Genomic DNA, 144,179 nt, shown 5'->3' on the forward strand with positions numbered 1-144,179 from the left:
TTGTCATTTTGCATCCATTTACCATATATGACAGAAACAGTTTCTATGTAAAGAAAACTTAAGAAACGTGGTTATTTTTCTTCAGTAGGCCCAAGTAATTTCAAAGAAAACTGAAAAATTAAGGAAGAAAAATGAAGATTGAATAGTTTGTGGGTAGAGAGCGAGTTTTAGCGATAGGCTACTTTGCAGTAATTATTGATGATTCTTTTTCGTATGTGTTTTCCTTTAGAGGAAAGCGGGGGAGAATAGATCCCCGGGCCCATTTTGCCCCGCTTGTGGTCTGTTTTGCCCCGTGCAAACATCGGTAAAAATTACAATTTTTTAGGAAAAGGTGCTGCTTTCAGCTGTACTTTTTAGCACAAGCAGGCCTATTAATTGCCAACTAGCCCATGAAAATATGTTTTGCAACAGTCAAGAAACACCATCTTTGAGGGTCCGTTTTGCCCCGCCTTCCCCTAGGCCTAAAGCCTACCACTACATCAGACCACTTTTCATTTGCAAGAGTAAAATTTCCGAAGTTGTTTTTCAGGAGTTGGAACATTTTGCTGAAAATGATGGAATAAAACTCAGTGGCAATGATACGACTTACCCAGAAGTTTGGACTTTAAATAACGGATTCATACTTGCATTTACCATTGCAAGCACAATAGGTAAGAAATGTTATCCTACTTTGTCAAATTTCAACAGTGATAACAAGACACAGAAAGAAAAACGAAAAACGTAAATCGTTATGCGGTTCTTTGAATGACAGCCTTTGATCGTGAGATTAAGCGTTTGATATGGTAAACAAGCAAATTTACAACGGCCAATTTAAAGCTTAACCTTGCGTCATCAGATTTTTTAAAGCTTCGGCGTCAAAGATTTTTCGCTTCTGGGAAGACGAAAAAATAACCTTAGCTTATCAACTAACAACAGTGTCAGACTAAAAGACATAACCAAACAAGGGGTCACTGGTCTTCTTTTGATGCAAAATGCTGCATTTTCGATTTCGATTTTCAACATAGCGAAAGGTAGCCAGCGCTCTAAGCTTGCCATGGTGGAGTCCTAATTTGTCATTTGGCTTACTCTTACTCTTTCCAATGATGTAGTGAATCTGTTTTCAACTGCAGTGATTTAAAAGTTGTTTTGATTCTCAAAACATCTTAAGCTGATTAGTTGTTGAAGTTAATCGCGAGATTGATTTTGATTACGAATTACACACAATACGACACTACCTTGAATTCAACGCTTGATTTCGCGTGCGATGCTACAGTATGATCAGACTAATTTCCAAAGCACATTCATCACCTTGTCAGTTTGTACTAGTGATAAATAGATAAATTTTGATTACCGAAACGCTGTAGCCTGTAAACTATAATATTAGGCTCAGCGTAATTTTTCTCCACGATTGTTCGGTATTGGGAGTATGTTTAATGCAGGAGTTCATCGTATTCATTCTTTTGACTGAAGTTCCGAAGCTATACGTTTGAAGAAAATATACTGAAAATATACATTAATTTGGGATTTGCGTGATCTGTTTCCCTTCTGCTACTAAAAAAAAATTACAACAATATTAAAATGCGAAACAAATTATTGGTTTTATTTTTTGGTGTTGAGGCTTCGGCTGAGGGATGTTGCACCACACGAGTATAAAACTGAGCAATGCCACACAGATCAGCGCTATTGTAGTTTTGTTTATGATCTTAAAGATGCCGGTGATGTGTGTAGGTGCCATCTTGATCTACTCAGTCTTGCAGAAACTCTTCTAAAAAATTGAAAGAATTTTAATTCGATGAGAAGCTATTGCTCAAAAGAATGTTTTTATTGTGTTAGACTCAACAGCCTGTAATGTTAATTTCTTGCTTACTTTTTATTTTTGTAATTAGGATACGGACTGGTGACCCCGACAACTACTGCCGGCCAGTTGTTCTCAATTCTCTTTGCTTTCTTATCCATTCCGTTTACTGGTATACTTGCCGCCAAGATTGGTTGGGTGATGGCTTATTACATTAAAAAGGTAAAGGCTCCAATGGAAATCTGATTCAATTATAATGATAATGCAAGATGAAAATCAATATTGTTTTAAGACTGAAACTTAGAAATAATGATTGAAAAGCGATTATTTAAGTGCCACTTCAAAAGGACAGCGACCTTAAGAACGACATACCTCTTGAATTATTATATTAAAGACTTTCACTTGCTAAAGATATCATTAATAAAACGGACTTTTTAAACTTCTTTCTGGTGATCCCTTTAAAAACTTTTCTAGGCCAAACATGTTAGCGTACTTCTGAAATTTCAAACTTCAACGATATTTTTCGGTGAAGACACATCTCTTTATCTTGCAGTTGTAAAAGGAGTGCGTATTCTATATGTAAAACAAACTCGTTTTAATGGTTTAACGTTAGCCGATATGTTGTTGTTTTTTTCAAAAACAAGTAGATACCGTACTTGCATATCTCTAAATAAGAAAAATTTAGATATTGCATCCGACATTACATTTAATGTGTTAAATGTAGGTGTTGCGATTATTCGGACACTCTTACCCATCGTGGTGATTTAATACATTTAAATTCAAACCGTTTTTGGATAGACATTAATTATTAATCATCTGGAAAATGGAACTTTGCTCATTTTTTTTGATTTGAGACTGCAAGAGTTGGCATTGCACCATTGTAGCAGGTACCAGGTATGCGTTTTCCCGCCAGCAAAATTCATCCATTTTGCATTGATTCAGTGAATGTCGATGTCAAATATGATTTTTTTCCCCCAGTTTCTGTAACGACGGTGTTGACGCTCCTCGAAAGTTTTATATGACATTTAAACCACCCCTTGTTGTCTCTATGTTTGTTAAAATTTTGTAGTAATTTGATCAAAGCTACGTCTTTCACTAGAACACAGTCAGGTTGTTCCAAACTGGCAAGTGACCGACTTTTGCGCGAGAAACGTGGAAAGAAATTTTCTTTAAAATTCCTAAAACTTTCGCGATACACGCAAGGCAATAGCATGCAAACATTGCTTCCCCAGACAAAAAAATGTGTCATTTTTACATTGATTGAACGCCTGCAGACGTTGCAAACGTTAAATCAACGTAAAAATACACATTTTGGTTTTTGGGTTTGCCTTCCAAAGTTTACATGTGAAAGTAAATTTTTCTTGTAAACATACAAACGTATAACTATCAGGCAATAAACTATAAAAAAGAACACGGCAAAGTAGTCAACAAAGCAAACATTTTTGCTTGTGCGCCGCCTACCAAACACGAGACCTAAGCCACTTAACTGAGTGAGAGGATAATAGTGATTCTTTGCTTAGAGCTGAAAATGTTTAAGCTCGTACTGTGTGCTTTACACACTTGTAACCTACAATCACTATAGTACTGTATACTCGAAGTCGGTCACCGAGATTGACAATGTAATATTTCCGTTTGTTGCTGAAATGTTGTTGCTTATGAACCGCCGCCATTGAACATAGAGCTTTTCAAACCAGTTCCACTTGTACATGCCAGTACATACCATGCCCAGAGTTGAACCACTGTCACATGGTCTTACCATTGTTGTTTTTGCAAACCCGATTGTTTATTCATTACATGGAGGTAACAGGAGAATACTGATCTATGGTAAGTACAAACCGGTCTTTCACACAAAGGTGAAAATGTGAAAAGCACACTTAAACTTGAATGTAGCTAACTGCTAACCTGACATTTAACGAATAACGAAAACCTTTTATAAACGTTTGTGACAAAGAAATATACTTCAAAGAGGTTTATACTTTGTTTACTATGTTCTTGGAAAGAAGTCTTTTGTATGAAATGGCACCCGCGCTTTAAAATATTAGCCTTCATGTTGCAATTGCCAACCAATAATACGATTCGACGAAACCATTGTGTAGTGACACTAAAAATAAACTTTCTAAGTTTAACTTAGCTAATGAGTCTAGTAAGCAAACCATGTCTGTATTGTGGTTGCGATTACCTCCTTAAATATTAACCTTTGTTTCAAAGAGCAAAAACTGTAGTAGCTTGTAATCTACATGTATTTTTGTTTAAGCCCTATAACTAACGGATAAAAGATGTATTTTCACGAACAATGTGTTTCAGGTGATAGGCTACTGCAGCTAACGTTGAGCATGACAAATATTGTTTTGAACTAGTCTTGATTCATTCTGGATGAGTAGACTTTGTCTTGGTGCCTTGACTTCTGCTTTGTAGTCTACAAAGAAATTGCCTACACATTTTGTGATTCGCTTTGTTCAAAGTTTAATTTTTAATAAAAAATAAATAAAAATACAGAAGTCGCGCCTTAAGTTACAAATAGATTTTGACAAAACGTTTAGTGTTGTGGAACGAAGTTATCGTCAATGCAGACTCGTTTTTATAAAACTTGACACTTAATAGGCTACTGTAGTAAGTTCTCCATACTTAAGTCATCATCAAAGAGCAGGTAGAATTAATTATTACTCTTGACCATACTGCATCGATTACTGTAAAATATACATTACACCAGGGCTACTCAACTAATGTTAGCAAAGGTACATTTTGACAAGTTGAATATTTCTGCGGTCCGGTGAATATTTCACATGCAACCACGAAAATTAAACAACTAGTACGAGCACCGAAACACTTTTCAGGTAGTCTAGTATGTAACATGACTTGGATTTTTGTCTGACACAAACAAAGAAATAAAAAAGGAAAAAATGTATTGTGTTTCTTTGTACTGTAGCTGTGTGAATCGCACATCAGAGAAGACGGCAAAGCGCTGAGGGGTCTGGGGGCGAAGCCCCCAGCTCCTTGGATATTCACAAAAAATTGCTTTTTCCTAATGGAAATCTGTTTAAAGAGGCCCTAAAATGTTGCAATGAAGTTATTCTTCCAGAAGCTCTAGGTCCACCTTCAACACCCAGAAGGTCCGGATTCGGACCGCGGTCCTCCAGTTGAGTAGCCCTGCATTACACAATACTCTTTTTGTTCATGAAAATGTCAGAATTCTCAAGAGGCATTTTGTAAGTCAAGAGGAAGATTTGAATCTAATGCGGTTAATTAAACTTGTAATTTAAATTACTTCCTTTTGACTTCGCAATATGGTCAACATCATTATGTGCTGAAGTTGAGATAGTCTTCAAATGAATTAACTTTTTTTCAAGACATAGCACAAAGGCCAAGGACGGGCCGTGAAAGGTTTGCCAGGTGTTTTATTTATAATCTAAAGTCTAAACTGTCTATGGTTTCTATTTTGCGTTGAGCTCATTTCTTGACTTTAAGGTCCTTTTGTCTCTACCTTTGTTGAGTTAATATACACAAACGGCGTTTGTTCCTTGACGTATTTTAACATATTTTCACCTGATATCCAACGTGATACTGAGAGTCTGAGACCATACGCTTCTGCAGTCCAACAGTTTCAAACTTGCATCATTAAAAAATTTAAATTATTTATGTTTGACGGTTTTAAAGAGATTGTCAAAAAAGCAATTGCTATTATCAGAATTTCTGTTGTTTATTTTGGAGTTTTATTTGAGAAAATCTTCGAAATTTACTCGTCACCTTTAAAATAAAATGTAACTTATTTTTGATTAAAATATATTTAGCTTTATAAAAAATATAGGCTGCTGTGTAAGATGGCACATTTGACACCATGTTTAGAAATTTTTTTTTTTCGGCAAAATAATTGTTTTTTTGCTACATAGCTTCCTTTCATGTTAGATCAAATTTTTCCTCTAAAGCTATAGGCTTAGACCAGGGGTCACCAAACTTTTTTCTCTGAGGGCCGGATTGCTGCGAGATCAACAGCTGCGGGCCGGATCCAAATTGCGAAAAGATATACAACTATTTAGAACCTCCATTGACTTGAATTGAGCACAATAAATAACAAAATCGGCGGTGGAATAGCAAAGTTGTGATGAAAATCGAAAGGTTACTGGAAAAGTTATTCCCTACTGTGATACACTACAGGGCATCGTGCTCTTGAAAAAACATTACACTGATGAAACATTGGTGTTTTTAACAAAAAAGTTTGTAAAGTGATAAGAAGAAACAATATGGAAAATCATTAGCAGGTTGCGTGTAGCTCAACAGCAACGAGAGTCCTTTACAAAAAGTTTGGTAACTTTTTGCCTTAACAGTTGTAGTGCAGCTGTTATTTCCGCAGCACGTGGCGGGCCAGATGAAATCAGTTCGCGGGCCGGCCCGCTGGCCGTAGTTTGGTGACCCCTGGCTTAGACCAACGGTAGGAAAATTGCGGCTCGCGAGCCGCATGCGGCTCGACAACATAAATTTTTGGCTCTTGCTGTATTGAATCGTAATATTACAAAAAAAATTAAGATTATACTTTATAAATGTTATTTGGCGCTGTCAACCAAGCAGTGGCGTACCTAGGGTATGGCAGGCATGGCTGGAGCCATGGGCGCCACATTGATAGGGGCGCAAAAATCGGTTGGTAAAAATTAAAATTTGTGACACTTTATTCAAAATCTAATTTGTGCCCAACAATACAAAGATCAAGAAGGAGTCTCTCTATTACTGTAACCAGATTGTTAAATACTAGAATTATGACGTTGCGAATTTACAGGAGCTAAAGCCATGCATTGCATTCCTTGTAAATCCATTCATCATCATCATCATTTTACTTTTCGTCATTAACGCGTCCGGGACGAAAACGATAGGCCTACTAACTACAAAAATCGATATAGAATAGACTAACCAGCACGCTAATGAATGGGAAAAGGTGGCAAAACCTTGAAAGGTTTAAAACGTTCTGAATGGAAAATCATGTAATAGGTTATATGTCAGTAGTTAGCATTAGCACGGCCACAAAACCCAAAAAACAAATAGGAAAAAAATTCAACACTTTTCCTAAAAACATGTGTTTCTCGGCAGTCGAGTGTAGCAAGAACTCAGCGATAGACACGTGTTTCGGCCATGAGGCTAGGCTCATCTACATGTTTTTAGGAAAAGTCTTGATGGCTATAGTGTGGAGGCTACACCGGTATGGTTAGCGAAACACAATGCTCGCTGTTCTATAGTGAGTATAGTCAGGTAGTGCTGACGCCAGAAAGATCGCTCCTTCTCAACAATCCATTCAACGTTAATGTAGTCAGGGATGGCTGTCCAATTCGTCAACCTTTCGCCATTAACATGTCCGCTGTAGAAATGGAACTGACTGACATGCAAGAAGATGTGGTTCTAAAAAATTTCAGTCAGTGCCACTCTACCATTGAGTTTTACCACAGGTTCCAGAGAATAAATACCCAGAACTCAAAAAGACCAGTGTACCACTCATTTCTGTTTTATCTGCGACTTATTGTCGTGAATCTTTATTCTCTGTAATGAACTTTGTAAAATCAAAACATCGCGCAACCTTGACAAATAAACACTTGGAAGAATTAATTCGCACAGCATTAACAACTTATCGTCTGAATTTTCAGAGATTAACTAGCAAGTACAAAATTGATATGGATAAGCAATCATTGTGTTTTTATTGCTGATATGTCATTCTTGTGTCGATTTTGCGGCTCGCTGGTGTTTATGGTTTATCCGCAAGCGGCTCTTTTTTTGTACAACTATGCCCACCCCTGGCTTAGACCAAGGGTCTCAAACTGCTCTGAGGGCTAAATGAACATTTGTAAATTAACCCAGGGGCCACAATACTCAATAAAAAATCAATAAACAAAATAACACAGTTAAAACGCAATTAAAAAGGTAGTAAGAACACACCAAGAACGTTAGATCGCAATAAAAATTACCTAAAGCAAAGAGATGGAAAACACTGCACGAACACTAAAAATGCAAACGAAACACAGGAACTGGAGTGTAATAATCTTGCGATCAATTTTCAAAGCGCGGAAAAACTCTAGAAGAATTGACTTCACCAAATGCCAAGGTAACTCTTGCGACAACGACACCATCAGTGAATAGGTTATGTGATTGTGATGTAACAATACAAGCTTCTCGCAAGGAAAAAAGCGCGATAGTAGTGCTAAAAAGTCGTGTGAAGTTTGATGGGTATTTTATCTTTTTAAATCTACAGAAAAAATATGTACTGTTATCGTTAATTACTTCAAAGTTTAAAAATGCATCGCGGGCGCACCAAAAGTCCTCGCGGGGCGTGTGTTTGGGACCCTTGCTTTAGAGTTCTAGATTTTTTTTAACTTTTGACTTGCTTTAGACTTTCATGATTTTCAAGTCAAAAATAGCAGCATAGAGTCGCCAGTGATGGGTATTGTTTAACACTGCAGGGCTTTGGAGCAGGCATAAATGTTAAGTTTCTCCAGCTCCGGCTCCAGAGCTCTTTTTTATCATAAATTAGCTACAGCTCCGGAGCTTACTGATACCACTGCTCCGGCTCCAGCTCCAGGCTCCGAAAAGTGCTTTCATTGAAATAATGACGACATATCAATTTAATTTCTAAGCTTAAAATTGCCTGCTGTCAACTGTTGCTAAAAAATGGCACAACTTTATGAAATTTAAGGCAATTCCATCAAAATGTCATGCGGAACCGCGTTTCAAAACATATTCGTTAATTCGACGTCTGATTACGCAAATAATTTCTTAATTTTGTAAATGGTTGCTGTTAAATTATCTGAATTCAGCCAATAGTAGTAGCATCTTATGAAATACATCGGAGCCGGAGCTATTTTACAAACAACTGGCTCCAGCTCCACTTGAATTTCACGAAGAGCTCCAGCTCCGTTGAAAATGCACGGCTCCGGGGCTCTGGCTCCTTGCTCCGGCTCCAAAGCCCTGTAACACAGAGTAGAGGTCGTAGCCTATTGAAGAGAAACATGAGATGGCTGAACGAAAAGTTAATGGTAATGATGATATTTTTTTCAGGCAAGCACTCAAATAATGGGCTTGGTTCCGAAGGCAAAAGTGGCTAGCTTGTTTTTCACCTTGCTTTTCGGTCTACTGGTGTATATGATTTTGCCAAGTATTCTTCTGACATTTGTGAGCAACGAGGAAGGATGGTCGTTTGTTAATTCTTTTTACTGCGTCATCATTACATTAACAACTATTGGATTTGGAGATTATGTACCAGGTAAAAAATATATATAGTTTTTTAAATTTTGTTTTCAGAAATATTAGAGCTCTGTTGGTGATCTTTCACGGATCGCCCCAACAATGCGCCCACCTAGGCATCACGACCTCTTCAACTCGATCCTAAATAGTCAGGGATGTAAATAGTTTTGCTCAAAATTACCCAGACAGCAAAATCCGTCATTTTTACATTTTTACTGCAGACGTTGATTCAATGTAAAAATGACGGATTTTGCGGTGTGGGTATGGTAACACAACAAATATCCGCTGTTGTAGCTATCCCTCTTACGTGACCGCTTGATTGCGGTTCTTCTAAAAAGCTTCATGTTGACATGCTTATCTTAGTTCACCTCGTGCTGAAGAACGATTTATTGAAACTTGCACTGTAGTTTTACTTTTGTAGTTTGCATTTGTCGTTCTTTGAACCATGAATTCAAAAACCGGTTGCTCTTAAAATGCCGTCGACCAAGTTTAATCGGTTCACGTTGACTGAAGTGCAGATAATTGTTTTACAAATAAAAGCAGATCACGTTTGACGAAACAAAAATCTACTGTATTTATAAGTGAAAAAACAGAAGAAACTATTAAAAGAATACGTTTGTTGCATTTAGATCCTAGCACACAAGGAGGTATCATGGTCTCCATACTTGTCTTAATCTGGGTGATAGCCGGTCTTGCTTGGTTCGCAACAATAGTCCAACTAATCGCCACGCACATGAGCAGACAAGCGAAGACGTTACGACGAAAAGTAACAAGTCCACCGTTAATAAGACGTAAGAAAACTTTACAACGATTTTATTTTGAGGATAATCATGTAATAGCTTTTCGACCTTTTTGTCATTCCACAAATAACTGTAAAAAAGATATTTCGTCTGTTGCACTTTTTGATAATGTTCGACCTCTGATTATAATTAATGTTACAACCTGCAGTGGTAACGTTTCTTTTGTTTTAGAAATTAATGTTAGTAAATTGTGTAACGATAGACGAACCATGAGAGTGGTGCCAGTAAATCTTAAATAGGAGTTGTATCCTTCAAAAAAACTGCTATTGATCTGTTCCAGTTTTAAACACTGAGTTAAGAAATACGAAGTTTTTCAAACCTTTGCTAACCGTCTTTTCCGTAGTTAAATGAAGTTAATTTTTATGTTGCTGTCAGAGTAGTAGCCACGGGGAGTCTTAGAGGACAATCGCCTTCCAAATTTTATCTTGCCTCCCCCCCCCCAAAAAAAAAATGTTTTGATACTATTATAATGTTTTAATGCATGTTGTAATTCATGTTGAAAGACGTTTGCTCACCAAACAGTTTCTTTTTCCCCACAACAATTGCTTTTGTCCCCTTAAAATTTATTTTCTACCTACGTCACTGTTTGCCATGCTATGCTTAGAAAACAACTTGACTTACTGTGAGTTTAAAGTTTAAAGCATGAAAGTGGTGGATGTATTACGTTCGTCTATTCTGTTATTCTCAAAATCATTTTCAGAATTCAATTACAGCAACAAAACGAAACGCAAAAGTGAAATTTGTGAAACTATGTCCGGTCAAGACAATGGCGCAATAATCGTTAATAAGGTACGTAATTGGTTTGAGCTAAGAAAGAAGTGTTTCATGCTGATTAATTCTTACAAAACTTTTGTTGTTTAATTCTTCTCTGCAACAACTAAACTTTTTAGCCGCAGCAGGGTACAAAGTTATGTTTTGTAGGACATCACCATGCTAGGACCGAGCTATTCTCACACTCAGCCAAAAATTATATTGTTTCACTTTGATTTAACATTTGAAAACATTAAACCAATCCAAAAAGGACTGATCTACTGGCTGAGCGCTACTTTAACTAAAAAAAATGGAATCGAGAAACCAAGCATTTCTGAATAATCTCGTATGAACTGACCAGGATTCGCAACCAGGCTTATCGGATGCAGTGGAGGAGACTCTAACCAGCAGTTAGCAATTCAGCTGATAGGCCTACAAGGTGACTACAATTAGTAATATAACTTTATTATTTCATTGTCGTTTAGGAACTGCTGAAGTTTTTGCCCCTGTTGCCGATACATTTCAGTTTTTTGTCGTATTTACTTGTGTGGGCCCAATATTTATCACTTGGACTTATTCCGACTCATTTAGGCACCACATGAATAAAAATGCATCGTTTTACGTTCATTCAACGTCTGAAAGGGTCGAATCAATGTAAAACGATGCATTTTTGCGACAGATTTTAATTGCTAGAGAAGCTCACGTCTTGGGTATTGCCTGATTGGGAACTAAATTCAAGCCTACTATATAAATAGTGGAACAAAAACTAACCAGACACGCCACTGAGGAGTAACCACAGTAAAGTCCACAATAGATGGTGACATTAATTAGGAGATTCTTACATTCCTTCTAGTTCTTACACGTAAAAAACATTGAAATAATTGATGACGTAGTTTATAGAGATATTTGTTTGTTTGTTTGTTTATCTTTATCCTGCATTGCGGGAAAGCGGACTTGAGCGCTATGCATCGGTGTACGCCTTCCGACGTACACCTGACCCACGCTGCAGCCGACGGCAATGTCTGTTTCCGGTTGTCTACTCTACTTATGACTTAAATTTGGTACTACCCATTACTCGAAATCGATCACTGGGATTATCGTAACTGGGATTATCTGGGATTATCGTAGGCAATTATCGTAAAGTTTCTTGCCCAGAGAAACAACAGCAAGTGCGGGTGGCTGGAGTCGAACACGCAGGCTCTCGACTGCGAGCCCAACACGCTAACCACTCGGCCACTGCTGCCATGCCATACGGCCACATATCAAACATCAAACAGTCAGATAAATGGTCGAATAGTTCCATTTGTGAGATGGTAGATGAAATGTTTGAACGGACAAATGGTTTACCACTTTCAACACATAAAGAAATCATATTCTGAACAGCAAACGTCTTCGTCGATTTCAAAATAAGTATATATACCGTACTTCTACTTGCAACAGCTATACTTTGCAATTGGCAATAACTTCCAGTTTTCAGTGTTGGGCGCGATAACTCATTTTTCAGTTAAGCAATAACGATAATCGATAAACGAAAAATGCCTAAAGCGATAACGATAAACGATAAATAAAAAATAAGTTAAGCGATAACGATAAACGATAAAATTATCGCCGATAATGTCCGATAACGATTTTTTTTTTCTTGATTAGCACTGCCCCATCCCATGCAGCACGAACTATTTTCATCAACATGACGAAAAATCGAACATAATATACTGTAAAGGGACAACACTTTTTGTAAGTTATGCATGAATAGAATCGCAACAGCGGCAGTGGGTATTGAACCTTCGACCTCTTGATCCAGAATCAAACCACTGAGGTAACCGTCGTGCTTATAACTATACCTTCAGATACCAGCTGGATGCTTTTATCAATTGAGTTACACTGCCGCTTACGTGCAGTAGGCAAAATAAATAAATCAAATGAAAATACCACAAAAATTCCAAATTTTGCTTTTTGCTTAAAGGGCTGTTTACAGCAAAGTTGCCTGTGCGCTTACATTTTAATATTATTGTAAAATTCACTCGCGATTGCCGATTGCAGCAAAACAACAAGAGAATTGTTGCATGCATTTCATTGCATTGCAATTTGCAACTTTAAAAATTATTGTGTTGTCAGAGCTGTCGCTGCAGGGGGGCCTGCCCCCTCCCCTGACAACGACCTGTGCACACACACTTCAGGCACTGTAGAGAAACTGGTTTCAATTTTAGTTTCATTAACTAGGTGGCTAGTAAAAATATTACTTTTCATGTTCTTTCCACTTGTGTGTTGATCCGAAATAAAATTTATCGGCAATTATCGGCGATAATCAAATATCGCCTTTGGCGATAACGATAAACGATAACTGAAAAAATAATTGAGCGATAACGATAAGCGATAAAAATTTATCGCCGATAATTATCGCCGATAAAATGCCCATCACTGCCAGTTTTACAATCTATTCCATATCGGCTGGAACTTTACAATCGTCTTCAATATACTTTTCGTTACAATTTCTAATCTCCATAAGACACAATTCTTAACACAACACTAACAACAATGAATACCAAATCACACGGCTATTTATGACTGGTGTGCTTGAACTAGAAGCTTTCAAAGACTATTGGGTAATATTACATCACAAGAATTCATTCTTTTGGCCAACAAGTTAAGAAGTTTCTAAAATGTCGCGTACACAGGAACTTTCTAGAAGCAGATTTCACAATAACTGATTGAGTAACTAAAGGTTACTATCGGTCAGTGTGAACCCTGGAAGTGTTGGTGATGCCTCAACCATTTAAGAACTGGAATTGGAAGATGAGGACGTTGATACGACACTGGGGATATTCTATGGGAAGCACAAGTTGTAAATGTGGACAGGAGCAAACGATGCAACATCTCCTCGAATGGACTATGCCATAACAGCAAGATGCTCTGTATGGGGTTTAGCCGAGTTCAACGGTAGAGCAAGAGCTTGCGTGATGGCTACGGGCTACGGCCGTGTGACACACGATGAAGAAGAAGATCGGCCAGTAATCGTTGAAACACCATAACAGAATTACGCAATAAAATAATTCACTCATCCTACAGTAGAACAAAAATGTAGCCTACCGCGGGATTACGCATATTGATTGTGGCCCCGGCAATTACAGATTAGAACACTCGCTGATAATTTGTTCTATTTGCTGAAAGTGTAAGTTTAAGTCACCATAGCTTAATTTGATCACCTCATTTTTGTAAAGTCGATACTCTGTCTAAGCTTGTAGTAATGAGAAAGATAGAATTTTTTATTTTTTTCACGTGACTTTGCAGATATGGAAAGGAAAGTAATATTTCCTATAGGTTATCATAGTCTAACCTTAGTAGGCTACGCTGCGTTGTTTACCGCTGTATTTAATCGTGGGATTATTCAAAGGTATCAGATACAACTGAGTGCATGTCCAATGAAAATGGCGGCGTCAGAGAAGATGAACTGACAGAAAATGAGTGTTTCACTAACCAGCTCCAGGAAGGCGAAAATATAATGGGCCCTGGGAGCTTTCATGCAGTTGTCATGGTCAATATGCCCAAAGAAGAAGATAGGACGCTTTGAATTGAATTTTCACTTGAATAAAATATTCGTTCTTTTGCTGGTACTACCGACGTTGTCAATCAAAAACGCTTTAATTCAACCCTGTCAAACAAAACCATAGCTGATGTTAACAGTAAATTGCACTTTTTCTGAAAATGTGAGGATGTGAAATTCAATTGTAGGCTAGTCCAGCAGAGAGGATACATAGGCTATTAGAAATAATGTAGAGAAAAGAAATTTGCAAAGCTGAAATACCATGAGAGCCTCTACAGTCTACAGGTATCCGAAACCACCAGGAATAACCTATCAAGGCTTTGTCAGTCCGAGGATAAAGATTCAAAAACCATAACCAGAAATAACTTATCACATAAATTGCGGACGCTTTCAAGCTTATTCAAATAGGCTACGGCTAAACTAGCCTATGCTCCTTAAATAAAAATTCTAAAAAAAATGGTGTAAGGTGCCTGCAAACATCTGTGTGGATGGGCTCATGATACAAGAGAAGAATTCACAAAGGAACAAACATATCTATTAGTCAAAAATGAAAATAAAAAATATCAACAACCTCTCAAAAGCACGTAGCATAAGTTAGTTCCACACAAAGTTAAATTAGGATACTGTTTTACATAGAGTTTTAATGCGGCCAATTTTCACTTTGTGTGGAGCTAAGTTAGCCTACTGTAGCTACCTGCCTACATGTTTTTAGGGTTGTTATTATTTTTCATTTTCCTTATTTCAATGTTGAAACTCTTTATTGAAAATAATTTTTTGAACTTTGATATGTCGGAATTTAAGAGTAGTCGGAATTTAAGTAGCATGATGATGATGTTTCAGAATAGAGTAGCCTATGGGACGGAAACTTTTAAGTTGTAGTCTAGGACTTGATGTGGATTTAGAGTTACTTTCCATGTTGTCTCCCATTTAGGCTAAGGTTTTCTACCTTACCTGTTCTGTGTTCATTGAGGCGCTAATATCTGGCTTATAATTGTAGCTAGTAGGCTGCTATCTTTTTCGTTGCACGCACGGGAATGACGAAAAATAAAATAATGTCGCATTGTTCCTTTAAAATAGCTTGCTCATCATCACAACGAAGTTGGGAAAAATACCGGTTCCAAAAATGTCCTCATCGATGGACGTTTTTGCGACAGATTGAGGGAGCATGTTGTGTTTTTCGGGCTGAAGTTGTATACGGTACGGTACTTTGCTTGTGTTGGTTTTGATAACCCTGCTTGTTTTACACCATCGACAACCGCATCGTGAGCATCATACGATTCTACAAAACTTTAAAAAACAAATCAGAACTAAAGTGAAGTGCAGTGGTAAACTTTCAGATTTTGTATAGAGTAGGCTAACTTTGATGTATCGGTAGGCTACTTAACCTACTTACAGGTAGTCGGACCACTCGGCTTGCGACAACTCAGAAAGTAGGCTACATTTCAGCTACTGCCCAAGTCAGCAAATGAAAATTTCATCTAGCATTGGACTTGCTTGGTTATCGCTTGCTAAACTAAATTTACTGACAATTGTTACATGCCAAGACAGTATCGGCTTGGTCAGTTTTTACTTGCTTTATAGCAGTGGTTCCAAACCGGGGTGCCGCGGCACCCTGGGGTGCCAATTGCAATGCTCAAGGGTGCCGCGAGATATTACAATACTGCGGCCCATTCTTTCTTTTAACTTTAACCCGTTAAGTGCGGAATTTATTTATTTCTAACTGAGTTTCAGTGCGTATTAAGTGGCGCGTCTCGCAGTTATTCCCAGCTCCTTTCTGAAGGGTCGCTTAGTGGGGGAAGTCGCTGACGGTAAGTAGATAATCCGCGGTAAGCCTTTGTTTTCTCGCCCAGGAAAAACAGCGTGAAAGAGATTTTGACTCGTTGCTGTTCTTTCCATAAAAAAGTTTGAAACGCATCATTATTGCCAGGTTTCATGATTTTATTTTGCGAAGAATTTAAGAAATCCAGTTTTACTGGACTCTCATATTGTTTTAAATCTTAAAGAAGAATTAATTGACATTCGTAACGATGGAAATTTTAAGCTTATGCACAAGCAGATGCCTCTCCACGACTTCTGGATAAAAATTCAAAATGAATATCCTTGCGTTGGAAAGAAAGCTACTGTGGTTTTGCTGCAGTTTTCCACGTCATAGCCTACCTATGTGAGAGTGGATTTTCCGTAACCAACTAAAAAACGAGAACGACTGCTTATAGTCGAGGAAGAAATGCGAGTGGCTTTATCGAATGTGCCCCCACATATTAAGGAACTTTGTGCAAAAAGTCAAGCCCAAATTTCACACTGACTTTTGAATAACAATATTTATTTACGCGCGCTATAGGCCTACTATACAACTCATTCTGTGTTACTTCATACAGTTATTTGAAATACAAAAACCTCATAGAATTGATCCTGTTTTGCCAGGGTGCCGCAAGCTATTTATCTCTTTGATAGGGTGCCGCAAGGTCTAAAAGGTTGGGAATCACTGCTTTATAGGTTCATCACTTACCAATTTCAACCACTTGCAGAAATACTGCACCGCAGCTCACACTAGCGAGCCGCTTCTGGCAGCAACTAATCTCAAAATACAAATAATAATTAGTTTGTTATGTAGCAGTGTAAGTGTAAGTAAGAATCTCCTACATTGTAGCCTAGGACCTACAACTTAGCAGTTGTGAACTCAGCACATTGCAGTTGAGCGAGTGACAATAACTGCTAGTAATTTCACAAAAAGTTTCTCAATTATCTTAGCGTTTCTTCTGCCCAAAATGTATTCTATGTTCTCTGTTCACAGAATTGCCGACTTATATAAGTGTAAATTATATTTGGAAACTCTGCGTGCAGTGAAATATTTTGCGCAATGTTGCAACTAAAGAGACACTCGATTGTGACGTCGTAGAGCCGCGAGTTTTCTTGATTTGCCAATACAAATGAATAGCAAAACGATGCGCTGTTTTAAAACAGCACACAAGCAGAAAGACGAGCGTTGAGGAAACAAGGCAGTGTGAAAACTGGATGAGTGTCTGGCGTCGTGGTAATGCCAAAGACCGCTTACGGCGCAATAGCGAGCCAGTGTGAATCCGCCTTTACGTTGTGAAATTACGCATTGTTAAGTGTTACGCAATAAACCGATTAGTAGTTTACATTTTCGCTGATTAGTATTAGGTTAGTCATAGTTACAGAAGAACGCAAATAGGGTCTAGGGAGGCACCAGAAAACTCATACTTTTTAGTATAGGTCTACTTCCCATTCTTGGAAAAAACTGCTTGAATTTAATATGTCATGCAATAATCAACGTATCTACATCCATAATGTAAAGTGACATAGGCCACGGGAGAATTTTTTGTGGAGTAGGTAATGAAAAAAAAACAAGCGTTTTCTCTTTTATCATTTAGAACGTGTTGTTCGCAGATGTTTGTTGATCGTCCTCTTCAAAATATTACACATTTACAAAACTCTTAAATAAGCAAAGTTTTACTTCAACTTTTATCACAATTTAGAGCTAAAATATGCTCAGAATGCACCAAACCAAGGGGGAGACCCCCCCACTATTGCATTCGTCTTCGGCGGACACACTTTTTTCTTCCCCCCCCCGAAATTTTGTGAGAAATTGTTGAATGGTTTGATATGCTTCTAAACAGCTGATATTAGTCCAACAGCGGACTTAACTTATCCCGGGGGGAGGAAAATTATTTTTTGTTATTATTAAAGTTGAAATTATCCATCGATTATACATTTTAATTTTTAATAGCAACATTTGTTGGAGCTGGCTCAGCTGAAACCAACGCTGAGCCAAATGACGTCAGTTGAAACAATCTGAAACCTGAATTGTTTTATATTTTTAGTCTTCATCATATTTTCAATCAATTACCGTAGGCTATATGTCTGCAAAGTGCAAACATACAAATATTCAATTGGTCATGGACAGTTAGACACTGCATACAGGGTTTTAAACCAGATTTCAAGTTTACTTTGCATGCTTAGCAATTTTTATTCCAGCAAAATTTATTGATGATATTGTTTTAATGTCTATTTTGTAACATATCGTATATGTGTTTCTCGGCAGCCGATTTGTAGCAAGAATTGACAGCGACAGACACGTGTTTAGCGAATCGCAACTGCTCGCTGTACTAGTGAGTGCTCAGCCTTGTGCTGATAGCCGGGAAGAACGCCCCTTTCTTCACAATATCGTATATGTCGTAGTATCATTGTTTACAGTGGTGTAGCCATGGGGGGGGGGGTTACAACCAGTGGCGTAACTACCCATTGGATCTTGTGGATAAATCCAGGGCGGCACGTTGCTGGAGGGCGGCAAAATGTGGTAACGTTTTAAACGAACAAATCATTAGTTTATTCTCAAAGGGACTCAAACTTAAACGACCTAAGTTAACAGTGATCAAAGTGAAGCCAAAAGATTACACAAGTTATGTCTCTACAGTAAACTAATTTGCAACTTTTTTGGATTGTGACTAACTATGTGGTAGCCTATTTGTGACGATATAATGATACTCATGCTGTTGAAGTCATAATACAATGTCGGTTGTAACTTGTAAAAGTTTCAGGTTTGAAATAGATCACTTAGCTTAACTCAGCAAGTACCGGTATTGTTTTTTTAACTATTGTGCTGCGGATTCAAGAACAAGATTTAATTACGGTAGCAATTTTTTTTAAAGTAATTTTTGCATACGAAAAAAGTAAAAGAAAGTGGAGCTTTTCTAGAAAGAAAAAGAAAGCTAGAGAAGAGGAACTAAAAAAGAATGAAGGAGTCATTTTGAAGTTTGTAAAAATTTCCTCTGCTAAAGAAACAGAAGAGGTTAGCAGCCTTAGTAAATCGCTACCTCAAGTTGAGACGGAAGAAGAAGTAGGCCTATACTATACCTGAAGCAAAACAATCACGAAGTGATCATTGAAAGAAGTCAACGTATGAATGAAACATTTTCAGATAAAAATAAAACAGTTGATATCTATTCTTCTCATAACGATGTCGTTACTTGGCCAGAAATATTAACTGATAACATGAGAGTTGAGATGATCAAACTAGGGCCCGAAAGCGCCCGTTTCAGAATAAAGAAGGGCCATTCAAGCCGGCGATTAGAGTGGTTAAAGAAGGAGACAAAGAGAAGGAATCCTGTAAGGTTTCAGAGCAAAAAGTGGTTTTATAAGACGCTAAAGAATGGTAATGAAGTTCTCAGATTAAGGTTGTTATGTTCGGATAGCCACTCCGGATTATATTGTTTTTGTTGCAGATTATTTCAATCGAGAGGTGAAAATTCTCCATTTGTTTTCAAACCTTTTGTAAATTTTTGGCGGCTTAACCCATGCATTTCTAGTCATGAAAATTCAAAACTTCATAAGCAGTGCATTGATAAATGGAATGAGCTCGCAGTGAGGCTTCAGGTTCATCAAACAACTGACAAAGAAATCCAAATTCTATAAATAAGAAAAAAAAAATAGATGGAGAGAAATCCTGCAGAGCGGAATCGCAGTCATAAAGCTTCTCAGTAAACAAAATCTTCATTTTTGTGGTCATTGGGAAGATTCTAATTCAAGGAACCAGGAAATTTTAAAACTCCTTGCAAACTTCAGTAGGCCTACAGCCGGCTAGAGTCTAGCCTACAGTCATTTACGAACACATTTGTAGCCTAGTACCAAACTTTCCAAAAAAAGCATGACATAACGTACCTTTCACCAGCTATCCAAAATGAATTAATTGAGCTTTTTGGAAAAAGGTAAAAGATCTGATGCTAGAGGGGATAGACAGCAAAGTATTTTTCAATTTTACTTGACAGTAGCCTACTCGTGACGACTCTCATATCCATGAAAAGGCTACTATTGTTAGATACCTCAAAATCGACAGCAATAACGAGGTACATATAAAGGAATCCTTTCTGAATATTTTTCCACTGCACGGAAAAAATGCAGACGAAATTACTAAGTCTATTCTTAATGAGCTTCAGTAAAATGGCTTAGACATAATGATGTGTAGAGGCCAAGCATACGACAATGCTTCCACCATGGCAGGAGTCCGCACTGAAGTAAAATGCAGAATAAAAAATATTAGTCCTGACTCCTGAGGCCTTGTTTATCCTATGTGGAAACCACTCACTTAACCTTGCAGGAGTTCACGTAGTGGGATCATCGGAAGCAAACATCGTTTATGTGAATCAACACCTTATTTATTTATGAGTCTTATGCTTTACCTCACTGTTGTCGTTTTTATCACAAGCTGTGAAAGAAGTTTTTCAAAACTTAAGTTGATAAAATCTTACTTGAGATCGACTATGGGAGAAAGCAGGTTGTCTGCTCTAGCAATAGCCTACTGTCCATTGAAAGCGCTTTAGTCGAAACATTATCTTTTGACGATTTAATTTCTGAATTTGCTTCAACGAAAGCTGGACGTAGGCTATTCAATTTTGAACTTTCAATAAAACCAAACAAACACTGCTTTAATTCTTCTGTTGTGTGGAATTTTAATCAGTTTTTACGACGGTGTTAAGGGGGGGCGGCATTTCGTGCAAAAATCCAAGGGCGGCATATTGCGTTGCTACGCCACTGGTTACAACCCCCCTTTGGCACGCGTATGACGTCACGATATTGAGAATGATGCCTTTAGTCTCTATGTCTCTAAAACAAAGTTTGCCTAATTTTAAACGAAACTGCATTAAAAGAGCGAGTTTTGCCAATACCAAACATTCAAACATCTCAGCCAGGAATTAGCAACAAGAAAACATAGAGACTTAGCTTTATTACCAAAAAAATGCCCAAGAAAACATGATCTTATCCTTTTGCTATGCCACCGGACAGCACCATTTTACAGGAATATTTATACCCATATTTTTGTTGAAAATGCTCTCAGAATGCACCAAATTCAAAGTAATTTTTCAAAATTTTCTGGGGGAGGCCCCCCCAGACCCCCGCCGCTGGGTGTCGCCTTTGGCGAACACGCCATCGGGCTTCGCCCGCCGGCCGTAAAAACCCCCCAAATTCCTGGCTACGCCACTGATTGTTCATATCTGTTTTTTTTCTTTTTCTTACTTTTTAATTCATTTTCAAATTTTCTGGCCCCCCCCAAAAAAAATCTTCTAGATCCGCGCCTGACTCCACTCCATGCTCAACTCTACAACCAATAAAACAGCCAAATCGAACACATAGGCTACAATGAAAGTTTTCTTTTAACTAGAAATGGAAACGCGCAAACCAAAGTTGCCAGATGAGAAGTTTTGTTCAAATTCTGGAAAATTTCCAAGTTCTGGAGGCGAAGCATTTCCCGAGAAACTTCTTCTTTACGTTCTTATTTTAGTACCGTACCCAAACTGAATCAGTTGTAGTTTCAGCTTCTCTTGGGAAGGGCCAGTATGAGATGCTATCTGGTTCGACTTTCTGAGTGTGCGCTTGGGCAACGTCTTTGATGAATTCTAACTGGTTTTACAGATCAGACTTCAAACATTATCAGCAGGCTCTTTGTGTTTTGATCATACTGTCTGGTTTGCTTGTTTTGTCGTTTTTGTGTGGTAATTATGGACAAAGTTTTGTCTGCAAGAAAAAAATTGTATTTTCAGAACTGCTTTCTAGTGTTGGCAACCGCGCAGCGTACGCGGTGACGTCGCCGCGCCGCGTAGAAATGTTGACTGTGCCAACCGCGCCGCGCGGGCACCGCGCGGACAAATAATAAAGAAAAAAAAAATTCGGTAGCATAGTTAAACAAACTTTTCGAGCTTGAACTCACTGTATCGTTGAACATTGCAGTGGGATAACTGTTCTAGCGAGATTATAACAGGTTGTTGAAATTTGGTAAATCCAAAGAAAAGCATCATGAAAAATGTGTTGCCAATTTTTTTAAACTTTTAAACATTTTTTCAGAAATAAAATCGCAATTACATAAATTTGGCATATTTAAGTCCTTTTAGTAAAAAGCAGAAAAATAGTAAAACTTTTTGAAAATTACAGGGAAACTCATGTATGGGAATCTGGTTGCTGGCAACACTGTTCAATGCAATGTTGAGTGAGTCCTTGTCAAACCAGTCAGTAAAACGGCTGTGTCAGTATTTAGTTCAGAATATTTTTGACCATCACAATGAAAACAATACATATTTAAAGTAATGTAAAGTATTTCTGTTATGGTGTAAAGTGTTGTGAGGCTGAGGTGTTTAATTACTATTCAACATTATTTCATTCGAAGATTTCGTTATTTTATGTACAGGCAATACCGGTAGGCATTCAAGTTAACTAAATTTTTTAGGTATGACAAATTAGGGGCAAGGATAAACAGGTCATCTATGACAAGAGTGATTTTTGTGCAGTGATGTTTTAGATTCAAGCAATTTCTGTATGAAATGGGATATAAGGCGTTCAAAGATGGGAAGAATGTTATGTGCATATACACAGAAAAAGGGACATTCAGAAAAACATTTCAGCAAGTTCACCTAGATTAGGACCCAACATTCAAGAATAGGCAACTCAGGCGATTAGCTATCAAGGATGATGACTGTGGTAAGTTCCTGATAACTGTCCAATTATCCAAAATTTGATATTATAAACTAGACTCACTCGTATTTTCCATACACTTATGCAAGTATGCTGTGATGCTTTCAGATTTTTACGGTGCAGGCGCAGTGTGACATTTTCAGAATTTTTGCGGTGCAGTGTGCCGGCAGACATTTGCAGTGCAGTGCGGGTAGCGGGCAGATTTTTCCTGCCCGTGCCATCACTACTGCTTTCCATTAATCAGCACCTAGTGGTGGAAGAATTCACAGACAAAAACACTTTAACCACTATCAGAAACTTTACTTTGCCAATCTCTGTAACTGGCCCTCAGTGGTTCTATCCTCTATAAGTATGCAAAACTGCCAGCAATAGCCTTCAAAGGCTTTGTCAGTCTGAAGGTAAAGATTTAAAACAAAACCAGTTGAGTTAAATTTTGTTGAAGAAGTTAGTAGCCTACCGTAAGTCAGTTAAGATATGAAACTACTTTGGATTTTAACATACCAGTGGCAAATATTTGCAAACATGTGGTTTATCTACTTTAAAATATGCAAAATCACACAACTTAAACTATGATCTTGATGTGCTCTAAAGTTCTATAACATCTGGCAATATTTTTCACTCAAAATTCAACCTTCTCACTTCCCAGCCGGTTAGCCTGTATATTATATCAGATATGTACCGTATGCTATCAGTGCTTGTTTTGTTTATGGTCATTCGTCCTTTGCAAGACTAGTTTGGTGGCTGTGTTCATTTTTAATTGAAAATTTTTCTGGCCAAATTGCTTTTTAGCCAAAAACTACAGCAGCATTTGTGAAAAATCAGTTTTTGCTGAATGAAGACACGGTTGTTAAAAAATAAAGATGATAGTATGGCATAGAACAGCTAAATCTGTTTTTGGGATTTTGCTTTACCTCGGTACCACAAACCTAGGGTCTGCTACTATTCGGTGAGTTCCTAACCTCTAACCCCAAACCCTAAAACGGCAATGATAATTAGGCTACGGTACCCGATAATTTAAAAAAAAAATTAAAAAAATCCCCCTTTAAGGGATCAGACTCACCGAAACGGGCCATTCCGACAAACCTAAGTTGTCTGATAAAACACATGGGTCGACCTGCCTTTGCTGAGCAATCCAACATCGGGAGCTCTCACCTGAAGGCAACGTCGACCAACAGGTGTGAGGACTAGTCATTTTTCCCTGGTATAGGCAGCTGAAAGTTATTGGGAAAAGACTCACGAAATAGCTTGCTGTGGTATATCCATTAACCAGTTCGAAATTTTGAAGGGAGCCAGGTTTGCCATTTGCACTGTGTAATATTCAAAACTTAGGCAGCAAAAGTAGCATTATGTTGCTGCCAAAAACTTATGTCTGATACATAAAAATGTAATACATCGACAGGAAGTGGTTTTATCAGGGTCTATGTGTTGTGGCTGTCATCGCATTTTTTACATATCATTTTATTAGGAGGATTGTGCCAAATTATTCTGCCAGAATAATAGTGGTGTTTGTTAGCAAAACAGCAATTACAAAATGTGCTAGATTGTAATTTTAATACACACAACATTACCACCAAGTTATTACACGAATAAGAGTATGAAAATATCTTATAAAAAAAAAAACAACTGTTCAAGTTAACAAATATGATTTTCAGAAGTTTGTGAAAAAAGTGGTAACAAATTGGTACATGGAGTATACTTATGATGCAAACAAAAATATACTTATGATGCAAACAAAAATATAATTATGATGCAAACAAATACATCTTACACATTTTTAATTAGATCTGCTTCACTTTTTAAAACTTCAACTAAACATTTTCCTATGAAAGTAGTAAAAATGCTCAATATCACCACTTGTTCAAAAAGTTGACACACTTAAATTTTATATTTTGAGTGTTTAGTTTTAAGTTATGTTTTGGAGGCATGTTTGTTTAGCAAATACAATAACTTTGAAATTGCTCAAAATAATTTTTCAACTCACAATCAAATTCTGTTAAATAGACACACTAGAAAGACAATCTTATTATGTCTACCTCTATAAAATTCTGATAACTGTAAGGTTTTTTTCAGTGTCTTAAAGCTAGCATTGCATCTTAAATTGACCATAGACATCAACTCGTTTGTTACAAATTTTGTTGTTGCAATTGCTGTTTTTGAAACTCTTACGGTACCGTACCTTACTAGAGGTTCAGTTTTCTGTCAACTGAATTATGCTTCCATCAATTTTTTTTCCTTTTGCAGATTTGGTACAGTACTGCATCATAAGACGTTTAGTTCAAAGAGTTTTTTTAATACTATCAGTTTTTGTCTTATATATGCAATTTGTGCATACTTTATGAATGAAATTACTTCAATGTTAAGATTGTAAAGGCAAAAGTTGTGTGTGGATCTGGATAATGGCAGCAATTACCATTTTATTGAAAAGAATTGCAACAAATCAACACAGAACATTCAGAAGTGTTTTACAGTATTGCAGTAACCACACTTCTGCTGATGAAGGCTTTGGCTCTGTGAAACCACCGATATCATGGCTGGTTTGGCCAAAACCATATCTTCAGACATCCATTGAAGAAAGTAAAACATCCAGATATAAGTTGCAAAAACAACAATATGACTATTCAAGCCCAACGATTGATTACAATGTAGACATTTTAAAGGATTATGCTAAAATCATCACACCTGCTTATCAATATCAACAAGACTATGAGAAATCGATTGGAAATGATATACATGAAATAGTAGATGTAATTGAAAAAATACCAATTCAAGAACCTAAAATAGAACAACTTCCTTTAGAGGCTGCAAAAAGCGACATTAAGTGGCGACGACGAAGAATGAGGCGTCACAGGTAAGCTATATGATATATTATATACAATTTACTTTGTTGAAGCAGCTTGGGGTATGTCATGACTAGCCTCTGATTTAATTACTAACTGTTTCGCATACTTACATGTAAGTTTCAATTGCCAGAATAAGGCATTTCATTAGATTTACATTCTAAAGATTTTGGTGTAACATGTAAAGCCGTTTTTTGCTATATCACTTAAAACCTCAGTAACTTGTATTGGCTCTTTGTTATGATCTAGGTTTGCATGAACACATAAATTTCCCACTCTGACAAAGCATAATGCATCCAATGCAAATTAATTCCAAAGATACTTTTAAACAATTGGCCATAGAAGACCGGTGCATGAGGAATCGAGGATGGTGCAGTCCGAATAACACAATCCTTACGCCGCAAGACCCGAATGACGCGAGTCTGGTTATTTCTTACTGAAACTACCGTAATTGTTTTTTTTTATTAGTTCAATCTGTGATGACTGCTTTAATATGACTATAGACTATCAATACAAGCCGAGTGGACTAAGTGCACAGCTTGGCCTTGGTTTTATGCAAGAAGTAAATATCAGCAAAGTAGAAGATCTACACTATGCGATCCATTTAATGCTCAAAATAAACGGATACCATCGTGAACTTTCAATACTGTCTGTTTCCGTACAGACAGTTGTATTATAAAACGCTGTTTGACAAGATGTTGCGACCGTGCCATATTTTAAACTGATTGTCCTGCTTTGGTATCATACACGTTATAACGTGTACGTTTCTACCTTTTTCCAGACCTCTTCTATGTTTGGCATATATTGCTTTTCATTGTGTTGGTCGTCTTCAAAAACAAGAGTGTAACTAGGGATGTACAATACAGAATATCGAATCTTAGAGATTCGAATCTCAATGTATTCGAATCGCATTTGCAGTTTCTTTTCGGATATCAGGATTCGCAAATAAATCTGTTAAATGAACAGTGTGCGACGTTAAACAAATGTAAAGTTGATATTTTCCGTCTTGCGCGCCGACTTTTTTCATGGACTGTTTGTTCCAAGCGCCTTTTTTCTTCCTTCATATGGTTCACACAGTTATCAGAACTGCAGACACGCAGTGCGTTCCCGTACGAGTGAATAATTCAGGCCTCAAAATTCACGGCATACATGTCCGCCGTCACAGCATGTGATGTCGGCGGGAAGTACCATTTAGATTCTAGATCGGTCATATTTGTCCGCCGAGAAATAACACAGGAACTAGCGATACAAATCGTCACTGCATGGCACGGACAATTGTTGCGAGAATATAATTTTTTGCGCATTCTAGCGCGCATCTAGAAAATTTGAATCATACTGTATCCCTTAACTTCTATTGAAAACTTTCGATTTTTACGTTGATTCAACGATTGATGACATTGAATCAGCGTAACAAAAAGCATTGTGACACAAGAAGCCACACGACCTCGTTCGGTGTAAGTTAACCAGGTGTGCGGCGTATTTAGCAGCTACACGGCGCTTTGGCTCTTCAGTCTTCAAGCGCATGTCGTTGGTCTGATGAAAGCCTTTCAGAGTGACTTCGCTGAAATTTTAAAACGCCTTCTAAACCGTAGCTATAGTTCTTAAATGGCAAAGAATTATCAAGATGAAGTAATTAAGCATGACGATTGACGCTAAAACAGTTGTGTCCGCCGTGAGACTTAATTTGTCCGCCGATATAGCTGCTCAGACCGGACACGTTTGTCCGCCGTCAACAAAAACGAATTTCGAGGCCTGATAATTTGTGTGTGCGGCCACGAATGATTCATTACATGTGCTGTACAGTACTGCGCATTGATTTACACCACGCGCTTGAGATTCGTGAACTGGTGAGCAGTAGACTGTAGAGGATTAAAGGGATACTAAAGGAAAAACCTGACTTGGCGATTGTACACGTTCTTTGTGTTTAAAATACTAACCATAAAACGATTTCCAATAAAATTTTGCCACATTGCGGTCTGATCAGCATTCCGCGCCTGCTTTTGTCAGAGCTTTCAAAACGGGAATGGGCGTGAGCAGCGAAGCGTGCGACTGTACAGTCTACGTCACTATAGACTAGCAATCAGCTGATCGAGCAATAGTTGTTGCTGCGGGCGATTTAACTGTAGGCAATTATGTATGTACATCAAAACATCAGATTTCAACATCAAAACATCAGATGTGGTAACGTGGCTTTTGTTATTGCTGTCGATAGTGATGTATTTTCGAGCAGTGTTTCCACTTTTTGGTCATTTAAAAAAAATTAAAAATAAACGAAACATTGGACTTTGGGCCTTGCCAGTGCCATTGAAAACAAATTTTTTTCGGTAATTTTTTTTTTGAAATGTATTCTTGAATGTTCAGTTTACGCATTTTAATGCTTGATTCCCGTTTGAAATTTTTTGAAAAGTTTAATAAAAATCATAGATTCACAGCATAGTAACACAGGCATCAATTATTGCTTCGATATTATTTGGAAAAAATTGCCGCGTGATTTCAGAATAGATTCGAAATTAAGTATTCTAGAATAGCCAGGTATTCTGTATTGTGCATCCCTAAGTGTAACTGACCTCCTGTGTTGTTCCTGAAGCAGCGAGGAACGAGATTGACTGCAGGAAGTCAGACTTACCCTTTGATTTTTCCAGACGTTTTTGATTAGTAAGATTTCTCTGCAGTCGTGTGCATTAAGATTAAAAAGCATCTATATAAAAAAACAATTAATTTTAGTAAGCAATAGCCAAGTCGCGTCATTCATGTCTTGCGGCCTAGGGATCGCGTCATTCGAACTGAGGCATAAAGTCGTGTATTCATAAAAGACCGTATCAATAAGAAACGTAAAGCAAAACGTTACTTTCTGAGACGTTTTCTTTTTCAGAAAAACATATTTTACTTATCTTGGATGACAAAGCAAGGACTCAAAACGAAGTCGGTTATTTATGTCCAAAATTATTATATATACTTGATTGTACTAATTGTAACGCAACTGTATCCACTGATATCCAATTAAATGCAAGAATGTCGGATAAACGGTTCAGTTGTTTATATTGAACTGGCATTTTATTGTTGAATATTTTTAGACTTTTAAGATGGAGGAAAAAGTATCGGCATCTAGTCGTCCTAAGAGAGAAGCAAAAACTGGCCAAAAGAAAACAATTACTTGAGGCCGATTTAACCAAGTAAGCTTTTAGCCTATGCTACATCCTAGTATAAATATCATAAAGTGTGGCAGCAGATATCTTTTACCGGAAAAGTCGAAGATTAATCAAAATAAAAGCTTTCTTAACTGCTCTTTCGCTACATATAATTTCTTACTAGTACACTGAACATGCCAAAAGAAGATGAGCTTTTAATGCACGGTTCACTTTGCAACAGTCGTCGCTTTTGTGGGGGAGCTTGCTATATCATTGTTGTTGGTTGGTTTGTTGGGGACTTGTGTGTTTCCAAGCACTGAATTTTTGCAACGTTGATTTTACTAAGTCATAGGCAACTACAGCTTCTCCTATATAGCGACCAGTGCCAGGATTACATTGCAACAGCAAATTTTGAAACTCGTAGGCCTATTAAGTCAACATCATCTTCAGTTTTGCATTAACACACTGACTTTTCTAAAGCGATTGCTGCGAAGATTATTTCCCCAATAACCAAGTTGAGAAACCATTCTTAAACATTATTTTCATTCGTTATTGAAATACCGGTAGGCTAACTTTGTTAAAAATGTCTTCTCCGCAAAGTGTTATTTCTTGCTCCTTTTAGGGATTCGTTGCTAGAAGCCAGGAATACCGCGTTGCTTTAATTTATGTTGAATGCAGACGCACACGCGCGAAACTGCCAAGATTAAGCTTTCCTGGTCCGAGGGTAAAGATTTCCACAATGAATCACGTTTTTCTGTACACTTCAATTTGTTTATGGCCTTTTCCATTAACTATCATAAACTAACAGAGTATCTCCAATGTTGTGTGGCACGAAACACAACCGCTTTCGGGATGTGGCTCTATTTCGGTACCACAAACTTAAGTTGTTTCTGACAACAAAAGGGTCGAATTGCCTTCGCTGAGCAATCTAACATCGGGAGCTCCCACTCTCGCTTGAAGGCAACGTCGACCAACGGACCAGAGGACTAGTCACCCTCCCCCACATTTGTGGAGACATCATAAAATTCTTTTTTTACGTTGTATGTCGTAATTCCTAATCTTGCATCACAAAAGTCCATTAAGATGAATTGAACGCCTCAATGCAACATTTGTAGCTTAGGTAGGCTATATCTTCGTTAATAATGTGTTTTAAAAACTGAGTGCCGTACGGTACCGTAGAGTCGTAGACAACCATCATTTTTGCGACATGTGTGGTGAAGAAAAGCAGGAAACTGGCGTTATATTATATTTGATTTGTGCAATGCCAGCCTGTCCTTTAGTTTATTTCACCATGAGTACCGGTAATTGAGATCTTTGTTACTGATTGTTTTTTATGGTAGCCACTTTAACAAGTCGAAATTCTGCCACTGCGATTGACTACAATGCAACCGTCAACCAATCAAAACATGTTATAAGAGGCTACCGTCCAATTGTGATCCTTCTAGCACTCATCCAGAGAGTTAATGCTTGTTTTGAACTTTATTTGGTAATTACAGAAGAAAAAGAGCAATAGCAGTCGTGGGAATCGAACCCGCGTTAATGAAATAACTACTTTCTAGCCCTAACCCTAACCCCTAAGCCAACCAGCTGACAAAAAATCCATCACTTAATTTGCTTTCTGTCATCTTCTTTTCGCCATTTTTTATGTCACTTAAACCGTAGCTTATGATTGGTTGGCGGTTTCATTCTAGTCAATTTCAGTGGCAGAATTTCGACTTGTTAAAGTGGCTACCGTTTTTTATAGGCTAGGCCGACTGCCTTGAATAACTACGTCATCACAGTGTCATAAAAAAGATTTATGTTTTGATTCCCGTTATCTGTGCTGTTCAGGTCGTGGGAAATGTTTGGATTAAAAGAAGAACCTCCAGTGTTGACGGAAGAAGAAATACAAAAATACGAAAAGGAATGGCGAGAAGAAGGCATTTGGAATGATGCTTTGACGGTTGAAGAATATGAAAATTTCGCCAAGATATCATCCATTATAAAGGCGACCGATAGCGACAAAAAGTAAACACTTCTTAAAATCTCGCAGTTGTCAAGGTTTGAGCGTTCCTGTTAAAAATAAACCAAACATCAAGAACCATACTGTGATGTAAACGCAGCGCAGTCAAAAAAAGTCGGCGATAATCTACAATGTGAGAGATAAAATCATAAGAAACTTTCCAAGTAATGCAATGAAGATTTCACATCTTTGGTCCACATTTGTGGCATTTACAGAGCGTCGAGCTAGGGAAAATGGGAAACAAGAAAATAAACCTCCAGGATAATAAAAGGTATATCGCATAGATTAGAAGCGGCGTCAGTACTTGAAAAACGATAAAATAAAAACCACAGAAACGGAAAACTCATGCTGCCCTCACTATTTCAGTACAAGTAAGGTACTCGTCAGTAGCCTACTCAGTGACTTGGCATTTTTGGGTGGCAACTGTCCTTTTCTGCGAGTAATCAAATGGGCAATATGGAAGCCAAACTTCGTGTCCATTTTCCAGCGTATCATCAAGTGTCTTGTCAAAAGACAAAGGCGTGTGCTTTTCAAACGTGTCGAATCGATGTCTGTTCGAGCGTCATGTTGTTTTCACCAAAAGATGAAGAGTAAGGATAAAACCGAAGTGGCAGCTTTTTGGTGGCTTCTCGGTGTAATACAGGTTCATTCACGCCTTTTACCTTACCAGAGCAAAGGCACCGAAATCTCGCCTCGAAAATACAGCCAATAAAGCTCGTACGAAAAAGTACATTGCCAAACGTAATTATTACGATAGAACAAAATCAACTTGAAATCACGATACAATTTTTTGCATATCAAATAAATTTTCACAACATATCCATTAGACAAATCAATAAACTTTACAAAATTAAGCGACAATAGAATATTATGTGTTCCTTCAATAAATAAATACAGTCAACGAACGGTTTCATGCTTTGATAAAGATGGAAAAAATTAAGTAACTGGCAAAATAAAGTTCGTACATTATTTAATTCTTTTCTATACCGTGCTAATTAAGAACTAACCCTTGCCGGACAATACAGTAATCATAACATCGAGCATAATCACTTGGTTACTATAATAGGCACACACATACCGTACCCAATGAAGAAAATTTAGTGCAATAACATTTGCTTTCAAAGTGTTGCAAATAGTCATCATTGAGAATATCTTGTTTGGAAGACCGTTTGATCTTGAGGAGTACGTGACTGACATTGAAGCAGAAGGTTACTTCAAGCTATTGCAGATTTGAGCTACATAGGAAGAAGGTGTTCGTCGTCATTTTCTTCGTCCAGTTGGTCATCTGCGATTCCTTGGTATGGCCTGCTACTGTTATAGCCAGAACCACTACACCGACACAGAAAATTGCACCCATCCTAAACAAGGAAAAAACTCTCATACCTTTTTCGAATATTTATCTGATCAATATGAATGAATTAGTTATGAAGTGTATGCCCAGAACACAAGCGCAGTTTTATTTGCAAGGCAAATATGTTCTCCCTGGCACCGGAAAAGTCAACATTGATCATGTATAGTATTGCGGTTTAATGTGTTGTTGAAGCGTTCAGATATAGCCTAGTTTCATTGATGCATCTTGCAAACACTAGTGAATCAAACCTTCCGATTTTATTTACTGAAATTTGACTCGAGATGACGCACGGTTGTATAAATGACCAGATCCAATATTTATTAGAAATATGTGATGCGGAGCAACGATTTAAATGGACAGGCCTGAACTCAGACTGACATCAGCCAATGCATTGCTCGCTTCCGATGAGCTACATTGGCAAAGCTTATGACCGTACAATAAAAATATTTTTCGCAATAAATACACCACCTCCACCAATGTGCGTTTCCTTAAGGGCTCACACACGGTGACGTAGGCCTACGCAAGATTTTCTTCATCTGAGCATTCTTATTTTTTGTCTTAAAAAAATGTGCAATTGCTGATATTGTTTATAAGCAACATAGAATTATCAAATCCTCATTTGTGCGTAGCCGTAGCGGAGTTGGACAAATTATCTCGGGGAAAAAAGTACCTCCTTGAATCCCCCTATGAACGATACTACGCCTGTCGTCGATCGGCAAAGCGGAAGCATGCACTGTACCACTAGACCAGCACCATATTTTATATGGCCAACCGTTGGCAAATTGCTTAACATCATAGCAAATCTGGCAACCCTGGCCTTTATCAATATACTTCCGCAAGCTTCACATGACTGAGTTTAAGGCATCAGGCGTGATTTTAGCTTTTAATATCTTTTTGGTGAGATTTTGAAGTCTCCAACTGGTACTATCCAAAACCAACCACACCTGTCGTTTAATTTGACGTCTACATTATAGAGTCGAATGAAAAGGATGATCTCCCTGAGTGCGTACGTCACTGTTCAGCTGTTTACACATAACTTTTGCAAAAACCATAAGGATTTACGCAAACTTACGCTTTGTAAATTTCCAAAACTTTTCCAAAATCCGCTATTTGGGATTTGATCCCATCCCTTAGAACCATACACGCATCGCATGTATATTGATCCAATGATTAAATATGTCAAGGTCAAAGTAAAAAATCTGAAAATGTACAGAAGTGACTTGATAGCAATATTAGAAGGAATAACAAAACATGACGATTAAATGCAACTATTTGTAATTTATAAGTGATGGCTATGCCTCGTCTGCAAGGACGATAGTCTTCGCATAAACGCTAACGATGAGTTCTTGAATGATTAATAAGTCCAATTCTAGCTTTGAAAGTTACATTTGAAACATTTTAAGATCCCTGGCTGTGGGTGTAGTTGACGTTTTTTTCTTCAACTTTAGTAATTTAGGAGTAGAGAGATGGATGCACAAATAAGAATGAAACTCAAGCTGAAAATTTAACAAATAGTTTGAATTCTTACATGATTAAGAATATGGAACCACTGCTTAAGCCCATCTGCGAACTGCACGCAACACTGCTGGGTAACTCCATCAAGTAAAAACAGTCTGATTCTTCATCTGCTTTGTTGTGTTCATACAACACTTTAAACTTTCCCTAAACAGAAAATGATTAAATATAGCAGATCAGTGGTCTAACATTTTTTCCTATCGGGGTCACTTAAAAATCACCCAAGGTGTCAGTTTAAAATCGTCAACGCTCACACCAGAGTTGGATTAATCACACTTTTAACTGAAAGAAAATGGTTACACAGCTTCAAGCAATTGAAAATATAATTGTAAATGAAACTTTTTGTTGTTGTCTAATTGCATTTGGAATTTTTAGTACAGTTATATTGGGGAAACAATGTATATATTGTTTGTTTGTATGTGCGCGTGGTTAGCATTCATCTCAAGGTGAACTTCTACATACGGGACACCAACCAACTGAGTGGTGACTGGTGAGCAGAGGTGGACAGTAGCGCGCTACTTTTGTAGCGGCGCTACTTTTTAGCTGGAGTAGCGGCTGCAGTAGCGGCGCTATTTTTTTCCAAAGTAGCGGTAGCGGGAGAGGCGCTACTTTTTTTCAGTCGCACTCCCGCTACCCGCTACTTTTTAATTTAAATTGAAAAAAATTCTTGTTTTTTTTGCAATACTGGCGTGGTCAAACAGCTATATAATCGGCTTGGTTGCAAAGTTTCGGTCTTTTCTAGCTGACGTCAACTTCTTCGGCGAATATCTCCGTGTGATGAAGCCTATCTGCCAGGCTTTAGACAATAGACATTCTTCAGGGCAAGTCCAAGGCATATTACGGAGTCTTGCTTCCAACCATCACAATTTGCGAGAAGAAGTTGACCGAGATCAGCTGATCTTGTGACCTGTGAGGAGTTGAAAGTGAAAGTCCTTGAAGGCGCGAAGAAACGATTCAACAAATGCTTCAACAACATGAAATGCGTTATGGCATCATGTCTTCATCCCTCCTTCAAGACGTCGTGGCTACAATTTCTGCACTACGTTTCCACGGATGATGCTGACGCACTGCGAGAAAAAGTCAAGACAGATGTAATTCGACTGTTGCGGGAGACATCAAGCCAGGTTGATACCGAGAAGAGTGACACCAACACCAGTCATGACCCCGAGGATGTATTTTTTGGAGTGTTTGCGCCATCCCGTGAAACGTCGGTGCACAAGGAAGCAGCAATTGTGGACGCCTTTTTTTCGGACAAGAGCAAGTCCTTGAGCTTTTCGAATACCGAGTTAAAATATATCTGTTCAATACAACACCCCCATTTCTTCCAGTGCTGCGGTGGAGAGACTTTTCTCTGTTGGAAAAGATGTGCTTAAGCGAAAGCGGGCAGGTCTTAGTGACTCTCATTTTGAAATGCTTGTGTTTTTGAAAGATGCGTAACAATAAATTTCCCTTAGAATGTGTTTTCTATAGCGACGTTAAAATGACAGCGTAAACGAATGATAACATTCGTTTTCAAGGTCATTTTTGCGTCACTAGGGACTTGAGTGTTTCCTAGTGTCATTTTAGACAAAAGTAGCGGAAGAAGTAGCGGTAGCGCGCGCTGCTTTGGCCCGAGTAGCGGTAGCGGGTAGCGCGCTACTTTTGTAAATTGGTAGCGGGTAGCGGTAGCGCACGCTACTTTGGCCCAAGTAGCGGTAGCGCGCTACTTTAAAAGTAGCGGGTGGCCACCTCTGCTGGTGAGCAGACTTGTGGGATGCACTGAACACAGACATTTTTCGCACCTTGATGTTTATGAAATGCAATTCAACAATCGTTGATAAAATCAAAATATAAACAACCACCAATTAGCTGATAAGTAGGAAACCTGTTACAACTATATCTACAGCTTCCAAAGTAACCAAGACCTTTACAGCAAGGTATTTTGAGCAATTTAAAAGAAATTTATAATGTTACTGTCAAATGCAATAAAAGAAAATGGTTTGTTTTGATTTTTACAGCTATTTTACAAGTTGGTAAAATTTTCTTATTAGCCTCGTCGTATCGCACGAAATAGTGATTTGAAAATGATTATAAACATATCCCGTTCAAACATAATTCCAGGGCTGGGGGATATGATGTCTTCGTGGATAAAATCCAGTTAGAAATGTCTAACAACCCTAAATTATGAAAAAAATTTTGACAACAAGTTTTAATTACCACCAGTTGATATGGATCACACACAATCATGACATGAGCTTGTCTTCTTCCTTTTTTGCAATGGGACCCATAAGCATCGCCATGACGATAAGTTAGCATGATCCAGTCTGTTCCGGCTTTGACAATTGTGCTGTTTATTGACCCTATTGTCTTCGGTGTGTGGTTTTCTTGTTCGTTAAGTTTTCTTTGAATCACTCCAGCTATGGGAGATTTGAAATCATCCGTGGAAACACCTTCACAAATTCTGAGAGTGTATTCATATTCAGCCGACACCGTCTCGTCTTTCACCTTGTCTGAAAATCTAATAAGTAGAAAATAATCATCTTCTGCACAATCGAAATCATTTCAATACAATATGGTGATAAAGCATTGAGCCTGACATGAACAAGTAATAGTTTTTACGAGTAAAACTTATTATTAAGTCTAATATAGTAATGCAACTAGTGTCACTGTGGGAGTAAAGCATTTCCCACAATATTTTAATGCAAATTAACTTACAGCATCACATAGAAAACACATTCTAAGTGAAATTTTGTTTTTATACACTAGTGTTTCAAACAAAAATCTCTAAAAACGATTCGTTTATTTTCTGCTTTAAATTGGAAAGTAGAGGAAGTACGATTGAAGCAAAAGTAGTGCTTATCTGCTACATTGGGGAAAAATAGCGTTCCTACCATGGCCGCTACTCAACAAAAATGTAGCACTGGCCACATGTCCATACAACCACGCTTTGCTCTTTGAAAAATTAATGCTTTAATTACAGCATAAGAAACTACAGAAATTATGCTAAAAAAGGAAAACAAACTGAGCATGGTGAAAAGCACATTCTGATCTTGTTACAAAACAATATTCAATAGTCTAAATTAATTATTTTCAAACTAGTCGCGTACCAGTGGTCAAGTGCTTGCATACTGATATGCATAGTCGCATAGCATACCACAGTTTGAGTAGCATTGAACGACTACTCACTGTGTTTGTGTTAACAACTTAAGCGTTTATAAAAGCTATTTCATTAGGCATGTGCTAATTACTGCTGAGGCTTAGCCTTCTGCTTGCAATCAAGTTATCCCAGAGAAAAACAATGCAAAATTGCAAAACACAATATTAGTACTAACACTTCGATTGAAAAACAAGGGATACAAAAGTCAATAAAGATATATATACATAGTGTTGTTAAGAGCTTGGTATATTCTCTGTTTAAACTATATCAGTCCTCGAATTTAGCGGCGGCACACGGCAATTGCCGTGGTAAATGCCGCCGCAAACGTCATAATGGCCATTCTGCTACGGCAATAAAAATGCCGTCGCAAAATGAGAATATAATTCGGACAAAAAGTGTTCAAAATTTCTTCCTGTTTGATTTACTCGCAGCGGGAGTTTAATCAGCAGAAACATCGCACCAAGACCTCACTCACGCAGTCTTCGAAATTAGCATATTTTTACTTCGCAAAAACGTTGACGAGGCCAAAAGGCAAAAGTTGAAATTGCCTCGGCAATTGCTGTGAACGTTTGTTACGAAACAATTGTACCAAAACATGTAAAACGAGAGGGGAAAAAAATAATCGAATAGTCTATCACGACCGCACGGTTTGATTTGTTGTGATGTAATAATACCAAAAGTAGTGATAAAGCGATCAGCGCGATACGCACGCTGTTACAGTGATTCACGTTATAACTCATTGGGGGGGAAAGTAAGTTAATTTTGGGTTGATTCAACGTTCGAGTCAGCACAAATCGATTTAATTTTCCCGGCGAGTAGAGTTATATCGCGTAACAACAATGCCCAATAAGAAATTTATGTTTGTTTTACATTAATTGGACATCTAGCGACGTCAAATTATCATGAAATAACGTTAATTGCTCAATCAGGTACCGATAACAAATCAATAGCTCCCTGCGAGAAGATTGCCTCGATTTACGTATACAGTAGGCTACACTAACATAATTTCGGCACAAATAGGATACTGCGAGCAACACAAAGTCTGTTGGATAAAGAACTAGTCTCGTCCTGTTGCTCAACACAACAAACAGTGTACCAGCCTCATTTTTGTAATCAAATATCGATTTCACTTTTAAAGCATCTTCAGTTTGATATTGTCAAGAGCAAAATAATAATAAAAAATTCTTCAAAGGTTAGAAGTTTAGATACTTTTATTTATTATTATTTTGAATTTTTTATTATTATTTTGCTCTTGACAATATTAAACTGAAGATGTTTTAAAAGCGAAATCGATATTTGATTACAAAAATGAGGCTGGTACACTGTTTGTTGTGTTGAGCAACAGGACGAGACTACTGATAAGAGACAGTCAACCGCTTCAAGTGGACAGTTTGCTGGGTGGTTCACTAAAAACAGAAAAGTTTTATTAGTCAATTGGATAAAGAACTAGTCAGAATCGGAATCATCGGAAGATGAGGTTGTCGCGTCGTCACTGGAATACTTGAAGACGCAAAACTGCCCGTTCATGAACGCGCGATGCCATATGATCGGAAGCATTACTTTCCTTTACTGCCGAAGAACCATTTATCCAATTTTGTACCACTTTTTATATTCGCAACGACACCGGTCAAAAATAAGCATTCGATGAAAGAATAACTTTTGCGTAACAATTAAGCCAGTATTTATAAGGTTGCAAACTTTTTACAGTTCACAAGAGCATTGTCAGCGCATAAAATAGCGTGCGTGATGCTCTGGGCTATCGCCGTGTGACACACGATGAAGAAGAAGCGCATAAAATTGGTTTGATTAAAGCATACGGCAATTGCCGCCGCAATCCAAGGTTTGTTGATTTGGCGACGGCAATGTTTTTGCCGTCGTAGATGGAAGCTAATTTCGAGGGCTGACTATATTATACCGTGATTGAAATTAAATCAAATATATAATAGCTATTTTTGTGCAAGACAAAGATTGGCATTTGGACTGGTTTTCCAAAGAGTGTTTGAATGAGGTACAAAACCTGAAAATGGTTGAAAAAGGTATTAACTATGCTTTGCATGTCAATAACTATAACCATAAACTGCAATCAATGAAAATACTTACGTTTTCCCTTTAAGAGGTTCAAGTTGTTTTATCCAATTAGCTGAAACTGTATCCTTGGGATTCATTGGAAAACATTCAGATTTTATATGAGTACAAAGTTGCAATATTGCAAATAATAGTTGAAACACAAACAATAACTGCTTCATATTTACAGCAACAAATCAGGATTGGATAATTTTACGGCAAACAACCTGAAATAGGCTATTCTCTATAACTGAAATACCGATTAAATAAAAAATAAGAAATTTAAACCGATCAGATATATCAAAAAAGAATCTATTTTTAGTGAAGTAGCTCTATCTCTGACACCATATATATCGCTCTTTCAAGCAAAATTTTTTTTGTTTTTACATTGCTCTTGCATTTGAACAAAGTCATGTGCACAATAGTAATCTGGAATGACAACTTGACAAAGTTTTACTTTCAAGTCTAGATCAGAAAAAAATAGGCCTTGTACATGTTTGCGAGTTTTAGCAAAGTAGAAAACAATCATTACCGGTAGAGTTGTTCGAAACAAAGTTGTTTTGGGCAAGGTAATAGAAAACTAATTATCATAATTTAGTACTTATAGTGATTAACGTGTAAATCTAAGATAAAAAAAGGTGTGGCTGTTTTATATACATTAGGCAAAGGTAATAGTTGCAGTATATGGTAGCTATAGTTTCTGGTGGTATCTTTCCATGTCACTCCAGCATGATGTAATGCCCTAAAACATATAGCCTATTTTGTGAAAATCCTTAGAAGATAGTACACACACCATAAGCACACAAACTTGATACCAATAAAATGAAAAAAACGTATCACATTCGATCAGTCATCCTTCCACACTAGAATGGTAAATAATTGCACTATAAAACAAAATTTAACTGAGTAGATAATTAGCGGAATGGCCCGTTTCGGTGAGTCCGATCCCTTAACGGGGGATTTTTTCAATTTTTTTTTTAAATTATTGGGTACCGTAGCCTAATTATCATTGCCGTTTTAGGGTTAGGAACTCACCGAATCCCACTCACCGAATAGTAGCAGACCCCTAAATTAGAGCAAACAATTTTGCAGTAAAGGTTAAAGCTTGTTATTTTGGCCATGGCAAACAGGGCCATGGCCTTTATTGGCAAACAAAACCTTCATCTGGAAAATTTTGAATTCCAACAAAGTGGAAAAATTTGAACAACTAAACTTTATTTCTCTCAATTTAAAAAGCATTGAAAACAATCTTAATTTAAAAACATAGAATAAAATAATAATAAATTTACTTGATGCTCAATGTGAGAGCAGGCACATCGTAAGTGCAATTAAAAATGCAGTGCAAAAGACAGCTAGAAGGACATACTGGTAATCATCAAATGAGCGACTTCAATTTCATATTACGTTGATTAAAAAAGCATGTCTGAATGATGTTGAATCAAGGTTCCATGGAACCTGACACATTGACGCTACAACATTGCATGTGCAATGTAAGCTAATACAAAAAGTGGCACACTACGAGAATTTTTAACCCAGGTTTTTTGATTGTTGAAGACATGATGAAAAAAAAGTTTTTTGTTCAAGTGACTAGGAAATTATAGACCCAGCTACAATCAAAAAGCATAAAAAAAGCAAACAACTGTAACCCTACTAGCTATAATAAATGGAGCTGGTGTACAAGTCTCTGCCCTCGTCATAAATGCTATCCCTTAAATAATAGTCAAAGATTGGAATCGACCAAGAAATATAAGTTGAAGTGTGTAAACAGTAAAGCAAATGTTAAGTAGCCTATGATACTTTTAGCTTATACGTTTGGTTGATTTCTGTAAATGACATCATGAATTTTTTTACCAGGGTGGAGACTTACATTCTTTTCATGTTAGTGTTTTTTATGACAAATAAACTGATGACATAATATGAGATGTTCTACTGGTGCAAATTAAGCTAAACTATCACAAGATACATATATACAGTGACAATCTGCTTTTATTCCGACGTTTTGTCAATCAGACACGACTGACTTCTTCAGGGGGCTAGACCAGGTAGTGACTACCTGTCTAGCATAGCAAAACACAGGACCATGTTGCTGAAATAAACTAAACATCCTTGAACATTATTTACGTAGCTAAAACAGTGACAAAAAATAAAACAAAGAAAAGCAAACATACTGTATTAAACAACAGCTATATAGTGGATAGTGATATAATGCATACAAAAAAATATTGACGTCGTCAGCGAAAACGCAAACGTTCAAAAAATCTTACGCCGTATGCGTCAACGTAACTTGTAAAAAAAGTTGGCGATGTCAGCGCATACACTAGCATAAACTCATTTTTTTTGCTAGATGCCAAACATTCACACGGTATAAACCACTCGAAACAAACAAGTTTTATTTTTAATTTCCACGAAGAAACTCAAGCATCTAAAAGTGTTCATCTGACATTTTGCTGTGTTTTGGTTTCAATATGACTTTGCCAATTGAAAACATTCTTTCAACTGCAAAACTAAAGTGCAAACAACAGCTAAGACATTAAAAAGTATACGTTGACGCCAGGGGCGGATCCAGGTATTAACGTTAGGGGGGCGATGTCATTGACATTCAGACAAGTGATCAGCCAGACATAAACAACGACGGGTGTCTCCCCAAGAAAATTTAGATCAAATTTGGTGCGTTCTGAGAGCATTTCGAACACTAATTGTGAGAAATTCTATAACTTAAAAAATCTTCAACAATGCTGTTGTTTAACAAAGGGAGGGATGAAGAGCTGATGTGCCCTTGCCATATAGAGACTGAAGGTTTCACAGCAATTTAAAAAGTGACCACAGAAAGATAATAACAGGTAATTCTGTCTTCCAAATGTCGCAGCATAATATTGATACAGACACTGAGGTTGTTATATATAGACTTATATACTGTATAACTTCGAGGTTTTATTCCTCTGACAAGTTTTGAATTGTTTTGAACAAAAGTGGGGCCAGGTCAGAACACTGGGTCATGCTCCACCCCCCGTAGAATCGCTACTATAGACTAGCTTTCGATTGTAAATTTTTGTTTTGGACCAGCGAAACACTACAATTTGTACAAATAGAATGACAGTTAAACATAGTTAAATGACGACCAAAGGATATAGTCCTCCTTAAAACGTGTCATGCACGATCGTTGCACCAGACAAAGAAAGAAACTAACAATAACAGAAACAACTATTTCTGTGGACTTCACAAATAAAACAAAAATAAAAAAGCTACTTTGCCGGTACGGGGGAATACTAACAGGTGTCGTACCTTTGACTACAACACAAAGTCAAGTTTGCAGTTTCTACTGTTAGCAAATCAATTTATCACGGAGTCTGTGTCAATTAAAATGTCCCGATGCTGGTATAGTAGGGTCAATCCATTTAGTCTTTCCTCGCCGATGTTGTTCGGAACTTCCTCAGCCAGGTTTTCAACGACCGAAGAGATGAAAAGCTTCTTTCGGCTGATGCTACGCTGACTGGCAAGGTTAATAGTATTTTTAGAAGAGAGTGTACGATTGTGTACACATCTTCATCACACTGTTGTAAAGCTTCTTCCGCAATCATCGATAAGACTGCAGCAGTCGCTGAAACAGTTATATTTGCCCACTTCTCCTTCTATTGTTGGATCTCTGAACATAGAGCTGATTCCACACACTATATAATATATATATGGCGTAACAAGCCGTTGTAGACATTGCAAATGACTTTTGTCAATGCTATCGGGTCACATTTGAGCAATTTCGTGGTAGCAATGATGTTAGGTGACAAGATGCTAAAGTCTCATTGAAAAAAATTGAACTTCGCTGTTTTTAAATGCAATTTCAAAGATAAAATTTGGATGGTTTTAGTTCAATGCCTGACCGCCAAAGTTGCCAATAACCTGCTCTGTCAACCAACTTATCTAGGCTAAGGGATTTATCGCTATGCTTTGCAGTGCCGGCAAAAGTTTAGAAACTTTTTCAATTTTAGTAATTTTGTTCTGTAATTACACGCTGTGATGAAATAATAACCTTATACTATAGGCTAGCCTATTATTATAGCCTACCCCAGCCTAACCCAATCTTTGAACATGGCGAAAGACTAACTCAGCATTGCTTTCAATAAGTTGTTTTCCAAATCGTAATAAATGAAGAATAAAGCTACTTTCCTAGGTTTTAGGGGGGGCGATCGCCCCCCTCTGGATCCGCCCCTGGTTGACGCTATGCGCTAAAAAAACGCGAAAACTTTACGGCGTAGCCTTAAGCTACAACTATCCAAAAAAATGTGGCCGTAAGCGTAAACAAAAAGTCTATGGCGTAGAATTTGCAGCGTATACGTACATCTCTGATAATAATAATAATAATGTTATGGTTTTATTTATTGTCGCTCTACAACAGCTAAGGTCTTTTAGCGACAGGGCTCATTTTTAATTTGTATCAGTTTTACGATGTTATCACATTATTACCCGACTCATTCTCACTGCGCTATGCAGGATAGAACACAATTGGTACCGTTTTTAAAGTCTTCGGTTTGACCCGACCTGGAATCGATCTCAGATCTACCAGCACCAGAGCCGAAGGCGAAACCACTCGGCCACTGAGCTGGTTACATCTCTGATAGTGGACAACTGCTTCAGCAGGCTATATTTAACAGCAACAGTTTTTCTGCAAGCCTCCAGCTTAGTTCAATAATAAAAGTCATGTGCAGTGCTTCCACTTTTACAAAGCTAAATTACCACTTGTATTACCACATTTGTCCTCAGATTACCACATTTATTACTGTGATTTTCTACGCGATTTTAACCGTATTTCGACTTACTTTTACATTAACAAAGTGGCTATTTTTACCCACTTGTTGCCATAGTTACAATCAGGTATTGCCAGAGTTAGGATTAAAGTTAGTAAGGGTTAGACTTAGTCATAAAGTTAGGGTTTTGATCTTGACCCAGAACTAAAAACAAATTCCAAAATGCAAGTTTTTGTTTTCAACAGCTTTATACTTTTCTCAGATTAGGACAGAATTCCTTATCTGGCAACGCTATTATTTGGCTATATTTACGTTATATAGTGTAAAATAAAGTCTAAAACAACTACGGTACTCAGTTTATTAACAGTTATTAAAACGTCCGAAATAAGAAAGCAAAGTACTGTACTTGACACCGCAGCTAGAATCTGAAAGACATCTTGACTATGAATATGATCACATGGTCACCCTACGGCCTACGTTCAAAGCCAAAAGTCAGGACGCATTCCAAAATCAAATTGAAAACAGCGGAACATGCTAGTCGCATGCTGTTATAAGTAGTTTTTTGCATTATCTATTCGATTTCGGAAGACAACAGTTTAAATGCTGTTATTTATTGATAGTATTTTATGTCAAATTTTCAAAATTTATAATTTCCACATTTTGGCAACATTTCCACACAAAATTTCCATATTACCACATTTTTACCACAAAGTTTTCATTACCACATTTTTACCACAAGCGCGATGAAAATTCCACAATTGTGGTAATTACCACCAAAGTGGAAGCGCTGGTCATGTGATCAGAGTTTCAGACCAAATATTTTGTTGAGTTGCCTTTACTTTCTTGCAAATTATCGAGTTTGCTGAACGTTGCCATTACATTTTCTATTGAATTCTATTTCGTATAATATTTTGTTTGAAAACAAGTGCAGTTTAATTTATTTTAGGCTATGCATAGACATGGAAAAAACTTTTGAGATGCTAATTTGGTTGGATGGTTTTGGAATTTTTATCCTCGGACTGACAAAGCCTTGATAGGTTATTCTGTTATAGGTTATTCTATTATAGGTTATTCTGTTATAGGTTATTCTATTCCCCGATAGCTCAGTGGTTACGCGCCGGGCTCAAGATCACACGGCGCTGGTTCGACTCTCGGGGTGTGCGTTTGAGCAATGCATTTCAGGACTGCTCTCCATTCAGCGGCACCTAGTGAATGGAATAATTTCTCGGCAACAAGACTTCAACAATCGGAAAACTTCACTCTGCCAATCTCGGTAACCGGCCCTGCGTCAAGTGCCTCTACAAGTATGCGAACAAGTACCAGGAATAACCTATCAAGGCTTTGTCAGTCCGAGGATAAAGATTCAAAACCAAACCAAACCAGTTTCGCATACTTGTAGAGGCTTTTGACGCAGGGCCGGTTACCGAGATTGACAGAGTAAAGTTTCCGATTGTTGAAGTGTTGTTGCCGGAATTATTTCATTCACTAGGTGCTGCTGAATGGAGAGCACTCCTTATCCTTAGAATGCGTTGCTCAAGCGCACACTTCGAGAGTCGAACCAGCGCCGCTAGATCTTGAAGCTTCTTCGTTCACAAAGTCACGCGCTAACCAACTGAGCTATCGGGACGGATCAGGGAGCTATTTGGGCCCGTACCAACGGCATTTCCTGCGTCCAAAATAATTCACACCAACAAAAACAAGACACCTTTTCAGAAGTATCTGAAATAGAGATAGGCCTATAGACTACCGTACTAAGTTAGTAGCTACAATTATTATTCTACCATATTTTTCTACCTTAAACCAGTTTCTCCCAAATGCAAGGTTGTTTCAGCTTGGAAAGATTTCATGTGGCGGAAATCACTCCGGACCTGGGTCCAAAAGCAGTCGACTTCGTCAACGCTACTAATAACTTAAGGGAGAAAATGATTGCAGATTTAGTCCGCTCCGTTAGCTAAAGTTCAGCGCTATGATCAAACGGTGCTGGTTCCGCTCTCGGGATGTGCGCTTGAGCAACGCATTTTGAGACTGCTGTTTATCCCCCGGCACCTAGTGGATGGAATAACTCCGTGGCAACAATATTTCAATTACTGATTTCAACAATCGGTACCGTAACTTCACTCTGAAAACTTTTTTCTGGACTATTTTCTAACCAGAAAATAATCCTCACATGATTCGTTAAAAACTTTTTCAGGTTTTTCTTATTGGTAATGTCAACCTTATAGCCTACATCGTTGTGAGTATTAAAAAAGTTCTCTTTAAACATGACCAATAAAATCTGGATTGTAATTATGAGCATAATGCTTCAACTACCGGTATTCCTAATGCAAAATTAAATCAATCTTTCTCAAAAAATATGCGCTATGATATTTTCATGTTGCAGTATGGTAAACAACGCACGGTATTAAAGAATATGAATAGCCTATACATTGCTCAAGGTCAACTAAAGCTTTGCGAGGAAGGTTGGCTAGTCCATATGACAGAAAACAGCTAAATCTGTTTTCGGAATAGTGCTCTATGTGATTACCGTGCCACAGCTTCGACGTAGGCTAATTTTTGAACTTTTATGCTCAATTCTATTTCAAAAAATTAGGCTACCGTAGACCTACTATTTTTTCAGGACCTAAAGCAGTAGCCAGAGGTAAAACTACTGAGATACGGTATTTCAGGCTTATATTTTTCACATGTGAAAATAAATTTAATGATCCTAAAAAACGCTGTAGCTAACTGCTCTGGGCTGCTGCTGAGTCGGAGTCTGGCTCGCTTTCTGACCTGGTCTTTTTCTGAAACGATCCCTGGTCCATATCTAGAAAACTGAATTGCTAAAAGGCAATTTAACAGAAAAACATCTGTTAAACATCTACTGACAACTGATCCCTGTTGCCTTAGCAATTGAGGTTTTAGCTTTCTAAAAAACGCTGTACTGTATTTGATTTATGCCTATGCACTAACTAGGCTATCATCACGATCAAAAAAAAATCACTGATCTGTGATGTTTCCCCCTGTAAGGGAACGTTCAAATATTACGTAACGCTTTTTTTCCGAATTTTTGACCCCCCCCTCCCCCATGTAACGCCAACGTAACGCTTTTTTCAATCCCCCCCTCCCTCATGTAACGCTTTTTCACTACGAATTCAGCACAAAAAACTACCATTCCGTACTCGAAAGCGTTACGTAACGTTTTGCCTGAACCCCCTCCCCCCCTATGTGACGCTAACGTAACGCTTTGCATAAACCCCCCCTCCCCCCCGAAGGCGTTACGCTTTATTTGGACGTTCCCTAAATTGATCGTCATATGACAAACAGACTGCTTGAGCCTTTTCATAAGGGAACGTTCAAATATTACGTAACGCTTTTTTCCGAATTTTTGACCCCCCCCTCCCCCATGTAACGCCAACGTAACGCTTTTTTCAATCCCCCCCCTCCCCCATGTAACGCTTTTTCACTACGAATTCAGCACAAAAAACTACCATTCCGTACTCGAAAGCGTTACGTAACGTTTTGCTTGAACCCCCTCCCCCCCGATGTGACGCTAACGTAACGCTTTGCATAAACCCCCCCTCCTCCCCCTCGAAGGCGTTACGTAATATTTGAACGTTTCCAAACAGTTTACGAATAGTTTCTATGAGAAACTAACTAACTGGATAGAAACGGAACAGGATAAAAAAAAAAAGTTACTACATATTTTGTAATAGACTACTGCATCATGTCAACAGAACGGATTTGACCAGATTGGTAGTTCTTGCAATAGCAACTTATGTTTAAGCATTTTAGCAACTATGGAAAAACATTTCCTGTAAACTCAAAAAGAATGTTACCTTGGCGATGTGGCTTAAATACAAACACGGTCACCTCCTTATCAATATCTTACTGATTAGTTTCAGCCATTTCTGCATCTCAGTTTAGAAAAATTTGCCTACCAATTAGGCTAGTTTTATTTAATTATGACGACTCTTGAGTAGGCAACCCAGACAGAAAAATTCGTCAGTTTTACATCGATTCAACGTATGGATGAATGGTCATTTTATTTTTGTTTGGATGCGAAACGTACATAAAAAACAGACGCACAGTGTGCATCCAACGAGAGAGTGCGAAAGACCGTAGCCCTGAAGGCGTAGGAGGTCGTCGAGTCTGCACTCTGCCATGCAGACGTTAAATCCACCAATGTAAAAATGACGGACTTTGCTTTCTGGGCAATTCTGCCAAAATACTATTTTGATAAATTAATGGACGACCTGTCAATGGTAGATTCAAAGAAATAATCGATTATACCTTTTAATAGAATATTATTTTCAGGTTAGCAAGTACAAACAAGGCTTTAGTAATCGTGATAGAAAATTAAAAGCAGAAATTCGTTTGAAAACTACAGTTTATTCAAAAGTTGACAACCAATAGCCAAGACCAAGCCATCGAGACGTTTTTTTGCAGTTGCAAATTTGAACGGGATTTACACGCTTGAGACCCATTTTTACAACAATGCAGCGACTGAGAAAAGGATGGACAATGGGGGCAAAACGCACTTGAAATATACAATTCACCAAGTAAGTAGTCATTATACTGCTGCCACACAGACACAAAACGCAGCGCGAGACAGAACACACTTGCTATTCACAATCGTTTTTCGGACACCAACAAATATAATAATAATAACAAAGAGATGGAAGTATTACAAAAAAAGTCTAAAGCACAATTTTACCGAACAACTGAAAACGCTCTATTGATTCAATGGATCAAAAAGCGAAGTAGCGCTCATGGGCAAAAGGTTGTTCTTATTATAAAATAAGCAAACGTCTCCCACAGTGCATCAAACATAGAAGCAGCAGTAGCAACGTTACATCAACAGCGTCATCGCAATTAAAACCTAGACAACAAAACCGTCATGTTTACATTGATTCAACGTCTGCAGACGAATTAATGTAAAAATGACGGATTTTGCTGCCTGGGGAGCTATGCAAGGCTACAACCTACTCCACTGGCTAGCTTGGAAATTAAGCGTAGAGGCAAACTTAAGAGAAAAATGCCAATTACAAACCGTTTCAACGTCTGCAGACAATGTACAAACGAAAACTCTACCTACTAAGAAACGTTCTAGGGTATACAATAATGCGAGTTCAGGGAATGAAAACGATACAGTTGATTCTGATATATAGAAACATGTGCTGATTAGCTCGCTTAGCAAAATCAGTCGAAAGTGCTTGACACACAACAGAAATTGCGGTATTAAGATGACATCTTGCAACGCCATCATTGTAAGGAAAGATGACAGGTTTTTGTCTTTTTTATAGCGATTGTTAATAAAGAACTAACAAAGAGAAAGCGACTATGTTGCAAGCATCGCTACATAATGTTAAACATGATTAACTTCAATGAAAGAAACATAAAAATATTTCTAGAAGCAAAATTCTACATAGAAATATTTTCTACAAATATATGTTTTAAATTTTTACTAGCAGACAATTCATGATAGACCAGGTAGACTGATTAACAAAAGCGTATGAGATGCATGAGACGACTGCACTAAGACTTGCAAGTGTAGCATACAGCTCACACGACAATACATCTTTTTCCTTTCTTTTGTTCAGGAGGCTCTAATGCAGCCAAGATAGCTTCATCAAAAACATTCTTGAGTCCTTTCTATCAACAAAATATATGATCACGTAGTTACAAGTTTCATGTCATTTCAGACTTTAGCATCATGCATCAAGCCCAACCAACTGCTGCACCAGGTTCATGTTTTTACATGGTAGTCAACTAAACTAAGGTAGAAGCCTTTTAATCTCTTAATGATTTGTACTTTTGTTTTTTAGCCATAAATATTCAATAAGTATTTTGTCCATATTGTCTGTAGTTAGTTTTTTTGTCCATAAATATTCAATAAGTGAAGTAGCTTTAGGCGCTGGAGAGAAGGCATGGTCGATCGTGGCAGGTTGCTTTGATATTTAAACGGTAGCTTTGGTTTTATAGCATACGATAATGTGATGAAATCACATTTTTGTTGACATTTGCGCTGCAAGTGGTAAAATAATTACAACCTTTTCAACTGGTTATGAATCAGAGAAATAACACACATAAACGGGGCACACCCTATGCAAGATACTGGAGAGTTGACTAACAGCTCGTTTCTCCCACACAGCAATGTCCGCCATTTTTACATAGATTTAACGCCTGCATATGTTGAATCCATATAAAAATGACGGAGTTTTTTGTCTGGGGCATGACTTCCACAATATCACATGTTACCAGTAACGTGCGGTGAGACTCGTGGTTGAAGATTGGAGAAGCATACCAATGTGGTAACTCAACTTTAAGATGCCCTTGAACAGGCTTCTCTATTGCTGATTGAAGTGTTTTCACTCTGTACCTAGCAACTGGGTATTTTTGCAATTTTTACACCTCAGACAATGGTACCAAAAAGATGCATGCTACGAATGGAAAATGTTTTCGTGTGTTTTTGAACATACGGTCTAATACACGTAAACCAGCTGATTAAGAACACTCATGCCTGTTTTGACAAGCTTTAAGTTCAGTGAATGACTTGAATACAATAGTGAGAGATTCAATTGTTTGCTCTATCAATCGTTGGGAACCACTAAAACTGAAACCATAGCTATTGATCTTAACCAAGCAGAAGACGTAAACATTCTTTAGCTGACAGTTGAATGTTTTGATAGTCACACTATGAGTAGGCTAGTAAATAATACGATAAGAGACTTATAAATGACTATTGATCAAAATTCTATATTAGGATTTGGATTGAATGATTCTCATGCAAATTTCTATATAAAATCAAAACGTAACTGTCAGTGAAAAAGACTATCTTCAAAAAACAAGCATCTGTATGTATTTTGTAAATAATCACATGATGAAACATTAAACTGGTTTTGTGTTAGGACAAGTGCAAAAGTTTCAGCATGATTTTGAATGTCTTTGTGTGGTTCAAAATGACATTTGAAACGTTTTGATGTTTTTTTTGTAAAAATAATTCGTTCAAAAATAGACTAACCAATTGGTCGTGCAAATAACCAAAGTTACAAAAAAAAAAAAACTTAAAGTTAATGAAGGTTTTGTTATGAAGCAAACAAAAAGACCATAAAATAAAAAAAAAAATAAACTAAAATCAACGAACATACTGTAAAGAAAAAAACATGAACGTCGTCAAATTTGAACACAAGTGTTGGTGCTGAATGTACAAAAATGCGCTGAATTTGAAAATCTTTATTAGAATCAGCATGGCTGAGACAGGTGACATAGACATACACCTTCATTGCAATGACAAAAATAATGATGTCATTCTCTTTCAAGCTGTTTTACCCTTGTTAAAATATGTGTTGAGAGAACAATACGTTTCTACTAGATAAGGTCGCATTTAGCCTTCGGTTTCTCCGATGGGGGCTCCAAAGCCGCAAGAATGGCTTCATCAAACACATTTTTTAAACCTCGCTGCATTTTGAAAATAAGAAAAGTTAAATTTGTTTGGAAGCTACATTCAGTTACGTTGCATCACTTATTACATGTGAGTGCACATTACATTTTGTCGCACATATGTTGCAATGCCAGTAGCAGCACAATTGTTGACTCATATTACACCATCACACCCAACTAAGAATAAAATCACGCGAATGCATTGCACTTGTGGAATATCATACAACACCAAACCATGCAAGAAATGTCAGTACAGCAAGTCACACAATTCTGAAAGCAATGCATTTGTAGTATTGTCACAGTAAGTCTGGCATATGGCCAGGGCATTTTACTTTTGTATTCTTTAAACACTACTTGTGAATAAAAACATATTCTTACCTGTGTTAAAGCGGAACATTCGACATATTTTACAGCCTTTAATTCTCTTGCCAACTTATCCCCCATGTCTTGTGTTATGGCTTTTTGTTTGTTTTTTGATAGTTTTTCTATTGTGCCAGCATCATCACGAAGATCAACTTGTGTTCCAACAAGTAGAAATGGTGTTTTTGGACAATGATGTGTAATTTCAGGTACCCACTGCAAAAACACGAATTACTTAAAGAAAAAATGTCATCATTGGGTTGTTGCCTAGTATAACGCATTAACGCTGTAATATTACAATACATAAATTGCTAGTTTGCTAAGTTACAGTAATTTGTGCACATCTGGCCAGTCCAGTCCTACAACTACATCATTTGAGAAAAAAGTTTAGTGTCCAATTTGTTGCTAATTTGGTACGGTACAACAATAAATCAAACACTTCTTTAAAGCTTGGGTGAAACTTCAGAAAGCGTTTAACATCTCTAAGATTGTGCCAAGACAATAGAAACAAAAGTGAACAACTGTTTCCATACTTGTGGAAACAATGCTAATTGCATCACGGATCACAACAATTAACTGCCACGTGTCCAACTGTCCAGTCCATGCATGGAAATTAAAGCAATGAACACTGAACAGCCAAGATAAAGACTACATGGTAGGGAGGAGTCCTAAATGAATGTTAGTATGAGGTTGAGCACGCGGCAGTGGGGCAAGAATATTTTCCTAACAATATTCTGCAGTATCAACACTAGTCATGAGACATTCAAGGACACAAAACTCAAGAATGCACAAACCTTTTCTTTAATATTTTCATAAGAAGATGGTGAAACGACAGAGAAACAAACCAGAAAGACGTCAGTTTGAGGATAACTTAGTGGTCTTAAGCGATCATAATCCTCCTGTCCTAAAGAGAAAATTTAAACAATTATAATATATACTTTAAATTGCACACTGTTTTGGTTAAATGGAAACAATCTGTATGTTTCCATGTGTATTTCGCACTGTGCAGTACTCTAGTTTGAATACCGGTACCATACATAGCCAAGCTAAGCAAACATGAATAAAAAGCTTACTAGCCTAACCTAAGATTTCTACAAGCTATCATAGCCAATAGCATAGGGTGTAAAATATATACTTGTTGAGAGAACGGTACCACATAATACACGTGTTATTAGATTTCTGTCAGCACAAAGGTTGTTTCTAACAACAAAGTGAAAGGTCCATACTCAGTTACAGATGAGATAATAAGACTGAGACTCTCGATATACTAAGCTTTCAGCATAAATAAGAGTAGGGCGACTAGTGCCTTTGTCCTGACCACCTATTTATCGGTAATTCCGCCCACCCACGTAATTGATTATATCTTGGAACCAGGTTTGCAATACTTGACAGCTAGTACCTTATCTGCGGGCTGTGTTATACCACTGCTCGTTTCCAAGCAGTGCAGCATGAAGATTGAAGAAGTGCTTTTTTATTAAGACCAAAATTTGCAAATTCTTGTATTGCATTTCATGAATGGTTACTGTTTTGAAAACTGTCTGTACCCAACTACCCATAGTTCTCTTAGCTGGTATTGGTAAACTCAAGTTTTAAATCTTTCACAAGCGGTAAACAACAGTAAAATGAGCTAAACACCCAATTTTCAAAACTACTTGCCAACATCAATACGAATTGAAGGCAGGTATATTATTTCTGGGTAAATTAGACATGTATGCTTTCTCCCAATTGTAGGATTTTCCCTTGGTGATCAAACTTTACAACATTGTATGAAATACGTCTTCGTATGAAAATCAATAAGAACTCATTATTTCTAGGTGGAGGGAGCTCAGTTGCTATCTGAGAATCATGGTAGAGGATGACGAGTTAAAAGGCATCTGAAAAACCTTCACGTACCACTAGTGGTACGCATACCACAGTTTGTAAATCACTGATTTAGAGAATCTAATTCAGAGAAATCCTGATTTGGAAACAGCCTCTTTTGAAGATTTCTAAAATCTAACAGCTACATCTGTTTATTCAAAGGAATTATCTTACAATGTAAAGGAAAAGGTGGCAAAACCGTAATAGCTTAAGACGTGCATGCACAAATCTGATTCTAAATCACCCATCCAAAATTGTTACGCTTGAATCATTACCACAGTCAACACATCAGTGGTAAATCTGACAATCGCTTCCTTAAAACGTAATACATTTACCTTACTAACCTGTAGGTTAGTAAAGTTTTTTTAAGTAAACAAACTAGTAAACGACTACTTTTCTTTGTCAAATGTATAAAATCGGATCCCCCCAATATTACTAGCATGATCCATCAGTGGCAGTAACTCTTGCCAGCTATGCTCAAAACAAGAACACAGAAAGTTACCTTGTGCAAATTAAGCTTTCAAAATTAATACTAACTTTGACCAAGCACAGCACTAGCTACGTATAACTACAGCATAAGCAATTTTAAGCATGGCCACAACCTCAAAAACAATGACATAATGATATCACAAAATCAAAACACCTAACGCATGATCACGAATAATTATTTCTTGTATATACATCATAATGCTAAAATAATTGTTAGTCATAAATACAAAGTTGGAGACAATGAACTCCATAAAATATTTTTCTATTTGCAGAAAAAAAAGTGGATTATTATGAAATCCTGCTGTGATAGCCAAATTCGGATTTTAGATTCGAGCTCAGCGCACAAAATTTACTTGCATTCGTACTAAATTTACTTGTTAGTTTATCTTGTAAAAATTTCTTGTAGACCAGTGTTGCTATAGGCTATCTTATCAGACATAGCTCAACATAACTACCGTTATCAGCAACTTCAGAAATTCACAATGATGAACAAATTTACACAGGTGACATCTAACCCATTACATTCCTACTCAAAATAGGTAATTTTAGCACATCACATCAATAATTAAGCAATGATAAATTAGTTGGCAGATCCACAAAATGCTATTGTCTGCAATGAAAACACATATATTATATCACAACAGTAACCACGTAGTTTAAAAAGCCTTCTAAACCATAGCTATAGTTTTCAAGAATTATCAAGATAAAGTGATTAATAAGCATGACGATTGACGCTAAAACTGGTGTGTCCGCCGTGAGACTTAATTTGTCCGCCGAGATAGCTGCTCAGACCGGACACGTTTGTCCGCCGTCAAAACGAATTTCGAGGCCTGTTATATAATATATATAGTTGATAAGTGAACATGTTAAAATATCCTTGGTTTGAAAAACCATATATAAATCGAAATTCTGACAATCCCGAACAATATTATGGTACATTGGTACCGGTAAGTGTTCTTACATGAAAGTAATTTCAACACAATATCAAAACTATCTAAATAAAAATGAAATAAAATTCATTAAGTCATAAAAACTACCACCACCATACCTGCAGTATCAAATAATCCTAAAGTGTACGGTTCCCCACCAATCATCACAGTTACAGCGTAGTTATCGAAGACCTTCAAAGTAAAAAAAATGTAATATGTATATTATATCATACATGTTAAGTTATTGATCAGAACCCACATAAAAACTTATATAGCCTACCACTGGCGCCGACTTCCGGGGTTACGGGGTGGCCACGCCACCCCGTAACCGCTGTAGCGGGGTGGCAGCCACCCCGTTTAGGTTACATTACTTACTGCATTTAAATTATGTAATTTGAACGGACGTTTAAATCTTTTTTGATCATTGGTTTTCGCTTCAAGTCAACGTAAAGCAAGAGGTGAACCAATACAGTATTGCAAAGAAAATGATTGTTTTTGTCACAAGCATGATACTCGCCTAACATCAAGCAAGCTACGTGAAGATTACGCAACACGTGGCTACGAGTTTTTTCCTTGTTGTTGCGATCGTTTTATTTGTTACTTGTCATAAGTCATTGTTACATTTGTTAGGTTTACAATGGGATTTATTAATCAATAAAATACGATCTTTCCATTGCCTCCCTCAAAAATATTTTTTGAAAAATTTTAAACTGCTCATAATATCGCTATAAATTATGCCAGAAATAAAATTATCTCGATGATTGATAGCTCCACCCCCTAAATGAATATCTATTTTCAAATTTCATTAAAAAAATGCAATTTTCGAAACTTTTTGAGTTATATTTAAAAAGTGCACTTAGTAAAGTAGCAGTTTTAACGTTTTGCAAATTTACACGTTTATATGATTCTATTTGAGGAAAGCTACACCCCCTGCCAATTCCTAATAATAAAAGCAACCTTTTTCAATTGCTCAAGATTTTGCATTTTGATTTTTTTTCCGATTTCAATTGGAGTGTACTGTCAGATCTACTTCATGCTTTAATTTTTATCGATGCCTTCCACCACCTGCAAGGCGGAGCGATTGTTTAGTGCACTCAGGCGCATAAAAACCTACTTGCGATCTACCATTAGGGGGGTATGTTAAAAGACGAATTTTGAGTACAAACTCTGAGTACCCCCCAAAATTATGCCACTGGGAGTAAAAAAACATATTATGAAAAAAAAATTGGATTGCCCCTCCGGGAACTCCCCGCTACCGGGGGGTTTTATGAGCGATTGTCAAAATACGTGTGAGTTGATACCTAAAATTTGAACCGGTTGTCATAGAAGGCTGGGACCAGTCTCAAAAGTTTCATTTTGAAAAGTTAAGATAGGAATGTAACTGTTTCAGAAGTGTCAGGTGTGTGGACGGGCTCATTTTGGCCCAAAACGGCCTATTTGGCCTATCGCAATTGTATAAAATTCAAAATTTTACCTCAATAAGTTTGAAACCGGGGTAATTTTTTGTTTAAAACGTTATGATTCGAATTAGTACTTTCAAATGAATCATATGCAATTATGCATGTCTAGCTGTAGAAAATTGATTGATTTTATGACGTCAATACGTTTAAAATCAGAGACATTTTGGGTCATGTCGTAAAGATTGTAATGTAGGCATACAGCCAGTCATTAGTAAGCATTTTCAATTTTCTTGCCCATGTTTGTTCTTTTGGAATATAATATGTACGTGTCAGTTACCAATGCGACATATATATTCAGTATTATATACTGTAGTCACTGTAGTGTATATAATACTGATAAAATAATAAGAATAGGATGCTATGTAATATTTAATGATAGTTTGTTTGTTTGTGCATTTGCAGTTTGTGTATTATTTAGTTGTTTTGTTTTGGATATGGACAGCTTTGTCTGACGCAAATAAGTATATAATAATAATAGTTATGTTTCAAAGGTCCAATGTTATGGAAGTACTGTGTAGTTCCAGATATCAAATTAGTGTTTTTTTATCTTTTCATTAAGAGCTTCATTCAATAGTTGAACTGTTTCATTTGAAACACAGCATTTGATTCAGGCAGATCTGACATATGACACAAGAAGTTCAGAATTTTCAGGAAAATCCATATTTCTCCATCTCTACTGTTGCCAACCTTCTTGAAGTAGTAAGGCATCATCATTCACAACTTCAACAATGTTAGCAAAGTGCCAGTGATATTAGCTTCCTTCAATCCAGATGGCAGCTATGAACTCACCAACTTGATAGGCTGGTGCTGCAAAATCAGATTCCTGGTCATTTGATGTGAAGCTTGAATTTGCCTCTGTAAGCAAATGCATAGCAGAAAGCACACTTTGGAGGTCTGACATTGTTATAGTTGCACATGAACGTGAATTATCTAACTAGCTGATAAGGTTGTTGGCATAGTCTTCAAATCTGGAATTTTTATAGTCTCGTTTCAATCGGAATATTGAAGCACTTGATTTTCGGGAGAGGCATGTCTTCTTTGCATAGCGAACTTCAGTGCAAAGTCTTTTGTTCGTTATGTGATCTGTTACAGCATCACTTTGAAGGTAAGCACTCACTTCCTCAGAAGTGGTAAAAGGCCCTGGTGGATTTTGCGCTTTCAGGAAATCTAAATCAGCAAGTTTACTGCTCTGCTCTGATATTGAGAGCTTCTTTTTTAGAGTAACCTTTTTCTTCATAAGCTTTCATCTTTTCATTGCATTGCAGTCTAACTTCTTTGCTGTCTTATTTCTGTACTGGTTTTTCCCATTTCTTCTTGTCAATCTTCTGAATATTTTCAAGTAAATCCGTGCTTTTATTGAGAACTACGCTTCTGGAGACTGTATCAAGATTTCTTTCACCATAAATATTTATCTTGTAGTTCGCTAATCCGACACTACGTTCTTCAATTTTCACCCAGGTTGTGGACTGGCAGATTATCCAGTTTCTGTAGGACATCATCACTTGCCGATCCAATTTTCAACAGCGATCCTGTGTCCTTATTTGCAGCAGGACCAAAACCAAACAGAGACCCTTTTTGGGTTGCCAAGCCTTTTGCAAAAGATTGAAGGAATAGAGCAAGCAAGCTCTTAACTTCGTTACAGTGTTCTTGCAAGCAAACATCGATCGAGCTGAGAATTGTTGGTTTAGGCAATGTCGATTTGAACATATCAATTGACGAAAAAGAAGTAACACACTCTGATGTTTGCAGGAAATGATGTGCCTGAAGCATAGTCAAGTTGGGCATATATGACTCATGAAAAAATATTACAACTCTATCATAGCTTATTAATCAAAAATTTTAGGCCCATTGCTAACTCATTAAGGCCAATTATTGCCAAATTTTCGATTTTGTACCATCGCGGTAGGCTAAATGGGCCATTTTGGGCCAAACTTGGTTTGTACGGACCAAACTATACACCTGACAGTTCTGAAACTGTTACATTCCTATCTTAACTTTTCAAGACGAAACTTTTAAGACTAGTCCGAGCTTTCTATGACTACCGGTTCAAAAGTTAGGTGTCAAATCCCATGCATTTTGGAAATCGCTTGTTAGACCCCCCGGTAGCGGGGAGTTCCCGGAGGGGCAACCCAAAAATTTTTTCATAATATATTATTTTACACCCAGTGGCACAATTTTGGGGGGTACTGAGATTTTTTTAATTTTAACATACCCCCCTACTACCATGATAACTTGACCAGTTTATTAACAGTTGGATTGACAGAGCTGCTGTTCGCAAAAATACTTTTGCCAAATAGTAAGTGTCAGAGCAGCAATGTAACAATAAAATTCACGACATACCTCCTGTGCTTTGTTTTAAAATTGCTTTGTAAATTATCGAGCTACAAATCAGGTGTAAAAAGACAATTGCATCTACGAAACACGCTTAGTAAAAATCAAACAAAAACATGTAGTTTGAAAGTTTTTAGGTTGCCATATTGTGCTATCCGCCACTCCGTGCAAAAATAAAAGTCGGCGCCTATGTAGCCTACATTCTATACATCGACTTACATAACAACTGTCTTGATCTTTAATCCAAGGCTAGTTTATAGACATAATTATAAATATAATTAGAGATGTACCGATACCAATATTTTGGCCGATACCGATCCCGATATCACTTTTTTAGGCCGATACCGATACTGATACCGATATTTTGGCCGATACTTTGGTGTTACAAAAAGAAGCAATTTTGGTATTTGCAAGGAATTATATCAAATGCTAAGTTTTACCTTACTTGCATAAAACTATTAAAAAAAGCTTTCAATTGGCATAATTCATTAAAGATTTAAGAATCCAATCTCAACCGCATTGTTGTGTCATAATAGTAGGTTTTAGTAATGAAAGGCCACCATAATTGAGGATTGGGGTATAAGGGAAGAAACATTACATCATAATTGGGGTTTCTGAAAAAAAAGTGTTTGCACAAACTCTCCAAATAGGCTAATCATAATTGATAATAAGATGTAAAATGTAAACCAAGTGATTTGTGTAGTCGTACAAAAACTATTCGACAAGTAATGTGCAACTTAAGGGCTCTTGTCGTTTGGTTGAAAAACTTTTGCCAGGCCAAGACTACCCAGGTAGCAAAAACACACAATTCTGCATCGCTCTCACCCCGCCAAACACTCAAAAAACCCGTGCAACTCGGCTGCCCCTAGCAAGCCGGCTCCACCAGTCGGCGATTCAACTTCCACCCTTAGCCGCAACAAACTCACCAAGCCCAAACAATGTCGTGGCAGAATAAGTAGGCCCAAAAAGAAAACAATGGGACCACAAATCTTTTAGGCGGAGCAAGTCTTTTAGGCGCAGACAGTTAGGCACACTGTGGCATCTAGATATTTAGGTGCGGAGCACTGTGGCGCCCGTTCATTTAGGTGCTATTCCTAGTAAAGTCTGCAGATTGTATCAGCTTGGCAGGTAAGGCAATGCTTTTCACACAAAATGTTACCACAGAGTGCGCGCCTATCTGCCCGGCGCCTAACTGTCTGCACCTAAAAGACGTGGACCCAAGATAACAACCTCATTGCGAAGAAAGGAGCGTCCCCCCGGCCACCAGCACAAGGCTGAGCAGTGAGCACTCACCAGCACAGCGAGCTGCCGCGACCCGCCAACCACAACGGTGCAGCTTCCACACTAGCCATTTCAATTCTTGTCGATGTCAATTATTGCTACAAAACGGCTGCCGAGAAACATATAGTTGATTGGATGGTCTAAATGGCTAGCATGGAAGCTACACCGTTATGGCCAGCGAATCGCAACAGCCCGTCGCACCAGTGAGCGCCCAGCCCTGTGCCGACAGCGGGGAAGGACACTCCCCCCCACAATGAGGCCGCCATCCCAGGCGCAACAAGACCACTTATTGATTAGATCAGTGAAGATTCGCAGTCCCACCGACCCCACCCACTCCGCCACGACATTGTTCAAGCCTGGTGAGTCCACCACAACGAAAGGCGGAAACCAAACCATAAACTGACAGAACCAGCCCACCAAAACAACCAAGCCACACTGGTCCATCAAACGTCCAGCAACGCAAAAACGATGCAAAACTACACATCCCGCCACCTGGGTAGTCTTGGCCTGGTTTTATCCTCTGCTGAAAGTAAAAAAGAAACACAAATGATAAATATTGGAGAAATCGAGTCTCCTTCACAACTTAAGAATCAAACAACGCAAAACTGCTGAAGCAAAACGTTTTGTTTGAATGAAAGAATCACTGTAAGCAAACAATGCTTGAAGTCATGGGAGTGTGAGGTATCAAAAATTTGAACAGGTTGTTATTTTTCTACTTCAATGTGACGTTAGTTACTACTTTAAAAAATCTATTATATATCTTTGCTTCTGCAGAAAATCCGCAGCAAACGCCTTTTTTTTACATGTTTAGTATCGGCCACAGTATCGGCCAAATTTTGCCGATACCGATGCCGATACCGATACTCAAAAAATGGCCGATATCACCGATACCGATGCCGATACCGATATATCGGTACATCTCTAAATATAATTAACCTTTTACAAGGCAAAATACACCATTATTAGATATTTTACAATTGTCAGACACAATATATATAAATTATGTATTGCTACATACGCTAGTTATGCTACTGCATATTACATATTTGAGTATAAGTCCACATTTTTGGAAGTGATTTTCATCTCAAAAAGAAGGGTTAGCTTATACAGTATATGGGACAGAATTTGAACATTTTGACTTTGGCATCCCTTTCAACGTTGATAAGAGCTTTTTCTATGTTTTGATTTTTTCAGATGTGTCAAACTAACAGGCATAGGCAAAATCGGTTAGATTTTTGGCAAATTTAACAATCGTGTTTAAACTTCACTGTGCATATATTGTGCTAAGCATACTGGCCATTTTGTGTACAGTACACTACACAAACGACCTCACAACAACAACTCGTTTTGACTTTGTTAAGCAAAAAATTAATTTAACACAATAAATTTTCTTCGATTTCATTTAGCACGCAGCCGGAATTTGCAGCTAGGCCATTTCATGCATTAATGAGCAGAATTATGGTACCGTACTTCGATTCCAATGTATCTAATAACAAAACAATCTGTTCTGTTGAATCATATTGATATCACACAGGAAGAGTTCATTTGTGAATATAGTGTCTTATTCTGTCGTCGCCATGAAGAGTGGTTCACAACTATTTCAGTTCACAGTGACCGATAACCGACTGTGATGTTCTTGTTTTGTGCTTGTTGTTTCATCAGTTGCTAAGTCAAAAAAGAGCAAGTAATGAAGTAATTTTTGATAACTCAACGTTGCTCAGGGCAGCTTAAGTTTCTGAGCTGTATGCTCTACTTGGAAATTTCCTTACCGTATGTCAAATGCCAATACTTAGGTGAACCACAAAATGATAGAGCCCAGAATAAGCTAGTCCACTTACCAATGAGACAATATAACTGACACAAAATTTTAAGGAAAAAGTAAGGGTCAACTAATAATCGAGTATAGTTTATGTGCGATTTAAAAACTATTTTTTTCCAAGGACCCTTGAAATCGTATATACTTGTTAACTTAAACAGTTATATATAATTTTTTTATTAGAAAGATATTTTAGTAGGCCGCTCTTAAAGCATGCAATTATTTGGTGGCATTGTTGTGTGTATCAAAATTACAATAGCATATTTTGTGATGGGTGCAACCTAGTTCGTACCCTGAAAAGATCGAGAGAAAAAAATAAAAAAAGCCAAAGTTGCTGATCGTAGTTTCCGCAAACATTTTAAAATTTTTCCCCTGAAAAGATCGAGAGAAAAAATAGCACAAAGCCGAAGTCGTTGATCGCAGTTTCCGCAAACAAATAAACCGAAAAGATCAAGAGAAAAAATAGAACAAAGCCGAAGTCGCTGATCGGAGTTTCCGTTTTTCCGCAAACATTTTAAAATTTCCAGTTATGATCCTAAGAGTTTGCCGAAGTCGCTGATCGCAGTTGCAGCAAACATTTTAAAGGCATATTCAATGAAATTTTCAAACTGGAATTAAGCATTAAAATGCGTAAACTAAACACTCAAGAATACATTTTTAAAAAAATTACCGAAAAAAAATGGTTTTCAATGGCGCTGGCAAGGCCCAAAGTCCAATGTTTCATTTATTTTTTATTTTTTTCAAAATGACCAAAAAGTGGAAACACTGCTAGAGTATACGTCATAAATGCCAAAGCTCCAGCAATACCAAAAGTCTTTTCGCGCGCTGGGTTGCAAAGTTCGGACGTGTTGCGTTCAAAGGAGTTTAGCAGGATAGTTTTACACGTCTTTTAAGTTTCTAGGATATTTCTTTGAGTAATTGTAGCAATGTTACTAGAAAGGTGAGGTACGGTAGTGTATAAATCTAGTAGCATTGCTAAAAATTAAATGTCCATAAAATCAATATTGCATCATACCGTAGTTTGACTATTGTAGAAACAATATTGCATCATAGCAAATACTACGCCTGACTTTTGTGTTGTGCTTGGCTGTGACACGACAGCATTGCATAAAGTTAGTATGTTTGGGTTTCCCAAAGACAGTACACAAAAAAAGGAAATGGAATAAATTTGTCAACACCACAACTTGTCATTGGAGTGGACCAAAACCACACCACAGAATTTGTAGTCTGCATTTTCAAGAAGCAGACTTCAAAAATTTTCTTCAATTCCAAATGGGATATGCCAAAAGACTTGACTTTAAACCCGGTGCATGTCCATCTTAAATCTTTCCTTCTCCACCAGAAACTAGTGCAACAGTTGAAAGATCACATTTGACTTCTTCCTGGCGACCAGCTTATAGAAGACGCCAAGTTAATGAAGTAATGTTGATTTTATGGTTTATTGTATTTATTTAGAATTACAGAATTAGGTTTTGATAACCTGTACGGTACCCCAGGGCCTAATTTACAACAAGGCCATTAACCTAGTGCAGCTGTTCCCAACATGTCGGTCGCGACCCCAACTGGGGTCACCTGACAATTTGCCTGGGGTCACCTGAGGCCTTCTGAAAAGTTTAGAATTTCATTAGTTTAGAAACTTTGCCACAAGAATTTCAAGATACAATGAAAAGCGTTGTAAGTGTCGTGAATTTTGTAAAAGCTAGTGTTTTAAACAGCCGCCTATTTTCAAAAGTTTGCAGTGAATTGGATACATCCAGTAATGTTTTGTTATTTCACACTAGTGTGAGATGGTTATCCAGAGGCAAAGTTTGGAAACGTGTTTTTGATCTTCGTGATGAATTAGAAACATTTTTAATCAAAAATCTAAACCACAGTTTGAAGCACTTTTCGGCGACAAAAACCAACTTCACAAAATTGCTTGGTGTCAAATTCGTATGTTTACTTGTCATTCTGTACATGTTTGCGCCAGCAGCAAAAAATAAAACTGAATGAATTCAATTCACTTTAGGCCTATAACATCATTAAAAACAGAGTGAAACGATTCACCAGGCATTTGATAATTTAAGTAACTTGCGTTCTTCTGGTGACTATAGGCTACTAGGTTACCAGAAGACCGCAACCTAGTATGGTAGCCTATAGTCACCAGAAGAACGCAAGTTACTTTAATTATAACATCATTATTGTATGCGTGGTTTATACAGTTGTCAATTTTTAGGTGCTTTAGGTTACTATAAATTTTTTGTGTCATACGTATTGGAGAATTTTTGAATCTTGGTTTCCAATACGAAGAGGAAGATAGTACGGTGGTTGAAGAAGTAAGTGATGATGAAGAAGAAAGTACGCTAGAACCTAAACCCTATCGTTTTGAGCCTGAGTACACAGCGGCAGAGATCAATCAGCTTTACCTTGCTGATGTGACTGACGTTTCTCAGCAGGAGGATCGAGTGGGAAACACTGATTGGTAAGCAAATTTAGATATTTGACATCATATACTGCATTCGTTTAGCTTTACTTAACATAAAATAATTAAATCACCGACCGTACCAGGATAAGTGCTCAGCTTTGCATTGCATTTTCCTATGGGTTTGTAAGGCCTTGAACCTACAACACGTTGAAAACAACTTTACAAATGCAACTGAAATTATAAGAAAATGAAATCTTAACGCTCTTAAGTTTACCTTGCCTAATACTAATTATATTGCAAAGTTGAATTTTCCCGTCCCGGTAGCCTATGCAATGAATTATTATATACTAGGGCAATTATTCTTTGGCTTAAAAATTGAAACTTTTGACATTAAAATTTGTTTTGACAAATTTTGAAGTATGAAGACCTCAAGTAGTTAAATTACGCATCATTGTACAAAATGCTGTACAACACAGCTGCCGCAAAACGACCTATCAAAAATTTATTCACCTAATGGCTTATGATTCACAATAAGTAGACAATGGGCCATTTACACCAGTATAAAGTAAGCTAAAAAGGCAAATGTGATCCCATACTTGATTCAAGTGTTGGGTATGAGAAGATAGGTACTCATTGTACTAAGCCTTTGGCACTAAGGAAAGTAAGGTGGCCAGTTCCTTTCTCTCGGCCGCCTTTCCTGCAGCAATTATGCCTACCCAATTTATTACACCCTAGCTAGATGTGAGCGATGCTTTCAACAACCAGCTTAAGCCGGGAGTCGAACCAGGTTTGGTTGGTTTTTGATGAATTTTTTTGACAAGTGAAAAAGTAATCACCCTAATTATTACCAATTTTATATCAACAGGTGTTCATGTTGTCACTGTGTGGCAATGGATGAGCAACATCAAGCTTTGTGCTACTGTGAGATAGATACAGCACAGATGAAAGACATGCTAGATGGACAATTGGACATGCATGATTACATTTACTCTGCTTGTTAGTTAATATATGGCGCTGTTGAAACAAAATAAATTGACTTGACTTGCTAATTGCTGTCGCCTTATTTGTTTCCAAGTTATCAATTCCGTTCAGTAAAAATAAAGTAAAAAAGATTTTTTTTAGGTTAAATTAAAATGGCCTTAGTAATATGTAAGTCTGCACCTAGTGAAAAATGCACTAAACTATGAAAAGCAATTCACTGTCCTGTTAAATCTACATAAAATCGCTCATTTTGTTGGTCCAAGAAATGTAGCCTATGTGATCAGACGAGCGTGAATTTACACAGCAGCCTATATAGATTTGGTAGGTTGTGTAAAATCATGTGTATGCCATTTCTTTGAATGCAATATTTGAACTACACAAAACATTATTTCATTCTCCAAGTATAAAAACCACCGCTTGTAATCATAGAACCTCAGGTTAATGAGAGAATACCATACCGGTACAGTTAAATCGCCCGCAGTAAGAAATATTGCTCGATCAGCTTTTATGACGTAGGCTGTACAGTCGCACGCTTCGCTGCTCACGCAAATTCCCGTTTTGACAGCTCGGACAAAACCAAGCGCGCAATGGTGGTCAGACCGCAATGGGGCAAAATTTTATTGAAAATCGTTTTATGGTAGCCTATTAAACACAAAGAACATGGAAAGTCGCCAAGTCAGGTTTTTCCTTTAATACCCCTTTAAAAGGGTTAGGGTTTAGGGTTAGGAAAAGATCGAAAAGAAAATAATTAAAAATAGCCGAAGTCGCTGATTATCGGAGTTTCCGCAAACAAACAAACTGAAAAGATCGAGAGAAAAAATATAACAAAGCTGAAGTCGCTGATCGCAGTTCCCGTTTTTCCGCAAACATTTTAAAAGGGGTTAGGGTTAGGAAACGATGGAGAGAAAAAAATTAAAAAAGCCGAAGTCGCTGATCGGAGTTTCCGCAAACATTTTGGAAGGGTTAGGGTTTATCGAAGTTTCCGCAAATATTTTAAAATTTCCGGTAATGATTCTAAGAGTTTTTGTTTGTTTGCGGAAACTGCGATCAGCAACTTCGGCTTTTTTTATTTTTTTTCTCGATTTTTTTAGGGTACGAACTGAGGGTACGAACTGTTCAGGGTACGAACTAGGTTGCATCCTTTTGTGATTGCTGTTCCTAATAATGCTTCCAAATACCATTGTCATTCAGGCATAACCTTTCTGCCTGATTCGAGACATTTTATCGTGCGATAAAAAAAATGTAAAAAATGTGCGGTGCAATGTAAAAAATGCAACAAAAGCAACAACAACATATTATAAAGGCAGTGGCTATTTGACCGGCTCCGGTCTTTGAATCTGAAACACTATTTGACCGGTCATGACGTCACTGCATAAGCGCTTTTTTCTTTTTCTCTTTCTAAGCAACAGACGAGAAGCGCCGATATAAGTTCTAACTTCAACACGTATTCTTCAACTCAGTCCGTGGCGCGTGCGATACGTCTCCGGCTGCCAATCTAGAGGGGATGAGTTCGATACCATCCGGAAGCATTCTTTTCTTCATTTTTTTTTTATCTAAATTTTGACCCGAAGCGCATTTATGTGGTAAATTTTTAATTTGAGTAGCCTACAGTCCAAGTTAGTTAATAGTTCTCAAGTTAGTTATATACAATACTTCTTTTAAAAGAAATGATAATGGTAAAACCATTTTTTAAAGAAGTATTGTATATAACTAACTTGAGAGAAAAATGTAGGGTTGTTCGGCAACACATGTTCACTTATGACGATCGGAAAATTACCAAGAGAAATTCTCAAATTCCAGCAAATTAAAAAAACTCTAACAGTATTACTCACATTTGAAAAGACATAAAAAATGGGCTGTAGGCTACTCAAATTAAAAATTGACCACAAAAATGCGCTTCGGGTCAAAATTTAGATAAAAAAAAAAGAAAAAAAAAGAATGCTTCCGGATGGTATCGAACTCATCCCCTCTAAATTGGCAGCCAGAGACGTATCGCACGCGCCACGGACTGAGTTGGAAAATACGTGTTGAAGTTAGAACTTATATCGGCGCTTCTCGTCTGTTGCTTTAAAAGAGAAAAAGAAAAAAGCGCTTATATAGTGACGTCATGACCGGTCAAATAGTGTTTCAGATTCAAAGACCGGAGCCGGTCAAATAGCCATTGCCTATTATAAAAGACAGACTTTTTTATAAACGTAAATTCAAAACAAAGTCACATGGTTGGCGAAAAAATAAGTTGTGATAACAATATTGATAAAAACTGTTAAATTTTTTCTGTAAAATTATTTTTAATTGTAAAATATTTGCAATTTTGTAAAGTAGATGCAACTACGTCAATGGTACGGTACCAAATTAGCACATGGGCCCTATATACAATCATACAAAATAACCAACGTTCTGTCACGACATTTCTCATGTTAACTAATAAAATAGGTCAGATGATATTGTTAGTTTTGTTACTACATGGTAACTATAATATACCCATTAAGGCCTAAACAAGTTTGAGAGCAGGTATACAGGTCTCTGTCATAGTCAAAAATGCTATGATGTCATATATTGGAGTCTACCTAAACTGTAAAGGTGAAGTATCGTACCGTAGCTGTTTTGGGTCTTGACCACTTTAGCTTTGCTTTACAATTTTTCAACCCCAACCAAAACTTTTATCTAACCCTGAAAGTTAGGGTTAGAAAATAGTAAAGTAAAAGGAAAGTAGTAGAGTTATTAACAGCTTTTGCTTGGTTAAATGCTGCTTACACACTTCACCCTATAGCCTATGTCTTAAGTATATACCGGTAGTCAATTTCAATCTTTGACATATATTCACATCATAGCATTTATGGTTAAGGCGGAGACTTTACACCAGCTCCAAGTTTGAATGGCACACTAATGTTGTTTTTGCATGTACCCTACTCAATTATCACTGCATTTGTACAAATTAAGCTTACTTACACACATACATATATCTTACCGTTGGCACATACTCTTGGGGAAATTTATTAGTAGTGTAAGAAATCAATAAGCATGTTTTACCAACAGCACCATCTCCAACAACAACACACTTTATAGTCTGCATGATGGCACAATACCTAACAAAATAAATCTGGTTTGTGTCAACGTATACCTGAAAGGTTAAACGTATTGGTATAGAGATAGTTTTTTTACATAATCAAATTTATTTCTTTTTTCAGTTAGCTTTATAGCATAACTCGTTAAGCTGATGCCTGCCTCTGCCTGTGTATACAAAAAGGTAAAATGGGCTAGTGATGATTCAATACGAATCTCAACTATCTGTAGAAATAGCCTATAATCTGTAACTTCAGGAAACTGGTTGCACCAAGGCAATATTCATCAGTAATATAAAAAATCTGAATTCTCAAAGGAGCAAGCAATATATATATGACTAAAAGACTTTACACAGGCTGCATGTAATTATCACGACCAATTGACAGATCACTTCAAGTCCAAGCATAAACAAGGCTACCTTAGTTAATCGACATCCTATAGGCCCATACCGTACTTCAGCACTGGATGAAGATACTGACCCGGAAATCCGTCTCAGTTCAGTCTGATACGAAAAAAGACCTATTTACATGCGTCATTGCCATGAGCAACCCATACATTCACACTACACTTTGAAGTGTGCCAAGAAACATCAAAGGTGAAGAAAAGAATCCAGCTAATGAATCTTGTAAAAAAACTTGAGCTTCCTGAATATTATGTACTGGATTGTGCATGTCCAGAGCGGAACACTGTGCAAGTGTGCAGTGTGCACGATCTCCCAGGGGCCAGGGCGTTATAAATTATTCTACTAATAAAATCATCATTATTTCTTCCTTTAACAGTTGACACCGCGTCAAGAGCAACAAGGAAAATGGGAAATGGTTACGTCACATTGTGGCGCACGCAACAACGCAAGCGTGAGATTTTCTTTGTACGTGAGTTTTGAAAGCGCGCATGAGCACAACCGAGTTTAAAAATACAAACTTGAATTTTTTTTAAAAGTTAACAATAACCATATTTTTTTAATTTGTAGAACTTATCAAAAAGGCTCAGTCAGTAATCGTTGAAAAATGAACATTTTAAAAAGCTTTTGTGCCTTTTTTAATTTTTACTGAGATAATGAAAATCAAATACTTTTAGAAAATAGCCAGCCAAATAGATAAAATGATTTAATCATAACATCAATTAAACCGCAAGCAATTTTCATCTCAATAGACAATAGTCATGATAAAACAACAATAAAAGGAAAGTTTTATATCGTGCGGTGCAATAAAAAAGAAAAAGACTATTGTACAAAACATAATTTTATAGTTACGGAAAACTCTAAATTGTAATTAGTAATTTAAAGTTCAGACATTCAAAACTTCCTGAAACTTTAAAACTAAATAATTTCAATTAATCAATTCACTTGTGAGAAAAGTTGAATAAAAACAGAGAAACTTCGGCAACTTGGCAACACTGCATTTTGTCTTGTTTGCTTTTCTCGTAATTTTTCTTGGGCGAGGCGAGTCGGGAACCATCATGGCTTCGTGCAGGGGCGCTTTTTGCACATTGTGCGATTGCAAAAGACTTGCATCGCATAAACTTCTCCAAACAATCAGAGCTGCCAGATTAGCCATTTCTTGATGAAGCGATTATAAAAGTTAGATTTTTCTTCATTTCGACTACTGTTTTCACACTGTGGAAGACTACCCGAGAGCAGCCAGTCTTAGGTCCGTTAGGTGGGCTAAAGATGACGCAATCGTTAAGAGTGCAGTTTACAGTCTGTTTGTTTGTTTTGTTGTTCTTATCTTTATACTGCATTGCGGGAAAGCGGACTTGTGCGCTATGCATCGGTGTACGCCTTCTGACGTACACCTGACCCACGCTGCAGCGACGGCAATGTCTGTTTTCGGTTGTCTACTCTACTTATGACTTAAATTTGGTACTACCCATTACTCGAAATCGATCACTGGGTAGAGGCAATTATCGTAAAGTTTCTTGCCCAGAGAAACAACAGCAAGTTTCTCAGCATCAACACTACTTCCATAACAAGAGGAAGATGTCATTCAAAGTTTTGTTTATTTGTATTTGCATCAGGCCTAGACTGAAAATGGTGCATATTTACGATGAGTCATAAGGAATTGATGCATGGTTGAGTGGACAAGCCAGATGTCCCCAGGGCCGTTGAGAGGATAATTTGGCCTTGGTAGACTATGAATGAAATCCGCGGGCCCCAAATCAAGCCATCTCTGTCCAGCCAATTAGATCATAGTTTACGCGTCCAACTCAACATCACGCGATGCTGGTTCGGCTCTTGGAGTGCAATTCAGAATCAGGACCGCTGAATTTAGGATCATTACCGGAAATTTTAAAATGTTTGCGGAAACTCCGATAAACCCTAACCCTTTCAAAATGTTTGCGGAAACTGCGATCAGCGACTTCGGCAAACTCTTAGGATCATTACTGGAAATTTTAAAATGTTTACGGAAACTGCGGAAAAACGGTTCTATTTTTTTCTCTCGATCTTTTCAGTTTGTTTGCGGAAACTACGATCAGCGACTTCGGCTTTTTTTATTTTTTTCTCTCCATCGTTTCCTAACCCTAACTACTAAAGCTTAGACTGGAGTGCAATTCAGGACTGCTTTCCATTCAGCGGCACTTAGTAGGCCTAGATAGAATAATTCCCCAGCAATGACTTTTTAACAATCGGAAACTTTATTCTGCTAATCTCGGTAGCCTAACTGGTCCTGCGTCAAAAGCCTCCACAAATATGTAAAACTACCAAGAATAACCTATCAAGACGTTGTCAGTCCGAGGATAAGAATTCAAAACTAATCAAAAATACACTAGGCTACATCCAAAGAATACGCAATACTTTCTTCGACCTTTTGGAAAGGTTACAGGGCCCTAAAATCATGCCGGGTCCACGGGTCCAAAAGTATCTTCTAGCAGGCTCGTAGCCAGACATTTTCAAGGGGGGTTCCCAAATCCAAAAATATGGACCTTTTGATAACACTTTCTACTTTGCGTGTCTTCAAGCAAGCAATCAAAACATATGAAGTGGCAGTAGTCTACATAGGCCTAATATATAGATCAACAAACAAAACAAACTTCAAATTGTCAACATTACGGTAGCCTACAAAAACGAAATAAATAATTAGGCTGCAAAAATATTCACATTAACAATAACACATCTATTGGGGCGCCGGAAGCGGGGGGCAGAGGGGGCAGATGCCCTTTTAAGGTCATGTAAGCTACTGCACATTTTGCAATATAACAATTTCTGCTATTCGCTTTTAGCCTAAATTGTCTACGATATGCGAGGTTCTAAACCAGGGGTCCGCAACTAGTGGGTTGCGACCCAAATTTAGATCGCAAGACCATCCACAGTGGGTCGCAAAAGGGTTTAAACTTACTATAAATATAACTTGTAGCCTATTTCAAAAATAAATACAATCAGTCAATCATATAGCCTACTCTTTGACGTACTGACTTCGTCTTTCCACCTAAAACATCGGGAAGCTGATCTTGAGCTACATGTTCAGAACAATGGAAAACCTCTGTCCTTCTGCCCCGAACCAAAATATCTTAGGGTGACACTAGGCAGATCGCTCACATACCACCACCATTTGGTGTCACTGCGCAAGAAACTGACATCCCGCGCTGGGCTACTCAAGCACCTGGCAGGCTCCAGCTGGGGGGCGAGAGCTGACATTTTCGTATAGCAGCCTTAGCCCTTGTCTACTCTTTATCAGAGTTCTGTGCACCTGTTTTGGTGCTGCAGTGCTCACTGCCACCATATCGACACTGCCATCAACAACGCTGATGAACAAAACATGTCTGCCGCTACTTGGGCAGAGCATCTATTGAATTCTGAACGGAAGTCAAGTAGCCTATTACCAGACTCCATTCGTCCATTTCCTACGCGACACATGGTCCACAGGCCTGATACTACAAAGACAGGCATGGGTGCGCCTCAACAGTCTTCGTACGGGTGTCGGGCTTTTCCGCTCAACCATGCACCAATGGTGAATGGCCTCTTCCTCCTCATGTGAATGTGGTGCCGAGAAACAGGCAGACCACATCATCAATGACTGTAGAACGGAGTGGAAGGTCTGCGCGTCTTGGATGATGAAACCAAAGACTAGCTGCTCTCTAGTAGCCTTCCAGTGTCCTGGAACATCGTGAATCTGGGATGGTAAAAGGGTAGATCCTCGGCCTCAGAGGCTTACACGACGACAACCACAGTTAGTAGGTCCACTCGCTTATTAAGCCCAAGTCGGTCCATTCCTGAATTACTGAAAGTAGAAAGGAGTGGTAGAAAATTCCCCCCGCCCCGATAGCTCAATTGGTTAGCGCGTCACTTCTGGAACGAAGAAACTTCAAGATCAAGCGGCACTGGTTCGATTCGGGGTGTGCGCTTGAGCAACGCACTTGGTCGGTTCTCCTGTTCTCTGTTCGCTAAGGACTGTTCTGTTCTCCATTTCAGAACTCCATTCCATTCCTCCAACTCCATTCCAGAACTCCACTCCATTCCAAGGTCTGTTCTGTTCTCCAGTTCTGTTCTCCATTCCATTCCTAAAAGCTAAGGACTGTTCTCCATTCAGCGGCATGTAATGGATGGAATAGTTACCCGGCAACAAGACTTCAACAATCGGAAACTTCACTCTGTCAATCTCGGTGACCGGGCCTGCGTCAGTGATTCAAAGCCTCTACAAGTATGCGAAACTGCCAGGATTAAGCTCTGCAAGAAGCTTTCCCAGTCCGAGGATAAAGATTCAATCAATCAATCAATTGTCCGGTGCCAATGTGGGATTAATAAGCGGGAACGACCGTATAGAAATTGATATTAAATTGCAAAAGATTTTGTGCAAAATTATATGCTTCTGAAACGTTTGGGCCGCGACGATTTCGAACGATTGTCTTTTGGGTCGCGCCAACAAGTATTTCCGGACCCCTGTTCTAAACAAGCAACAATATATTAACATGTTTATTCAGAACTATCTCGAAGGTTTCAGCTGATCATAGGTAGCTGATCTTGTGATCGTTTGTAGGCTACACTACACCTTCTCCAAAATGTGGACCTTTTCGGCTCAGGGGGGGGGGGGGGGGGTTCCCGGGAACCCCGAGAATCCTCCTGGCTACGGGCCTGAAGAGTAGACTAGACCCCCCTATCAATGCTATTGGATGTTCCAACCCTAACCCTGGATTTCTAAGTCTTTGATCCCAGCCCTCTGCCCACTGATAATCGCAAACAAGGATGAATGAAACTGGACTAGCCTATGGCGATCGAGTTCAATTTTCGTTCAATCGTGACTTCAATGTTATCTTCTTGATTGTCTGTTTCACGCTCAGGTGTTTGTAGATAAGTTCTTTCCATTTATCCCGGGATTTGACCGTATTAAAATTTGTTGAGGTTGAGACGGTAAGATGATCCTTGAAATTATTAAGGAGAGTGAGACGCTATTATTTTCCACACACCTACAATGTGTCAAATATATTCATAGCCTACATAGGCTAATGATAAAAGTAGTTTATCATTAAGGAACCAAACAATCAGAAATCGGTTCTCCTGTGTAATAAAACAGCGAGGTCGACTAGCATTGAGAGGGGGAAAACGTAGCCTAGGCCTATAGGCTACGTAGGCTATTTCGTCTGTTGCGAGAATAGTAGGCTAGCTATACGGTGCAATTACTAAACTTTACCTACTCTAGGCTGCACATCATTCATTCATTTTATTTTTCGTCATTAGCACGTCCGGGACGAAAAAGATACTAGGCTACTATAACTACAATAGTTGATATAGGCCTACCAGGTAGGCTACCACTCCAGCACGTTAATGAACGGGAAAAGGTGGCAAAACCTTGAGAGGTTTAAAAGGTGCCTGAATAGTAACGTGTCCACGTAACCTACAACATTATGCCGAGTTCCTAGGCATAACGGCCATATAATTTATCTCGATATTTTAGGCTATGGGTCGATAAAGTAAACTTTGTTTACGAACAAATTAGGCCAGCTATGAAATAATTTCCCACGTTCGACTATTTACCGTACTCTCGTGGTCAAATGTCTGGTGAGTGGTGGACATACCGATTTTCGTCCAGTTTGTCAATGCCGAATCACACGGACAGGTAAAACTCTATGCGACATTTGAGCAGAGAGACGAAGGCGTCTGGGACTTCAGTTGAAAATACGAACTAATTTTAAATGTTTTGTAAATGGAAAACGTCTGGACGTTTTTTTGTTTTTAATACAAAATCTATTTAATTGAGTAAACTAGTTGCTGCAAACTTCGACCTAGAAAACTCGGCAAACCCAACTACCAGGAATAATATATGAAGGCTTTGTCAGTTCAAAGATAAAGGTTCAAAAACCAACCACTTCATGCATTTTAAAGTTAGAATTTTAAAAAGTACAGTACAAGAAACTTTTAAAACTAAATGACGAAATAATGAAGATATTTTCTGACAATTGTTTTATGAAATAGGCAGGGTTAATATCGGACACGTTTATGACAAAAATAAAATGATATTAGTTGAATGAAATTAAAAGTGTATATGATTGAAAAAAGCATGGAGAAGTTTAAAAATAAAAGTGCTGATGATATTAACGAAGATTTCTATGGTAACGTAGCAACTATTCGATGGTGCATGACAAAAAGGAGCAGTTGTAAATAAAAAAGTGCTCAGGCAAGTGTAAAAGAGTCTCCTACAAGCTACAACTCGTAGTTGTGAAAATCAGCACATTGCAGTTGAGCAAGTGACAACTGAGCTAGCAACATTTTAGCAAGTGGCTGAAATTGGTGAATGATGAACCTAAGCAAGTAAAAACTGACCAAATCGATACTTGACGTGTATCCAGCAAATTCAGTTTAGCAAGCAATGACCAAGCAAGTTCCATGCTAGATGAAAATTTCATTTGCTGATTGGGGCAGTAGCTGAAATGTACTTGCTGAGTTGTCGCATGCTGAGTAGTCCCACTACCAGTGTAAATGTGGTTCATCAATCTTCAAGTTTGTTGTTCATAGTATGATATTGACAGAGATGTACGTATACGCCGCAAATTCTACGCCGCATACTTGCGGCGTACCGTAGACTTTTTGTTTGCGCTAGTGCTTGCGGCCACATTTTTTTGGATAGTTTGCGCTTGAGGCTACGCTGTAAAGTTTTTGTGGTTTTTTAGCGCATAGCGTCAACGGTACTTTTTAATGTACTTTTTAATGCGTCAACGGTACTTTTTAAAGTGAAAAACAGCCCACGTTGCTCTTGCATTCAAAAACAGCAGCTGATCGCATGGCTTTCTCATAGTCTCTTACGGCATGGAAATTTCAAAGTAGATGGTAGAGTAACTTACGCTGCTGGAATAGTCACGTAACTATTCACTGCAATATTAAGTAAACCTGCTAAATTAGACGCGCTATTTTCAACGAGGTTTTCCCGCTGTGAGATCAATTATGATTCAACAGAACGTATTTTTTAGTTTGCAATGTGTGAGAATTAAATTGAAAACCAATAAAAGAAAAGGTGTTGAATGGTCTTGGTCGCAGATATTGCCTGCATTAACGACTTCTCTTACCACTATTGTCACCTAGCTAACCTGACATCATTGTTTTATGCGGCCGCTTAGGTTTGACACCGACTTCAACGATCATCGCATGTTACGTAATAAGAACGATTATGTCCTACACGCAAAAATAAAAGATCGATTTCTTAAAACAGCTTTTTCCACTGTTTTGTCTGGTGAGCTTAGCATATTGCTCAACAAGTGCATAAAGTTTAGAATTGACAAGAAATCATTAAATTTGAAAATTAAGTTCGAATCACTGCTAATAAACGTATTCAAAAGTTTTACTTAGGACGACGCCATTTCAAACTCCTTAATCTACGTCGGCAATGATTTTGCGGCAGTAAAAATGCGTTTATTTTGAAAACTGTTGAGCTGGAGACAATAGCTTGTCCCGTGTATAAGTTGAACTTGTGTTTTTGAGGTGACAATCGCTTGCGAACATCTCGACCTATACTCGAGTATATAAAAGACTGTAAAGACTTTCGATAAAAAAACAGAAAAGAAAACACTTCGCCGTTGTTAGCGCTTTGAAGGTAAGTAATTAGCAAAACGAGCGAAACGAGGTTAATAAAACTTATAGTGGGTTTCCACTCTGCTTGAGATCATGATTTTTTGGGTTTTATTTCGATAACTTCGCTGTCTTGGTCGTTGTTATTTACTTGCACAAAAAGGAAATGAATCGGCTTGTTTTTCAACTGTTCCAATTATGAGCTAACAATATCAAAATTTTTACGACAAGGCGTACTACATGCGTAAAACTAATCGTTTCAAGCAGCGGTTCTAATAAATTCGGTTGGCGACCTAGGTGTCAATAAACAAAACCAGTGTTTTTTTAAGGTGTTTTGGGGGACCGAAACGGTCCCCCAAATTTCTCCAGCGGTTTCCCAAAATTTGGACTTGCAACTACAGTAGAAAAGTAATGGTTGTTTCTCACTATGTCTTAAGCAAATATGGCTATTTTTTGGTATTTAAATGAAACACTTGCGGTTTCTTAAAACTACTTAGCGGTCACCCAAACCAAACCTTAAAAAAAACCTGAACAAGACAGTAAGCTCAATCAAAGACTATTTTAATTGAGTAAAATAGCGGTATGTTTATGATGTCATCACCTTTCTCGCCCCCCAAGGTTTTTTGAAAAGTCGGTGCCTATGAGTTACTATATGAACAAAGTTACCTTTTAAACACCGCCAGCGGGAAGACTTTATTCACATATGAAAACCAAATCTCTGATCAAGTTTGCATGCAAATGAGGTGACTTTGTTTATGCTTTAAATTTTTTTTAAAATCTGCAGTGGACAAACTAAGGTTTGAAATATTTGTGAAAATCTTTGTTTTTGGTCTAAGAAAGTCTCATCTGACCTTCCAGATGCACGAGCTTGAAAAAGCTCTGTGGGTATGAGGAAAACACAGTCCTGAAATTGAAAGGTGTCAAAGGGAACCTAGGATATTTATCCTTATTTCAACAACTCAAACTCAGTCTTGAACTTGATGAAATAAAAAATAAGCATGGTGCTTGTGCAGGGTGGGCTCATATTTTTGTTGTGTTTCGTGTTTAACCTGAAATGATTCATGTACTGTGATGAAAAAAACAGAAGTCACTTTGAATACTTTTTGTTGTCGCACACAATTGAACAATCATGCCTATTCTCTTCCAATGGTGTAGGCTATGGTGTTTATAGCACACCCAATTATTAACATTTCCAAACATGTTTGCTGATAATGTTGAGGAAAGGTAGATATATGCCAGTAACCTTTGTGAGTTTGTCTGTTGTGAGAATAGTATAGTACAAGTATAAACAATACAAAAAACTAGCATCATAAAAAACTAAATTTCACAACAAACAGGAAACAGCAAAATGCTGCATCAGTGATCGAGTCAGCTGCTTCTTAAATCTTACATCTAATTAAAATAGTTTTCAAAAAGAAAAATTTAGACTGTTGTTTGTGTTTATTGCATTGCGCTTTTTGTTTAACATCATTTCAAAATAATCATATTTGTTTAAATAAAATTGTGATATTAGTCAAAACAACAACAATCTGACTACAACACCAGTCGTCATTTGCACATCATTAAGTAACTGTGTTGCGAAAGCTTATGAAAAACCTGCAGCATTAGGCTAAAAAGGACGTTTAATGTCCCGTACTACACTTGTGAAATAATTATGCAGTAGGCTACTGCTCAAAGCAAAACTCACTGTATTGCAAAACTCACTTGAAATCAGTTGACATTTATTGTTAACAACTTTGTGACAGTGTCAAAATCATTTTCTGCCAATCATACAAATTTAGTGCCCCACAATTTTAAAACAAGTTTTGAAAGCATATCTTTCAACTTTGTTTTGTCTTTAATTAAAAACTGAACGCCTGACCCATTTCAAGGAAGTGTTTGAATAAGCTATATGTTATGTGAAGTCAATTTTTCATTTTAATGCATTTCAGAGAGACAGTTTTATAAAATAGCAACTGTTGTTTGATGACGTTTGTATAAAAATTTCTGACTGAAAACTGCATATCTTGTAATTATAAAGTTAACTAAATAATGGTAAGTTCTTAAAAGGTAAAATAGTGTAATGTAGCAATGGTTCACCAATACAAAATAATTGACTACCTGCTTAGCTAATGGGTTGCGGCTAAACGATTTTAAATTGCTTTAGTTAGGCCTACTGTTTTGTTTTATCAATTATATATTTCTGCTTAAATCTGAAGGAACTAACTCAATCCTTGAAATAATTGTAACATGATGAGCACAGTGAAAGAGCTTCCGAGAATAACTGAAGTTTGTTATCGAATGCTATAACTTTTCGAATCTAAACTGTTTAAAGAAATGCAAATGCCAGGTCTGCAAACCAGTCACAGAATGACATTAGTTTCATTGCAAAGTGTATTTTCACTCATCAACACTTTGTTTTCCACAAGTATGCTCACAAACAGCATTGTTGTTGCATTTGAACATTTTTCATTTCCGACATATTAACATAAATGTAGATTCAATATGTTAAGCAGTTATTGATTTTTTATACGATTGCTCCCACAAACGGAGTACAATTTGTTTCATAACTGGTTGTTATTGATAACTTGTCTCTATATTACTCACCATTCATAGTTTTGTGTTAAAATGTAGAATCCAATAGTTTAGTTTTTTCAATTTTGTGTTACTAAAAGACTTGTAGCCTACGTTGTGCACTAGGGTATATTTTTTCTGAGCTGGTATACAAGTCCCCCCCCCCCCCCCTTGGTAACTCATGACAAAGAGGAATTGACCAAAACATGTGGATTGAAGTGTGTGAACAGTAAAGCAAAAGTAAAGTAGTTTCACCCTCTATGTTTGGTCGAGTCCTGTCTTTGTCATCAGTTACCATGGGGGGGGGGGGGGGGGCTTGTATACCGGCTCCCTTTTTTCTAGTCTCTAATTGCACTTCTTTACTTTGTGTTGATAAGATGTAAGTTAACTTTAAAGAAAACTGTTATATTTTCATGCTAACATTGTTTTTCTATTACAGTTTCCCGGATACGTTGACTCCTATATTGAGCCCTCGGTACGTTGTGTTGATACTTGTGTAGAAATATGTATAATTACTTCACAATATAGATACAAATGACCTGGTTTAGCCTAATGCTGCAAGTTCACTGTGGTAGTAGCGGTATGCACTTGCTTTTGAAACACAGTTTCCTGATCATGTGCTATGACAATTGTATCTACATTTGTGAAGTAAGCAATGATCATGTTGCTAAAAGTGAAACTCAAGCTATTACATATGTATCATTAATTCATAAAACGTTTTTCTATTCAATAATATTTTAATTGATCTTACAACTATTATTGTTCAAATTGTTTAACACATATAGTATAATTTTGCACTTGAAGCAGAATCATGTCATTGAAATGCAATTCTTGTGTCTACAAAAAACTGGTTGGCACTATTGAACTGTGTGTGAATGAAGGATAATTACTTTTAGTTCTATGACTTAAAAGAAAAATTTTCAACACGTTTATATATAGCAAGCAAATACGTAATATCAACTTGTTTTAAATTTGCTTAGCGTTTGGTCATTAGACTCATTACAAATAAAATATAAATTAAACCGACTACCACATTTTAGGTGAAACGCAATAATTGACACCAGCTACTGCATTCAACCACTGTAACTTTAATAGTGTTATATGTATTATCTCTCTACAGCTGCTCAGGACTATTAGTGAAAAAATCTCATTTTCAAATTTTGCATCATAATGTATGATGTCACAATTAGAGATGTGAGTTGTTTTTTTGCGCTCATTTAAAAAAACACACTTTTTTTGAAAAAAAAAACAATTGTGTTTTTTGCGCAGAGTTTGTCTGAAATTTAAATGTTGGAACAGAATTTTTACTTTTTTTTAAAATATTTGTTCTGAAATGATCAAGACATCGATAAGTTACCAAAATAAAACTTTGCCACTAACTTTTCATTAAAATCTTCTTTTGACTTCACCAATGATCAAAAAGGATGTAGTACTATTCCTAAAGTTGGGTGGTTTATTGGAACCACTTGCTGAGCATGCATCTACACTTCTGACTTACTGAACTTAGTCATAACTGCAGTAAACTGATTTGTAATAAGTTACTTAGCAGCTATAATTTTACAGTTTCTTTTGCAGTTCTTTGAACATGATGAATGAAAACAGTTATTACTTCAAAAATGTATGAAATAATTAGACACAGTATAAAAAATGAAAAAACATTAAAAAAACGACGACTAAAAAAATGTTTTTAACCATCCCTAGTCACAATATTATTACCCACTTATCCTTACTTTGTTACGCGTTATGCAAGAAAGAACACAATCTATTATGTTTTAAAGTTTTTGGTATGACCTGACCCGGAATCGAACCCAGACCTACCAGCACTAGAGCTGAAGGCAATAACCACTCATCCACTGAGCTAAATCTTTTAAATATAAATATTTTTAATCGACATGCTTTTGCAGACTTCTCAAGATGAACGATATTCTTTCACAGCGGAATGGTATGATCCGCCAGCTGCTTTAATCCGCCGCTATCAATTTTTGTTCTACCCAAAAGACAACAGTATAGAAATGGTAAAAACATAACTCTAGACAAGTGACACTAAGTCTATGCCAAAGGTTTGAAAGAAAGTTTGCTTCACATAACATCTGTTGAAATATCTTTTGCTTACATTTGCTCTAACAGAAATTCAACTTAAGATAACTATTTAATGAATATTATATTTTGGGAATATTTATAAAGCGCTGAGAGCAACGAATATCTGTTGATTAATACAGAGCTACAAAACATACATCAGTATTATTTTCCTGTATTAATATTGGATGTCAATATAAGTGAAGCGTTTTTGTATATCTGTCAACGTTTATTGTTCGCAGTACGATATAAAGAATCGTCGAAAATTTTTGAGCCGGACAAAATTTCCAACAGTCAAACTTGCAGACCTGTACATTGGCAGTCAAGTGAGCATTTATTCCAGACAGTTAACGTTTGTGGATTATGGAGATCCGTTTACGAAAAGTAAACTCGGAAATAAAAGTGAAAAGTAGGTGGAATGGCTGATTTACTGTTTTTTTGAATGAATATTACTACGAATAGTCTTCCTGAAGATGAAAACAGTCTGATTTCTCAAAGGTGTGCTGAACACCAGTTTAGTATTTACATTTTGAGCTATTTTTGATTAGATTGATCAGGCGTTCCAACGATTTTGCTCTTAAGGGTTTTTTACCGGTACTTACATATGTGAAAGAGGTTACTTCAAACTGCAACAATTGTATTGTTGAAGAATACGTTCTTCAACTGACGTTCTTTTATATCTTTAGTATTTATTTATCCTATGCTGACGTAGCGTCGGTCTACTTAATGATATGGTGGTAGGCCGATATAATAATCATTCGCTATCTCCGCTTGCAGCAGATTGCGCATCAACATGGGTTACTTGACAGGGTTCCATGTGATTTTATAAGCCGTAGGCCTACTGCTTCCATGCTGGCTCAAGGCAGATTGGAAGAGGGTGGGTGTATGTCACCAGATTATTACCCGATTTATCCTCACCGCGTTATGCAAGAAAGAACACGATCGGTACCCTTTTTAAAGTCTTTGGTATGACCCGACCTGGAATCGAACCCAGGGCTACCATAGGCCGATATAGTTTTGTGTAATACATTGAGTTTTGCTTTCAGAAGCATGATCGTTGCTTACTTCACAATGTAGATATTAACGACCTGTTTCACTTTAGCTTGATGCTGCGAGTTCGCTTTGGTAATAACGAATTGCACTAGCTTTCGGAACGCAGTTCCCCAGTCGTGTGCTATGACTGTGCTGTGATTCGTCATAGCACATGACAAGGAACGACTCACTGACTTCAACACCATGTCACCATCAACAGTTCAACACTCATGACTAGGGAACTGTGTTCCGAAAGCTAGTGCAATTCGCTATTACCACAGCGAACTCGCAACATCAGGCTAAAACAGGTCGTTAATATCTACATTGTGAAATAGTTTTATATGACTGACTTAAGGTTTAAAAAAGTCATTTTGTTTGTGTGGTCGCAGCAATTTGTAAAGTTGTTCTCTGATGCAGGACTTTAGCAATTATCAAGCCTGATGCTGTCTCTAAGCTGGGAGTTATCATCAATGGTCTTCGAGCAAACCACATTCAAGTATGCAAGGCAAAAATGGTCTATCTGGGTAAAAAAGACGCCGCAAAGCTTTATGAAGAACACCAGTCTAAACCATTCTACAAGTAAGTGTCCTTAAATGCAGACTTTGGAACACCTTATTTTTTCTTCGTGTGTCACGCAAGCTCTTGGCTTCTTGCGCTGAGCTTTTTGCTATCAGACCAGGGTATTCGAGCAGATGTTGCTTCGTTTGCTCCTGTCCGCATTTGCAACTTGTACTTCCTAAGGAATATCCCCAGTGATTCGTCAACGTTTTACATCTGCCAATGATGTTTACCGGGAGGGAAATTTGTTGCAGGAAAAAGCACTAGGTTGGTTGATAAGGGTTTGGCTGCCAGCTTTTCCTGCCCCTGTTGGATTTCCACTTTATGCTGTGATCCGCCAGTATAATGCTGCCCACGTGGTGTTTTGCTCTTATTACTGGTGTGGCCATGGCTTCCAGCGCTGGGGAAAGGGAAAGACACTTTTTGAACTCTCCTGTTGGCATGTGTGAGCCATAAAGCATGATAACTTATCAGAAACTTTGAAATTCAAGAACAACTGATTTGACCCCACCCTCTATGTTTGGTCGGGGAGAGATGCCCCCTTGACGTAACAATTCCAAGTGAAACCAATTTGTCTTAACGCGTTACAACATTCCACACAGTGATCTTCGGGATTACATTACAAGTGGGCCAATTGTTGCCATGGAATTGATGGGGACCAATGTGGTTTCTTCATGGAGGAAGCTTCTGGGCCCGACAGATTCAGCAGAAGCCAAAGAAAAAGAGCCGAACAGTTTGAGAGCGATGTTTGGAACGGACAGCACCAAAAATGCAGCCCACGGGTCGGATAGCGTTGAATCTGCAGCTCGGGTAAGTCACCTGACTCATGACGTATTGATAGACCTGAGATCGTAAATGACTAACAAGTCAAATCTTAGCTTTAAAAGTTCTATTGCATTTGAAACATTTCAGATCTCTTGGAAGAGCAAGTTGTAAGTGTAGGTGGCGCTTTGCTCGGTATTCACTGGCATAAAAAATTTTTTGTTTTTTTTAGGAAATTGAGATCTTCTTTCCATCAAAAGGACCATGTGGTCTTGTGAACACCGCTACGTACCAGTACAGCACTTGCTGCGTTATCAAACCCCATGCTGTCAAAGCAGGGTTGGTGGGCGACATTCTGACAGTGATACAAGACGCTGGATTCGTTGTGAGCGACTTAAGCATGGTGAGTTGCGCCGTAATTAAGTTTTTAAAACAAACGTAAGTTTCAATTTTTTTTTCTATCAATTTTTATTTCAGTGTCGTTATAAGTCTTCTTCAATATATTAACCATGTTTGATCACCCATGACCTCTCATATAAACACCCTCTATATTTTTTTAACAGAATTAAATTTAATCAGTTTGTCTGATTCAATACACCGCTCTATTTCTTCCTCAGCAAAGTCTAGAAAAAGCGAATGCTGAAGAATTCTACGAAATCTACAAGGGAGTGGTTGCGGAATACCAAAGCATGGCGGATGAATTGTGCAACGGACCGCTGGTCGCTCTTGAAATAACCGGCAAGGGCGAAGACACTCCTGTGAAGTTTAGAGAGCTTTGCGGCCCAGCAGATCCGGTAGGTTCAGTATACGTAGTTTTATGCGAGAACAGCCTACTGCAACCGATTAGGGTTAGGTTTATACCTAGGCTAATTACTTAGTGTTTTAACCAGCTGCTGCTCTACATTCTTCTTCAAAAAAGCCTGGTCTTTATCCTGAAAAGTCGACTATTTGTACGCAGTGACTCCATTTCTATCGTTGGTATCTTCAATTTTCTTGCTAACGAGCTACGGTACATACTACTTTTGTGATGAAACGCTTCTTTCAGGAAATTTTACCGACTCTTTCACACCCCGTTTGTTAATTCTTGCTACAAAGTCGGCAACATACATACTGTAGCTTGTATTAAACTACTCCCATTCGCCATTCCCGGGTTGTTAAAACATCTATATTGATGACGAGAAGTTATAAACTACTAGCCTACGTAGATATAGTGAGTCTGGGTGCTAAATAAAGTTGCCATGTCACTTTGAGCAAAGACCAATTACGCGGTTCTTCTTTGAATTCATAACTTTGTTCGCAGGAGATCGCTCGTCATCTAAGGCCCAAGACCCTCCGGGCAATGTTTGGAAAAGACAAAATTGAGAATGCTGTCCACTGCACGGATCTACCCGAAGACGGGATTCTCGAAGTGGAATACTTCTTCAGAATCCTTCCACATTAATTTGTTTAACACGTTTTATTGTAACTGATTTTTCAATACAAAGTATGCGAAAAGTAGAATTATTGTACTGTTTCATTTGTACACTTTTAATAAACTTTTGGTTGCACCTTTTATTCTCGTGGTCTAGTTGTTCAGTCCCATTGCGCTTTTGTTTATTAATGTTTTTTTTTTTATACGAGTTTCAGCTCAGCTTCAGCTTGGACTTTACGGCCTATAAAAGCTAATCTCCTTGCAAGGGTATTTTCAAGAAACTTGCTGCATTTTTGCTGGAAAAAAAAGAAAATTTAAACTGCAAGAAATTAAATTTCACTTGAAGGCCCTAAAGCCAACTAGCAGAGTACGATTTATTCTCATAAACAAATGCATGTAATAGGTCGTAAACAACAAAGGAATAAAATATATAACGTTGGAGTTATTGCTGATCCGGCAAAGGGTGATTTAAAAACGTAATTGCTTGTTATTTGAGGTCACTGTAAGCTCGTCTTCGTCTCCACAAAATAAAAAAAAATCTCTTACAGCTGCCTCATTGCACGTGATCAAGACGTGACGAGTGTAATGACACTGAAAGAACACTTCGATTTTCTTATGGCAAGAAATAAAAAAATCGTTAAAAGAAAGCTTGAAGTTTGAAAGAACAGTGACATGTCAGTTTTTAAGCAAATCTGCATAGGTCATTCTTGCATCTTGCCAGGGGATTCAAAATCTTTCATGATTTCCAACAGTCTGTCGTGAATTATTCCAGGAATTGGACGCTCAGACGGCTCAGAAACCCAGCACTGCTGCATCAGCGCCCAGCAATCGTCTCTGAACTCCGGGCGACACTCCGGTCTCACACCTGTAAAGTGTTGATTATTGAGATAAGCTTTCAATTATTTGACAAGCGGACAACACAATTTTAAGCTGTGCGTACAATCTGCAGGATATGTAAGTGACAGAACTAAAGTTCAAACAGACTACGTACCTTGTTTCACTGCGTTCCATAAATGGTCTTTCGATGACCACTGCGTGTATCGTTTAGGTAAGGACGTAGTTCCTGCGCAAAGATGCCAGAACAGAATTCCGAAAGCATACACGTCCACACTACTATCGTATTGGCCTGTGTGATAAATTAGGTCGAAATGAAGGTCAGAGTTCAGAATACTGATATTTTTGTTGATACTTTACACTAATGTCTTTTTCTATTGATTGATTATGAGAACATTTAGCCTCGGATTGAGAAAGCTTCTTTAAGAGCTTAATCCTGGCACTATTGTAGAAGCTTTGCACCGCTGACGCAGGTCTGGTCATCGAGTTTGACAGGGTGAAGTCCCGATTGATGAAGACAGTGTTGTTTGTGAATTATTCCATCCACTGGTAGCCGCTGAATGAAGAGCAGTCCTTGAAATGCGTTGCTCAAGCGAACACTCCGAAAATCGAACCAGCGTCGCTTGATCTTGCAGTTTCTTTGTTCGTGAAGTCCAGCGGTTAACCAACTGAGCTATTGCCGCGAACCAATGAATACAAGATTGCAAGTTAAATGGCTGACAGAAAACTAGGCCATGTGATGCTGACGATCGATCGTGCTAATGAAATGCGAGTCTTGTGTCAAACCTGAAAACAGCTCCGGTGGCATATGGACAGGAGTGCCCACGATGGAACCACTTATCATCGCTGAAGGTTTGCAGAAACCAAGGTCCGTTATTTTTGCTCTGTGCTTCGAGTCCAGCTGAAAATGGAAGTCAAAATCAAACCGGCGACTTCAAATCACAGTCGCATTTGCGCCATACACAACGCAATAGCATCTTAGTGAAGTTGACGGTTGAGGCCTTACCAAGATATTCTTTAATTTAATATCCCTATGAACCAAGCCTTGGCCGTGCAGGTAACGAATTCCTTCAATGACGTCAAGGGAAACCCCCATACGATCACGTTCTGATATTCCGTTCTGCAAACAGAAGGAAGAATATTATTTAATGTTGTTCAGAGTTGTGTTACATAAAAATTAGTCATAGCAATATAATGATGCAAATACTTCACACTTAGTATCCTATAATGGAATGGGGGTAGAAAAGCAAGAAAATGGCCTCGTATGATATTTAAACAGTCTCAAGGGCAGCGGTTCCAAACCTGGGGCTCACGAACCCGTCGGGGTCCGTAGGAAAGTTTCAAGGAGCCGTAGGCTAATGGTATTGGAAATGGGATAGAACTAAATTACTCTTTAAAGATGTTGTATTTATTTAAACGGAGTCTTGAAAAGTTAAGAATCCGAAACCTTGATATTTTTTTTAAGAGTCCGTCACCAAATAAAAGTTGAGAATCACTGCACCAGTGCACCATAGTCAAAGGCACAAAAAATTATGCTACAATTTCGTTAATAAGTGGTTTCAGTTTTCTAAAAAAATTTAAGACATAAAAGAAAATTGTTGAATTTTATATGACATGTAATTTCAAATTAAAATAAACACTTTCCTTATTTTGGCCAATACTTGTCAACATTTTAGTTTTCACACAAATACGTTCGTGAGACACGAGATGTTTCCATCTTGTTGCTGTAGAAGCGATTTCGAATGTATTTACTCGCTTCAGACCACAATGGAACCGTCTATCAACAAGATACTCCGGGACACATGCTTCAAACTAAACCTTGGTAATGGAAACAACGATGCAGAGTATCTCTTGTACGGCCTACAAGTTTGATTGCACAAACGTGATAAAACCGCACCTGAAGAGCGCGATGCAGGTCCCACAGCATTCGCTCCATGATCATGAGAACGGCTGGAGACCCAAACCCTTCGCCGTACGAGTAATCAACAACAGACCCAAACAACTGCACGATACGTGGATGTGGCGGTAGCCTACATAAACAATGGCTGGCTTACACACTGTTGAAAATTAAGTTTTGCTCTACAAGTAGTTGTAGTAATTTTTTTTCATATCCAATGTATCTAGGCTTATGTCCGGTAGGTAAAGGTTACTGTAAGTGGACGGGAAACTCAGGATGTCAATCTTCACATCTGCGACAATCAAATTAGTGTGAAAAAACACAACAAAGTATTTTAAACTATACCAGGTATACTTCACATCTGAAGAAGCAAATGACCTGTTTTAGCCTGATTCTGCGGATTCACTGTGAATTTCGCTATGATGAATTCGTTAATTGCACATGACTAGGGAACTGTGTTCCGAAAGCTAGTGCAAACCGCTACTACCACAGCGAACCCGCAGCATCAGTCTAAAACAGGTCGTTTGTATCCACATTTGTGAAGTAAACAACGATCATGGCGCTAAAAGCGAAATTCAATCTATTGTAATCTAGTTGCTCCAAAGTAAACTTCAAGAAGGGACACTTCTTTATAAACTGCAAAGAAATAATTATTATTCGCATTTCAAAGGCAATCGTTACTTGACACTGTAGTAGAACTCCAAGGCTAGATCGTTGAGGTGCTTTTGGTCAGGGGGAACCACCGATTTGACAGCGCATTGCTTGCCCTTGGCGACAGGTGCTGGCCATGACGAGCAAGCGAACACTACGCCGTAGCTTCCTCTACCAATCTCTCTGGCCGTGGAAGGAGCACCTGCATCGAGTGAAATTTATAACAGACACAAGTCAGCAATGGCCAATCCGTAGCCTCATGTGACTCGAAGTGGTTTCTTAATTTTCAAAACGTTGCTGCCATATTATTTCTTAGTTTTTGACGACATTGTGAGCTGGTGATTTTGGCTTCATTTCTTACTTTTGAAGGCTAATCTAATGATATCGGAATAAGAAATAGAGCCCTTCTCAAAAGACATTAGACCTGATGTAAAGAGCAGAATAGGATTTTAATAAACACTTAAACAAATTGATTTTCAAAATTTCTGGGCTTGTTCTGAAACAATTTTCCACAACATCATAAATTGATGACGCCCCTCCCCCCCTCCAAAAAAAAACTGTAAAATCACATGTGGCACTCAAGCACGATCCTGTACAGTGTACACTGTACAATCATGAACAGCGCGCATCTAACCCAGCTTGCACCATTGCTCTTCTTACAACGTTTCAAAGATCGGGCATATTATATGTCCGATCTGGATGGAGATACTCACCATACAATATTTCATCCAGTGCCGAACGGCTTCGGAGAGCAAGTTGTGCCACTTTCGGGGCTATCACCTTGGAAGCATTGTGAATCTCCTGCTGCTCTCGCCTGATGCGACCCTTCTGTCGTTCCTCGATGTTGTTCATCGCAGTCCGAAATGCTTCGTGGGACTTTTGCAACTGTAGCCTAATGATAACGGTCAAAGCTATTAAAAGTTATTAGTCAAATTAATTATTCCATAAACATTTTATCACATTTTCATAAGCAATCGTAAAAACAAAAACATCAAACAATATTCCATCATTTATATTTATACTCTAAAGAAATCGCAGTGGCAACAACGGTTCTGAAACTATTTGTCCCTATTCACTACAGCTCAGAGTAAGTGTTTTACAGCTTCATTTGCATGCAATCTGACAGTCAATTGGGTGGTGGTGAGCTACAGCAGTTTAGTTTAGGTCCCCATAAAATATTTTTCATGATTCTCTACCATTCAATATTGTAGCCTACATTTTACCGGAGCCAGGTTTATTTTACAGAGCGATGCATGGCCAATTTTTTCAACCTCTCCTTTTTGAATGTGTGACATTGCTTTTAATATAATTACTATTTCCAGTTTGATACTTTTGTTCATAGGCGCCTAAGCCGTGGGGGCCAGGCCCCCACGCATATTTCCGCGTGGGAGCAACTTTTTATGCTGCATTGATACATAAAACAATAGATGAACTAGCGATCGGCAGCAGGAAAACATTTTTAAATGCAAACCGCAACAGCTTCGCGATAAATAATCACTAGAACGAGTAGCGATGCTACAATCCCACCCCAGACAAAAAAATCTGTCATTTTTACATTGATTTAACGTCTGCAGACGTTGAATCAATGTAAAAATGACTGATTTTGCTGCCTGTGACATAGCAAAAATCTACCATTTTGCGTCGATTCAATGTCATCAGATGTTGAATGCACCCAAAAACAACATAATTTGCTACGTTGACGCAGCGTGCGTTTAGCTTAATGCGCTTGCAAACAGACTCGCTGTCGCTTTCGAAAGTCGAAACCTCTGCAGAGAATTGTCGCGGCAGTGAATCGCTTGCTGTGAAAATGAACTTGAAGTCTCGGCCCGAGGTAACCACTAGTCCACAGGGTTGTCAGACAGTTTTTGAGAAAAATAGCCAAACAATGTCGAAAAAAGGGCCAAACTGGGTAAAAAAGAACCACATTGTTCAATAATGTTAATAACGTTGTTAATAAAACATAATAACGTTAACAACGTCAATAACGTTACAACATTACAACAACACAGTCTACATTCTACAAGAACAATTCCAAATCTTCATCTTCTACAGTGTTTCCACTCGAATCTTTGGCATTGGCATAAACATTGTCAGCTAAACACTGTCTAAAAAATCATAATAACACTTTTTAGTCTCAATTTTCGAAAGACATTTATTTAAATAGCTAGTTTGATAGTATGTGCCAACTGCTTCCAAAAAGAGCCAAATATTGAAAACAAAGGGCCAAGGGGCCAAACAATTTTTTTGGGGGCCAACTATCTCTAAAAAGGGCCGAATTTCACAAATTTGGCCACAAAAGGGCCAATCTGGCAAGCCTGCTAGTTAGGGTGTTGCAGGCGCCCTATGAAATTTAAATCTTGGTTTCACCATGCTTACCTTTTTTGTGGTACTGTGTTTAGATCAGTAGACCACAAATATGAAGTTTCATAAATTTTCATCGACGTTTACCTCCACCGCCGAGGCCATTTTGAGGCCCAATTTTTTAAATTTTTCATGTATTTTGCCACTAGAGGGCAGTGTATAAGTTTTGCAATATTGGGTTATATTTAAAGGATGCCCTATGATGTTCTGAATTGTTTAAAAAAAAAATTGGAGAAATGGGATAAGTATATCCTAAAATATTTAAGTTTTGTCACTCATTTTTTTGCACAATACTGCCCCTAGTGGTAAAAAGAAAAATTAAAATATCTTGAAAACTACTCATCATATTGTTATGGAACTTGCATGCACCCCCCCATTTTCATGGGTAAGGAGTTTGATTTTAGAAATATTTTTGCAAAATATTACCACTAGAGGGCGGTAGTTATAATTTTGAACTATTTTCCTGTGAAAAGGCGATATTGTTGCATTTCTGGAGCTGTGCTTCTGAAGAATACAATTTCATGGCTTATGCACAACAAAATTTATTCAATTGTAAAGAAACTGCATGCATACCTGTACTATATCAATAAATCCAAACAGGCAATGTGAGTCTTAGTTAACACAATTTCCGCAAAGGCAGTTTTGTGTTGATAAATGACGTTTTCTAAGATTTGGTATCTTTCTTCAATCCTCCTCCACCGCTTGAATATAGTTTTGCAGATTTTTTTCTTGTTTTGCTACATGAAGAAAGTCGGATACCAGTTTTACCCTTCTTTCTGCTCTGTCATTACAGACTCTGAGTGCACTTATGATACCATTAGCAGAAGCATTGCCATCATCTATTTCCCACTCTTTCGGGTGTTTGACATGAAAAGTTGTTGAAATGTGCAAAAGTTCAAAAAACATTTTGCTGCTGGCATTTGCATAGGAGCACAATGACAATGAGTTATCATTAACAATGTCTGGCAGCTCTGGCTTACCGTATCCATTACCAAACCTGTTTGTAACCTGGCCATGGAAACTTGCATTTAAATGCAGCAGAGTTCTAGCCAAAGCTTCCTTTTTATCCATAGTGACTTGTTTGAATGTTCGTCCCATAGAGCCAATGGGATCAGCTCCCCAGTTACAAACCATGTGTGCCTACCTAAAGCTTTTACAGCAGCAATACTGATAGTTTTGTCTACTGCATCATAGCTTTTGATATTACTTACCAGTTGCAAATCTTCTCGGGGTGCTGATGCAGCAATTGGACAGTTGAACGACCATCCATTAAATTAATACAAAAGCACAAAGGTCAACAAATCACTCTAATTTTTGTATTTGTGACTTGAAAATGATTCCTTGCGGTAGAAAGTCTTACAGCATAACTATCTTGTAGCAATAGAGCTGCTTTCCCATCCACCTTGCTCGATGGACTGTACCACATTTCATGAAGTTGTACTGTCCACTGTTGATTCCAATCTACACCGTCGTCAGGTCTAAAAGTTCTTTGTAATCACCCCTCTGATAATTTTGCATATCTCTCTCAAACTTTATGTGCTTACACTTTTCTGCTTTGAGTTGTTACAAATTCTCCCAACTATTGAGAATTTTTGGTGTGCAGTACAGCTGCAGCATGTGGGGTTGCATTGAATCCTTTGTTCCGGAATCTTTCGAATAGTTCAATGCCTGGAGATCTTGACGTTTCCACTTACAGGGCTTCCCACACATGAGAAAGTATAACTTCTTCAATGTGCTTTTCTGCATGCTAGGCAGAGAAGTGGTTTGTCTAGCTTTATTTGAAAAAAAATGCATGCAGCAGAGAGATGGCTTGGAAAAAGTTTTTGGGTGTTGTTGTTTTAAATTTTTCTTTTTTTTAAGGCCATTTCTCTGCTGCATGGATTTCTCTCTGCTGTCCATCGAGCAAGGTGGATCTATTGCTATGAGATAGTAATGCTGCAAGACTTTCTACCGCAAGGAATCATTTCCAAGTCACAAATACAAAACAGAGTGATTTGTTGACCTTTGCAGTTTTGTATTTAATGGATGGTGGTTCAACTGTCCAATTGCTGCATCAGCACCCCGAGAAGATTTGCAACTGGTAAGTGACATCAAAAGCTATGATGCAGTAGACAAACTTATCAGTCTTGCTGCTTTAAAAGCTTTAGGTAGGCACACATGGTATGTAACTGGGGAGCTGATCCCCTTAGTTCTATGGGACATTGAGACAAACAAGTCACTATTGATGAAAAGGAAGCTTTGGCTGGAACTCTGCTGCGTTTAAATGCAAGTTTCCATGGCCAGGTTACAAACAGGTTTGGTAATGGATACGGTAAGCCAGAGCTGCCAGACATTATTAATGATAACTCACTGTCATTGTGCTCCTATGCAAATGCCAGCAGCAAAATGTTATTTGAACTTTTGCACATTTCAACAACTTTTCTTGTCAAACACCCAAAAAAGTGGGAAATAGATGATGGCTATGCTTCTGCTAATGGTATCATAAGTGCACTCAGAGTCTGTAATGATTCAGCAGAGAGAGGCGTAACAGTGGTATCCGACTTTCTTCATCTAGCAAAACAAGAAAAAAATCTGCAAAACTATATTCAAGTGGTGGAGGAGAATCGAAGAAAGATACCAAATCTTAGAAAACGTCATTTATCAACACAATAAAGATGCACAACTGCCTTTGCGGAAATTGTGTTAACTAAGACTCACATTGCCTGTTTGGATTTATTGATATAGTACATGCATGCATGCAGTTTCTTTACAATTGAATAAATTTTGTTGCGCATAAACCATGAAATTGTATTCTTCAGAAGCACAGCTCAAGAAATGCAACAATATCGTCTTTTCACAGGAAAATAGTTCAAAATTAGAACTACCGCCCTCTAGTGGTAATATTTTGCAAAAATATTGCTGAAATCAAACTCCTTACCCATGAAAATGGGGGGGTGCATGCAAGTTCCATAACAATATGATGAGTAGTTTTCAAGATATTTTAACTTTTCTTTTTACCACTAGGGGCAGTATTGTGCAAAAAATTAGTGACAAAACTTGAATATTTTAGGATATACTTATCCCCTTTCTCCAATTTTTTTTTTAAACAATTCAGAACATCATAGAGCATCTTTTAAATGTACCCCCAATATTGCAAAACTTATACACTGCCCTCTAGTGGCAAAATACATGAAAAATTTCAAAAAGTAGGCCTCAAAATGGCCTCGGCGGTGGAGGTAAACGTCGATGAAAATTTATGAAACTTCATATTTGTGATCTACTGAGCTAAACACAGTACTACAAAAAAGGTAAGCAAAATCCGAGAGGGTCGGGGCGCCTGCAACACCCTACTGCTAGTCCACTAACCAACGTAACAAGAGCTGGTACAAACCGCATTTCGCACACACGGCAGCATAATCAACACAATAACGGACTCGCGCAAACTGCATGGCGCACACACGTCCGTTGCCATAGAAACCCGATCAAAGGCGGGGAATATGCGCACTTTCTGTTTCATCTGCAACATGAAAACGGGCGTATCACAGCGAATTGAAACTTGAAAGCTGGTCAGCCATAAGTTGCGATATTGTAGTGAACAGGGAGCAATGTCAAGTCGAAAACTTAATCAAACGTCTCTCTGTAACTATTTTTCAAGGGCTGTTTACGGATGTCAGCAACTTTTAAATTTATTAAAGGTGACGTGCTGTTGAATTGATGTAAACATGAATGATTTTGCTTTCAACGGGTATATTTTCAAGCATATGATCAAGTTAGTATTTTCATTCCATTTACAGTATACCATTTAGTAAACCTTTTCGTCTCTTGTTTCATGCTAATAAATCTAGTTCGTTGCTAAACTTTATGTTGTGCTTAGCTTAAGGCGTCGCAGTCCATCAACCGCTAGCCAACGCAGACGCATAGCATGTGTTTTGGTCGAGCTTTGTTTATAATAATTAACGGTAGGTCGAACGTAGCGATAACTCCGAGTGTGGCAATAAAAGCAATCCTAGTGTGACGACATAATTACGTCATCCATCTGCGTGACATTTCGCTGAATTTACGTTGCTGCTGATGAAACACGCTTTCGCCCCCACGGCCAAAAAAATAGTTAGGCGCCTATGCTTTTATTAGTTAGGTTTTAGTGAGCAATATAAATTATTTTATTTTTGAATCATTATCGTTTACGGAACATTGAAGAAAGTACTGTGCTACCTACATTTGATATACCGACTACCTGCCATTAATAAGGATAAGCCATACCTTCCATAAGATATTCAAAAGCTAACTAATCAATCTTAAATCGTTATTCGTTGCGTTCAAACCTTTCTAGTTCTGCATGAAACGTTTGACACGGACTACAGCCTTCACAACACTGAACAGATAGTTTTCAGTTTTTCCATTTCCCCACGCTGACATTTGCAGACGTTGAATCAATGTAAAAATGACCGATTTTGCTGTTTGGGTCAGGTCGAGTTTCATGAAAAAGCTAAATGATAGACAAAATATCAAAACGTTCGTCGATGTCTTTTATCATGATATAAATTAGACTATCTTCAGCAAAAGAAAGTATATACGAATAGTAGAGCACTCACTGGAGTTGGGTACACATGTTTTTGGCCAGCCTGTTCTCACAGATGTTGTTGAGGACGTCTTCAGCCACTATCCTCTTCCAGGTGGCATCCCTGACCGAGATCTCCTTCCATGTTAACGTACGAAGCATCTGGTGAAAGCAAAAATTCTATGATTGTGGGGTGGGAGGGAGGCACTGATACAGTTTGACAATATCTTTGTGAAATTCTAAGCCGGAAGATGTTTTGAGTGATTCTATCAAAGTGCTTGTTCAAACAAGATATTTTCGGTCGTATTTTGTTTAACGTTGTGTTCCAATGTGCGCATGAATAGTTCACTTAGACTCACAAGTTGGAAAATATTTTTAATTTAATTATCACCCTACAGCAATGCAATGGCAGCACATTTAATCATACAAATACAGTCTTGAAAGAGGTTATTGGAATCAAAAGTATCGCAGTAGTATTGGTATTCAATACAGACCAATCACCGGGTTCAAAATCTTAAAATCAGAAATGAAAAATTTATCGTCTATATGTTATCGTTGCTGTTTTGACACGAGACGTTCTGGCGCAGGGGTGTTCTTGTCGCGAGGTATGTCACGAGAAGCACAATCAACAACTTCAATTTTAACGCAAGCAATCATTCCAAAAACAACCCCAACAGCAAGCTTTCCGACAAAACTTGTGCTCACTACAAAAATGAACCAGCGCACAGATAACCTTTCAAAAGCGTTTGATGGTGATTGTATTTTTGAAAGCAACAAAAGGGGGCAGCCGTCCACATACCTTTCGTATTTTGTCAATGAAAACCTTGAGTAAAGATGAGCTCGACTGGATGCTGACTTCAACGTAGTACGTTGCGTTCAGTATCTGAAAAGTAGGGCAATAGGAATTTGGAAAGCAATAGAAAAAAACGTGTGTTTTTATAAACTAAAACTTAATCATTTTAATTTGAAACACTTGAAAATTGTAGTTGAAGAAAATTAAAGAATCATCTTTTTCATGTAAGGTACAAGTTCAAGCACTTACGGTAAGTAAACATTCTTTGTGAGATTTCATGGCAACTTGTTTTGATTGTGCTGCTAATTTATGCTTGGACTAGACAAGAAACTGCAATACTTGCTTAATTCTACACTTTGCTGAGTTACTTTACTTTGCAATGCTTACTAGACTTTAGACTGAATGGTGAGACAGCTTTTGCACGGGCAGACACAATGGAAAGTAACAATACGTGAGAAGACGTTGGAAAACCAAAGTTGAAATACCAAATCTAAAGAGCCAAGTCAAAAGTTGTGTGCCCTGGATATATGAAACAGTACCACCCTACCCCTCCCATAGCATCTGATACTTAAATTCAGGCCATTCAAAAATATGTGCCGTTTTGTAGAGATGCGAGTCGTTTTTTTAAAAATAGGATCCTTTTTTTTGCACTAACACTGTCTAAAATTTAAATGTTGGAACAAAATTTGTACCTTTATTTCCCTGAAATATTTCTTTTGAAATAATCAAGACATTGATAACTTACCAAAAAAAAAAAAAATGCCAGTACACGTTTCATTAAAATCTTCTTTTGACTTTTCTAATGATTCATGAGGATGTGCAGGGTGATAAAAAAAAAGTAGAGATAAGACACTAAATTTGCAAATTCAAGTTTATTAAATTTAAATTGAAAGAACTTGAATTTGCTAATTTAATGCGGCACTCTCTACTTTTTTTATCGATAAGTTAACTTGTATCAGTCGACTAGACTGCAAATTCACCAATCAGACTTTACAGAACATCATACTACTCCATATAATAGGCCTACTCGTCATAATAGGCTATAGCCTATGCAATCAAAGAAATGCCAGGAATGAAACAAAAAACTAACAAAAAAAATTAAGACAAGTAACAAAGGGGTTGACTGTTAACATGGTCACCGCTGGGACCGAAACGTCCTCATCCTCGTCATTGGTAGCACTTGAAGTTGGTTGGTTTTGGTTCATTGATACAATTTTCTGAGCATGCGACTACACTTCAGACTTACAGAACTTAGTCAAAACTGCAGCAAACTAATTCATAGTAACTCATTTAGCAGCTATAATTTAACACTTTTTTGCAGGTCTTTGCTATGATAAATAAAAACAGTTATTACTTGAAGAAATGTATGAAACGATTGGAAATAGTATAAAAAACGGATAAGAAAAAAAAAAGATTAAAAAACACTTTTAACCATCCCTAGCCGTTTTACAGTGTAGAAAATGCTGAACTTGGCTGTCATTGCCTATTGAAATCAAGATATTTTTGTTGTGACGTTACATTAAAAAAGATTGCTAGAATGTGATAAGTTGGATTAATAATTTTTATAGGTGTCCTTTGCATACTGCACAAGTGCACATACTGGGTAAGTAGGTATTATATTTGCTATTAATATTACGTAATCATCTATTTAGAATATAGTTTTTATGCGTGTTGACAATATCGGAGTTTGCTTTATTTGTTCGTTTTACGTATTTTTTAAACTTTCTTTTTTGCATGTGCTAGCTGAAGATGCTATTCTATAGCGAAATCGATTTTTAATAAATTACACTAAGAGGTTAGATTGTTGTGCAAATGCCAGCATTTGATGAATGCAAAATAGCAGTACTATTCTTATGGAAATAAAAAAGTCAATAATGTGGATTTAAAAAAAACGAATATACTAATTATCCCTTCCTGAATCAGTATATAACGACCTCTTCTACTTTTCCTTTAAGACCCGTTTAAGTTGTAGATAAAGCTCCTTTACAACAAGCTCATTTCAATCATGAACTGGGGTACGTTACCCCTGACTGGTAAGCATTAGTCACCAAAGAAAAGAACTTCTTCTTTGCAACCTACCATCTTGAGGTGAGCGCTCGCATCATTTGCCAAGTCATTGGCTTCCTCATTATCCGCATGGGACAACTGAAGGCTTTCGATGCAACGGGACAGGGTGCCAACCATTGTTTCTCTGCAACGTTAGAGTATACAAGTTCACAAGCTTCATGCTAGACCCTTGAAGCCACTATAATGTTCAAGTGCATAATGAGTACAAAAAAATCTGTCGCGCGAAGTACGTATTGCTTTAAGGGCGAGGAATTTTTAAATAAGTAAAAGTACAAAATAGGAGTGGAAATAAAAAACTTCACCTTAAAACATCAATGGTACTGGCAAGTTTTTCTGCTGCGGCGTTTTTGATGTGTTTAAGAACCATGTTCTGAATATGGGCAGTCCCTTCGGTCGCTGATGTGTCTGATTCAAAACCTACAAGCAAAATAATCAGAGCAATGCTGCATTCTCCATGTGCATGTTTTTTCCTCATGTCAGATCTTTTCAGTTCTCATATCCCGCTGACTAGGCAAAAATTCTCTGAAAACTTAAACCTAGCATAGCAACTCGATTGCGAAATAATACAGAAGACTAAACACTAGTTAACTTTAGATAAATATTTTGTTGAATAATTTTCTTACATGGAACAACTGTATTTTCCGAAAGGTCCAAAATGTTTTCCTTCTGGTCAAGTTTCACTTCAGCTATAATTTGCTGAAAATAATTACAAAGATACAAATTAAGGAAAAGTGGGAATGTTTTCGGTTAAGCGAGTCAAGTCAGTGGTTTGCAACTTTAAGTGATGATGGTTGAATAAGAAATTGGCAGAGAGTATGAGCAATTTGTTTCCATGTAAAGTAAGTAAACATACAGTACAGTATCATTATTTCAGCGATTAAGTTACTGGACTTACAATACAATTTTATAAGTTTATTTGAATTGATTCGTTCGCGGGTCACCTTTGTGTACAACACCTCGAAACTTAGTCCCTTTGCTTTGGGCAGGCCAGCTATATAAAACCTCGTACTAGTAAGCAGCGTAGAAAGTATTGAAACTAGAGGTTTTTGACAGCAAACCCAAATAGCTAAAACGGTTTCATAAAATAGATTTTTGATACAAATGGCCCAATGCGATGTTTTTGATAGTCAAGCCAAAGCGGAATGGCCCGTTTCGGTGAGTCCGATCCCAATTTGGTGATTTTTTCAATTTTTTTTTTAAATTATCGGGTACCGTAGCCGAATTATCAATGCCGTTTTAGGGTTAGGGGTTAGGGTTTAGGAACTCACCGAATCGGACTCACCGAATAGTAGCAGACCCAAGCCAAAGATGCAAATTAAAACCAAAACACGTCATTAAGCCGAATCAGTATTTTCAGTGTACAGTTGGGGAGCAGCTGACTCGAAGACTATTATGTCACTTCGCTGCCTCCTGTAGTCTGTTGTATCGCATTTGTGATCGCAGTGTACTGTATGTTATCGCAATGGGCGCAAATAAAAACATACGGTATTATTATTATTTGTACTGTGAGTTGATCAACAGATTCAAAGAGGAAATACATATAAGCGTCTGACTTTCAAGGCAGACAGCATTGCTTTCACAAACGTTGCATCTGCAATCTCGGTAGACCGGAAGTGTATGTTTGGATCAAAGATGTTGCGAATTCAAGTACAAGTGAAAAACCGACGCAGTCAAGCTTTCAAAACAACCTTCTGAGATAGGAGACAATATTTTGTAAAGGAAGCAATAATCCATTCATGATCGCAATACATGCTATTTTGGCATCAAGAAAACAGCTTTTATAGCATCACAGACAAGCAAAAATGTATTTTATGAAGTTCTGTTGAATAATTTTATGTGGAAAGCCATTTGCGATGGTTTTATTTCATGGCAATTGCTAAAGAGAAGGCGGAGAACGTAAGTAACCAAAAACAATCAGGTTGTGACTGTTAAGTTCTTACCATTATCTTCGCTTGTTTGTGTGTGGCTATTTGAAGCAACTTCTTGTACAGTTGCTCTTCGGCTTGGTACGCAAAGAGCATCTTTTTCGGCGTAATCATCACGTTACGTGACAGTGCAAATGCAAGGTATATCATTTCATCCAATCTCCATTCGTGATACCTGAACAGAAAACCCGCGCTATCCACACGACCGAAGCATGGTGACTATGTACACAGGCCATGCCAACGTGCAAGTTTCAAATTTGTCTGGCGGCAGATTTGCTACATTGATAAAGGTCAGAATTGTTAGAAGTTGACAGTTTGAGTAATGTACTAAATGTAGTCTTTGTGTGGTTTTGGAATACTTTTGCAATACTGTTACCGTGCAACTATTGAACTGGGTTTTGACACTTGTGCTGGAAATCCAAAGAGCATATGACAACACTGGTAAAACAAAATATTTGTCTTTTTTTTAAAAGTAAAACCGGTAGTCTGGCAGTGACTTGAGATTTAGGCAATCACACTTTAGCAATTTGGTTTATTATAACTATCATGTAAATTTCGCCAAGAACTCAAAATCAAAATTACATTGGCCTCTGGTCATAATTATAGGTTCGCACGTTGGCAAGACCTGTGTAGAGTGTATACAGATCTCTACGGACCTAAGTCATGTCCACAATCTTGTGCAATGTGCATACACAAAGGACAATGCATTTAACACCATGCTGAACTCTCGTTTGGCAATAAAGTGAAAATTTAACGCATTGATATTTGTTGTAAATCCAAAGTCAATAAAAAAGTGTTGACACTGCCAGTCCGCTACAACTTGTTTTCACAAACCTCTGCTGCAAAAGGCACGTTTTGAAAGTCGCGATCTATGATTCTTCAAAGTCAATTGTTGCATACGAAACTAAATAAAAAAGTTTAACTCATATCCTAGTTTTAGTTCAAATGGATGTAAATGGTAAAGGTGAGTCCCACACTTGATCAAAGCATCAGGGGATGAGAAGATAAGGTTCTCATTGTACTAAGCCGTCGGCACTAATGAGAGTAGAGTGGACAGTCCCTTTCTCTCGGCCGCCTTTCCTTCAGCAACTATGCCTACACAATTTATGGGGTCTGCTACTATTCGGCGAGTCCAATTCGGCTAGTCCGATTCAGCGAGTGCCCTATTTGGCGAGAGCCCTTTTTGGCGAGTTCCCTCTTCGGCGATTTTTTGATTTTTTTTTTCAAATTATCGGGTACCGTAGCCTAATTATCATTGCCGCTTTTACATCGTTTTAACGTCGCTAAACGTTGAAATAAGATCCTAACCTCTAACCCCAATCCCTAAACTCTAACCCCAACCCTTACCCCTAACCAATAACCTCTAACCCCAACCCTAACCTCTAACCCAGTGGTTTTCAACCTTTTTGGTGGAACGGAACCCAATGAAACATTCCAAAAGCTCGAGGAACCCTTGTTCAATAATTTAATTGCCTTATGCAAAAAACATCGTTTGATTAATAAAATTAAATTAAAATACTCGTGTTTAGATTTATTTATATATGTACAATAGAAATACAAACTGTAAAAAACCTAATACTGGCAAAACAAAATGATCTCTAACACGTTCACGGCGATTTGACCCACCGGTGTACAAACGATTAAACTGTCTGAAAGAACTCCTTGAAGCGAAGAAAACATGTCGACGAAATTTGGCGGCAAAACAGAAAGTTAAAGGTAATCGCACCACAAGAAAACAACGAAAATTTGGGATCGCAGCAAACGTGTTAAAGTGTAGCAAATTTGTTAATAGTGGCAAACCTAACCAATATTTGATTATATTTAAACAATATGCAATGCATATAATAATAAAATAGACTCTCGGATTTGAATGTAAACTTGCGGAAACCCTAGACTTACTGGCGGAACCTTAGGGTTCCGCGGAACCCTGGTTGAAAGCCACTGCTCTAACCCCAACCCCTAAAACGGTAGGGGCATTACATGTCAATCCATCAGGCCATGTAACCCACCATCTCATTTTTCTATATAAAGTTTACAAGCAGGTAGAATGTTCTATTCTGAATCCAAAAACGCTTGTTGGAATGAAATTGGTCAAGCAGAACAGAAGTTACAGTCATTTGAAAATTGATTGTTTTTGTGACCGTTCATCCGTGACGAGACGCTCTTTAATTTTAGTGTATTTTTAAATGGTTGGTATATACATTCTACTTAATGAAATAAGTTGCAACTATGTAAGATTGATGTATTTGTTGTTGTGACTCCAAATGTGCACTTAATTTGTTTTTATCCACATGGTGGCAGTAAGTATAAGGAAATTTACTGGATGCACTAAAAATCACTCATGCGTAACGGTATTTTCAAAAGGTTGTAACTCAAAAGGGACACGGGACAGCACATATGAACTTAAATTTGGTGTTGTCGGAAAGCCCTGAACCAGGAGATTTAGCTGTGAAAAACTCGTTTTGTATATATATTTGATGATATGGAGTGTATAATGTGATTGGTAAAAATAATAAAATATTGATAAATTGTTCCTGATAGCCACTCCTATATTAGAAGTGGTCTATACTGTACATGGGTCAAAAATCCTTTTTTGTTATTTTTCACTGCAGGGACAGTTTTTTTTTCTATTCTATTTAACCTATCTCAACATAAAATGACAAAAGTTTTGATCTTGTATCCAAGAAAAAATTGTGCAGAGCAAAAATCCAAAATGGCCGCTATTTTCTATGAAAAATCACATTTTTGGCCACAACTTCCTTATTTTGGGGTTGTTTTCACTGGTTCTGGTGCCCAACCCTATGTTTGTGGGGTCAGGCAATATGTTAGTGCATATCAGAAAATTCACTGACAATTGGAGGTTGACTTAATACTAATTTTTGACTAGCCGAATTGGACTCGCCGAATAGGACTTGCCGAAACAGGCCATTCCGCAATTTATGTCACCCTGGGTAGAGGCGAGCGCCTGAGCAGTGTTTTTCAAAAACCAGCTGAAGCCGGGAGTCAAACCAGAATTGCATGATTCTTATTCTCTGCGCCATCCCACCGCCAAATGGATGTAACATTCATAAATAAGTAGAAAAAGGAACACATAATAAAGGTATAATGCAAAACAGACACCCAAAAACGCAGCCTGTTGCAAGGGATTGCTAATTCTTTCACCAGGTCAAACTACCATTAAACTTACTTGTTTAATGATTCAGCAGCTTTGATTAAATAAGAAAGGGTGTTTTTTCTGACAAACGACACCAAGGTATCATGAAATGATTCGTCGGCACCTTCATTTTTAAACAGCACACTGACGGGATGGTGATGATGAGAATCGAAGTTCTGTTCCGTTTGAACTGTACTCGGCGAGGTTTCTTCACTTTGGTTAGATTGGGCAAAGTGAAAGCCCATGGACTCTAAAGTCTCTTGTAGATGTGGAAAGTTAAAGGTTAAACCCTTTTCAAAGTTCGTTTCATTTTTCAAACACAGTGGTACAGCTTGGAGACTTCTATCCGAATGTAGTCCATGAGAAGTGTTTTCTTCTTCGGTGGCAATAGATGATTCACAGTGCTTTACGCAACAACACGAGATACGCTCTCTCATACCGTTTTCAAGAAAATCATTGTCTGAGACTGCATTGCATGCGCAAGTCTCTACATCAACAGCTGCTACTGGTGATAAACTAACCAGATTTCTTTCTGGTTTACAGTGTAAAAAAGATTCACATTGCACTTGGTGTTGCGTAGGTTCTGATGAATCCGATTTCATCCAAAAGAAAATTGCACTATCCTCGTAAGCTTCATTTAAATCGGTAAGAGTCTTCATATCAGTGGAAGATAACGTATAAGAAGATAACGTGTAAATAAAAATTGGTATGACGTTTTGTAAAAGTTTTTTAAAGGGGCATTTTCTTGTTTTGTCTGTGCACATATCAAAATCTTTCAAAAGAATCTGCAATAAAAAATAATTATTATCTTTTGGTATGGTATGGACTCTAGATAGCTTCGTAAATGCATCCTAGCAACAAATAACATATATAGTTGTTCTTGAAAACACCAAAAATGTATGCAGATAAAATTAGTTTGCGTTCTTCTGGTGACTATATATATGCAGACTTAGATAAGATAAAAATGCATACTATAGAGGACATGTATGTATATAGTTATGTAGTTGTGGAACTTAGATAATTTAATGTATGCAGACTTAGATAAGATAAAAATGCATACTATAGAGGACATGTATATAGTTATGTAGTTGTGGAAAGGCAGTTACTTTCTTGCAACAATGATTCAAAACACATGAAAAAAAGTTTGATTTTGTAGAATTTAGAACCTATATAAAAATATTTTCTTAAAATTGTGCGTAACAACATTTAATATAGATAAAAAAAACTACACTTATCGACTAAATCTAACGTCATTTTATCTAGTAGTTTTTACGAAAAATTTCTCATAGCATGATACTAACATATATATGTACAATCATAGGCGTCGATTTTTTCTTAGAAGAGAGGAATTCTGGGTGGGCAAGAGTTTTCAAACAGATTTCATTGAATGTGTGTTTGCAAATTCGCAATGGTTCAGTCTTCGAAATGAGCATATTTTTACTTCGGCAAAAACGTTGCCGAGGCCAAACGGCAAAATTTGAAACTGCCTCGGCAATTACTGTAAATATTTATTAGGAAAAGATTGTACTAAAACATGTAAAACGAGAAGCGAAAAATATACTAGAGTAGTCTATTACGAACGCATTGTTTGATTTATTGTGGTGTAATAATACCAAAAGTAGTGATAAAGCGAGCAACGCGATACGCACGCTGCTACGGTAATTCACGTTAAAAAACTCACCGGGAGGGGAAAGTAAGTTAATTTTGGGTTGATTCAACGTTCGAGTCAGCACAAATCGATTTAATTTTTCCGGCGGGTTATATTGCGTAACAACAATGCCCAATAAGAAATTTACGTTTGTTTTACATTAATTTCGACATCTAGCGATGTTGAATTATCATAAAATAACGTGAATTACTCAACCAGGTACAGGTAACATATTAATAGCTCCCTGCGAGAAGATCGCCTCGATTTACGTAAGCTTATAAGCCAACATAATTTCGGCACAATTGGGACACTGCGAGCAACACAAAGTCTGTTTGATGAACTAGTCAGAATCGGTATCATCAGATGCTGAATCAGCTGGACGAGATAACGGAAAGCGAGGCGCAACAAGGAGTAGATGCTTACAATAATTTGACGTCTACTGGAGTTAAATCAATGCAAATAGCAGGCCTTGAAACAACTTTTTTTTTCCGGCGGCCAAACGTGTCCGACTGAAGCAAGCTGTTCGGCGGCCAATCACAAGCACATGGCGGCCATCGGAACTTCGACACACATTTTTACTTCGGCAGAAGCGAAAAATATACTAGAGTAGTCTATCACGACCGCACTGTTTGATTTGTTGTGATGTAATAATGCCAAAAGTAGCGATAAAGCGAGCTACAAGATACGCACGTGGCACGCTGTTGCAGGAATTCACGTTAAATAACTCACGGGGAAAAGTGAGTTAATTTTGGGTTGATTCAACGTTCGAGTCAGCACAAATCGATTTAATTTTTCCGCTCGGTTATATTGCGTAACAACAATGCCCAATAAGAAAGTTACGTTTGTTTTACATTAATTCGACATCTAGCAACGTTGAATTATCATAAAATAACGTCAATTGCTCAACCAGAAACAGGTAACAAATTAATAGCTCCCTGCGAGAAGATTGCCTCGATTTACGTATACACTAACATAATTTCGGCACAATTGGGATACTGCGAACAACACAAAGTCTGTTTAATAAAGAACTAGCTGTCAGAATCGGAATCATCAGATGCTGTATCGGAGCACGAGGTTGTCGCGTCATCACTGGAATCAGACACATCAAGAGGCTCATAGCTTGGCTGTAAATCTATACCGTCTTTGCCGTTCGCAATGAAGCGTCCACGTTTTGCGGCTTTCGGGCTTTGATACCACTCCACAGGCCTCTTTTTTTTTCATAAAGATCCATCAGGGTGTTGATTAGGGAATAAATCTATGCTGTGCCATAACGACTGGGAGGAATGTTTAACCCTAACATTACAAGCGCTCGTGTGGCCTCGGCATTTTCATTGCCGACGCTAATTTTGAAAACTGAATTTATCGCATCAATAAAGTGTATTGTGGTGTCACTTACATCCTGCTTATGTCAGACATCAGCTGCTTGGTCAATCAATAATGTTAACAATTCAAGCATAGACAGGGTGTATTGTGATTTATCGAGTGCTTTAACTCTTTTCTAGTCCTTTGTGATTATAAGTGGCAAAGTACTACTACTTTATTTACAAGGCCGCTTGTGTAAAATTTTCTCGGAACTTCATGGCGGACAAATGCGGCCGACGGAAGGGCGAGACCCGGCGGACAAAATGTCGGTTTTTGTAGGTTAATCGCGGCGATGGCCGCCTTCAGTTTCGAGGCCTGAATTATAGGGTGATATTTTTATAAAAGATTCTCCCAGCTGGGCACGTGTCTAAGCGCCGTCGAAGTAGGAAGTAACCCAAATAAACCATCCAGCAATAGTAAGATTGAACATTCTAGTCTGGTGTAGTCTAAGTAAATTAGTTTTTTCTTGTAATCTTGTTGTCCTTACAATCACCTCGGCAATTGCCGACGCTAATTTCGAAAAGTGTGGTTAGTCTTTCTCACAAAGACTGCGTTTAGCGTCGCTGCAGCAATTAAGCTTTAATAGGTTGGATGTTTTCTTTCTTGCATCTTGCGATCTTATGAGCGCTGCTAAACTAAACAAACTTCTTTTATGTTTTCCTTTGCGACCTAAAAAGCGCGTGACTCGTGACCTGTTATCTTTAAAGTGGCGCCTTCGGATTTGCCGCATTTGTAAAAGCGATTGTTTTTGGTACGTCTTTAGTTTGTATCGGTTATTTTATTGTCATGTTCATTATGATGTCATATTCACATTCCCTTACGCTGACCGGGAACTGAAGTTTGATTGTGACGTAACGAAAGTGAGACCATTCGGAGAAAAGATCAAATTGCCGACGCAAATTTGGAGAACAGATCAAACGTGGCTTTCTCTCACCAGGAATTGCCAGCTGTGGCAGTTGCCGTAGCAACAACAATGCAGTGCGTACCGCCGTTTTTCCATGCAGCGTTGTTACGGAATTGCTTTGTTCTGTCGGATACCTAGCGAGAGACATAGCGTAAAACAAGAAGTTGCGCTGCAGTTGGTTGGATAGTCCAGCGTTTAAGAAAAACGGAAATAATTGTAACGAACACTTCATAAGTGGCATGAAAACAGGGTGGGCAAAACATATTTTACCCACCCTCGTTTCACGGCAGGGTGGGCGTCGCCCACCCTGCCCACCCTATTTCGACGCCTATGTGTACAATTAACACAATAAGTGGCATTTAATACAACAAACGAGTGCTCAATGCCAAGCGCAATGCTAAGCAGAGCCATTTCAAGTAAATGAAATCATTATTACCAAAGTAACCAGCCAAATGTGTCTAGTTTACCTCATTGTGGTACAATCTTTGGCTGTGTAGGCAAAATGTATTTTCATCCTCATAGTTCACCAATTATAATAAACAAAATGACTATAAACTAAAGTTTGTTTGTTGCATAGAGTTTGTTGCGAAAAATTTTAGAAAAGAAGTAGGCTGTGCAGAGTACCGTGGCTCAGGTGCTATCTCAAATATATATTCCAACACCAATAAATTAATAAAATTCTGCATGTATTTGATGCTATAGTATATATAGGCTATCAAAGTGTAATGTCTTTTAATTATGTCTCTTGTAGTGTTTTATGGCTTTTACAAATATAAAAAAGTGTTTTGTAATCTAACTACTGCAAATTTCCTGCCCAATGCGTGGCACTGGCATCATTGATTTTTTCACAACCTTTCGAATGGTATTAAAAGCACAATGCCAAAGCTTGTTAACAGATACCTACCTGTGTATTGCCTTGAAGGATTGCAGCTTCAAGAAGAATTTCAATGTCAGCATTTTTGATTTCCTCGTCAACATCATGAAATTTGCTGTTTTCATCCTATCATTGAATATATTCACAATTAAATTGAAAGATTAATTCAAAAACTTGTGTCTCACTGTACTATCAAACCGTTTAATTTGATATGCTGCATCCCACACTCAGTTTTGGGATGCAGCAAAAAGTTATAGAAAACAGATAACTAATTGGTTTTTAGTTAACCAATTAGTTGCACACTGATTAATCACATAATATATACAATTATATATATTATACATAAATCGTTTTATCACAAAAGATTGCTAAATCTCCTCCAACTAGCCCATAAGATGAACTGATTCAGGTAACTATGTGAACACATACAAAAGCTTGGCAAACTACCGATACACGATTATCTGGTTTTATCTGCACCGAGTAGGATTTGAATAGAAGCAAAAACTATGAAAGAGAAAGATTCAGTAATATTAAAATGTAGAGCATAATATTTAAATTTTCTAAGATTATTGTTAAAAAATTTCATATTTGTTTTCTAGATATACTACTATTTTCAATTTCATTCATTTGCCACAGATTTCAGGAGCAACAATGGTTCATACTTAATTATTGGGCCAGTCCATGTCAATTCAACCAATGAGTTAAACACCACCGTCACCAAGTTGACTAAAATTTGGCACAAATCATAATATTAATAAATTTAGTCATGAAATCTTAAGTTTGCGATACAATCCCAATGCTATAGTTCTGTGGATAGCATAGGCTCAAGAAAGGATGTTTCACTTTCTCCAAACAAACGTGCAGCACATCTGACGCGCTTACATTTAAAATCAACACAATAAATATCAGTAGTAAAAGTAAGTGGAATAAAATTAATTCACTCAAAAGATAAAGCACAAGATTTACTCACATCTAAGGGGAAGCACTTGTCAGCAAATTTTGATAAACTTTGACATATATCAATACTGGCATCAGTGTCATCCATCATTGGCAAAACTTGATTGTTAGAAAGTGTAAAAGTTCCATTCGACTTGCTGCTGTGCTTCAAATGTACAGTACTAGCCTTTTTAATCCATGACGCGTTATGAACAGGCAGGATTTGCTTGTGCAGTAACCAGTTTACACACTAAAAGAAACATAAACACAATAAAAGTAATACAAGTACTTTTTACTATGCTATTTTATTTGGAATGGCCCGTTTCGGTGAGTCCGATCCCTTAACGGGGGATTTTTTCAATTTTTTTTTTTTTAAATTATCGAGTACCGTAGCCTAATTATCATTGCCGTTTTAGGGTTAGGGTTAGGAACTCACCGAATCGGACTCACCGAATAGTAGCAGACCCTATTTTATTGGTTTATAAATTATATTAGAAAAAAGTTTTGCATTTTTATGCAGTACGGTATAAGCTAAATAGTGTACTTTCGATACAGCTTTGTGCACCGGTAGGTTTAAACAAACATGCAGCTTATTTAAACCGGCAAGACAGGTCTTCAAGCCAAATCTTGCATAGTAACTAGCAAGACAGGAAAGAATTCAGTGCTTACTAAAAGCATCCCATAAAATGTAAATGCTATACGTTGAAATATAATTAATAATTTTATAGTATAACTTAAAACAAAAGCAACATCTAAAGTACCGGTACCTCGCATTTAGTTGCATAATTATTCCCTAATATTACAACAGAAAGTTTATTTTGAAGTGTAGTCCGCAGCTGTTTGCCATCAATACTCAACTTTCTGTTTCCTTCTAAGTCTGCAACAAAAATCATCTCTTATTATTTGTTCACATTTCCAAATATTGCTCTTTCTTATAAACCAATAATGAAAATAAGGTGGTTTGATAAAAGTTAATGCCACTACAAAAAAAACACAACAATCGAAAATAGATACCGGAAAAAGTGACCAATAATAATAATCACAAACAATAGGCTAATGGAAAATTATATGGTAGCAGGCCTCGAAACTGAAGGCGGCCATCGCGGCCATGGCCGCGATCAACCTTCAAAAACCGACATTTTGTCCGCCGAGTCTTGCCCTTCCGTCGGCCGCATTTGTCCGCTATGAAGTTCCGAGAAAATTTTATGCAAGCGGCCTTGTGAATAAAGTACTTTGCCACTTATAATCACAAAGGATTAGAAAGAAGTCAAAGCACCCGATAAATCACAATACACCCTATCTATGCTTGAATTGTTAACATTATTGATTGACCAAGCAGCTGATGTCTGACATTCGCAAGATGCAAGTGACATCACAATACACTTTATTGATGCGATATATTCAGTCTTCGAAATTTGCGTCGGCAAATGGCGCATTAGCGTCGGCAATAAAAATGCCGAGGCCACACGAGTGCTTGTAAGGTTAGGGTTAGACATTCCTCCCAGTCGTTATTGCACAGCCATAGATTTGTTCCTTAGTCAACACCCTGATGGATCTCTATGAAAAAGAAAGAGGCGCGTGGATTAGTATCAAAGCCCAAAAGCCGCAAAACGTGGACGCTTCATTGCGAACGGCAAAGCCAAAGACGGTGTAGATTTACAGGTGTATACGTAAATCGAGGCAATCTTCTCGCAGGGAGCTATTAATTTGTTGCCGGTATTATACCTGGTTGAGCAATTGACGTTATTTTATGATAATTCAACGTTGCTGGATGTCGAATTAATGTAAAACAAACGTAACTTTCTTATTGGGCATTGTTGTTACGCAATACAACCCGCCGGGAAAATTAAATCGATTTGTGCTGACTAGAACGTTGAATCAAGCCAAAATTAACTTACTTTCTCCCCATGAGTTATTTAACGTGAATTACTGTAACAGCGTGCGACGTGCGTATCTTGTTGCTCGCTTTATCGCTACTTTTCGTATTATTACATCACAACAAATCAAACAGTGCGGTCGTGATAGACTACTCTAGTATATTTTTCGTTTCTGCCGAAGTAAAAATGCGCTAATTTCGAAGACTGTATGTTGATGCGTGTCAAAGTTCCGATGGCCGCCATGCGCTTGTGATTGGCCGCCGAACAGCTTGCTTCAGTCGGACACGTTTGGCCGCCGGAAAAAAAAAGTTGTTTCGAGGCCTGGGTAGCCTATTACAATTGACAAAATGTAAGAAGACTAGTTAAACTGGTAAAAGTCATGCAGTTTCACAATATAAATTTGTGCTTATCATCATCATCATCATAATCCATCGTCGGTTTGTTTCCCACTAGTGGGGGTGGCCGATTGTTTCCGCGCAGCAATTGTTTTAATCCCTTTTCTCCATTTCACCCTGTCCCTTGCATCTTCCTCCTTCAGTCCGACTTTTTTAAATTCATCCTTCACTTGTTGTTTCCACGTTCTTCTTGGACGACCGCGTTTCCTCTTCCCATCCACCTTTAGATCTAGTGCCTTTCTAAGAAAACTTCCTTCATCCCTCCTTATCACATGTCCATACCATCTAACTCCATTTACCCTTGCCAGTTGGTCTATGGTCTCTCTCATCTCTAGCATATCCAACAATTCTTCAGTCCTTTTTTCCCTTCTCGTTTTCACCCCACACATTGCTCTCACCATTGACCTTTCCGTTCTTCTCAGGATTGCCAGTTCACTCTCTCTCAGTATCCATGTCTCGCTACCATATAGCATTGCAGGCCGCACACAGCTCCGATATACTTTCCCTTTCATCTTTAGTGAGAATTTTCTGCCATACAACATTTCCCCACATTCCCTGAACTTTGCCCAGCCCAATCTTGCCCTTGTTGTCACCGCTGCTTCACATCCACCACTTCCACTTATCCGATCACCCAGATAACAGAAGTCTGTCACTGTTTCGATGCCATGGCAGAACTCATCATCATGGCCTTCCACTTCATTCCTTCCTTTACTGCATTTCCCACAAACAAAACACTTCGCCAATCTTGTTGCGGCTCTCTTGACATTAGCACATCTTGCATGTACCCACTTTCCACATTCCTTGCATTGCATTGAATTTCTCATCACTCTCTTGCCACATATTCCACAGGGATCTACTTTGCTCTCAACAACTGTTCCTTCTACTCCACTCACCATCACTTTTGTTTTTTCAAGATTCACCTTCATACCCTTGGTTTCAAATGCTTCTTTCCATTTCTCAAACTTTCTCTCCAGTCCCTCCATACTATTACTTGTCAAGACCAGGTCGTCTGCATACAAAATTTCACTCAAAAATATATTTATAAAATTCCACTCTTATATATTTAGTAAAGCATGACCAGTCTCACCGGTACACGACATCTGGGCAAGCCCAACTGGGCGACCCCCCACTTGGGCGACGGTCAAAGTAAGTAACGGTACGGTAGTGAAAGTTTAGCCGTTCGGAACAGTGGTGACCTATATAATTTATCTGGTTGCTTTGCGGCGTCACGGTTTATCGTGAAGCTTTAGAGAAACCTACAGCCACCAACATAGCACGCACAATATAGTGTTCTAGATCAGTGCTTCCCAACCTTTTTCAATTCGCGACCCACGTTTAATGTAATTTTTTGTGTGTGGTCCACAATGAGATATGACATCTTTATTATGGGATCTTTGCTATTGACGTAGGCCACGGCTACTCAACTAATGTTAGCAAAGGTCAATTTTGACAAGTTGAATATTTTTGCGGTCCGGTGACTATTTCACATGCAACCACGAAAATTAAACAACCAGTACGAGCACCGAAACACTTTTCAGGTAGTATGTAACACAACTTGGATTTTTGTCTGACACAAACAAAGAACCGGAAATAAAAAAGGATTTGTGTTTCTTTGTACTGTAGCTGTGTGGATCGCACATCAGAGAAGACGAAAAAACGTTGGGGGGTCTGGGGGCGAAGCCCCCAGCTCCTTGGATAATCACAAAAAAATGCTTTTCCCTAATGGAAATCTGTTTAAAGAGGCCCTAAAATGTGGCAATGAAGCTATTCTTCCAGAAGCCGAGGTCCGCCTTCAACACCCAGAAGGTCGGATTGGGACCGCGGTCCGCCAGTTGAGTAGCCCTGGTGTAGTAGGCTACGTACTGAAGTAGTTAATGCGACACAACACATCTAATTGTTACATAGTTTGTTACATTGCTGCATAATTGTTACGTAATGATAATGCAATAATTTCCCGATCTAATAGAAAACAGGGTGGACATTTCATAAAAATGGAAAGCCAACAAATGAAATGATGATAAGAGTAGCGATGGCGAAGGCGCAGTACTGTTCAAAACCAAACTGCAGCTTGTGAGATCCATAGTAATGTCGGTATTTTTTAGAAAATTTTAACATTCAGTAACATTTAGAAATGCTTTGCGACCCACCTGAAATAGCTTCGCGACCCACTGTTCTAGATGCTATAAATCTTATGTTCGCCGCATGGCAGGACGTCACTGTACAGACAATCGAAATTTGTTTTTTCCGCGGATTAACTCCTGCTGTTTCGGATAAACCTTTTTTGGGATTTTTACCAGAAAAAGTCCCCCTAGCGTTGACACAAGAAGCGTATGCCGAGTTTGCATAGATGACAATCTATAAGTGGCGGGAGTGCAAACAAATGAGGAACTTACCATTGCAAAATAATTATTTTACGAGACAGCGCAAAAGACTTCAAAAACAAACTTTGCGATTTCAAAACAAACAGTGTGAGTGTGAGCGGCATTTTTCCACATTACCTCTGTTTTCGTAGGCCATACGCCAGTAGGTTTCTTGCAGATTAAGTAGCCTAAATGAAGGTAACATGTAAAATCCAACGTCTCACAGAGACTTGCTATTAACTTACGTTTACAATGTTGTATGTATAATATGTGAAAGTACCAATAAAACCAGGGTTGGTTGATTTAAAAAATGAAATGATTTAAATCATTGATTTAAATCATTTCATTTAAATCAAACAATAAAAATCAAAATAATTAATTAAAAAAATCAAATGATATATATTGGACCCCCAATATGGAGGTAGCAGACTATCTTTGGAAGAAATTGACAAGGCAATGGAATTTGCTAGTGACATTAGCCTAATCACTTTGTCAGAAGTTCTCAATTATTGTGCTAAAACTGGGCCTTTTAAACCATACATGTTTCAAGAAGATGTGCTCACATCAGTAACACCCTTGGCATGGTGGAAGTCTCCGTCTGACAGAATCAGCAGTGATATGTTAAAGATGGCTCTGAAAGTTTTGGCAGCAAAAGCTTCTAGTGCTGACATTGAGCGAGTTTTTTCCACTTTTGGTCTGGTTCAATCAGAAGTTCGAAATCGATTGGGCACTAGGGTGGATAAAAAAAATGAATTTTTGAGTTCAGCTTAGTGCATCTGCCAAAAGTTGCAGTTTGGGCTATCTTTTACATTGGTACTTGAAAAAACATTTTTTGACCCCGCTTGACCCCTATCCAAGAGCTCTCTAGTGGCCGCCGAGCCAAAATTCCTTAAATTGGCTATATTTTTTTTTCTAGTAGGTGCAGGCTTGTGGTTTTGGTGTCTATCCCCACTAAATCAAGTCTTGGGAAGTCATTTCTGCAATCTAAAATCATCTATGGGCGAGCAAAATGACATCAGAGCCTTTATTCAGCAAAAATGCTTGAAAAAGTTGGAAATTTATTGTTTTTTTAACCTTTTGCGGTCCAAGTAGATCCCTGGGATGCAAAATAAAATTATGTAATATGGTCCAACGTCACCCCTGGGATGATGTCTACATATTGGTGATCAACAAGGTCCAAGCATCTCCGTGGGGTGCTTTTGAAAATAGGGAAATTTTGAAAAAAAAATTTTTGGACCTTAACGGACCAAAATTGGAAAAGGAATTTGTACCTCAAAAGGTTAAAAAAGGGCAAAGAAAAACAAATGCATAATGCTTCTAAAGGTATTGCTGTTAATACACTAAAGCAAACATATAAAAGCAAACAATTACAGTATGAAGTTTTGCAAAAATGCCTTTAATTTATGCATCCAGTTATCCATAGCATTACAGTAATGGACACAAAATGCACAACAACGGGTTCAGGCAAAATCAGATAGTGTTTTGTTGAGGAGCTTATATCAAATCCTGCAGACATATCTTTCTTAAAATCAATGATGACTGACAGCGACAGGACAGCCACAATAGCCGGATTTGACTATTTCATTCGCACGATTCAGAAGGAAAGAAAATAGGATTCTGAGTGCAAAAAAACGACAAAAATCTCTAAAAAAGAAACACAAAAACTGCTTCTACTGTAGCTCTTAAGATAAGGAACTTCTCTGGTCAGCTTGTTTACATCACATCGGTGAAATCGTTGTGTCACGTATCGTTGAAGATTTAAAGCTAGAGGTTTCAAAATAACCAGAAATGAGCATCTTCATGAGACTCCGCAAGAACTGGGATTCTATTCCACAGTGGCCAACTGCTAAGTACACTGGATATCAATAGCTTTCCAGTAACAACACACGATCTCATTCAGAACCTCAAAGATGACGTTGTTCAACTTGCACAAAGCAAATTGTTCATTTGAGGTAACTATAAAGAACTTATGAACTTGTGCATTGCTTAAATAACACTCCTGGTCTACAAAATGTGAAATTCTACCGTCCTGGGGCCACACACAAGGCCAGATGGATGGCCAAATTGATTCATTCCTTTTAATTGGTGCTCCTGGAAAATCAAATAGCTAAGTAACCTAAGGGAACTATCACATCAGTTCCACAAGTGGCTAAACTAAAAGATCTCATGAACTTTATTTCACTCATCTACTGTATATATTGGTTTCGGTGTAGTGTTGCTGTAGATGCTCCTTGGAACTGTTTGACTATGTACAAGAACATTCTCAGATACGGAGCAGTGCATAAGTTGATATCAGATGCTGCTGAACATAGCTTCAAACGCCACTTTTGGTATCTCTCTGCTGAGATGGTACCACTGGCAAGTGGCAATGTTCAGCTCTGAAGTTCAGGAAGAGGAAAGACGTCAGATGGCTGATGAACTTATACATGTAAAACCTACAGATCCTGTTTTTACACCAGCAGATCGGTTTGGCACTGGCTAGCTACAGGAAACCACGTTTTCCATCAGAAATCAATCTGGAATCAAAACTGACAGATTTTATCACAAAGGACTCTCGGTTCTTTTTCTCTGTTTTAGAGATAAATGTTGATTTTCTTCCTTTATCAGTAGAGAAATGGTCTGAATCAAAGTCGTACCAGAAAGCTGTTTACAATGTTGGTTCCATCAATGTCACAAATGATGTGGCTGAACGTGGAGTTAAACTGAGCACCGATTACCTACATAGTGCCAGAAACAAGGAACACTATCAAAACACTTTACAAATAGTGGAAGCCAACAGAAAAGACACACCTAATTTGAGAGAGAAAAAACTAATATCCTCTTGCACAGATTAGACTAGTCGATCACATTGCCTTCTGTGACAAGGTGTGTTTGTAAAAGTTTGCAGTTATACAGATTCAAGTTTCATGTAGCAAACTTACTAGCCTATTGTTAACCTTCTAGATGTGTATTTGATCTATTTCCAGTGCGAATTTTAGTAGAATTTTAGACCACTTCCGCTCACTGAAGTTGTATTTTTAGCTATTCCAACGCGCAAAAAATGTGAATTCACAGAGAATATTCTTTTAATTCACTGTACAATAAATAGTCGAACAGGCATACTTTTTATGAGTTTTATGCATATTATTTTGTTAAAACATACAAATTCTGCTAAGAAGCGTGAAAATAATTCCATATTTACTTAATGGCAAACCTGGAAATTTGAATGGGATGGTGGCCCACATAAACGTGCCCCAATTCTACTGATTTTTGGTCCAGCAAAGATTCTTGGCTAGTGGAAGAATCTCACAAATCTACAAGTCAATAGTACAAAAAAAGTAAAAAACAAGGGGTTGTGTGCACACTACCCACCATGTATTCAATGGGATGCTTATTCAGAAGCCAAATGCAAGTTTTGCCTCTAGTAAACATCATATAAACTCAATTGAAAATAAACCATTGAAATAAACAATGTCTAAAGCTGTGATAAATGCAATAGTTAAGTTTACATTTGGACCTCATATCACCACCACCTCGACCATCTCATTGGACGAGAGGTCAGTTTGCACACAAATGGTCATATACTAGTGTGTTATACCTTACCTAGGTTATACTTTTTTTAGTATTTCATCCATAAAACTGCCCGAAATATCTAAAAATGCCATTTCTTCCCCATAAAATGCATTTTTTAGAGCAAAAATGTCATTATGCAATTTTGGCTGCCCATGCATCATTTTAGACTGCATAATTGACTTCCCAAGACTTGATTTAGTGGGGTTAGACACCAAAATCATTAGCCTACACCCACTAGAAAAAAAATTATAGCCAATTTAAGGAATTTTGCCTCGACGGCCACTAGAGAGCTCTTGGATAGGGGTCAAACGGGGTCAAAAAATGTTTTTTCAAGTACCAATGTAAAAGATAGCCCAAACTGCAACTTTTGGCAGATGCACTAAGCCAAACCCAAAAATTCATTTTTTTTGATCCACCCTATTGGGCACTGCAAAAACTGGCGAGCTTGTATTTATGTACAAACTTCTCAATGCAAAATAAACTGCAATTTTGTGTCATCTGAACTTTTATTGCTTTGGTATGGTACGTCGGTAACGTATATTACACAGTTAAACTTTCTTTGCAAAACGTCTGGTTGTATGTTATGCATCAGTTGAGCAAAAAAGCAAAGTGATGTGCGCTCAAACGTTACAAGGAAAGATCTTAGTGTAGTGAGATGACAGTCTGAGACGTACCTCAATCTTGATATGTATATTATGATTTAGTATAAAGCAACATATCACACCTACTTAAAAATATGTGCAATAGACAGGCTAGCCTACAATATGATAATAAAAATGATTAAACACTTGCAAAGCAAAGCCTTTCAATCAATCAAGGGGTTAAAAATAATTCTGCTATCTTACTAAAATGATCTCTTCCCCCCAAGTAGACTCGGCGCTTTTTTATCTAAAAAAAAATCAAAAAAATTTGATTTAAATCATTTTTTTGATTTATTAAAAAAAATCATGATTTTTTCCAACCCTGAATAAAACTTTAATGGACAGGATCCACCACAGACTATGTCGGACTTCTTAAGAGGCATAAGTCATAATTTTAACTTGGGCACTTAAAATAAAATCATTTACTGCAGCAATAGCTACAGATTTGCGTGTGGTTAGTACAACAAGCTGTGTCCTCTGTTACTGAACGTCAACTGATATTTTTTATTACGAATGCTCCATTGCTCCAGTCTAGATGCTGCGTAGGCGCATCAGCAGTTTACAGAACACATTGTGACTGACCGTCATTACATTTTAAGACTTGAAGTCACACGGAATCGGAACTTCGCAGTGGTTGCCAGATGATTCTGCTGCCTGTCACTTATACCGAAAAATGTTTCAACAGAATGAACCATCAGCATCAGTATTGCGACTGACAAGTTTCGATAACGGTTAATGAGCGTTCATAACTGACGTTAACCACTTTTTGGCCACTCGTTTGTCCCTTTTCTGAGGGGTTTCTCTTAAGCTTCATGATAAACCGTGACACCGCAAAGCAACTAGATAAATTACATAGGTCACCATCGTTCCGAATGGCTAAACTTTCACTACCGTCGCCCACTTGGGTCATCGCCCAAGTCGGTTTTGCCCAGTTGGGCTCGCCCAGATGTGGTGTACCGAGTCTTACTCTTTGCAACTTTGATATCAACATTTTTCTAAAACATTAGGTGCAATAAATCCACCAGGTAGACTTCAAGTCACCCTGATCTAAGATTTCTGTGTTTCTTTTTTTGATCATCTTACCCACAAAGCTGGGTGACTTAAAACCTACAAATCCCAAATAAACTTACTAGTTTCATAAGAAATGGTATCATCATATATTTTTAAAAGGATTGCTTGAAAACTTGAAAATGATGAAAACACTTTGGCAATACAAAGACCAGTTTTGATATCCATGAAATCCTCTCTTTACATCATCAATGTCAAAATGTAGTGTTTACAAGTAATTAAAAGTTACCTACCAGTATGTAAGCCTGTGATATTGTCAGAGTAGCCTAGATGTAAACAAAACAGTAACATGTCGAGATAAAAATACAGCATAAATATTACTGTATGCAACATAGTTGGATATTGCCAGGTGAGGTAGTAAAGTACTTAATGGAGTAGCATGACCATTTTTTGGATGTTCACTTTTTCAACAAACTTTAAGCATACCGTACCTAGTACCTACTATAAGTTAACTTGTCTTTAAAAAAAACAAAACAGTGGAGGTGACTCAGTAACTTATGACCACCTGCAGGCATACGCTTAAGTGTATTGTCAAAGACACAGCTAGATGCTCTTGAGCAGTCTCCAACATCAAAAGGCTCACCAATTAGCTATGTAGCCAATGTATGGTAGGCAGATAGAAAACATTGAACAAAAGCAAACTTCAGATGAATAATTTTAGTTGCCTTGAAAAAAATGCATGCCATACCAACTACTGTTTGTAGCCAACTGGGGTAAGGTAGATTTAAACTGATTATGGTAATCCTTATCCTCAGACTGAGAAAATCTTTAAGAGCTTAATCCTGACAGTTTAGCATACTTGTAGAGAATGTAAAGACTTTAACTCGCTTCTACCTTTTTCTACATCTCTGCTGTCTTTTCTAATCTAGACATCTAGGCAGTAGGCATATGTTTTGTTCTTTTTTCTTTGTGATTGATTGAAACCAGTGATTGATAGTGATGGTCAGAAATAAAAACAAACTGAACTGGCGCAAGACCAGAGGTGTACAGAGTCAGGTTTTCTGGACTCCTACTCCAATCCTGCTCTAAATATTTTGGGGATATTGACTCCAAACTCCAATCACAAACCATAAGTCACTATCCATAACAGAGTATTTGTATGTTTAGAGCAGTGGTTCCCAACCTGGGGGTCGCAGAGCATTTTATAGGGGGTCGCGAAGCTGTTGCTCATGCAACAACAAAAGTGAATGTAAGTAGGACGAGGTACCGGTCCGCTAGTAGTATGTGCCAGGCTACGTTTACATGACGTTTCATTGCGCAGGAAATGAAATTTTCCGTTTCGGTTAGTCTGCCAGACTCCTAGTCTGTTTGCATGCGATGACCAAAATGAGATTCGTGGCGGTCTGGATTTCATGTTGGTAGTTTCAACAGAAATGAAACCAAAATGAAGCGATTGCGGGTGATGTGAGCACACCGCAATGAGATCCTATAGCAACGAGATTAGCATTATGCGAGTAGTTTATGGTCTGTTTAAGTATTTATTTGTATTATAGTGTAGGAAGAGAGAACTTGAACATTACATCAGTGCAATAACTTTGTGTTTTTGAAATCATAATGATAGATTTTTCAAATGGGACTGGAATGCTGGTTGCTTAATTTAAGTGAGCAATTAGCAATTGCGAACCAGCAATACAAAGTCACTCTCTCAATTTTGGTGTGAAATGTATGATTCATACCCACAGATTTCTAAGCTGGCTTTTCAAGTATTACTGTCCTTCGCTACGACGTATCTAAGTGAGAGTGGTTTTTCAGCTCTTCTGCATATGAAAACAAAGGAAAGAAATAGAATGGATGTGGAAGACGACATGAGACTGGCTCTGTCTAGCACGCAACCTCGAATTTTACAGTTAGCTGCAGACCTACAAGGTCAACCATCACTTTGATTTGTCAATAAATGCAAGAAAAACATTTTTAGTGCTGCCTTTGTTGTATTATTTGTTAATAGTATACTTGGGAACCACCGTCATTCTGGCAATCTGGCAGAATAATTCTGCGCGATCCGCCGAAAAAAATGATCCATAAAAATTTGCGCGATAAACAATGCGATGAAAGTAGCAACACTCGGAAGCTGATAAAATCACTTCTCCTTACCACATCAAAGCAAATCTTATATTTTTTCCATAGGAAAATGAACAGTGAACACAGAAATTTCAATGAAAAAGTCGGCTTGTCAAAAATAAAGCAAGTGCAACTACGAAAAGTACCAGCTCAGTGGCCGAGTGGTTTCGCCTGCGGCTCTGGTGCTGGTAGATCTGAGATCGATTCCAGGTCGGGTCAAACCGAAGACTTTAAAAACGGTACCGATTGTGTTTTATCCTGCATAGCGCAGTGAGAATGAGTCGGATAATAATGTGATAACATCGTAAACCTGATACAAATTAAAAATGAGCCTTGTCGCTAAAAGACCTTAGCTGTTGTAGAGCGACAATAAATAAAACCATAACATTATTATTAACTACGAAAAGTAAAACATAAAATCGTATATTAAGACTGCTATATGTAATTTGGCAAGAAAAGTTAGCAACACAAAAATGTCTATAAAAATATTTTCCCGAAATATTTTTCGCAATTTTATTTTTGAATCGTCTTCAGAATTAAATTTACTTTCCAAGGGTGGCAATCCCGTGGTGCGGCAGACGAAGGAAACGCGAGCAGAATGGTTTGAAATTGGGGTAATTATCTTACATATTTAAACATAAATAGAGATTTTGACGTTTATACACGCCTTCCATTAAGCATCTATAAGAATACTTTCCCGAAATATTTTTCGGAATTTTATTTTTGAATCGTGTTCAGAATTAAATTTACTTTTCAGGGGTGGCAATCCCGTGGTGCGGCAGACGAAGGAAACGCGAGCAAAACGGTTTGAAAATGGGATAAATATCTTTAGTATTTAAAAATAAATAGAGATTTTGACGTTTATAGACGCCTTCGATTAAGCATCTATAAAAATATTTTTCCGAAATATTTTTTGGAATTTTATTTTTGAATCGTGTTCAAAATTAAATTTACTTTCCAGGGGTGGCAATCCCGTGGTGCGGCAGACGAAGGAAACGCGAGCAGAATGGTTTGAAAATGAGGTAAATATCTTTAGTATTTAAAAATAAATAGAGATTTTGACGTTTATACACGCCTTCCATTAAGCGTCTATAAAAATACTTTCCCGAAATATTTTTCGGAATTTTATTTTTGAATCGTGTTCAGAATTAAATTTACTTTCTAGGGGTGGCAATCCCGTGGTGCGGCAGACGAAGGAAACGCAAGCAGAATGGTTTGAAAATGAGATAAATATCTTAGGTAGGCCTATTTAAAAATAAATAGATATTTTGACGTTTATAGACGCCTTCGATTAAGCATCTATAAAACTATTTTCCCGAAATATTTTTCTCAATTTTATTTTTGAATCGTGTTCAGAATTAAATTTACTTTCCAAGGGTGGCAATCCCGTGGTGCGGCAGACGAAGGAAACGCAAGCAGAATGGTTTGAAAATGGGGTAAATATCTTTAGTATTTAAAAATAAATAGAGATTTTGACGTTTATAGACGCCTTCGATTAAGCATCTATAAAAATATTTTCCCGAAATATTTTTCGGAATTTTATTTTTGAATCGTGTTCAGAATTAAATTTACTTTCCTGGGGTGGCAATCCCGTGGTGCGGCAGACGAAGGAAACGCAAGCAGAATGGTTTGAAAATGGGGTAAATATCTTTAGTATTTATAAATAAATAGATATTTTGATGTTTATAGACGCCTTCGATTAAGCGTTTATAAAAATATTTTCCCGAAATATTTTTCGGAATTTTATTTTTGAATCGTGTTCAGAATTAAATTTACTTTCCAGGGGTGTCAGTCTCGTGGTGCAGCAGACGAAGGAAACGCGAGCAGAATGGTTTGAAATTGGGGTAAATATCTTACATATTTAAAAATAAATAGAGATTTTGACGTTTATAGACGCCTTCGATTAAGCGTTTATAAAAATACTTTCCCGAAATATTTTTCGGAATTTTATTTTTGAATCGTGTTCAGAATTAAATTTACTTTCCAAGGGTGGCAATCTCGTGGTGCGGCAGACGAAGGAAACGCAAGCAGAATGGTTTGAAAATGGGGTAAATATCTTACGTATTTAAAAATAAATAGAGATTTTGACGTTTATAGACGCCTTCGATTAAGCATCTATAAAAATATTTTTCCGAAATATTTTTCGAAATTTTATTTTTGAATCGTGTCAAGAATTAAATTTCCTTTCCAAGGGTGGCAATCCCGTGGTGCGGCAGACGAAGGAAACGCGAGCAGAATGGTTTGAAAATGAGGTAAATATCTTAGGTAGGCCTATTTAAAAATAAATAGATATTTTGACGTTTATAGACGCCTTCGATTAAGCGTCTATAAAAATATTTTTCGGAATTTTATTTTTGAATCGTGTTCAGAATTAAATTTAATTTCCAGGGGTGGCAATCCCGTGGTGCGGCAGACGAAGGAAACGCAAGCAGAATGGTTTAAAAATGGAGTAAATATCTTACGTATTTAAAAATAAATAGATATTTCAACGCTTATATACGCCTTCAATCAAGCGTCTATAAAATTACTTTCCCGAAATATTTTTCGGAATTTTATTTTTGAATCGTGTTCAGAATTAAATTTCCTTTCCAGGGGTGTCACTCTCGTGGTGCGGCAGACGAAGGAAACGCGAGCAGAATGGTTTGAAAATGAGACAAACATCTTATGTATTTAAAAATAAATAGAGATTTTGACGTTTATAGACGCCTTCGATTAAGCATCTATAAAAATATTTTCCCGAAATATTTTAAAGAATTTTATTTTTTAATCGTGTTCAGAATTAAATTTACTTTCCAGGGGTGGCAATCCCGTGGTGCGGCAGACGAAGGAAACGCGAGCAGAATGGTTTGAAAATGAGGTAAATATCTTAGGTAGGCCTATTTAAAAATAAATAGAGATTTTGACGTTTATAGACGCCTTCGATTAAGCGTCTATAAAAATATTTTCCCGAAATATTTTTCGGAATTTTATTTTTGAATCGTGTTCAGAATTAAATTTACTTTCCAGGGGTGTCTGTCTCGTGGTGCGGCTCACAAAGAAAACGCGAGCAGAATGGTTTGAAAATGGGGTAAATATCTTACGTATTTAAAAATAAATAGAGATTTCAACGTTTGTATACGCCTTCAATCAAGCGTCTATAAAAATACTTTCCCGAAATATTTTTCGGAATTTTAGTTTTGAATCGTGTTCAGAATTAAATTTCCTTTCCAGGGGTGTCACTATCGTGGTGCGGCAGACGAAGGAAACGCAAGCAGAATGGTTTGAAAATGGGGTAAATATCTTAGGTAGCCTATTTAGAAATAAATAGAGATTTCAACGTTTTTAGACGCCTTCAATCAAGCGTCTATAAAAATACTTTCCCGAAATATTTTTCGGAATTTTATTTTTGAATCGTGTTCAGAATTAAATTTCCTTTCCAGGGGTGTCACTCTCGTGGTGCGGCAGACGAAGGTAACGCAAGCAGAATGGTTTAAAGATGGGGTAAATGTCTTACATATTTAAAAATAAATAGAGATTTTGACGTTTATAGACGCCTTCGATTAAGCGTTTATAAAAATACTTTCCCGAAATATTTTTCGGAATTTTATTTTTGAATCGTGTTCAGAATTAAATTTCCTTTCCAAGGGTGGCAATCCCGTGGTGCAGCAGACGAAGGAAACGCAAGCAGAATGGTTTGAAATTGGGGTAATTATCTTATGTATTCAAACATAAATAGAGATTTTGACGTTTATACACGCCTTCCATTAAGCGTCTATAAAAATACTTTCCCGAAATATTTTTCGGAATTTTATTTTTGAATCGTGTTCAGAATTAAATTTACTTTCTAGGGGTGGCAATCCCGTGGTGCGGCAGACGAAGGAAACGCGAGCAGAATGGTTTGAAAATGAGACAAATATCTTATGTATTTAAAAATAAATAGAGATTTTGACGTTTATAGACGCCTTCGATTAAGCATCTATAAAAATATTTTCCCGAAATATTTTTCGGAATTTTATTTTTGAATCGTGTTCAGAATTAAATTTACTTTCCAGGGGTGGCAATCCCGTGGTGCGGCAGACGAAGGAAACGCGAGCAAAATGGTTTGAAAATGGGATAAATATCTTTAGTATTTAAAAATAAATAGAGATTTTGACGTTTATAGACGCCTTCGATTAAGCATCTATAAAAATATTTTTCCGAAATATTTTTCGGAATTTTATTTTTGAATCGTGTTCAGAATTAAATTTACTTTCCAGGGGTGGCAATCCCGTGGTGCGGCAGACGAAGGAAACGCGAGCAGAATGGTTTGAAAATGAGGTAAATATCTTTAGTATTTAAAAATAAATAGAGATTTTGACGTTTATACACGCCTTCCATTAAGCGTCTATAAAAATACTTTCCCGAAATATTTTTCCGAATTTTATTTTTGAATCGTGTTCAGAATTAAATTTACTTTCTAGGGGTGGCAATCCCGTGGTGCGGCAGACGAAGGAAACGCAAGCAGAATGGTTTGAAAATGAGATAAATATCTTAGGTAGGCCTATTTAAAAATAAATAGATATTTTGACGTTTATACACGCCTTCGATTAAGCATCTATAAAAATATTTTCCCGAAATATTTTTCGGAATTTTATTTTTGAATCGTGTTCAGAATTAAATTTACTTTCCAAGGGTGGCAATCCCGTGGTGCGGCAGACGAAGGAAACGCAAGCAGAATGGTTTGAAAATGGGGTAAATATCTTTAGTATTTAAAAATAAACAGAGATTTTGACGTTTATAGACGCCTTCGATTAAGCATCTATAAAAATACTTTCCCGAAATATTTTTCGGAATTTTATTTTTGAATCGTGTTCAGAATTAAATTTACTTTCCAGGGGTGGCAATCCCGTGGTGCGGCAGACGAAGGAAACGCGAGCAGAATGGTTTGAAATGGGGTAAATATCTTTAGTATTTAATAATAAATAGATATTTTGACGTTTATAGACGCCTTCGATTAAGCGTTTATAAAAATATTTTCCCGAAATATTTTTCGGAATTTTATTTTTGAATCGTGTTCAGAATTAAATTTACTTTCCAGGGGTGTCAGTCTCGTGGTGCGGCAGACGAAGGAAACGCGAGCAGAATGGTTTAAAAATGGGGTAAATATCTTACATATTTAAAAATAAATAGAGATTTTGACGTTTATAGACGCCTTCGATTAAGCGTTTATAAAAATACTTTCCCGAAATATTTTTCGGAATTTTATTTTTGAATCGTGTTCAGAATTAAATTTACTTTCCAAGGGTGGCAATCCCGTGGTGCGGCAAACGAAGGAAACGCAAGCAGAATGGTTTGAAATTGGGGTAAATGTCTTTAGTATTTAAAAATAAATAGAGATTTTGACGTTTATAGACGCCTTCGATTAAGCGTTTATAAAAATACTTTCCCGAAATATTTTTCGGAATTTTATTTTTGAATCGTGTCAAGAATTAAATTTCCTTTCCAAGGGTGGCAATCCCGTGGTGCGGCAGACGAAGGAAACGCGAGCAGAATGGTTTGAAAATGAGGTAAATATCTTAGGTAGGCCTATTTAAAAATAAATAGATATTTTGACGTTTATAGACGCCTTCGATTAAGCGTTTATAAAAATACTTTCCCGAAATATTTTTCGGAATTTTATTTTTGAATCGTGTTCAGAATTAAATTTAATTTCCAGGGGTGGCAATCCCGTGGTGCGGCAGACGAAGGAAACGCAAGCAGAATGGTTTAAAAATGGGGTAAATATCTTACGTATTTAAAAATAAATAGATATTTCAACGTTTATATACGCCTTCAATCAAGCGTCTATAAAATTACTTTCCCGAAATATTTTTCGGAATTTTATTTTTGAATTGTGTTCAGAATTAAATTTCCTTTCCAGGGGTGTCTGTCTCGTGGTGCGGCAGACGAAGGAAACGCGAGCAGAATGGTTTGAAAATGAGACAAATATCTTATGTATTTAAAAATAAATAGAGATTTTGACGTTTATAGACGCCTTCGATTAAGCATCTATAAAAATATTTTCCCGAAATATTTTTCGGAATTTTATTTTTTAATCGTGTTCAGAATTAAATTTACTTTCCAGGGGTGGCAATCCCGTGGTGCGGCAGACGAAGGAAACGCGAGCAGAATGGTTTGAAAATGAGGTAAATATCTTACGAAGGCCTATTTAAAAATAAATAGATATTTTGACGTTTATAGACGCCTTCGATTAAGCGTCTATAAAAATATTTTCCCGAAATATTTTTCGGAATTTTATTTTTGAATCGTGTTCAGAATTAAATTTACTTTCCAGGGGTGGCAATCCCGTGGTGCGGCAGACGAAGGAAACGCAAGCAGAATGGTTTGAAAATGAGGCAAATATCTTATGTATTTAAAAATAAATAGAGATTTTGACGTTTATACACGCCTTCGATTAAGCATCTATAAAAATATTTTCCCGAAATATTTTTCGGAATTTTATTTTTGAATCGTGTTCAGAATTAAATTTACTTTCCTGGGGTGGCAATCCCGTGGTGCGGCAGACGAAGGAAACGCGAGCAGAATGGTTTGAAAATGGGATAAATATCTTGGGTAGGCCTATTTAAAAATAAATAGATTTTTTAACGTTTATAGACGCCTTCGATCAAGCGTCTATAAAAATATTTTCCCGAAATATTTTTCGGAATTTTATTTTTGAATCGTGTTCAGAATTAAATTTAATTTCCAGGGGTGGCAATCCCGTGGTGCGGCAGACAAAGGAAACGCGAGCAGAATGGTTTGAAATTGGGGTAAATATCTTTAGTATTTAAAAATAAATAGAGATTTCAACGTTTATATACGCCTTCAATCAAGCGTCTATAAAAATATTTTCCCGAAATATTTTTCCGAATTTTATTTTTGAATCGTGTTCAGAATTAAATTTCCTTTCCAGGGGTGTCTGTCTCGTGGTGCGGCTGACAAAGGAAACGCGAGCAGAATGGTTTGAAAATGGGGTAAATATCTTACGTATTTAAAAATAAATAGAGATTTCAACGTTTATATACGCCTTCAATCAAGCGTCTATAAAAATACTTTTCCGAAATATTTTTCGGAATTTTATTTTTGAATCGTGTTCAGAATTAAATTTACTTTCCAGGGGTGTCACTCTCGTGGTGCGGCAGACGAAGGAAACGCAAGCAGAATGGTTTAAAAATGGGGTAAATATCTTAGGTAGGCCTATTTAAAAATAAATAGAGATTTCAACGTTTATAGACGCCTTCAATCAAGCGTCTATAAAAATACTTTCCCGAAATATTTTTCGGAATTTTATTTTTGAATCGTGTTCAGAATTAAATTTACTTTCCAGGGGTGTCACTCTCGTGGTGCGGCAGACGAAGGAAACGCAAGCAGAATGGTTTGAAATTGGGGTAATTATCTTATGTATTCAAACATAAATAGAGATTTTGACGTTTATACACGCCTTCCATTAAGCGTCTATAAAAATATTTTCCCGAAATATTTTTCGGAATTTTATTTTTAAATCGTGTTCAGAATTAAATTTCCTTTCCAAGGGTGGCAATCCCGTGGTGCGGCAGACGAAGGAAACGCAAGCAGAATGGTTTGAAATTGGGGTAATTATCTTATGTATTCAAACATAAATAGAGATTTTGACGTTTATACACGCCTTCCATTAAGCGTCTATAAAAATACTTTCCCGAAATATTTTTCCGAATTTTATTTTTAAATCGTGTTCAGAATTAAATTTACTTTCTAGGGGTGGCAATCCCGTGGTGCGGCAGACGAAGGAAACGCGAGCAGAATGGTTTGAAAATGAGACAAATATCTTATGTATTTAAAAATAAATAGAGATTTTGACGTTTATAGACGCCTTCGATTAAGCATCTATAAAAATATTTTCCCGAAATATTTTTCGGAATTTTATTTTTGAATCGTGTTCAGAATTAAATGTACTTTCCAGGGGTGGCAATCCCGTGGTGCGGCAGACGAAGGAAACGCGAGCAAAATGGTTTGAAAATGGGATAAATATCTTTAGTATTTAAAAATAAATAGAGATTTTGACGTTTATAGACGCCTTCGATTAAGCATCTATAAAAATATTTTTCCGAAATATTTTTCGGAATTTTATTTTTGAATCGTGTTCAGAATTAAATTTAATTTCCAGGGGTGGCAATCCCGTGGTGCGGCAGACGAAGGAAACGCGAGCAGAATGGTTTGAAATTGGGGTAAATATCATTAGTATTTAAAAATAAATAGAGATTTCAACGTTTATATACGCCTTCAATCAAGCGTCTATAAAAGTATTTTCCCGAAATATTTTTCCAAATTTTATTTTTGAATCGTGTTCAGAATTAAATTTCCTTTCCAGGGGTGTCTGTCTCGTGGTGCGGCTGACAAAGGAAACGCGAGCAGAATGGTTTGAAAATGGGGTAAATATCTTACGTATTTAAAAATAAATAGAGATTTCAACGTTTATATACGCCTTCAATCAAGCGTCTATAAAAATATTTTCCCGAAATATTTTTCGGAATTTTATTTTTGAATCGTGTTCAGAATTAAATTTACTTTCCAGGGGTGTCACTCTCGTGGTGCGGCAGACGAAGGAAACGCAAGCAGAATGGTTTAAAAATTGGGGTAAATATCTTACGTAGCCTATTTAAAAATAAATAGAGATTTCAACGTTTATAGACGCCTTCAATCAAGCGTCTATAAAAATACTTTCCCGAAATATTTTTCGGAATTTTATTTTTGAATCGTGTTCAGAATTAAATTTCCTTTCCAGGGGTGTCACTCTCGTGGTGCGGCAGACGAAGGAAACGCGAGCAGAATGGTTTGAAATTGGGGTAATTATCTTATGTATTCAAACATAAATAGAGATTTTGACGCTTATACACGCCTTCCATTAAGCGTCTATAAAAATATTTTTCCGAAATATTTTTCGGAATTTTATTTTTAAATCGTGTTCAGAATTAAATTTCCTTTCCAAGGGTGGCAATCCCGTGGTGCGGCAGACGAAGGAAACGCAAGCAGAATGGTTTGAAATTGGGGTAATTTTCTTATGTATTCAAACATAAATAGAGATTTTGACGTTTATACACGCCTTCCATTAAGCGTCTATAAAAATACTTTCCCGAAATATTTTTCGGAATTTTATTTTTAAATCGTGTTCAGAATTAAATTTACTTTCTAGGGGTGGCAATCCCGTGGTGCGGCAGACGAAGGAAACGCGAGCAGAATGGTTTGAAAATGAGACAAATATCTTATGTATTTAAAAATAAATAGAGATTTTGACGTTTATAGACGCCTTCGATTAAGCATCTATAAAAATATTTTCCCGAAATATTTTTCGGAATTTTATTTTTGAATCGTGTTCAGAATTAAATGTACTTTCCAGGGGTGGCAATCCCGTGGTGCGGCAGACGAAGGAAACGCGAGCAAAATGGTTTAAAAATGGGATAAATATCTTTAGTATTTAAAAATAAATAGAGATTTTGACGTTTATAGACGCCTTCGATTAAGCATCTATAAAAATATTTTTCCGAAATATTGGAATTTTATTTTTGAATCGTGTTCAGAATTAAATTTACTTTCCAGGGGTGGCAATCCCGTGGTGCGGCAGACGAAGGAAACGCGAGCAGAATGGTTTGAAAATGAGGTAAATATCTTTAGTATTTAAAAATAAATAGAGATTTTGACGTTTATACACGCCTTCCATTAAGCGTCTATAAAAATACTTTCCCGAAATATTTTTCGGAATTTTATTTTTGAATCGTGTTCAGAATTAAATTTACTTTCTAGGGGTGGCAATCCCGTGGTGCGGCAGACGAAGGAAACGCAAGCAGAATGGTTTGAAAATGAGATAAATATCTTAGGTAGGCCTATTTAAAAATAAATAGATATTTTGACGTTTATAGACGCCTTCGATTAAGCATCTATAAAAATATTTTCCCGAAATATTTTTCGGAATTTTATTTTTGAATCGTGTTCAGAATTAAATTTACTTTCCAAGGGTGGCAATCCCGTGGTGCGGCAGACGAAGGAAACGCAAGCAGAATGGTTTGAAAATGGGGTAAATATCTTTAGTATTTAAAAATAAATAGAGATTTTGACGTTTATAGACGCCTTCGATTAAGCATCTATAAAAATACTTTCCCGAAATATTTTTCGGAATTTTATTTTTGAATCGTGTTCAGAATTAAATTTACTTTCCAGGGGTGGCAATCCCGTGGTGCGGCAGACGAAGGAAACGCGAGCAGAATGGTTTGAAAATGGGATAAATATCTTTAGTATTTAATAATAAATAGATATTTTGATGTTTATAGACGCCTTCGATTAAGCGTTTATAAAAATATTTTACCGAAATATTTTTTGGAATTTTATTTTTGAATCGTGTTCAGAATTAAATTTACTTTCCAAGGGTGGCAATCCCGTGGTGCGGCAGACGAAGAATACGCGAGCAGAATGGTTTGAAAATGAGGTAAATATCTTAGGTAGGCCTATTTAAAAATAAATATATATTTTGACGTTTATAGACACCTTCGATTAAGCGTCTATAAAAATATTTTACCGAAATATTTTTCGGAATTTTATTTTTGAATCGTGTTCAGAATTAAATTTACTTTCCAGGGGTGGCAATCCCGTGGTGCGGCAGACGAAGGAAACGCGAGCAGAATGGTTTGAAAATGGACGACGTTGTGAATGGGTTAACATAATTGTAAGTCGTTATTCCTCACGTTAGATGAATGGAAAGAAATGACTCCCAGTCGCACTGCGCATAGATTTTCATCTGGTTTATATCGCGATATTATATGCAAAAAAGTTAGAAAAGTTTATGACAGATGTGTTTTTTGTTTCAGAAATCATTATTTGGTAGAACCAGCAGCAGTTGAATCTCTAAGTAGCGGCGATGCAAAATTTTACAATGGCCATGCTAACGTGTATTGCAAGTACTCGCGTTGTTGTGAATGCTCAGTAAAGAGGACCATTCGTATATTTTTGTACGTCGATAAAGTTGAAATAGTCGTAAGTGTGAAGGGGAAGCGTAGCCATGAATCGCATTGCGTTAAACGCAGGCCGGTCGCAGGAGAACAACGTAAATTACTTATGGAACAATTACAATGTAAACATCCTAACGAAGTTGGCCGAAAGTTGGTAGATGAGTTAACTGAAGATGAACTATTTTATGGAGCGTATAACTTTGCTCCTGCCTCGTCTGTTTTGAGAAATATAAAAAGTGAAGGTAAACTGTGCAATAGACACTCAAAAAATTGGATGTATAACATCAATCGCCTGAGATACGAGCTTGAAAAGAAAAATCGAACCTTTATAAGACAAATAACTACACATCCACCAGGCGTTATAATGTATTCAAATGCACAAGTGAAGCTTTATCGAGATTTATGCCCCATTGATGTAGTTTATTTCGACGCAACTGGAAGTATTGTCAGAAAACAAGAAGGTGAAAAAGACTTTCAAATTTATTCGCTTTTAGTGAGAAGCCCGTACACCGGGGGTCCAGCGCTCCCGGTGGCAACAAACATCGCAACAACTCATAATTCTGAGAGTATACGGAGTTTTCTGGGAAAATTTTTAATGGACACTGTAAAAATTTGCGGGAAAGTAAAAAAGCCGGCATTGATGATGATTGACGGTTCCATGGCTATGTGGAATGCTGTATTAAGTGCTATGTGCAATGAGACAAGGTTAGATTATTACAACAGATGCTGGAGAGTAGTTACAGGCGAGGCAATAACGTACGACTTAGAAAAAACCTTCGTTCACAATTGTTTGAGTCATGCCATGCGTGCAGCTAAAGTTATGGCAAAAAAACATTACAAACATAAACAACAAAGATTGACTGCAATGCATTGGATTTCGTTGTTATTTGCATGTACAACCCTGCGTGAACTGGACGAAATAATGGAAAGCATTATTTGGGTAACCAATTGCGAACGAACGTCTTTTCAAGTGGACTATCATTTTAACAGACTGCATCAAGGCGTTAAACCTTACGAAACTAAATCAAAAGTAACAAATGAATTTGAAGAAACCGATGTAAACGACCTGACTGACCATTTTCATACCAGCATGCGTGAGGATCAACAACAAGAATTGAAATCTCCATTTTACTTACGCTACCATAACCGACTTGTCGCTTTTTTAGATTCTAATAACTTTTCGTATCACCTTAACCATTGCAATTCAAAGCTAAAGCACGAAAATGTTTATATGGACAAAACCTTTTGTTCCCAACTCATTCGAATTGTTTTAAGTCGAATTAGTACAACTTCGCAGCTAATTCTGGGAAAGTTATCCCGGCATTCGTCTCATCATCAACGCCCAAATGATCAACTCTACTTTCGGTATTCCTCTTGGTTTAAAAATGTTATTTCTTCCGAATTAAGAAATATTTCTCGGGAAAACTTAACTCAAGGAATCATTGAGCAGCATTTTTGGGATTTGAAACAAATTTATTTAAAAGGAAAGCGAGTTGTAAGTATCGATAATTTTGTGGAACAATATGAAAATGAAATCAGAACTAGTGAAAAAATATACTCTGCACATTATATCCACCAAGGTTACAGAAAACCTCACATTTCTTCCAAAAACAAAAGCGACCAAACATTGAAAGATCAGTCAAACCATTGCACTAGTCTGGTAGTTTCTAAGTTTAGAAAACCAAAAAAACGTCGTTCAACTGGGTTTTACACTAACAATGAATCAAAAAAGCATATTCGATACGTCAATGTCATAAGTGAGTCCATGTCCACATCGGTTGTTTATAAAAACACTGCTTTTGTAACCCCTATGTGTGATGATACACGGATAAATGACTTTTGGACTGCTATAAGAAAAGATTTCGAGTATATGAAGGAATTCTCAACTAAGGTGTGGCACAGTTTAGCAATAAATCGTAACTGTTTATCTGATACCGCTCTCGTAATAGACAAAAACCACGAAGTGTCTTGGCTAGATTTACTTACGGCGTGTAATAACCCCTGTAGGAAAATCAAGAGCGAATTGGAAAAGCACTATACAAATCCATCGGCCGTTGGTTGGCTAAGCAAACGTCTGGTAGACGCTTACATTTTGCTAAAAGTCAATGAACCGAGCAACATTAACGCCATAGGGGCTTTAGACTGCGATTCCACAAGCAAGCTTCTTCAAGGGACACCCGTAAAGTCAATAAAATTTTTCAAAACGGCTATGATAGAAAACGAGGACAAACTGCGACCCGTCGTTCTTCTTCCTTTCTTGTGCAATGGTCATTTTCGTTTGTTACATTTTTCCATCCAAAAGGAGTTCTTACATTGCTATGATTCATTTAACAATGGCATGTCCAGTGATGTTTCAAAGTTCTTTCGTGACGGAGTAGATTGTTTATTAAATGTCTTCGTTGATTACGGGCTATGTAAGGATGATTGTATCGTAGACACTAAACACATCTTGATGCAACCAGACAACAATACTTGTGGAGTGGCCGTTTGCATGACAGCGGATATTCTCTGCAACAACAGCGATGAAAAGCTTAACCAAAGAAATTTGGATGTTGATTTTTTCACAACCTATCGACATTGGATGATATATTACATCGTAACAAACGCTATCAAAGCTCATCCCGATTTAATGATTCTATCTGGAACTCCTAATAGCAATCTTCCTCCTGGCTTAGTAAATGTAGGTAACTCCTGTTGGTTGAACGTTGCATTGCAAGCGCTTAAATTTGTAATTATAACATGTGATGTGCCAATATCGTGGCTGGAAAGCGACAAAGGTATTGCAAAACTGGACAGAAATTTATTTCTAATAATGCATAACCTTATTGTTAACAGAAACGTAGAAGAAAAACTACTTAAAAACACGTTGAATGATTTAAGAAGTAAATTTCCACTGGACTTGCAACATGACCCTGCCGAGTTTTTTAGCGAATCGTCATTGCCATTGTTATTAGAGCGCTCTGATATGACATTGACACTGGAATACGTCACGTATCACCAGTGTATTGAATGCGGTTCAAAAAGTGAGCTTCATAGAAATAACGAAAAAGTATTATTTCTACCAATGTACCACTGGATTTCAGAAAATAATCTTTTATCCTTATATCTAAAGAACTTGCTCTTTGACGACGAAATGTCACCATGTTGTAAATGTAAAAGTGTGAACTGTACTACGAGTAAAAAAATAATTAGTTTCCTCAAAGTTTTGGTTCTGTCTTTAGGTAGAAATGCTGGTGCAATCAAATCCAAAAGATGTGTCACAGCAGATGAAACTTTTACTCTTGAGAATGCAAATGGCGTTAAATGTAATTACAAATTTGTAAGTGCCATTGCACATTTTGGTGAAGGGAAGGAAAACGGCCATTACATTTGTTATTGTCTTGAAGAATCCAATGTAGTTTGGGAATTTAATGACAAAAAAGTTCGATGTATTTCGTTCTGCGAAATGACAAAGGTAATACAGGATCGCGGATACATGTTTTTCTACGTAAAAGCTAAAGCCTAAATAGCGAAACAATCCAAACCATCCGACTCGATTTGCTGAACAAATGTTTAGAAGTTTATGTTGTGCTCAGAGAATAAAAATTATTCTTCATTAACTGTTACCTTCTGATTTCTAAATCAAATCATTGTAGATGAAAGTAATCTATAAAAACTTTAAAAATACCAATTCGAAACGTATATAATCGTTTTCTAGAGAAATGTAAGTTTTCAAATTAAGATCTGTTCAGTTTACGCATCAATTTGTCAAATTCTGAAAAGTTCAGCATTGATAAGGCATTAACTGTTCTGTACAATCTTTTTGCACTACTCAAGATGTGCTGTATAGGCAGGTGTAATATGGCTACTGGCGACAGGTCCTGCATTAACAAAAAACCTAACGACCGCATAAGGTTGCCTCAAAGGTGCGGTGGGAAAACCTTACAAAACGTCAAAACCTCAAATTTTAAACAAGTAAGATATTTACCCCATTTTCAAACCATTCTGCTCGCGTTTCCTTCGTCTGCCGCACCACGGGATTGCCACCCCTGGAAAGTAAATTTAATTCTGAACACGATTCAAAAATAAAATTCCGAAAAATATTTCGGAAAAACATTTTTATAGACGCTTAATCGAAGGCGTCTATAAACGTCAAAATATCTATTTATTTTTAAATAGGCCTACCTAAGATATTTACCTCATTTTCAAACCATTCTGCTTGCGTTTCCTTCGTCTGCCGCACCACGGGATTGCCACCCTTGGAAAGTAAATTTAATTCTAAACACGATTCAAAAATAAAATTCCGAAAAATATTTCGGGAAAGTATTTTTATAAACGCTTAATCGAAGGCGTCTATAAACGTCAAAATCTCTATTTATTTTTAAGTACGTAAGATATTTACCCCATTTTCAAACCATTCTGCTCGCGTTTCCTTCGTCTGCCGCACCACGAGACTAATATCCCTGGAAAGGAAATTTAATTCTGAACACGATTCAAAAATAAAATTCGAAAAAATATTTCGGGAAAGTATTTTTATAGACGCTTGATTGAAGGCATATATAAACGTTGAAATCTCTATTTATTTTTAAATACGTAAGATATTTACCCCATTTTCAAACCATTCTGCTTGCGTTTCCTTCGTCTGCCGCACCACGGGATTGCCACCCCTGGAAAGTAAATTTAATTCTGAACACGATTCAAAAATAAAATTCCGAAAAATATTTCGGGAAAGTATTTTTATAGACGCTTAATGGAAGGCGTGTATAAACGTCAAAATCTCTATTTATGTTTAAGTACGTAAGATATTTACCCCAATTTCAAACCATTCTGCTCGCGTTTCCTTCGTCTGCCGCACCACGGGATTGCCACCCCTGGAAAGGAAATTTAATTCTGAACACGATTCAAAAATAAAATTCCGAAAAATATTTCGGGAAAATATTTTTATAGACGCTTAATCGAAGGCGTCTATAAACGTCAAAATATCTATTTATTTTTAAATAGGCCTTCGTAAGATATTTACCTCATTTTCAAACCATTCTGCTCGCGTTTCCTTCGTCTGCTGCACCACGGGATTGCCACCCCTGGAAAGTAAATTTAATTCTGAACACGATTCAAAAATAAAATTCCGAAAAATATTTCGGGAAAATATTTTTATAGATGCTTAATCGAAGGCGTGTATAAACGTCAAAATCTCTATTTATTTTTAAATAGGCCTTCGTAAGATATTTACCTCATTTTCAAACCATTCTGCTCGCGTTTCCTTCGTCTGCCGCACCACGGGATTGCCACCCCTGGAAAGTAAATTTAATTCTGAACACGATTCAAAAATAAAATTCCGAAAAATATTTCGGGAAAATATTTTTATAGACGCTTAATGGAAGGCGTGTATAAACGTTGAAATATCTATTTATTTTTAAGTTTGTAAGATATTTACTCCAATTTCAAACCATTCTGCTCGCGTTTCCTTCGTCTGCCGCACCACGGGATTGCCACCCCTGGAAAGTAAATTTAATTCTGAACATGATTCAAACATAAAATTTCCTTAAAATATTTCGGGAAAATATTTTTATAGACGCTTAATCGAAGGCGTCTATAAACGTCAAAATATCTATTTATTTTTAAATAGGCCTACCTAAGATATTTACCTCATTTTCAAACCATTCTGCTCGCGTTTTCTTCGTCTGCCGCACCACGGGATTGCCACCCCTGGAAAGTAAATTTAATTCTGAACACGATTCAAAAATAAAATTCCGAAAAATATTTCGGGAAAATATTTTTATAGATGCTTAATCGAAGGCGTCTATAAACGTCAAAATCTCTATTTATTTTTAAATACATAAGATATTTGCCCCATTTTCAAACCATTCTGCTCGCGTTTCCTTCGTCTGCCGCACCACGGGATTGCCACCCCTGGAAAGTAAATTTAATTCTGAACACGATTCAAAAATAAAATTCCGAAAAATAATTCGGGAAAATATTTTTATAAACGCTTGATTGAAGGCGTATATAAACGTTGAAATCTCTATTTATTTCTAAATACATAAGATATTTACCCCATTTTTAAACCATTCTGTTTGCGTTTCCTTCGTCTGCTGCACCACGAGACAGACACCCCTGGAAAGAAAACTTAATTCTGAACACGATTCAAAAATAAAATTCCGAAAAATATTTCGGGAAAGTATTTTTATAAACGCTTAATCGAAGGCGTCTATAAACGTCAAAATCTCTATTTATTTTTAAGTACGTAAGATATTTACCCCATTTTCAAACCATTCTGCTCGCGTTTCCTTCGTCTGCCGCACCACGAGACTGATATCCCTGGAAAGGAAATTTAATTCTGAACACGATTCAAAAATAAAATTCGGAAAAATATTTCGGGAAAGTATTTTTATAGACGCTTGATTGAAGGCGTATATAAACGTTGAAATCTCTATTTATTTTTAAATACGTAAGATATTTACCCCATTTTTAAACCATTCTGCTTGCGTTTCCTTCGTCTGGCGCACCACGAGACTGACACCCCTGGAAAGGAAATTTAATTCTGAACACGATTCAAAAATAAAATTCCGAAAAATATTTCGGGAAAATATTTTTATAGATGCTTAATCGAAGGCGTGTATAAACGTCAAAATCTCTATTTATTTTTAAATACGTAAGATATTTGCCCCATTTTCAAACCATTCTGCTTGCGTTTCCTTCGTCTGCCGCACCACGGGATTGCCACCCCTGGAAAGTAAATTTAATTCTGAACACGATTCAAAAATAAAATTCCGAAAAATATTTCGGGAAAATATTTTTATAGACGCTTAATGGAAGGCGTGTATAAACGTCAAAATCTCTATTTATGTTTAAGTACGTAAGATATTTACCCCAATTTCAAACCATTCTGCTCGCGTTTCCTTCGTCTGCCGCACCACGGGATTGCCACCCCTGGAAAGTAAATTTAATTCTGAACACGATTCAAAAATAAAATTCCGAAAAATATTTCGGGAAAATATTTTTATAGACGCTTAATCGAAGGCGTCTATAAACGTCAAAAAATCTATTTATTTTTAAATAAGCCTACCTAAGATATTTACCCCATTTTCAAACCATTCCGCTCGCGTTTTCTTCGTCTGCCGCACCACGGGATTGCCACCCCTGGAAAGTAAATTTAATTCTGAACACGATTCAAAAATAAAATTCCGAAAAATATTTCGGAAAAATATTTTTATAGACGCTTAATCGAAGGCGTCTATAAACGTCAAAATATCTATTTATTTTTAAATAGGCCTACCTAAGATATTTACCTCATTTTCAAACCATTCTGCTTGCGTTTCCTTCGTCTGCCGCACCACGGGATTGCCACCCTTGGAAAGTAAATTTAATTCTGAACACGATTCAAAAATAAAATTCCGAAAAATATTTCGGGAAAGTATTTTTATAAACGCTTAATCGAAGGCGTCTATAGACGTCAAAATCTCTATTTATTTTTAAATACGTAAGATATTTACCCCATTTTTAAACCATTCTGCTTGCGTTTCCTTCGTCTGCCGCACCACGAGACTGACACCCCTGGAAAGGAAATTTAATTCTGAACACGATTCAAAAATAAAATTCGGAAAATATTTCGGGAAAATATTTTTATAGATGCTTAATCGAAGGCGTGTATAAACGTCAAAATCTCTATTTATTTTTAAATACATAAGATATTTGCCCCATTTTCAAACCATTCTGCTTGCGTTTCCTTCGTCTGCCGCACCACGGGATTGCCACCCCTGGAAAGTAAATTTAATTCTGAACACGATTCAAAAATAAAATTCCGAAAAATATTTCGGGAAAGTATTTTTATAGACGCTTAATGGAAGGCGTGTATAAACGTCAAAATATCTATTTATGTTTAAGTACGTAAGATATTTACCCCAATTTCAAACCATTCTGCTCGCGTTTCCTTCGTCTGCCGCACCACGGGATTGCCACCCCTGGAAAGTAAATTTAATTCTGAACACGATTCAAAAATAAAATTCCGAAAAATATTTCGGGAAAATATTTTTATAGACGCTTAATCGAAGGCGTCTATAAACGTCAAAATGTCTATTTATTTTTAAATAGGCCTTCGTAAGATATTTACCCCATTTTCAAACCATTCTGCTCGCGTTTCCTTTTTCTGGCGCACCACGGGATTGCCACCCCTGGAAAGTAAATTTAATTCTGAACACGATTCAAACATAAAATTCCGAAAAATATTTCGGGAAAATATTTTTATAGATGCTTAATCGAAGGCGTGTATAAACGTCAAAATCTCTATTTATTTTTAAATAGGCCTACCTAAGATATTTACCTCATTTTCAAACCATTCTGCTTGCGTTTCCTTCGTCTGCCGCACCACGGGATTGCCACCCCTGGAAAGTAAATTTAATTCTGAACACGATTCAAAAATAAAATTCCGAAAAATATTTCGGGAAAATATTTTTATAGACGCTTAATCGAAGGCGTGTATAAACGTCAAAATCTCTATTTATGTTTAAGTTTGTAAGATATTTACCCCAATTTCAAACCATTCTGCTCGCGTTTCCTTCGTCTGCCGCACCACGGGATTGCCACCCCTGGAAAGTAAATTTAATTCTGAACATGATTCAAACATAAAATTTCCTTAAAATATTTCGGGAAAATATTTTTATAGACGCTTAATCGAAGGCGTCTATAAACGTCAAAATATCTATTTATTTTTAAATAGGCCTACATAAGACATTTACCTCATTTTCAAACCATTCTGCTCGCGTTTCCTTCGTCTGCCGCACCACGGGATTGCCACCCTTGGAAAGTAAATTTAATTCTGAACACGATTCAAAAATAAAATTCCGAAAAATATTTCGGGAAAATATTTTTATAGACGCTTGATTGAAGGCGTATATAAACGTTGAAATCTCTATTTATTTTTAAATACGTAAGATATTTACCCCATTTTCAAACCATTCTGCTCGCGTTTCCTTCGTCTGCCGCACCACGGGATTGCCACCCCTGGAAAGTAAATTTAATTCTGAACACGATTAAAAAATAAAATTCCGAAAAATATTTCGGGAAAATATTTTTATAGATGCTTAATCGATAGCGTCTATAAACGTCAAAATCTCTATTTATTTTTATATACATAAGATATTTGCCCCATTTTCAAACCATTTTGCTCGCGTTTCCTTCGTCTGCCGCACCACGGGATTGCCACCCCTGGAAAGTAAATTTAATTCTGAACACGATTCAAAAATAAAATTCCGAAAAATATTTCGGGAAAGTATTTTTATAGACGCTTAATGGAAGGCGTGTATAAACGTCAAAATCTCTATTTATGTTTAAATACGTAAGATAATTACCCCAATTTCAAACCATTCTTCTCGCGTTTCCTTCGTCTGCCGCACCACGGGATTGCCACCCCTGGAAAGTAAATTTAATTCTGAACACGATTCAAAAATAAAATTCCGAAAAATATTTCGGAAAAATATTTTTATAGACGCATAATCGAAGGCGTCTATAAACGTCAAAATATCTATTTATTTTTAAATAGGCCTACCTAAGATTTTTACCTCATTTTCAAACCATTCTGCTCGCGTTTCCTTCGTCTGCCGCACCACGGGATTGCCACCCTTGGAAAGTAAATTTAATTCTGAACACGATTCAAAAATAAAATTCCAAAAAATATTTCGGGAAAATATTTTTATAAACGCTTAATCGAAGGCGTCTATAAACGTCAAAATCTCTATTTATTTTCAATAACATTAAACATTTACCCCATTTTCAAACCATTCTGCTCGCGTTTCCTTCGTCTGCCGCACCACGGGATTGCCACCCTTGGAAAGTAAATTTAATTCTGAACACGATTCAAAAATAAAATTCCGAAAAATATTTCGGTAAAATATTTTTATAGACGCTTAATGGAAGGCGTGTATAAACGTCAAAATCTCTATTTATGTTTAAGTTTGTAAGATATTTACCCCAATTTCAAACCATTCTGCTCGCGTTTACTTCGTCTGCCGCACCACGGGATTGCCACCCCTGGAAAGTAAATTTAATTCTGAACATGATTCAAAAATAAAATTCCGAAAAATATTTCGGGAAAATATTTTTATAGACGCTTGATTGAAGGCGTATATAAACGTTGAAATCTCCATTTATTTTTAAATACGTAAGATATTTACCCCATTTTCAAACCATTCTGCTCGCGTTTCCTTCGTCTGCCGCACCACGAGACTGATATCCCTGGAAAGGAAATTTAATTCTGAACACGATTCAAAAATAAAATTTGGAAAAATATTTCGGGAAAGTATTTTTATAGACGCTTGATTGAAGGCGTATATAAACGTTGAAATCTCTATTTATTTTTAAATACGTAAGATATTTACCTCATTTTTAAACCATTCTGCTTGCGTTTCCTTCGTCTGCCGCACCACGAGACTGACACCCCTGGAAAGGAAATTTAATTCTGAACACGATTAAAAAATAAAATTCCGAAAAATATTTCGGGAAAATATTTTTATAGATGCTTAATCGAAGGCGTGTATAAACGTCAAAATCTCTATTTATTTTTAAATACGTAAGATATTTGCCCCATTTTCAAACCATTCTGCTTGCGTTTCCTTCGTCTGCCGCACCACGGGATTGCCACCCCTGGAAAGTAAATTTAATTCTGAACACGATTCAAAAATAAAATTCCGAAAAATATTTCGGGAAAGTATTTTTATAGACGCTTAATGGAAGGCGTGTATAAACGTCAAAATATCTATTTATGTTTAAGTACGTAAGATATTTACCCCAATTTCAAACCATTCTGCTCGCGTTTCCTTCGTCTGCCGCACCACGGGATTGCCACCCCTGGAAAGTAAATTTAATTCTGAACACGATTCAAAAATAAAATTCCGAAAAATATTTCGGGAAAATATTTTTATAGACGCTTAATCGAAGGCGTCTATAAACGTCAAAATATCTATTTATTTTTAAATAGGCCTTCGTAAGATATTTACCTCATTTTCAAACCATTCTGCTCGCGTTTCCTTCGTCTGCCGCACCACGGGATTGCCACCCCTGGAAAGTAAATTTAATTCTGAACACGATTCAAAAATAAAATTCCGAAAAATATTTCGGGAAAATATTTTTATAGATGCTTAATCGAAGGCGTGTATAAACGTCAAAATCTCTATTTATTTTTAAATAGGCCTACCTAAGATATTTACCTCATTTTCAAACCATTCTGCTCGCGTTTCCTTCGTCTGCCGCACCACGGGATTGCCACCCCTGGAAAGTAAATTTAATTCTGAACACGATTCAAAAATAAAATTCCGAAAAATATTTCGGGAAAATATTTTTATAGACGCTTAATCGAAGGCGTGTATAAACGTCAAAATCTCTATTTATGTTTAAGTTTGTAAGATATTTACCCCAATTTCAAACCATTCTGCTCGCGTTTCCTTCGTCTGCCGCACCACGGGATTGCCACCCCTGGAAAGTAAATTTAATTCTGAACATGATTCAAACATAAAATTTCCTTAAAATATTTCGGGAAAATATTTTTATAAACGCTTAATCGAAGGCGTCTATAAACGTCAAAATCTCTATTTATTTTTAAATAGGCCTACCTAAGATATTTACCTCATTTTCAAACCATTCTGCTCGCGTTTCCTTCGTCTGCCGCACCACGGGATTGCCACCCCTGGAAAGTAAATTTAATTCTGAACACGATTCAAAAATAAAATTCCGAAAAATATTTCGGGAAAATATTTTTATAGATGCTTAATCGAAGGCGTCTATAAACGTCAAAATCTCTATTTATTTTTAAATACATAAGATATTTGCCCCATTTTCAAACCATTCTGCTCGCGTTTCCTTCGTCTGCCGCACCACGGGATTGCCACCCCTGGAAAGTAAATTTAATTCTGAACACGATTCAAAAATAAAATTCCGAAAAATAATTCGGGAAAATATTTTTATAAACGCTTGATTGAAGGCGTATATAAACGTTGAAATCTCTATTTATTTTTAAATACATAAGATATTTACCCCATTTTTAAGCCATTCTGTTTGCGTTTCCTTTGTCTGCTGCACCACGAGACAGACACCCCTGGAAAGAAAACTTAATTCTGAACACGATTCAAAAATAAAATTCCGAAAAATATTTCGGGAAAATATTTTTATAGATGCTTAATCGAAGGCGTCTATAAACGTCAAAATCTCTATTTATTTTTAAATACGTAAAATATTTGCCCCATTTTCAAAACCATTCTGCTTGCGTTTCCTTCGTCTGCCGCACCACGGGATTGCCACCCTGGAAAGTAAATTTAATTCTGAACACGATTCAAAAATAAAATTCCGAAAAATATTTCGGGAAAGTATTTTTATAGACGCTTAATGGAAGGCGTGTATAAACGTCAAAATCTCTATTTATGTTTAAGTACGTAAGATATTTACCCCAATTTCAAACCATTCTGCTCGCGTTTCCTTCGTCTGCCGCACCACGGGATTGCCACCCTTGGAAAGTAAATTTAATTCTGAACACGATTCAAAAATAAAATTCCGAAAAATATTTCGGGAAAATATTTTTATAGACGCTTAATCGAAGGCGTCTATAAACGTCAAAAAATCTATTTATTTTTAAATAGGCCTACCTAAGATATTTACCTCATTTTCAAACCATTCTGCTCGCGTTTCCTTCGTCTGCCGCACCACGGGATTGCCACCCTTGGAAAGTAAATTTAATTCTGAACACGATTCAAAAATAAAATTCCAAAAAATATTTCGGGAAAATATTTTTATAAACGCTTAATCGAAGGCGTCTATAAACGTCAAAATCTCTAATTAATTTTAAATACGTAAGATATTTACCCCATTTTCAAACCATTCTGCTCGCGTTTCCTTCGTCTGCCGCACCACGGGATTGCCACCCCTGGAAAGGAAATTTAATTCTGAACACGATTAAAAAATAAAATTCCTAAAAATATTTCGGGAAAATATTTTTATAGATGCTTAATCGAAGGCGTGTATAAACGTCAAAATCTCTATTTATTTTTAAATACGTAAGATATTTGCCCCATTTTCAAACCATTCTGCTCGCGTTTCCTTCGTCTGCCGCACCACGGGATTGCCACCCCTGGAAAGTAAATTTAATTCTGAACACGATTCAAAAATAAAATTCCGAAAAATATTTCGGTAAAATATTTTTATAGACGCTTAATGGAAGGCGTGTATAAACGTCAAAATC

General features: G+C 37.3%; 6 protein-coding genes across 9 annotated transcripts in view; 3 read left to right on the forward strand and 3 right to left on the reverse strand.

The window, feature by feature from the left end:
• LOC145767390 (potassium channel, subfamily K, member 16-like) overlaps positions 1-14,201 on the forward strand; it is a 15,015-nt gene extending 814 nt beyond the window's left edge. The window contains exons 2-8 of one of the 2 annotated variants that reach the window (XM_082579200.1): positions 530-650; positions 1,866-1,996; positions 8,804-9,008; positions 9,619-9,780; positions 10,490-10,578; positions 10,901-10,978; positions 13,931-14,041. In XM_082579200.1, the coding sequence (XP_082435326.1) occupies positions 530-650; positions 1,866-1,996; positions 8,804-9,008; positions 9,619-9,780; positions 10,490-10,578; positions 10,901-10,954 (762 nt within the window). In that variant the 3' untranslated portion in view covers positions 10,955-10,978; positions 13,931-14,041. Of the gene's footprint in view, positions 1-529; positions 651-1,865; positions 1,997-8,803; positions 9,009-9,618; positions 9,781-10,489; positions 10,579-10,900; positions 10,979-13,930 lie in introns of both variants that reach the window. The other variant, XM_082579199.1, reaches the window with a different exon arrangement.
• An 8,145-nt stretch (positions 14,202-22,346) lies between these two features.
• LOC145767292 (uncharacterized) lies at positions 22,347-30,759 on the forward strand. Of its 2 annotated transcripts, XM_082579086.1 has the most exons (4): positions 22,347-22,567; positions 25,358-25,409; positions 28,473-28,571; positions 30,357-30,759. In XM_082579086.1, exons 2-4 carry the CDS (start codon positions 25,396-25,398, stop codon positions 30,535-30,537), a joined length of 294 nt encoding a protein of 97 aa, XP_082435212.1. In that variant the 5' UTR covers positions 22,347-22,567; positions 25,358-25,395; the 3' UTR covers positions 30,538-30,759. The 2 variants fall into 2 exon arrangements, with proteins under 2 accessions (XP_082435212.1, XP_082435211.1); XM_082579085.1 differs by lacking the exon at positions 22,347-22,567 and having other exon boundaries at positions 24,807-25,409.
• Positions 30,760-30,775: 16 nt separating this feature from the next.
• On the reverse strand, positions 30,776-39,564 carry LOC145767291 (cation-dependent mannose-6-phosphate receptor-like). The gene is made up of 5 exons (XM_082579083.1): positions 38,631-39,564; positions 35,591-35,891; positions 33,408-33,541; positions 32,952-33,078; positions 30,776-31,886 (listed from the first exon to the last, which is right to left on the reverse strand). Exons 1-5 carry the CDS (start codon positions 38,774-38,776, stop codon positions 31,764-31,766), a joined length of 831 nt encoding a protein of 276 aa, XP_082435209.1. The 5' UTR covers positions 38,777-39,564; the 3' UTR covers positions 30,776-31,763.
• Positions 39,565-47,589: 8,025 nt separating this feature from the next.
• Positions 47,590-67,779, reverse strand: LOC145767558 (cell division control protein 42 homolog). Of its 2 annotated transcripts, XM_082579402.1 has the most exons (6): positions 67,632-67,779; positions 54,510-54,582; positions 51,907-52,016; positions 51,131-51,328; positions 50,642-50,770; positions 47,590-48,964 (listed from the first exon to the last, which is right to left on the reverse strand). In XM_082579402.1, exons 1-5 carry the CDS (start codon positions 67,734-67,736, stop codon positions 50,681-50,683), a joined length of 576 nt encoding a protein of 191 aa, XP_082435528.1. In that variant the 5' UTR covers positions 67,737-67,779; the 3' UTR covers positions 47,590-48,964; positions 50,642-50,680. The 2 variants fall into 2 exon arrangements, with proteins under 2 accessions (XP_082435528.1, XP_082435527.1); XM_082579401.1 differs by lacking the exon at positions 50,642-50,770.
• A 9,869-nt stretch (positions 67,780-77,648) lies between these two features.
• On the forward strand, positions 77,649-84,252 carry LOC145766952 (nucleoside diphosphate kinase 7-like). The gene is made up of 9 exons (XM_082578670.1): positions 77,649-77,753; positions 78,712-78,747; positions 80,177-80,287; positions 80,591-80,757; positions 81,798-81,959; positions 82,541-82,748; positions 82,933-83,103; positions 83,318-83,494; positions 84,001-84,252. Exons 1-9 carry the CDS (start codon positions 77,751-77,753, stop codon positions 84,139-84,141), a joined length of 1,176 nt encoding a protein of 391 aa, XP_082434796.1. The 5' UTR covers positions 77,649-77,750; the 3' UTR covers positions 84,142-84,252.
• Positions 84,253-84,397: 145 nt separating this feature from the next.
• LOC145766951 (dual serine/threonine and tyrosine protein kinase-like) lies at positions 84,398-109,022 on the reverse strand. The gene is made up of 17 exons (XM_082578668.1): positions 108,822-109,022; positions 108,089-108,304; positions 107,149-107,244; positions 102,364-103,115; positions 99,192-99,351; positions 97,875-97,947; positions 97,554-97,668; positions 97,264-97,375; positions 95,191-95,274; positions 94,426-94,553; positions 88,207-88,385; positions 87,524-87,695; positions 86,843-86,975; positions 85,952-86,065; positions 85,732-85,846; positions 85,103-85,237; positions 84,398-84,976 (listed from the first exon to the last, which is right to left on the reverse strand). The coding sequence occupies exons 1-17, from the start codon at positions 108,945-108,947 to the stop codon at positions 84,813-84,815; spliced, it is 2,874 nt and encodes a 957-aa protein (XP_082434794.1). The 5' UTR covers positions 108,948-109,022; the 3' UTR covers positions 84,398-84,812.
• Positions 109,023-144,179: the final 35,157 nt, after the last annotated feature.

This window comes from Aplidium turbinatum, chromosome 3 (genome assembly GCF_918807975.1).
Source record: "Aplidium turbinatum chromosome 3, kaAplTurb1.1, whole genome shotgun sequence".
Taxonomy (NCBI): domain Eukaryota; kingdom Metazoa; phylum Chordata; class Ascidiacea; order Aplousobranchia; family Polyclinidae; genus Aplidium; species Aplidium turbinatum.

Excerpts from the sequence above, each read along its gene's own strand:
- LOC145767292 (XM_082579085.1), top strand. The coding sequence starts at position 24,958 with ATGGCAGCAATTACCATTTTATTGAAAAGAATTGCAACAAATCAACAC. Across the intron at positions 25,410-28,472 it reads CGAAGAATGAGGCGTCACAG|ACTTTTAAGATGGAGGAAAA; the intron begins GTAAGCTATATG and ends GAATATTTTTAG. Across the intron at positions 28,572-30,356 it reads CTTGAGGCCGATTTAACCAA|GTCGTGGGAAATGTTTGGAT; the intron begins GTAAGCTTTTAG and ends TGTGCTGTTCAG.
- LOC145767291 (XM_082579083.1), bottom strand. The coding sequence starts at position 38,776 with ATGAAGCAGTTATTGTTTGTGTTTCAACTATTATTTGCAATATTGCAA. Across the intron at positions 35,892-38,630 it reads GAACCTCTTAAAGGGAAAAC|ATTTTCAGACAAGGTGAAAG; the intron begins GTAAGTATTTTC and ends TCTACTTATTAG. Across the intron at positions 31,887-32,951 it reads GTTTTGGAAATTTACAAAGC|GATGGGTGCAATTTTCTGTG; the intron begins GTAAGTTTGCGT and ends TTCCTTGTTTAG.
- LOC145767558 (XM_082579401.1), bottom strand. The coding sequence starts at position 67,736 with ATGCAGACTATAAAGTGTGTTGTTGTTGGAGATGGTGCTGTTGGTAAA. Across the intron at positions 52,017-54,509 it reads AGGATTATTTGATACTGCAG|GACAGGAGGATTATGATCGC; the intron begins GTATGGTGGTGG and ends TTTTCTCTTTAG. Across the intron at positions 51,329-51,906 it reads ATGAAAATATTAAAGAAAAG|TGGGTACCTGAAATTACACA; the intron begins GTTTGTGCATTC and ends GTGTTTTTGCAG.
- LOC145766952 (XM_082578670.1), top strand. Across the intron at positions 78,748-80,176 it reads ACTCCTATATTGAGCCCTCG|ACTTCTCAAGATGAACGATA; the intron begins GTACGTTGTGTT and ends ATGCTTTTGCAG. Across the intron at positions 80,288-80,590 it reads AAGACAACAGTATAGAAATG|TACGATATAAAGAATCGTCG; the intron begins GTAAAAACATAA and ends TATTGTTCGCAG.
- LOC145766951 (XM_082578668.1), bottom strand. The coding sequence starts at position 108,947 with ATGATTTTTGTTGCAGACTTAGAAGGAAACAGAAAGTTGAGTATTGAT. Across the intron at positions 108,305-108,821 it reads ATTATGCAACTAAATGCGAG|TGTGTAAACTGGTTACTGCA; the intron begins GTACCGGTACTT and ends TGTTTCTTTTAG. Across the intron at positions 87,696-88,206 it reads ACTGGATGAAATATTGTATG|GTGCTCCTTCCACGGCCAGA; the intron begins GTGAGTATCTCC and ends CACTCGATGCAG.